A 144,179-nucleotide genomic window follows, 5' to 3' on the forward strand; every position below is an offset into this window, starting at 1 on the left:
GGAGTCTAGGGAAGTAGCCTTGCCGTATTTGGACTGCATTGGCTATGAATAAATATGGATATGATTATTTTGCCTTTATAATGATATGATTTGTTATACCCACATAAGGGCATGAATTGGGAATATTTAATTAGGGTCCTAGATACGTTTACAACAGTGTTGTGACTGCAGACAGGGTCATGGAGTCCCGGACAGGCCACTGTGGAGTAGACTCGAGCACAGGACCGCTGGAAAACTTTTTTGGGACCAGTGGCCCACTTTGACTTGGGCCTGAGGTGTCGGGTGCAGAGGTGGGTCTCGGGGTGTGGTTTTGAGGCTCAGCAGGGCACTTCAGATCTTGATGCTGGTTTCTATCTTTAGTGGGCCTCTGTCCTCAGGAGTTGTTGATCTTTGGGGAAGGCAGGCTATCCTCCCATGGTTGTGGAGGTCGCTGGACCTGGAGAAAGAGTTACTTTTTGAAGCAGGTTTCTTCGAGTGCTGCCTGGTAGGGCTGGGGTCAAGTCAGTTGTCGTCTGGAATCCTCACTGCTGGACCGGCTCTTCGTTCCTTCTCCTCCTTTAGATTACAAGGAATCTGAGGAGTAATGTTCAGGGGTGCCCCATAATACTCAATTTAGGGGTGTTATAGGTGCTTGCAGGTACTAGTGAATGGCCTACTTACCTTTAGGGTCACAATACCCTTTATATGTTACCCCTTTGGATAGGAGGCACACCCCTAATCCTATTGGCTAAAATCCTCACCACCAACATGAAGGATTTTCAAAGGGGTGGTTAATTCAGCTCAGGACACCTTAGGAGTGGTTGTGGGTGAGAGGGGACACACCGCTCCTAATTACTAATTTTCCTACTGACTTTGCAGCTGAATGTGGGGCTTGGTCTGGGGGCATATCCACTAGCTGGAGAGGTACTGGTTAGCATAACAAAGGGCAGGAATCTTTGAGGCTCACCACTCTTGGATGTTGTTCCTGCTTAAGAGTAGGTGTGAAGCCCCTCTAACTAGAGCAGGCGTTGACTCTGTCTCCCGAGAGCACAAGGCTCCCACCTCAGGGGGAAGAAACATCTCTGGAAGTGGCAGACTGGTGAAGACCAGTCAGCTACACAGTAGTGGTTTGGTATGTTTTCAGAGGGCACCTCTGAAGTGCCCTGTGAGTGCATTTATTAATGAATCCAACACTGGCATCAATTTGGGCTCATTTTTCTGAGATGTTTAGGACCCAGCATCTTGGGATTCAGTGAAGCCATCAAAGAGCTGTGGAACTCTTAATGACAATTTCTCAGCCTGTTTACTCAGTAGCACCTCACTACACACTTGTTATGTCAAACAATAGACTTAGACACCATAGGGTCATATCTGCTAATACAGATTTGCCATCACAAGAGGTATAGCACTCCCTGCCTTAGGGCTGTACGGCCTGCTGTAGGGGTAACTTACCTATGTCTCTTGCAGTATTGGCAGGGCTAGCACACAGGGATGTGTGCCTGGTTGACTCTTCACTTTTAGCTGCACCAAAACACACAGGCTGCAATGACTGTGTGCCTGTGTTTGGTGAGGGTGGCATAATACATGCTGCAGCCGGCAGAGACTCTCTCTAGTCACAAAGCCGTTAGTACCACTGTTAATTTTTTACAAGGGGCTTTTATGTGGGCCAAGGGTGTTCCAAATATGCAAATAAAGGTACAGTTTTTGGAAAGAACAGAGGCACTGGGAGTCTGGTTAGCAGGGACCATGCAAAAAGGGGCACTTTCCCACCCCAACCTGCTCGAGCTTCATTTTGCAGGCAGTTTATTTTAGCACAAAAATTTCACATAGCAGTTGCGAGGAGCCCACAACCTCTGCATGTTCACCTTTTCAGGAGTTCACACTAATGTTAGTCAAGGGCTCAAGACTTAAGAGGGTATCTCTTGGGAATCAGGACTTACTCTAGAAGAGGCAGTAACAGGGGTCAAGCAGGTCCAGACAGGTCCAGTTGGTACTGGTCAGCTGGACAGTTGCAGGTATGCCCATTTGGAAGCTTGTTGTGACCCTGTAACTCACACAGGTGGTCATACAAGTGTCTCTTTAAGTTGCTTTGGGTACCTTAGGTCCAAGGCAAGCAGGTCTAATCTTCCTCTGTCAGTCATCAATATACTCTCTCTTCCTCAGACAGCAGGGCAGTTCTTTTTCTGAGTCTTTCACTTGTTGAGATGTTCTGAAATGTCCTACTATTATTCCTGATGCCAGCCTTTGTGTGGGAAAATTGCGTGGCCTGCCCCAAAAACTGGTTCTGCTAAAATCTTCTCCTTCACCTGGCTCCTGATTGTCTATGGTGGCTAAGGCAAGGGTAGTCCTAGTGTCAGGGTCCTAAACCTCTTTTACTAAACATCTGGAAGCAATGCACAACCCACAACTGCAGAGGCATTCACAATCATGCTGGCGAAAAGGAACAGCTGGTTTAGAGCAGAAAATGTCAACTTTCTAAAATGGCATTTTCAAAACCTGACTTTACAATTAAAGAGGATTTTAAATTACAAGTGACACAATGAGTGCTGCTGTGCACTAGTAGCATTTCATGTACAGGCCCTGGATATAGGCGGTGCCATTTTCTAGGTCTCACAAGTACATTACCTGTGTCAATCAGGTGTACCTCCGTCTTGCCATGTGTATAGGAGAGAGCACAGGCACATTAGCACTGGCTTGAAGGGAGAAAGTGAACAGAGACCTAGTTCTATTAAAAAAGCAGTTGAGCAAAACAGGACTGAAGACAAGAAGTCATGAGAGAACCATGGCAAGGATATCAGGCCTATCATGTATGTACTGTGTAAAATGTGGAAGTTTGTGCAATGTAGCTGGTTGCACAATTTGCTAATCTGTCCTCAGCTTCGCTCTCGATATGTCACTAAAAGATGCAATGCTGCTGTTCACCACACGAGAGCAGCAAATGCACGTTTATCAAAAGGAGTCTATGGCGTGGATGTGGGGGGTTGACTTTCTCCTCCTTAAAACCATAAAAAGAGCAAACAGCGTCTTTATTGTGCTGAGTTCAATGTCCAATCAGGACAGGTGTGGTACAGGCACGGCTATCACATGGCTCTGATAACAGGGTAATCAATACATAAACACAATGAAACTGTTTCTAGATAAGATGCAGTTGCTTAGTTCCAGACAGTCACGTGATCTAGTAATTGGGAGAGGTCTGTGAACCCCTGAGGGGCAGCGGTTGCCAAAGCCAGCTTGACCTACTGCGTTTAGGCACTAGCTGCTTCCTTACGTAGTAACAGGGGAGGGTAGAGCCGGAAGTGCAGCCCCTGCTTACCCAGACACCACAGCTTTAAGTGGGCCGGGTCCTGTTGGTTCTCAGCACCCGCAGTTCTAAAAAGCAGGTGCTGAGATGGCTCCCTATCAGGATTTCCATTCAGGGCCGGCTTTAGGGCGGTGAGGCTGGTGCCACAGCACCGGGTGCCAAGCTCGGGTGGGGCGCTTAAAGCAAACATCCTTTGGAGCTAACAAGGTGCGTGCCTGCTCGCCCATCTTTCTGTCCTTGAGCTGAGTCTGTGTGTGGACACATGATTACCATGGAGGCTCTTTTTAGCCTCGGGAGAAACGACCAGGAGAGTCACAGCTTTAAGAATAATCACTTTGAAGAGAGTCTATTCTCGGCAATATGTTCAAGTCATTCACTTTGCTCTCTAAACCCCAGATCTTCTTTCTTTTTCAATATTGCATTAACCTTTAAGGTAATACAAGGTAGAGGTGCTGTCCCTCCATGTTTAAGAAGTGGTTATTTTTCATCTTCTACAGTGTTTGCGTTTTACAGATGTGTTTTTGTTATGTTGCAAAATACTCTTACATCGCACATAAGTTGAATTGAGTCACTTCCAGGTGTCTGGGTGATTTTAGGGTCTGACGGGGCTGTGTGCGGGGAAGGGCCCTGCTAGTGGTAAGTACTGACAGTAAATACAGTCTGCCATTGAAATGCGATTCTATGCTGTCTTATATTAGATGTTTTTTCTTTGCAAATAAAACATTCTGATCTGGTTCTCGGCAAAGACTGTAATAACCCTTAAAGTAATTCAAGACTTTGTTTTGCAAGATATTCATCCTTATGGCAGTGACAATAATCAGAAGGGTTATTCACCAGATATATTTTTAGAAGTGTTTATATGCATGCCACCAACAGGTCATCTGCTGATTCCATTTACTCAGGAGGTGTCATCTACACCAGCTGAGCAGCCCACAGAGCCCGCCCTGGAGCACTGGATAGTGTTCATCTCCGATGAAGGCTCACCAGGTGCTGTTCCAACCCATTAGTCTGCACTTGCAAGATCATTCCGTACCTGTCATCTGTGCAACCAGGCTTGCAGAACAAATGCTTCTTCTGTACCCTGTGACCTCCATCTGGCTCACATTCACGAAGAAGGCCTGCAATCATGGGAGATGCCTACAATGCTGAAACCTGTTGAAAGCCAGACCCACATGGCTGCTCCTGCAGCAACTTTAGTACAGGTCTAAGTTAGAGTGACGTAACCCTGATATCCAAATAAACCTTTCTCTAGGACAGATTTTCTCTACCCCACTACTTATTTTTTTCAATGACCCCGCTAGACACTCACGAGTGTGGAGCATCAAATGACTACTTGCAGTGGTGCATTTTCTCCTTATATCATGGAGTCTCACCAGTTTGAACATTTACCGTCTTTCTCATGGAGAACAGGTCTGTGTTCTTCAGTGCTGTAGGAGGCTAGCTTGGTATATGATGCACACTTATTTAAGTGTAGCACCCTGCACCAATCCTGACAACCCGTATAGTGACTTTAATGGTTTCAACTAACCCTGGGCAGAGCGGACGCGCCCCATAGGATTCCCTCTCTTAGGCAGAGGCTTCCAGAGGTTCTGTGCACGTGAGGAGGGCGGGGCCTGCACTGAGAGAGGCGGGGCTACAGCCTGACCGGCTCTAGAGAGAGCAGAGTGCACACTCACATCCTGAGGAGTGCTTCACTTCCCTCATGCGCTCCTGCTGGTGAGATGGCGGCTGCAAGCCCAGTGCAGCGCCCGAAGGATGAAGCCACCTGCTCCCTCTGCCGTGGGTTTTACACAGATCCGGTGACCACGGAGTGTGGACACAACTTCTGCTGCTCCTGCATCTTTGGGCACTGGAAGAGAGAGGGGCCCCGGGCCCCCTGCCCGGAGTGCGGAGCCATCTGTCCCCAGGGAATCGTCAGACTCAACATGAGGCTGCAGAAGATGGTAGAGCTGGTGAGACAGCTCCCTGAGTGGCAGCGGGAGCTGCAGACCATGGAGGAGCACGAGAGGCAGAGCCCTGTGCCACTAGAGACTCCCAGGGGGGCAGCCTCTGTGCGAGGAGCAGCGGGAGCTGCTCGAACATAGGATGAAGCTGCGCCCTGTGCAGCCAGAGAGACCCAGCAGGCAGCATCAGTCTGAGGAGCAACGGGGGCTGCAGAACACGAAGGAGCCGGCGAGACAGCGCCCTGTGCCCCCAGAGAGACCCAGGGGGCGGAATCTGTGCCAGGAGCAGCGGGAGCTGCAGAGCATGGGGGAGCAGAGGAGGCAGCTCCCTGTGCGGCCAGAGCCACCTCTGGGGCAGAACCTGCACGAGGAGCAGATGAAAGGCTTCTGTGGCGAGGCTTCACAGCCCTTCTGCCTGATGTGCAACGTCCCAGCGCTGCAAAATGCTCAAACCTGCACGCCTCTGACAGAGTCTGACCTGGACTCACAGGTAAGAAGTAAACCTGCTTCATGTCAATGCGTCAGCTGTAGACACGTTTCACGCCCAACATTCTTTTCTCAAGGGTTGAGGTGCCAGACAGACCCACCTCCCGCCTCTCTAGTCCAGCAGCAGACAGTGCCCACCCATTTATCGAAATTGAATCAGGTTCTTTTCACCCGTAATTCACCCGTTTGCCACAGTTTATCCGTCTGTTTCTTCCTCCGTCTTTGCCTCTTTTGAGTTTTTTTCTGTTTCTTGCTTGAAATCAAAGTTAGTTAAGGTGCGGTCTCTAAAAACAAACACCAGTGGGCCTAAGGGACAAACACCGGGTCAAATTAAGCCCTGCTTTATTGCAATGCCATTGCCACTTGCTGCTCGGCACACAGCATGAAGGTGATAGTTCAATTCATCCAGCGCCTTGGCACCATACCACTGTGCTTTAGAACTGTGTGCGCAAAAGTCTCGGACTCCAGGCGCTACAGCCCGCTGCCTGCACATGCCACGGGGCACAGCACCCGCTCTTTCTTGGTTGTGATTTGTGACACAGCAGAGATGTGCGCCATCACGAGCAGCCACCGAGCAGCACTAGTTGCTAGAAGTAAGAGGGACAAGATAAAGTGCGAGAGAGAAAGCGGACGTGACGTGTGTAGGCCGCGGTGAAGAGACTCCCGGTTTGGGGGTGACGCCTGTTGTGTATTGGTTGGGGCCTACCAGTAGCTAGGGTGACCAACAGTCCGTAAATTGGGCCTCACGTCCGTTGTCCGTGAGAGTCCTTTTAACGGACGTCGTTTGTCCGTAATTCTGGCCTTGCGGGTAGCAGCACTGCTCCTTTCGAGAAGCCTCAGGCCCATGAATGGGCGCCTCGAACTCTTCCTCGAGGATAAGAGCAGCCCACCCCGCCCATTGTCATTCTGCCTGCGGCTGATTGCCACATACAGAATGACAATGGGCCAGTTTAACTAAGCTGTTACACCCAGCTCTCTTTAGCTGTCCTTTTGCCCCCATTGGTCTGCCCTGGTCTTCTTCCTGTGAGTGTCGTGATTACGCTCATTATGCACATGCTGTGAAGACTGCCCTGGAGTTTAATGCCCAGTGTTTCACAGCAGTTGACCCATGCTTGCCAGGGCGGCAGGAGCAGCGCTGATCAAATAATTTGACAAACCTTGCTCCCACACAATTGGTGCCTGCTGCAGATTCCCCAGGTCACCCACGTCCAGATTTGCCTCCAACACGCTTTCTCGATCCCAGAACGGCAGTTCTTTCCTTTGAAGATTATGCGCTCATATTTTTAGCTTTAATAACTTTATAATCAACTGAAACCACCTTAAGCCTGATGTGATCTGTGGCCTCATGGTTATTTTTTAGGAGATGTTAATTCATACTTCCCTGCCCCTCCAAACTGTTCCGCACTTTCGATCTGTAAACAGTTGACCCCATGCTCACCAGTTTCAATACACAGATGCTTTATAATTAATCTATCAATGGCTCATAGTTAATAAACCCTGATGACGGATGCTCCCTAACTTTCTTGAAGTGTATTGGCTTAAAGGCAATTGGAAGCTTTGGGAAGAAGTTGGTGCTTCTGCGGGACGCTGTGGTTGGTAAACACCTTTGTTGGACTTGGCTCTCTTTTGCGCGTTAAATGATGCGTTAGTTTTAGGTCTGGCCCAACTCATGCTTTCTCAAAAGTTTATCATAAACATGATTTTATACATAGTGAGTGAAACCATAGTGGCTCTGTCTCTTCACAGCAAGTGACAAATCATATGTGCACAACAGCCCAAAAAGGGGTGCCCTTCAGTGCCTGGGCTTTCCACCTGGGCTGCTAGGCAACACCTTTATTTTACTTTTTAATATGTTTGCTATTTTTTCCACATAGCTTATGCTTGCAGAAGAAATAAATAGCATTAGAACATTGGAATGTGGAGCATACATGAGTGAAAGGGAGGTTGGAGAGCTTGAAGAAAGAATGGATGGATGGATGGATAAATGAAAAGTTGATGGATAAGTAAGTGGAAGGATGGATGGGTGGGTGAAAGGGTAAATGGTTGGATGGATGAGCGAATGGATGGATTGGTGGGCAAGTGGATGCATGAGCGAGTGAAAGGGAGAATAGAAAAAAGGATGGATAGATGAGTGAAAGGGTGGATGGATGAGAGAAAGGATGGATGAGTGATAGGGTCAATGGATTGATTTATGAGTGGTGGATAGGTGAAGGGAGGATGGAAGGATGACTGGCTAAGTGAAAGGGGAATGGAGCGAGAAAGGGAGGATAGATGGATGGATGAGTTAAAGCATGGATGAATGATTGGCAGAATGGATGGGGGAATGGGTGTCTGGATGAGTGAAGGAAGAATGCAATGTGTGAAAGAATGCATACATGAGTGAAAGGGAGGGTGGAGAACTACTGAGAGAAAGGATAGATGGATGGATGAGTGTAAAGTTGAATGGGTATATGTATGAGTGACTGGGTGATGGATAAGTAAGTGAAAGGATGGCTGAAAGGGTAAATGGGTGGATGGATGGAAGAGTGGAAGGATGAGTGAAAGGTTGGCTTGGATGAAAGGGTAAATGGCTGGATGGATGAGTGGACTGATGGGTGGAAAAGTGGATGGATGAGTGAAAGGATAGATTGGGTGAAAGGGTGGATGGATGATGTATGGTTGAGTGAAAGGGTGGATGGAGGGATGGATGAGTGAAATGATGGATGGAGGGATGGATGACTGAAATGATGGATGGAAGGATAGATGATGGTTACGTTTGCAAATGTTTGAAAATGTTTGGATATGGATGGGCACACAGTTGGAAGGACAGAATGAATGGTGAAAGACTGAATTATGGAAGAAAGAATTAATAGATGACATAATGTAAATTTGAAATGGTGGATATCAGGCGTTAGATGGGAGGATGAATGGCTAGATCCTTGGACAAGAGAGCTCTTCTGGGGAGGGCTGTGATGACTTATTTGCTTTCTTGGTGCCATAGGAGCTTTAGTTCAAAGTGGGAGGTATTTTAATTTTCTGGCTACTCCCTTGCTTATATGTTACTATTCAGTATTTGCTCTGTGCTTATGTGTGGGATCTATACATCATACATATCACATTTTGAGTGACACCCAACTGCTACTTGAATGTTACACTAATAATTGTAAATGTTTGCATGTTTTGTTTTAGGGAAAGCCTCATAGTGCCATGAGCTGTGCTTGAGATGTATATTGTGCTTGTAGCAAAAGGCAAAGCGTCAAAAATAAACGATGTAATAGTGTATCGACAGTGCCTTCTTTAGGAAAGCTGCAGGGAAAAGCACCTTTGTGACTTCGTCAGCTAATGCAACTCTCTGGAAGGGTATACAACTGTTACAACGAAGTTTTTACAACGCACTACCATTACAACGCAGGCATTACCACACATATCATTACAACGCATTGCGCTGGGCGCGCTCTAGGATAGGGAATAAGTTTAATTTTCTATCCAACACCTTCCCTAGTGTCCACGGAGACTGGAGTTGGAATAGAAAATTATACTTACCACTATCCAGCATCTCTAAGCACTATGCGTTGTAACGGTATTTGTTGTAAATACCGCGTTGTAATGGTATGCATGGTAAAAGTATGCGTTGTAACGTCATACATCCCTCTGGAAGCCTACATAAGCAAAGTCAAATTCCATATTTTAATTTCCACTTGCTGAAACACCCATAATGCGTTCCCTATAGCGGGTTCATCACAGCAATCCTCCCTTTAGTTGGCCAATGCGTGCCGCATTACATCTCACAATGGCACTCAGATATGAGATGCTAGTAACAGAGACTATCCAGGCAGATCTTCCTGACCACTTCTCTCACCAAACATGCCTGCTCAGGACCATGAGTTGTAAACAAAATATCGGGCTGGACAACCCAGTGCAGTAACCATATAAATAGATTACTATCATATGAAGTACAATAAAAAAACAGCACAGTTGCTCAAAGCTGCACGCATACCGAAAAACCATAAAGTGCACGATTGCCTCAACCTAATCTAAACTTATTTTGACTTGTACTTAAATGGTTGTCTATTTACTCACTTTTATACTATTGTGCAACTTCCTCTGATGTGTCTGTAAAACTTACCTTTTGTCCCGAAGTTTTGTCCTGAATTTTGACCTTGTGTCCTGAATTTTTGTCCTGAATTTTGACCCTTTGTCCTGAATTTTTACACTTACCGTCATGAATTTGCACCCATGCCAGTTGGTCACCCTACCAGTAGCACAGAAAGAGACTACGCAGTGTAACAGTGGTGGTCAGTGCAATGCCTGCCACGCCCAGGGCCCTGGGCTTTTTATTACTTATCAGACGTGCCCTCCGTCTTTACGTCGGGCGGAGCCATTCACTTTACGCTTAGGGGGGAGATAACAAATATAGTAACACTGTTTGTGGGCCAGGGTGGTTGCGCCCACCTAGCACAACATTACATTCCTCCCTTACCCTAAAGGAAACCAAACAAACCAACATGACCTCATGTATCAACTTTTCGGCATACAGTCTCTGAGGTATTCAAATGCAAAAATGAACAGTCTTACTTATGATGTGGTTGCGGTGCAGCTCAGACTCTCTCAGAGTCCGCAACAGGCCACGAAGTCTTGGTACTTCTGGGATGGCTTCGGGCAGGGGCGCAGATTGTACCTGCTCTGGCTGCGCCCGCCCGACTGGGTGGGGGTCAGGTCTTCAGAGTCCTTGGCTACAACAGTTCCAGGGTGGTTTTGGACCACCTGCAGTTCATGTTCATGTTCATTCCTGACTGGTGTGGTTGGGTCTGCTTGCGGGGTTTCTTCTTCGCTGGGAGCGTCTTCTCCTTCCGTTTCTCGTGGGCTTTGGGTCAGCCTTGGGTCCTGCTCAGCTGAGTCCGGGAACCCATCGTCCTCCCTATTCAAGATCCTTTTGAAAAACGACACGTTTCTGGTGACTGTCTCTCTCCCTTTTACTGCAGTGATCATGGTGCCGTTGACGCTGGTGACAGTCCACGGGTGTAACTCGAACGGGAGGCGGAACTTCCCTCCCGGGTGGCGATCTTTCATTAGCACCCGGTCGCCAACCTGAATGGGGCTGTCCGCAGCTCTCCTCCGCCTTGACGCCTCCTTGTTACACTTGGTCCGCTGTTCCATGGACCGGTTGTTCGGAGTTGGAGTTGAGGCCCACTTGGGATGGTGTGGGAGGGTATCCACCACGGCTCTGTTGAAGCATAGGCGGCTTGGAGGGATTCCGGTGGTGCAGTGGGGTGTCTGTCTGTACTCTCTCAAAAACTGGAAGAGGGCTAATTCTAGGTTTTGGCCATCTGCTATGGCAATTTGGATAGTCTTATTTAGAGTTCTCATCAGTCTCCCGACCTCGCCATTGGCTTGAGGCCACCTTGGGGTTATCTTCCGGTGTTTGATGCGGTGTGATTGTAGATATTCTGCCAGTTCACCGCCATTGAAGGGGGGTCCGTTATCAGTGCGTAATTCCCCTATGAGGCCATGGGTCGCAATGATTTTCTCTAGCTTTGGGATCACTTCGGAGGCTGCGGTGGAGGGCAACATTTCAATTTCGGGATATCTTGAGAAGTCGTCTACCACAACAAACATGTACTTCCCGCCCAGGAGGCTGCCGAGGTCTGCGCTGGCACGTGCCCACGGGGCGGTCGGTCCTTCTTCTGTGATTACCGGTGCTGCGGGGTTGGGCAGGCAGGTTGCTATGCACACTGGACATCGTTGGATGACTTCTTTGACTTTCATATCGAGCCCTGGGAACCAGAGTTTGGTCCGGATGTGATTCTTCGATTTCACAATGCCTTGGTGAGCGCCATGGGCTAGGAGGACCGCCTGCTGGGTTAGGCTGTCGGGCAGAACTAGGCGGGGGCCTCTCAGGAGGCATCCTTCTGGCGAGATGGATAGCTCGCTCTGGACTTGGTAAAGTGATTTTAGTGTGGCTTGGGCTTCTAGGGTGCGGAACGACGCCGGGCTCTGTAGTGGTTTCCAGTTTCCTGACTGGATGGCCTGGATGGCGATTTGTAGGCAGTCGTCGTCCTTGGTGGCTCGTGTCACGTCTTCAAGGGAGATTGGCAACGGCCTCGAATGCTCCACAATCATTCTAACATACTCTTCAGTGGTGTCGGCTTCCGCGGCCTCTGCTTCAGTGACCGGGCGGGCATGTCGCGACAGATAGTCGGTGGGGTTTCTGGAGCCCGGCCGATATTCCACTGTGAATTGGTATTCTTGGAGCTGGAGTACCCATTTCTCGATGCGTGGAGGAGGCCACGAGGAGGACCCTTGGAACAGTGGGAGAAGTGGTTTGTGGTCTGTGATCACCACAAATGGGTGTCCGTACAAGTAGATATGGAAGTGACTGCACCCCCATAAAATGGCGATGGCCTCTCTTTCGATTTGTGAATATCTTTGTTCTGTCTCAGTGAGAGTCCTGCTTGCGTACACGACGGGTGCCCACTCTCCACACTCTCTGTTGTTGGGTCAGGACAGCGCCGAGGCCGGTCGGACTGGCATCTACTACGAGTTGGGACTCATATCGAGGGTTGAAGTAGGCCAGGGTCGTGTCTGCTGAGAGGGCCGCTTTGGTCTTCTGGAAGGCCTCTTGCTGTTCTCGTCCCCACTCCCAGGTGGCTGCTGACTTTGTGAGGTCACGAAGAGGGCCGGTGAGGTCGGACAGGTCTTTAATGAAACGCCCACAGTACGTCACCATCCCACCGGACAGCGGTCACTGATGTTGAGGCGGGGACATCATGGATGTCTTTGACTTTGTCTGGGTCCGGCCCAACGCCCTGGTTGAAGAATCTGTACCCGAAAAAGCTGATGTCCTTCCGGAGGAACTCGCACTTCTCCCTGTGAAGGGTCAGACCCTTCTCTTGCAGCCTGGCGAAAACAGCTTGGAGGCGCCGGATGTGTTCGTCCAGTGTTGCCGCGTGGACCAGGATGTCATCGCTCACGTTCAGTACGCCGTCTAAGCCTTGCAGGACGTTTTGTATGATGTTTTGAAATACTTCGGCTGCACTGGATATCCCGAAGTTGAGTCTGGTGTATCTCCACAGGCCTGCATGGGTAGAGAAGGTCGTTATCGGGCGGGAGACCGGGTGCAGAGGGATCTGGTGGTATCCGGACCTCAGGTACATCTTCAAAAACCACTTTGAACCTGATAGCTCACCGATGAGGTCGTCTATGGTTGGTGTCAGATGGCGTTCTCTCTTGATCGCGAGGTTAGGGATGCGCATGTCCACGCAGATCCGCATGGCGTCTGGTTGTTTTGGTTTCTTGGCCACTACGATGGGCGACACCCATGGAGTGGGTCCGCTGACTCTTTCTATGATTCCGGCTCTCTCGAGCACACGTAGTTCTGCTTCCACTTTGGGCCGTAGGTGGAACGCTATGCGCAGGTGTCTGAGGGCCACTGAAGCGACTGAGTGATCTATGTGAAGGCGGACGGCGGGTCCTCTCAAACAGCTGATCCCGTCGAACAGTGAGGAGTGTTGTAATACGAGATGGTCGAGGCTGTGGGCTTGGACCGTGAGGGCGAAGTGGATCAGTCCTAGGTCTTGGGCGGTCCGGCAGCCGAGCAGGAACCCGGACCCTTCTTGCGACACATAGATTTTGGTGTGCACGTGATGGGAGTCGTGTGATACTGTTGTCCGGAACACTCCGCAGAGGCGGAGGGGTCGACTGGTGCCGTAGGCGTATACCTGTACCCTCGTGGGATGGAGCACCGGTGGTTCGTTTAAAGTCTGGTATATGCTGGCTGCCATTAGGTTGATTGTTGCCCCGGTGTCGATGAGGGCTGCTAATGCTTGATTTTGTACATTCACTGTGCACATAGGTTCTGTGGATGGTGTTGCAGCTAACGTGTTGATCATTCGCACTACGTGGACGGAAGCTGCGTCCGCTTCGTCGTCGTCCATGTCGCTGTTGGCGGCGGTATCTGGCATTGGTTCAATTTGTCTCACTCTTCGGGGCTGGCCGTTGGACTTCTTCCTCTGTGAAGATAAGCACACACTCGCGAAGTGGTTGGCCTTTCCACAGGCGCTGCAGATTTTTCCATGTGCAGGGCATGCTCCGCTGTGTGGGGTTGCTCCTCCGCACCACATGCAGTGGCGGTCGTGAGGTGACTGAGCTGGGCTTGGCCGAGGTCTTCGGGGTGGTTTCGTGCGCGTGTCTGCAGTGTTGGTCTTGATGGCGCACACAGGTTCAACTTTGACTGCGACCGTTGGTTTTGGCTCCATATGTGCTGCTCGAGCTTTCGATAGTTCTTTAGATCGCCCGAGCGCTAGGATGTCGCGCATGGGCATGTTGTCTGTCTCTAGGACTCTTTCTCGTAGTTTTGAGGAGGCGCAGCCTTGTATAAATTGAGCGCGGATCTCGTTGTCCACATCCGGGAGGGTGCACGTGCTGGCTAGCTTTTTGAGTCTCGCATAGAAAACATCGACGGACTCCTCTGGGAGCTGGCGGGCTTGGCGGAGTAAGAACCTTTCGTAATCTACGCTGGCGAAGGGCTCAAAGTATGTGGTTATGGCGTCGCGTAGCGTGGTGTAGTTCCGGGGCGGGCCTCCTTCCACCACGTCCTTAGAGATGTCGTGTATTGCCTCCCCTCCCAGGTGCAGAAGCATTGCTCGCCGCCGTTCGACAGCAATGTCGGCGGCAATGAAGTAGTTCTCAAGGCGTTCCACCCATTTCCTCCATCGAGCAGCTTGAGAAGGTGGCGTGCCCGCGACTGAAAAGGGCTCCAGCGGTGGCACAGCGGCCATAGCCATGAGGGGGGCGGGAGATCAGGCAGTATAGAGGGTGCCCAGAAACCAGTGGGTTTAGAGACCAGGGAAAAGTCAGGTGTGTTTGCAGGCACAAGGAGGCAGCAGCTGCGGATCCAGCAAACGTTGCACGTGAGATGCGAGAGAAACTGCAGGGTTTCCTCACGCGAGATGCGTGTGAAACGGCAGGTCCGCCGCAGTGCACGCGCGATGCGTGGTAAATGGCACGCCGGCGTAGCGCGGCAGGCCTGCCGGGCTGGCGTGACGCTGGAGGCTGGGAGCAGGCGTGTGCAGGAGCGCAGCAGGGCGCTGGGCGGAGGGCACGCACCTGAGGCCACGAGGCCGCTTCCGCTGGTGGTATGCGGCGGGGCTGCTTGCAGGCACACTTCCAGCGGCGGATCGACTCAGCCTGAGAGCCAGGAGCTAGCGGTGAGTCCGGAGGCAGAGCGGTGGGCCAGCGAGGCTTGGGCCGCCGCCTGACAAGTCTGATGGAGCCGGGTGGCCGGGAATGCACCTCCGGCGGGTGGGAGGCCGGGAGGCTGGCAGAGCGGGGCGCACTGCGGGGCCACAGGAGCAGGTACACTGGAGCAAGGGGCAGAGCGTGGCAGGCGATGGGTTGGCGAGACCACCTCGTCGCCAGTGTCGTGTATTGGTTGGGGCCTACCAGTAGCACAGAAAGAGACTACGCTGCCCCGATTTTTGCTTTTTGCTTCACTGGTTTATGACTTTCCCTGGCTGTGGGCCTGCTAATCAGACCCACAGCCTTGCTGTCTCTCTCTAAATTGACAACCATGTACCTTAGGTGCATATCTAATTGGACTGAGTAACCTTATCAGTCCCTGTACAGTGTTCCTTAGGTACCCAGGGCATAGGTGCACTCAGGGCCTACCAGGGGCTACAGCATGTATTATACCTTCCCTGGCTGGCCAGCCAAATCTGACACAACTGGCTGATCGATCAGCTGGGGCAAGGTGGTGTAATCACCCTTTGCTTTAGATATAGTATCCCTATATCTAACCCTAAAATGGACACATATCCTCCTATGGCAGGCCTTATCAATCCTGAAGGCAGAGTGCTTGGAATTATGTGAGATGGTGCTCTAGCATGAGATGAGCCTGTCTGCAGCTTTCGGAACCAAGTCCTTTAGCTGTTTCCATGTTAACGCTATACCATATACTCGTAAGTGCATTATAATCCTCGCGGTTATTGCCAACTTTGGTAGACCATTATCAAAACATGTCGAGTAAGGTGTTGTACGAATTGGAATACTACCCCCTCACCAATTCTGGTGACGGGGGTAGCATTCCACCCTTCTTGAGGGACACGGCATCTATGTAACTGTGAACCCCGGTTAAAGTTAACTCGAGCTTCAGGATCACAAAATGGATGCTGCCACCACAGACACAAGTCTGACCTCCTGCTGCTGGGAGTCCTTCCAGCGAGGGAGGCTTGGACAAAGGGTTTCCTGCCTTGGGAGGTGCTAGCACCACCCCAGACGGGATTTTGTGTATTGGGTAGGACAGGGCTGAAAGGAATGAGACATGCCTGGGGCACACAAGGTGTCCCTGTGCATACACCGGTCTAAACCAGTTCCAGGGGCTCTCCAGCCCCAGCTCTGGCGCAAGACCAGACAAAGGATAGGGGGTGTAATCACCCTCCTTCCTGGTCCCACCCATAGGAGGGACCTAGTCGTAGTACAGCCCCCTTAGCAGATAAAGGTAGGAGCTGGTCCCTGTTAGAAAGGAACTCCTAGGGTCGGCCGAGCAAGGGGGAGAAGCCTCCGGGCGAGGGCCTTCTCCTAGTATCGTACAGTCGAGGAACCACCCCCCTACAGATGGACGCCACACAAAGAGAGGTTCTTAGTACTTTTATCAATACTTTAGGCAGGTTATCGTACGATACAGAAGGAACAGGATCCAGGGATCCTCTGAAACGTAGTCTCTGTGGGAAGGGGGTAGCGGGACAGTCTTAGTACCGGTCTGGTACAGGGGTAGCCGGCGAACAGCTCTCAATCCTCGAGCTGGAGGGTTTTTCAGTGGAGGCCGCGGCAGCGCCAGCAGGGCCTCAGAGATGGTTTCACGAAGGTGGGCCGCAGCAGCGCCGGCAGGGCCTCAGGAAGGTGGTTTCACAACGATGGGCCGCGCAGCGCCAGCAGGGCTCCAGAGATAGTTTCACAAGGATCGGCCGCGGCAGCGCCAGCAGGGCCTCAGGAAGATGGTTTCACGAAGATGGGCCGCGGCAGCGCCAGCAGGGCCTCAGGAAGATGGTTTCACAAAGATGGGCCGTGGCAGCGCCAGCAGGGCCTCATGAAGATGAGTTTGTCTCGGTGTCTCTCGACTCCAGGATACAACTGCCCACCTGCTCTGGAGTGGCCCTAGTTATAGATCTGGGGCCCTTTGATGTCCGGACCCTCGCACTTGGAGGTTGGGGGGTCCAGGATGTGCGCGTCCAGACACTCAGCAGGGGGTTGGAGCCAGCGCCCAGGGAGGCTGGGGGTGATCGAAACCAGGCGGATGGGGGGACCATCGAAACTCCTTCCCCCATTGATTCGTCAAGTGGTCTCTTTACCCCCTGGTTGGATCGTGGTGCCTCGATGTCGGGGCATTGCTGGGTCTGTGGCTGGGGTCGGGCCGAGGCCACGAGGCCTGGTCGTGGAGGGTCTAAGATGGCGGCTGGGCCGGGGACGGTGGTCCGGGAAAAGGGTCCAGCCCAGCTGCGGGGGTTGAGGAGAGGAGGTCGAGTTCCACCGGGGAAGAACTGGGGGCTGCCTGGAGGGTGGCCCTCGTGGAGGGTGGTTGGTGCGGCTCCTGGCCCGGGAACAGGGGTCGAGATAGTCCGCGAACCGCCATGCGGGAGGAGGGAGGCCACGCCATGCGGCCATGTCCAACAGTCCCATTCCAAATTAGATTATCCTGAACAACTTTACAAGAAGAAACTCTGGACTTAGACGTTCTGCTCCACAGAAGACTGAAGAAATCTCCCTTGTGGGCAAGGAGTGTCCACTCTGCGCAAGCAGGCACCATCAGCGTCCAGCGGCTTCCCTTTGTCGTCTTCCCTCGAGGATTTAGACTTCAGAGCCCGACGAGACCCGGATTCTCAGACCTCTCCGACCTCTGCCTACATCTGCAGCACAGCTGAGATCCGTGGGTGCGACGAGACACGTGGGACCGGCCATCTTGAAAGAAGCAGCACTTCGCTCCAGCACGACTTCTGAGGTAACCTCGACCAAGTGCTTTGGGGGCTGAGAAGCCCCGACCCGAGCAGCTCCTGCACCGAAGACCAGCCCTCCAGCATCTACGAGATCTGCGTGGGGCCCTTCTGCCTGTTTGCTGCTCGACGCGTTGTCTGGTCAGTTGCCGGCTGGCTAGTGACCTCCTAGACGATGAACCTCGAAATCTTCACTGCTGGTCTGGTTGCTCCAGACTCGCCCTTGCTCCCTTTCAAAAGAGGAGCACCCCGGACCCTCCTGGTCTACTCCAGACGCCGTTTCCACTCACCGTGTGGGTTGCCTTTGCCAAGGCCTGTTGAGTGCAACACCGGATCCAACACCGCCGACAGCGAGAGCCTGCGTAGGACATCTCGTGCCTCCATCCTGGTCGTCAAAGACACCACCTGGTCCACGTGGCTGCAGAGACAAGCGTCCATCCTCACCCGATCGCGACGACGACATCTGGGTCCACTCCTGGTTCCACTCTAGTCACTGGCTAGTGACTTTGAACATTGTCCCCTCTGCTTTCAGGCTCTTCTCTTCACTGATCCACCCTTGGATCACACCAGACATCTCCCTCCTGATCGCCTGCAGCATCTTTTCTTCCAGGCTCCATAGACTTCAACGCCGGAATCCGACACGATTTGGCACCTATGCACCCGCAGCCTGTGGGTGAGGTAACATGAGCATTTCGGTGCTCAAGGGTAGCTTGACTCTCCTAGTGTCCAGTTCCACAGTCGTTTTAGTTCTACCTAGTCAGGATTGTCTGTACTCACCTTTTTCTTGAACTGTACTGTCCATAGACACTGTTACGCATCTCGCGTGTGAGTTCACACTCTGCACACGCGTTCCGTGGGCCTCCTATTACTCACCTAGAGTTAGTATAGCGTGGTCCCAATGATCCTACAGCCTCTAGACAGCTCCATTCCTTTTATCGACTTTCACATTCCACTTACTTAGTATATGGTTTGCCGTGCCCCAGGACACCATTGTAATTCGTGCAACTTAAACTTATTTTTCCAAAGAGATTGTCATGTGCTTAGCCCTCTGATCTTATAAAGAGTTCAGAGGTGTATGTTAGTTAATAAATATATTGTTTATTTTCTAACCTGCGTGGGTTCCTTTCACTTGGTATTCAGGGGGTTATATGTGGTAAAACAGCTGGCTTCACATGCCAAAAGAGTTTAGCCTAAGACTGCTTTGTCCATGCTACCATTAGGATAGCTGGTCTATAAGGTTGACTTACAACCAATCACCATAAGGGTTGTTTGGACTGACACAAGGTGATCACTAGAACTAGTGAGCATCATATATCAGGCCAACTTCTCACATTGGTGTGCAGCGGTTGGGATTTGAGCTTGCTGTTGTTTTTACCAAATATAATCTTGAGATATCATTTGAAAGATCACATACGGTACTGGAAAGGTGGGATTTTCTCTCTAGAACCAGAATGACCTTTTCTAGAAATCCCATCACAGGTCGACTAGACCTTTTTACCTGTCATAGAGTGTAGAAGGCAATCTAGTTTATCGACATGTCAACTTGAACCGTCCCCATTGGTTTCCCCGAAGAACCACTGACAAAAAGTCAAGTTCAAAGATTTATTATAAAGCCAAAAACAATTGTGTATATAAACACCTCAGTAAAAGATTCAGGAGGTAAATAGGCACTAATACAAACATAATTCTACCGAAAAGTCTTAAACGACTGAGAAACAATACAAGTACCAATTCCAAAATCATCAAACTAACAAGAATTGCTATGACTTGAGTCTTGGTAGGCATCTGAAAATGAAAATCAAATACAGGTTAATCTGTCCCTTCACTATACTTCGTGACATCCCTACTTAACCAGGTTCTCTCCTAAAAAGGTGTCAGCCGTGGTGACTTCCAAAGAAGTGAACTCACTTGGTAAGACTTAGCCTAAGAACCCATCTCGCATAGCAAAGCTCTCTGCCTACCCAGCATCTTTCTTCGCCCTCATGCGCGTCTGCTCTGCCCTCCTACCGGGTTGCTGTCCCTAATACAAATCCCACAATATGGGCGACACTTTCTGGAATCTTCCATTACGACATCTTCATCCTGGTCCGGTGGAAAACGTCCTTGGTTCCCAGAGCCCTCTTCTCTTGAAGTTGCTTCCCTAAATTCCGCAGTCACTCCTCCATGTCTGATACTAGCATCCTGACGCTCATACACAATGGGCCCCTTTTTTATAATCTCTAGTTAACCTTGCACCTGCAAAAGAACGCACATAAATCGATTCACAGCTCTATGCTACTTGCAATTAATTTTCTAAAGCAACCTTCTAGGAAAGGCATTTTCCATGATTTAATGTGAAGTGAAACATTCTCAGTGCGGCCTACACAGTCTTTCTCCCCACTTGGGCCATTGCACGCTTCGGGATATCACATCCTAACATTGGCAAACATTTTCCTGTTCATTAGGCCTTCATCATTAAAAAGAATACATTTTCTAACGTAATCATTTCTACGTCAATTTAAGAATACACTATTACATTTCTAAATAAGTATTTAATTACATTTAATGACTTATTGAGCTTCCCTTAATAGAATTAGTATTTCACTGCAACTTATTATTCTCAGATTAACGTGGCATTAATATTTTCAAAAACTTTACATTACTCCATGGAATTCTAGTACATTGTTCCATGGCCTTACATTACGTTTAAACACGATTATAATCCTTTATATATGCGGGTGCTGTTTACTCATGAATATAGTGGACCCCTACAATTTCTAACTCAGTTTTGCGCTCTCTCAGTCCCCCCTTTGATGACCTGGGTCATCACCACCAACCCAACATTTCCTAAGGTAAGGACCGAGCTACACACCACTTGTCGCAATGTTTCCTCGCCTGAGCATCTCTAATGCCTATAAACTGCGATATGATTGTCTTGCATATTCTCCATTCTCTGTTCTTGTACTCTCATCGATCTTGTCAGCCTATTTGACATATACCATTTGTACAGTCTCACCAAACCCCATAATCCAATCACACAGGCCACTATGATGATAAGGGGTTCTAATATATATTCAAGGAAACTCCATCCCAGGCTTGCAAACCAGTTTCCAACACTTCCAAATCCTTTACCAACCTTCTCCCATGTATTCTCTTGTGTCAAATCCTCAATTTCGTAATGGATTGCAGTAATGTTGCGTACATATTTCAGATCTTTGGAGTTACAACAAGATTATTGAACCCGAGCACCCGACTACAGGTGCTCGGTGGTTATTACCACGAACACCGCGCCACACTGCAGACCGGTGTCTTCTACGCCTTCACTCTATGTCCTTTCCGGAGAATTAAATTACGAGGACAATAAGAAATTTCCCCTGGGAAGTACTAGACTCCCCGGTGGGCACTTGCCCAACTTCGAAATACCATTGTATCGAGCAGTGGCGGCTGGTGGAATTTGAACCTGGTGGGGCTTTAAGTAGGCATCAACGAACGGGAGCGAGCGAGCGAAGCGAGCGAGCCCGACGGCAATAAGGGGGGTGTGGGGGGGTTCTCCCCCCGCAAAGAAATTTTTAAAAAATTGGCATTTTTTGGTGCAATTTTCCGCACTATTTCTGTGATAAATGGACTGAAAAATCAGTTCTTCTAGGCATTCATAAAAGAAAACTCATACATTATTTCAGAGAATTTCTGTGTTGCCAAGCAAGACTGACTTCTGAAGAGGGCCAGGGTACTAAGCCAGGTTGCACATCCACAAAGAAACACTCTTGTAATTTTGTTCCTACCAAAAATGACGGCTGGCCATCTCCTTTTCTGCATCAGCTATTCAACGTCGATTGCCCAGTAATCTTTGACATATTAAATAGCTACATGTATAAGAAATATCAATTTGAAACAAACATTTAATTTTTAGGAAGTCAGCAAAAGCTTTGCATTTTTGAGCAACTCAATTTTGCAAAATAATTAAGTAAATATTGTATTTAAAATAGTTCATATAGCGCTCTGAAGCCCTTGGGTCTATCAGTATTTTAGAAAACCACTAATTAAAAATAAGTTAGGAAATGAGTGTAATATGCATTGCTTATAATATAAGAAATATCCATTAAAAATCTTTCATTTATATAAGAAAGAAAGAACAAAAACGTTATTTGCATAAGCAGGCTAGGTACAAATGTTTTACTTTATTTTTAAATACTTTGCATGCCACTCCCAGGCCTTTGTGGCAGTCAGTATAGTAGAAAATGGCTACATAAAAATAAAATATGAAAATAAATAAATGTATATTTTAAGAAATATCCCTTCAAAACCAATATGATATTTGTAAACACAAACAAAATTATTTTAAATAATACTGTGTAAATTGTTTGAATGCCACTCTCAGGTCCTTGTGCCCTTCAGCCAGCACAGCAGAAAAAGTTAAACAAAAAGAAATTATGGAAATAAATAAATGTACATTTTAAGAACTTTCAAAACCAATATATTTTTAAACACAATTGACAAAATAAAAATAACATTTAAATACTTTGCATGTCAATCTCAGGTAGAAGGGTTCCTGTCCCTGTCAGTACAGTAGAAAACAGTTAAATAAAAATAAATAAGGAAAATAACTAAATGTTGTACATATAAAGACATATGCCCTCAAAACACTAACAACAAAAATATTTTAAATAATATTAAAATATGAAAACAAATATATATAAATTCACAGATACATAAGCACACATATATAAATACATATCAACTGTACAGGAGTTGTATGAATATTAAATGGAATGAGAACATTTCCAACAGTACTTCCTAATGTTATCAAACAAAACAAACTGAGCTATAAACACCTGAAACTATGATCACACATCAGATTCATATTTTCTATTTATATAGAAAGTTTGCTCGTCGATCTTTAATATGAACAAACTTTTCGATTGTTCTTTTGTTGAATTCTGGTATTTCCTTTATTAGCTCTTTTTCCATTGACAGCATAGCCAAAGCATTAAGTCTAGCTTGAGTCATAGTGTTTCGCAAAAAAGTTTTTACCCTCTTTAGTGTGGAAAAACATCGCTCAGATTCTGCTGTTGTCATGGGTGTAGTAATGACAACTCTTAAGAGCTTTATGGTCTCAGAAAAGGATTTCTCTAAGTTGTTTTCACATAAAAAACTAAATAAAGCCATGGCACCACCAGTAGTTTGACGGAAGTCTCGTCTTCCATACAGGACCGAAAGTTCTGTACTCAATCTGGCTTTGTCTAACATAGGATAGGCTTCTACCGTTTCTGCGAGTGCCTCAGCTGGGAAAGATTTGTCATGGCTTTCAAAAAGGTCACTTCGCAATAGTGTTGCACTTACAAGATGCTTTGTGAAAGCAAAGCGCTCTCTGGCATGGACCACAATAATGTCACAGACTTCTTTTGCTTCTTGGGTTAAAATATTTATTTGCAGTCTCCGGTTTACAAATGTACATTCTTGTGGCAGTGTAGAATCCAAACTGTCAATGGATTCTCGTACGTTGGTGATGCTTGTCACAAAGTCTGTAGTAGCTTTCTGGACAGACACAGTGTCAAAGTCTCGCTTTTGCAATTGATTATATAAAATGTCTACCTGGGGCATTATTTTGAAAAAAAGAAACAGAAAGAATATAAACTCTCTATCATCTAATGTTCTACTAAATCCCTTAGCTTCACATATAGTATTCGACTCAAAATCACCACTGTTTGCAATGGTTGACATGCATTCAAGAAGATCTTCTCTGAATTCATAAATTAGCAATATTGCTCGAATATTGAAGTTCCAGCGAGTTGCAGACCCTCTTGGAAGTCTTCTTGAAACTATTTGTTCAAGAATTTCCGTCCTTTTCGGGGAACGTGCAAAAAATGCTGTTATACCACCAATCTCTGAAAAGAAAATTTTAACTCTAGATATTTTGGAGGAAGCCTGTTCCATAATTAGGTTAAGTTGGTGGGCATAGCAGTGAATATAATGTGCATTTGGGTAAACATCCCTGATTTTCTTTTGCACCCCACCTGTTGCACCACGCATGACGCTGGCACCATCGTAGCTTTGAGCAATTACTTTTCCTTTAGCACACTGCTCAGGGAAAACAATGTTTAATTCATTAAGAATGGCTGAGGCAATTGTTTCTGCAGATGAGTCTTTTAGATGTGTGAAACAATAAAATCTTTCAGCTACCTTGCAATTTCCATCAATGTAGCGGAAGACCAGAACTGACTGTGTCTTAGTAGAGACATCAGTTGTATCATCAGCTTGAATAGCTACATAATCAGTGGTTCTCAACTGCTGTATAATATAGTCTCTTATTACTTCCAGCATACAGTCCAGCAATTCATTTTGAATAGTTTTAGAAGTGCCTTTAAACACGGTGGCTGTTTTTAAATGTGTTTCCATAGCACTGTCAATGCTGGAGACAAAATCAACAAGGCCCCTGAACACGCCAGGATTTAGAGACTCTTCAGTTTCATCATGGCCTCGTAATGCTAATTCAAAGGCACCACAAAATCGAATACAGTCAATCAATTTTGATAAAATGTATCGGTTTTTATCCACTTCTGCATTATGTTTTCTTACTCCCACACGGTATGCTTCGTTTAATTGCTGTACAATGTCCGATTTTCCAAAAAGAGATAATTTTAACATATTTGTCAAATGGGATTTACAGGAATCATGTTTTTTTATTTTTTCAGCCAGATGCTTTAGGTCAGTAACTCCTGTTTTTGTCCAGGTAACTTCACCTCCAAAGAGTAAGCATGGGAAACAGAATAAAGCATTTTTAGAAGCGCTACCAGTAAGCCATTCAATCCTATCATACCATGTACTGGTAAAGCGACGTGTGTACCCCTTTCCCCTATCTTTTGTAGACTGCTCAATTTTAATTTGTGGCTTATCAGCTCCTAATGTTTTCACTTGCAGTTTATCTGCATGTGTCAAACCCAAAAATGGGTTTATGAGTAAACTGTCAACTGTGTTCATTGTGTCCAGCAATATATCAGATTGGAATTAGAAAACCTAGGCTGTTTTTTAAAATTCCCTTGGTTGAAGACACAAAAACGATATTACGCAAAATACTAAATAAACACTAATATAAATTGTCATGCACACACAAGTAACAGCAATTATTCATCCACATCCATCTTCAGTCTGACAGGAATGCAACTGCAGCAGCACGTACAGCTGTTCCCCAAGCGGTATATCCTTGTAAATTTTTGCAGAATTTCTCCTGGGATCCTGTTAATAATTAAAATATGGTGTGAGCTTCGAGGCTAGGTGCCATAGCATGCACAACACCAGTGGTGATTGAAAAGCTTGAGCATGTCAATTCAGTGATCTGCCTAGAATTTAAAGGGTGTACTTATAAATTTTGACTTGACTTTAGATGGCAAATAATACACAACATATTGAAAAATGTCTTCAAAAGAGTGAGCAATACCCTTTAAAAGGGTTCTAGGCAGATCTCTGATATATTCAGTACTCATCTGTACCCAACACAGCAAAATAAATGCATATTTTTTTCAATTAAGAGTTTAACATTGCAGTTAGACCATTTTGATATTCTACACATTGATGAAATGACCTATTTTACACACAAGACAGACTAAAATTACAGCCTATAGACAGTGCTAATCCTATCAGTGATCCTATTACTAAATGGACAACATGCAGAACTGTCACAACACATTAGATCAATTTTATATATCCAACTCACTGTACATACTCTGTGTGCAGTAAAAATATTGTGTGCAAAAAAAAAGGCTGAAAAACATTGCTGTAAAAAATATTGTCGACTGAAAAAACTAGAATGAAAATAAACAGTGGCCTAAAACATGGTAAAATGCCATGCATTATAGAGCAAAGATGAGTGTACTGGGATTAGGGGTAAGTGTCATCCTCCTAAAGTAGACAGGAGCATTTAAAATGAGGTGGGGTAAAGGGGCCGGAGACTAGCAATGCATTTGAACAATTCAAGTATAGTTAGCTTTAAGGGATAGTTAGGAGATTTTAGGGTAGCACTAAGTAGTAGTAGAGGGCTATAATGAATTAGAGTAGTACTTTTTTAAGCAGGAAGAAAGGATAAAATATATGGGCAGTTTGGGGTTTAAAGGTTTTAAGGGTGAAAAGCATTAAGGGATAGTAAGGGATTATCATGCCACAGTTAAATAAATGAAAATGTATAAAACAAATTAAAAGATTTCAAAATCAACATTTTGGGAATTTTCATAGTTTATGATGAAAAACAAAAAATGATTCCCTTTAACTTTCAACTCGCTACAAGCTCACACTCTCTGAACTGTTCTGCTAGGATAAGCCAACAGGCAGTCCTCCACACCTAAAGACCACACAGTTGGCATCCATATGCAGCTGAATGTGGACGTTTGCCGTAAATAGAGAACCATGTCCTACCTTGTGGCCTGAGATTAAGGACCACGAAGCTGAGTTTTGATCAATGTCCTGCAGAGTCAGAACTACCACTTGTCCTCTTTTGATATCTCTCAGTACTGATCTTGAATGTGATTATATCAAACCAGTTTTAACTCCAATTTTTCATGTGCTAAAAGAATTAAAACAATAATTATTACCAGCAATTACATTGCATTCATGTAATGTTTCAAGCCAATGTGCTTCCTGTATAATAATGTTTTACACAAAACAAATAAAAATAATAAATTCAGGTGTTTTTTAATGGAATGTGCATGAGTGCAAGTGAGCTCCTGGGTCTCTGCAAGCATGGTGATGTGTGAAATTTTGTGTAGAGTTGAATATTTCTGCAAAGAAGTGCATGCCCATGTTTAAACATGAATCTATGTGAACGAATGTGTGTGTATGTTTGAGTATGTGTGCATTGCAGTGAGCACCTGTGCCGCTGGCCCGAACTCTAGAATCCTGTTGAAGTAGTGAGCAGAGGTATGGGAACACCTCATGTGACTAGAGGAGGCATGGTGAGTTAACCCCTTCCATGCGGCCGCGATTCCCCTGGTGTGCTGTAAACAACATGAACAGTGACGAACCCCAGCCCATCAGCACACGAGCACCGTAGTGCATGACGGCTGGGGTTCGTCATCAGGATGGAAGGGGTTAAGGTTTTACACCGGCTACATTCAGGGGGCTAGAGAGTCAAAGGACAGATAAGCCAGTGATCATTTCCAGCAACCAGACCCCAAGGTTGAAAACTTTCAGCACCAAGGCCACTGCCACCTCTAAGTAGCCTATAGTCCATCGCCTTTCTGGAAAACAACAGTTGGCATAGGGCGACCCCTTGGTTCTACGTGGAGCACTCTCTACCAGCCGGGTCAGGAATTTTTTTTGTTTATGACTTGCGCTAACTGAAGAAAGTGTTTTACACTGTTGGAAAGCAGGCAGTTTGGCAAGAGATTGGTGATTATTTTTTCCAGGCAGTGCCGAAATGTGATTTTGGCAAGAAAAGAAGTGGGACAGACTGCATGCTTTTCATGACCACGATGCACGTACTGCCAGCGTGCTTGCTGCCTAAATGCAGCTACTCAGAAAGCATGCAAGGTGGTTAGGGCCCAGGTGTGCTATAGCTTGAATGAATAAAGCATTCTAGTGTGGTGATGCGGACACCAGCACTAGTATGACCACTAATGAGTGGTACTTGACAGGACTACAAATGTGAAAGTGAATGCTCTTCAAAATTTTAAAAAGTGTATCTTTTTAACATTTGAAAGCTTTGACATTATCAAGTCAAATTATAGCACTGCACTAAGACTTCATTAAACATAGAAGGAGGGAGGGGCTGACACCTCCACCTGAATAGGGCTATGCCTATTCTAACACAAATAGCTATATAACCGCCTGTAGTGTGCCTGGAGCCAGAGAAGAAAGGGCAGGGGCATTTTGAGGATCAAAGACAGCTGTCTTTTGTTGTCTCCCCCACTTCAAAGACATTTTGGTATTAGTACTGGACCTCGCTGTAGCATCCCCAAATTGGTTCACTTTGGGGTCTGGAGGAGACTCTGCAACTATGATGTACAACGCTGCTAGGAAGGACTGCCCCTTTGTCACTTGCTTTGCTGTACTGCCTATGCACTCTGCTCAGCTATGTTGGCCTGCTCCCTGCTACCTCTGCAATGAGGGACAACTGGGCCTCTATATCCTACAAGTTCCCAAGAACTTGTTAGCTTTCCTCCTGTTATGGAAGAATCAGGGCTATTTGTATGTTATTGGGCCACCAGACACACTCACATTGTCTAGCGCCTACTGTGTTGGCGCTCAGTCACCTTTTGCTACTAGTCGTACTCGACACTGCTGTTTCTGAAGATACCGCAGCGGTGTAGACCTTTACCCTCAGTCAGCGCCGGGAGCACCGAGTGGCGTGAGCGCATTCTGGTTGCCTAGCAACACAACGATCTGAGCTCGCTCTCTCCAGGCTCTTTGGGCCGAAGATTCACAAGACTGCATCTACTGCGGCTGAACACCAGTCCTGCCTACCTCTGTACCTCTTACCAACACGAGCTCCATGTGTGATGCCCACCAACACAGCAGTATGGGGCCACAGACCTGCCTGTGCTCCAGCGACCAAGCCAGAGCCCAACTCCTCTTCCTACCACGTGGACCCCGTATGCGAGACCGCCGACAACGAGAGCAGTGACTCCAAGCCCCAGGTACTGTCCCGAAGGCCTGTGCAGGCTAACTTCAACCCCCACTGCATTGAAAATCTTTTCGAGGCGGAGGAGGCCGGTGGGCTCATTTGAGGATTACTGTAATTCCCTTAAAGTTTCCTGAGCACTGTGATGAGCTATTAACGTTACTAGTACTGGCATAACTCTTGATAGACTATTGAAGTGCTGTCCTTTAGGCCTGGTTTTAATTAGATAAAGATGGTCTATTTTTCTAGAACTAGTGTGGAGTGTTTTGCTTTGTCTTTCACTGTTACTTTACTATGCGTTGCAGAAATACTTTACACATTGCCTCTTTGATAAGCCTCCTCTGCGCCAAGCTACCAGACGAGGAGCACAGGTAATCTTGCATCTGAATTAACCTGAGTGTTGGTGGGTACTGCTTGGCTTAGGTGTATACCGTAGCCAAACAAAAACCCCATTTGTAACTGACACATTCAGCAGCGCCTGCTGCTGCACGTTGCCTGCTATCATTCCGAGCTGCAATGTGCAAGTGGAGGGGGGCAGCAGCTTATCAGATTTCACCTGGGCCCATAACAAAGGCCAAAGTTAAAGGGCCAAGGAGATATCTGGAGCCTCAAACCTAAAAGCAAATGCCTCGACCAATGGGAAACAGCTTCCCTCTTCCTGCTGGACCTCTCAGCCGCCTTCAACACCGTTTCCCACCACACCCTCTGCACAAGATTCCACGATGCCAGCATCCGGAACAAAGCCCTAGATGGATCTGCTCCTTCCTCACCGGCCGAACACAGAGAGTACGACTTCCACCATTCAACTGAAAACCCACAGAGATCAGCTGCAAAGGGTCTCAAGGCTCCTCCCTGAGCCCCAAGCTCTTCAGGCCCCATTTGCAGCCATCGTCAAGAACCACAGACTCAACATTGTCTCCTACGCCGATAACATCCAGCTGATTCTCTACCTCACAGAAGAACCCACAGCTGCCAAGAGCAACTTCCACAACAGGATAAATGCAGTCACCACCAGGATGAAGGACAGCTGCCTCAAGCTTAACTAACTCAAACAAGACCTAAGTCCTCAACCTGGGATCCACCCCCAAGTGTTGCCACGCCCTCTGCCTTGGTTGACTCTTGGTGGCCCAGGAAGAGGGGGTCTGCAGCACTTGGAATCCCCCCCTCCCCCACACGCCCACTGACTACGTGCGAAACCTTGGCAACCTCCTGGACTTCTCTCTCTCAATAAACCACCAAATCAATGTTGTTTATTCCTCCTATTTCCACATGCTCCATCTACTTCATGAAATCTTCCAGTGTGTCCCCAGTGAGTACAACAAAACTGTCACCCATGAGCTTGTCAGCACTCTATCCAGCACCACCCAGAAACTCCATAAGAAACTGCTGAACATCAAGAACACCTCCGCCAAACTCATCCTGAACATCCCACGCCGCAGCCACATCACCGGCCACCTGAGAAGGGAAATATCCAATACAACGCATGCCAACACAACGCAAATACCATTACATCGCAATGCTATTACAATGCATAGCATTACAATGTAAAGCATTATAATGCATATACTTTTACCACACATGCCTTTACATGAATTTCTTTGTATAGGCAAGCATGGTAAAAGCATATGTGTTTTACATGTAAGTATAAGGTAAGTATAGGGTTTAGGGTGGGTTTGGGTTTTGAGGTCTAGGGGTATAGGTTTGGGTTGCCAAGGTTAATTTTAGGGTTCAGGATGGGTATATGTTTTGGGGTGCCAAGGTTCATTTTAGGATTTAGGGTGGGTTTGGATTTTAGGGTGCACAGGGTAATTTTAGGGCTCAGACAAATTTGGATTTTGTGGTGCCAAGGGTAATTTAAAGTTTTAGGGTTTGGGGTTGTAAGGGTAATTTTAGGGTTCAGGGTTGGTTTGGGTTTTGGGGTGGTGAGGGTAATTTTAGGGTTTAGGGGGTATGGGTATTAGGGTGGTAAGGGTAATTTTAGAATTTTAAGGGGGTAGGGCTATTGGCACTGGTACGAAGGGTAATTTTGGGGTTGCTTGGGGGTATTAATATATATATATATATATATATATATATATACACACACAAACAGAGACACACAATTACTTACCTTAACCCCTTTTACCAAGTCTATGCCTTTACCACGCATGTCTTTGCCTTGTAATGGCATGCGTGGTAAAGGCATATGCATGGTAAAAGTGTGCTATGCAATGGTAATGCGTTGTAACAGCATTTGTGTTGATACAACCGCGTTATAATGGCATTCTTTGTGTTGGCATGCGATATAACGTCATATATTCCCTGAGGGACCTTCACTTGCTATCTTTCAACAAAAGAATTACCTTAGCTCAAGCGCCTCACTCATGCCTACAAATCCCTCCACAACGCCAGACATACATAGCTCAACCACCACTTCTGCTTCTACACTCTCCCCTGACATCTCCACTCCGCCCAACTGGCGCAGGCCACCATCACACATCTGTAGACCAGTGCTGGAGAAAGATCCTTGTCTAAACTTCTGGAACGTCCTGCCTCTGCACCTCAGGCAATCACCATCGCATCCGCAATTAAGGAAGGAACTCAAGACTTGGCTCGTCAAATCAATCGCAGATCCCCTCCCCTCAACCCCCCACACACAGCGCCTTGAGATCCTACGGGTGAGTAGTCTTGCTTTAAATAGTAATTGATTTGAAGCAATGGAGCAGAAAGAAAGGCTTAAAGCTTATCACATCATAAGACGCTTGCTTTTGAATTTATATTTGCAAACATTTTAAATTTAAATACCACTATTTTGTTTCTATTTCTTTTTATAGTGCTACTCATCCACATGTAGGGTGTCAAAGCGCTTTAGATCACATGTACACATATATTGACAATAAATGAAGAGTGTAAATCAATGTACAGGTTGAATAACAAAAGTAAGTAACGGTTACAAGGTTGAAGAGTTGCATGTTGTTTATAGCTCACTGTGCTATATGGGAAGGATTCAAATGTATGGACTGTACATAACCAAATGAGCTCTGTATTCAAAGCAGTAACCCACTTATCTAGTTTCATAAAATAAAAATCTGTCATCTGCATATTACATAGCATTTAGCATGAAGTGCACTGCATGAGACACATTAACCCTTGCAAGTTTATTTAAATGCACTCATGAGTCATGATACTAGACTAGAGTGTGCTATATGTTAAAATAATTACAAAGTAGTATATTTAAATAATGGAAATATTGCAAAAATAATTTAAAAGAACAATAATTAATACTTCACACTTACCCCAGATATCAGGCAGCTTCTGTCTTGGTCAGTCAGCCGGTTGATGCTAGTTGCTGGCTGGCTGTGCTTCTCTTTTGTTGTCCAGCAGCTACTGGTTCGGAGAGAGCTGAAACAGTAAAGCTTTCACTTTCAGGATGAAAGTGAAAGCTCTTCTCTGTGCAGCATGTGACACCACGTCACAGGGTCATGAGTTAAGTCTCATGACTCTGTGACATAAATAAAATGCTTCCAGCGTTTTTTTTTCTTCTAAATAAAGTTAAAAATGTATATACAATAATCATTCAGTGTAATGATTATTGTAATTTAAAAAATTACCTTTCCCAAATGAGTCGTTTTTAGAATGCTGGGGTCAGTTATGTATGACCCCACCCCCTCCAGTGACGACTGATCAAAGGGTGGGGTGTGGGTGTACTCGTCATCATGCCCCAGCCTTCATGTACACCATGGACTTCAATGCAGCCTGAGCCTCGGGCTTACACTGTACCCGCCCGAGGCTGCTGTAAATTTATGTGCCTGCTTTGCGTCATTTCTGGGCGGGCCCCGAAAGGGCCATTCTTTATGTTCCCGGGCTGGCACCTAATGCGCCCGTTGTTTACACTGAGTCCGGCATTCTTTTTGCATTAACTTGTGACACATGCGCAAAGCGCATGTGTCACAAATCTTTCCACGCGCTGCCTCCATTTCCTGCCTGGCCTGCCTGGCTGCCTGCCTCGAGTGCGTGCTAAACTGATGGCAGGCAGGCAGCAGGTCAGATGACAGATGGCCCGGGGCTTTGATCGGCAGTGCGGTTCCGGTTCGAGATTTAAAATGCTAAGTAACATTGCTGTTACTTAGCATTTTAAATCCCTTGCTTCTATGCCAGCCGAGTTGATAGGGAGGGCGGAGCCCCGCCGCCCTTGCAAGAAAACCGCCGCTGGTATCGAGTCTCTGATATCTGCCAAACTCTGAAAATTATTGAACATAACGTTGGGACACCTACTGGGCGGATTCCCTCGCACCTAGTGTGAACACTGCCTTACAATATATGAAGGTCATATGCCTCTGACCAACAATTGCCATCTGCTGTTTGATCCACACGGTTCTGTCCGAATAGGTTGACAACTTCAAACTGAATTGATTCGCCCTGACGAAGTTCCATAAGGCAAATGGAACGAAACGCGTTGGCTGTGCCTGTATCTGACGAATACTGTTAAATAAAGAAGAAGATATAAAATACACTACTTTCTTTTGGACTCTAATTGTGTGCACCTTCCATCTCATATTTGTGTATCTCTGATTTATACACCTATTGGTAGCAGGTGTAGGAAGAAGTTTGCACCATCCAGAATTTAGAACAATAGGATCCGTAGTGCTTGACCTGGTCTGCTGCCTTGGTTTTTTGGAACTTTGCAGATCTTTGGAGTTATCTGGAATATAAGTGCAACATTCCTGAACCTTCAAAAGTTTACAGACTCCGCCGTCTTTCGCCAGAAGGACGTCTAGAGCAAGACGGTTCTGCAAAACCATTGCCCTAATCGATTGCATCTCACTATGAATCAACACTAGTGACTTTGCCGTACTCATTGACAATTCATCTACCACAGTTGCCAATCTCCGTATTTTTACGTCATTCAAAATCACTCCCAACATCGGTATCGCAGATCCAAATACATCTCCCACTAATTGAACCAGCACTCTCTCCTCGCTTCACCCTCGTCAATTGTCCACCTTCCACCAAAGCAAAATCCTCAGTGTGATATATCTTAGGGAAAATAATCGCCAGGTAACATGTCCCATACCACTTATCCGGCAACCTCACGTACGCATTTTTCCCACAGACAAAGTACACTGTAGGGATCACTTGCACCACACTCTTAAGAAAATCCTTGGTGTAATATTCTAACGTGAAAGTGTGTTCACAAGTAGTCTGGCCCACATACACATTTCTTTGGCCTGTACAAACACAACTTCCCTTTCTGCACCATATCCAATGCTATCGGACCATAGCTTCCTTTGTCTTATGTCCAAGCTCCTCATCCGTCCAGTCTACTTTGCCTTGACCTGACATCTGCAACTGTCTTTGTTTTTGATACCTATCCTCTACCTGTTCTATGAACTTCTTCCCTACCTCTGTCAATGAGCAGGTCAGGTTGTGTCGATGAGCATATGAGGTGTCTATCTCTCGTGTTGGAATGAAAAAGTATCTAAGTCTATCCTCTGACTTGTAATAGTCCCACTTGTTCAAGTGCTTATAATTTGGGACTTCTGGAAGTACTGCATCATAATTTGAAAAGAAATATTCAAAATGATTTTGCCCATAAAATATGCTAAGCAGCATGCTACATGTGATTCCATATGTCAATGGCAGGTGATGGTATCTAATACCCTTGTCTACTGAAGCCGGCAACTGCATACACACATAACAATCCTTTGCATCCATCGCATCAATGTACTCATACAACAACTTGGCATACGCATTCTTTCCAAAGTTTCCCTTAGACAAATCTGCATGTAATTTACGGCTTTCTTCTGCTAGCAAAGCTTTCTCGGCTCCTATGTTTACCTCTCTCTGGCTAGGAGTGGTAGGTGTAGGTGTTCCCTTGACCTCCGCTTCCTGCTCTTGTGGTGCTAAATAAGAAACTAAAACTACTAGAAATATAAAGAAAATCACTACCCCTATAAGTGTGCCTATAATACATTTTGCCCTACGATTTGGATTCCCAGCCTCCATGGTCTCAAACAGTGTGATTCGTTCTAAGCAACAACACAAAATCTCTTTCTTGGCTTTATGAAATTTCACGAACCACACTTAGAAGCTGAAATCCCTTTTCATTTCTTCATTTTATCCGCATTCAGGTTACCCTGACCCTTCTCCGTCCTCTAAGGGATGCCCCTAAATTTCTTCTTCTTTTACTCGGCTCTAAGTATCAATAATGAGACTTTCTCCTACTGCACATAGCGTGTAATCCAAGAGTTCCATATGAAGGACTATTGATTCATAAGCAGGTATTTCAGGGCCAAAGGTAGGAAAAAACAGTCTATTCAGGATTAAGTCATTTATCTTGCTTAGGTAAGGGGGATTTGGAATCGTTATTGTTAGTAAACCTTCAATCTCCAGTCCAGGTACCAACAGTATCACTTCCAGATTAACATTGGGGATCGTGCTGGTCACAAGCACTGACCTCACCCTCCCGGACCTCAGTACACCTGGCATTTGTCAAAGGGTAGGTCCACTCTGGAGTGGCATATCTTCAGCAAGGTACTCTCACTCTCCTTGATCTCCTCGGGCCCTTTTCCTCTGACTCTCAAATTTCTCCTTCCGGGTCTGATTCTTCAGATACAGGTGCAAGATCTCTTTCAGAGATCAACCTCGCGTTCAGCCTTCTTCACCTTTCAGGCCAACTTGCCTCTGTGCTGCTCACTCCTCTGCTTCTTGTTGGCACAACCTGCTCATCTCTGCCTTCAGCTTGCTCCGTTCTGAGATCACCTTCACAGTAGCTCTCCCATTCAGAAGCGGATTCCGTGTCACTGTTGTCGTGATCTCCTTCAGCTCGGTCAGATGAGTTACCAGCCTCTTCAGACACCCCCACAGCTTGACTTGTCCCCTCTAGTAGATCTTCCCCCACAGCTGGATTTTCATCAACGAGAGGAGCTGTTTCTTCCAGGGGTGCTGGAACTCTTCGGTATGAGAAGCATGTATCCAGTTCGGCAATCCACCACATTTCACAGCAGTGTTCGTCACCAGGATAACTTGAAACGGGCCTCGCCAGCGTACATCCAGGCAGCTCTTTCTCACGTGCTTCCGCACCAGAACCCAATCTCCTGGGCACAGGTCGTGACAAAGGTCTCGAGAAGTCGGGATTTCAGCCGCCTGCACCTGAAGAGACACAAAATGGATGACGTCAGATAGTCCCTTGCAGTAGTCAAGGATCAGATCATCTGTGATATTCAACAAGGCTGCTGAAGGAATGGACGGCAATCTCATAGCCCTTCCCATCAACACCTCATGGGGTGAAAGTCCTGTTCTCCGGTCTGGAGTGCTACGTAGTCTCATTAGTACTATTGGTAAAGCATCTGGCCATTTCAGGGACGTGGATGAGCACACTTTCGCCATTCGAGCCTTGAGTGTTCCATTTATTTGCTCTACTATTCCAGAAGCCTCTGGTCGATAACTACAATGCAGTCTCTGGTCAATGTTCAGTGGAGAGCAGAGCATCTTCACAACTTCACTGTTAAAATGCGTCCCTCTGTCCGATTCCAAAGAAGTCGGGACCCCGAACCTGGGCACTAACTCCCTCAACAATAATTTTGCTACTGTGAGTGTATCGCACCTACGAGTTGGGTATGCCTCGACCCACCTGGAAAACACGGACACAATCACCAAGACATATCTGAGGCGATTACACTTCGGCATCTCAATGAAATCCAATTGCATTCTGTTGAAAGGCCCACCAGACCGTCCAACGTGACTCAGGGTGACTGGTGTTCTTTTCCCAACATTAATTTGTTGACACGTAACACACCTCTGACACACCGCTTCCGCAGCCGTTCTAAACTTGGGGTTATACCAAGTCTGCCTGAACACTCGCATCATCACATCCCTTCCCAAATGCACAGGTCCATGTATTTTCCGAGCCATCAGGCTCACCAGCTCATTCGGTAACACAGCTCTCCCATCAGCTGACATCCACAAGTCCAGATCCCCTTTCGTACAACCAGAGGCCACCCACACTCTTTTCTCGAAATCGACGCTTGCTCCTGCATCTTCTTCAATTCATCCCAGGTATCAGCCACTTCAAGTATCATGTTTAGCTCGGTCCCTCCCTGCATCCCCTCAATAACTTGATCAGTGAATGAATAGGCTTGTTTTGCACAATAGCGGGCGACTTCATCAGCATAGCGATTGCCCAAAGACACAAAATCAGCGCCTTTACTATGTGCTGTACATTTCACCACAGCGATCTCTGCTGGTCCCTGCAAAGCCTCCAACAGCAACCTGACAAATTCTCCATTTCTGATAGGGGAACCTGACGATGTCATGTAACCCCTTTGAGACCACAACTGACCGAAGTCATGAACCACACCAAACCCATATTGGCTGTCGGTGTATATGGTGACTCGAATCTTGTTGGCTGCCAAACAGGCAATTGTCTCAGCCGCCTGAGCGGAGTGTACTCCTTCTAAGCAGGCAGCTTCGACTATCCCATGAATCGTGCAAACAGCAAAAGCTGCTCTTAACTGTCCAGCACTGTCCCTTATGCATGAGCCATCAACAAAGTAAATTTCATCAGGGTCTTCCAATGGCTCATAGACAATGTCTGGTCTGGTGCACAGTTCAGTCACCTCAAGGCAGTTGTGATCTTCACCATCATCATCTATGACATTTGGCAATGGCATTAGCGTAGCAGGGTTCAAAACCGAGCAACTTTTAAGGGTCATATTCTCCGCGGCAAATATAACCTGCTCGTAGCGTGTGAGCCTATTTTTGGTCAAGTGCTGCGTTTTAGTCCTGGTCATTAACAGTTCAACTGAATGTGGAACATGTACCACCACTGGATGTCCCATCACAATACTCTCACATCGCTCAATGCCGACACCTGTTGCAGCCACGGATTTGAGACATCCGGGCAACGCTGCGGCTACTGGGTCTAAGGTAGCCGAGAAATAAGCAACTGGTCTACGGACACCTCCATGATCTTGGGTTAAGACTGCTAACGCGCAACCCTCTCGCTCGCAGCAAAACAATGAAAACAATTTGGTGTAATCAGGCATTCCCAGAGCCGGAGCACGACATAAGTCCTCTCTCAACTCAAGGAAAGCCATCATGCAGTCTGTGTCCCATGGTACCGGATCACTCACGTCCTTGAGCGTCAGTTTCTGCAAAGGCTTTACCTTTAGGGAAAAGTAAGCAATCCACTGGCGACAGTAGCCAACCATTCCCAGAAACATTCTAACCTCTCTCTGTGTTGATGGCACCATCATTTTCATTATGGCCTCTATTCTATCTGGGGACACCTTTTGTTTGCCTTTCTCTATTCTGTGTCCCAGATACTGGACTTCAGACAGACAGTACTGTAGCTTGCTGGGAGATACCTTGTGACCATTTTCTGCCAGATGGTTCAGCAAAGCAATGGTGTCTATTCTACAGCCATCTTCTGTCTCTGATGCAACAAGGAGGTCGTCTATGTACTGTACGAGAACTGAGTTCTGGGGCATTACTAGACTCTCAAGATTCCTCTTCAACAATTGATTAAAGATTGATGGGCTCTCAGTATACCCTTGTGGGATACGACACCATGTTAGTACACGATCTTCCAGCTTAAAAGCGAAAAGAAATTGGCTTTCCTCATGTAATGGTATTGAGAAGAATGCCTGACACAAATCAATCACCGTGAACCACTCAGCCTGTGCTGGAATCTGAAACAATATCACTGATGAATTCGGTACCACTGGACAACATGGAACAACTATGCCGTTTACCTTTCGTAAATCCTGCACAATCCTGAACTTCCCGCTAGACTTTTGCAAGCCCATAATCGGGGAGTTACATAGACTACCCATTACTTCTTTTGGAATTCCTTGTCTAATCATGGATTCAATCACAAGTTTTATTCCCGCAATAGTTTCTGGAGTCAACTTGTACTGGGGTGTTCTTGGAAACTCTGCATTAGGTCTCACTTGAATCTTAACTGGCTCCACTCCTTTGACCAGTCCTATCTCCTCTCCTGTAAAGTCCCAAACCTCCTGTCTAACTGTCTCTCTCAAATCCCAGGGGAGTTCTTCCACCGTTAGTGCAGGATACAATTCTATGCACACTCGTGTGTTTGCAACCTTAAAGGCAGCATCATCATCATTTGTCTCTAACTCTACTCCCTTTGGTGTACAGTAGATGGTGCAGTTAAGTTTACACAACAAATCCCTTCCTAGCAGACACACAGGGCTGGAATCGCATACCACGAATTGGTGGTTGCCCCTGAAATTTCCTATTTTTACTGGGACTGGCTCAGTCAGTGGGTTTGTCATTTTCCTATTTGCGACACCTACAACCTGGATTGTTTGTCCGGAAAGTGGTAAATTAGGATCTACCGCAGACCGTACCATAGAACGAGTGACGCCCGTATCCACCAAAAAGGTGGTGGGGTGTCCAGCCACGTCAGGTTCTACAAATGGTCCCCTCTGGTCTATCTCCAATACTGCTCCTAAGGTACAGTCCTCCTCTTCACGTATGCACCTTCCTGTCACTGGGTTGAAGTGATAGTACTCATCTCCGTCTATCATGAGAGGCATCTGCTGGTACACCTTGTTCCCTGCTGCAATCTTCAGTGGCTGGGGAACCGGAGCTCTAGGAGCAGAAGTACCCCCTTTCGCCGCCTTGAACTTAGTTACTGTTGTCCTCAGTACTTGAGGGGCCTGACTCTCCTCTTCCTCCTCCTGTACCTGATTGTCTGGGTTATGGGGACACTCGCGCCTCCAATGCCCGATCTCCTGACATTGATGACACCTAGTTGTCTTCTTCAGAGTCGCCAGATCTACCCTCGGCCTTGGACCATCCTCACTGTCTCTTTTCTGACCACTCGATCTCCTTCCTAATGTTCCATTCCCAGACTGACCCTGTCCTCCCGGCTGCATCTGGACTAGCATCAGCTTATCCTTGAGCTTCTTAGTCTTAGAGTCTATCTCATCACTGCAATACCTGGCATAACTCAGGATCTCGTCTAGAGGTTTGTTCTGCCAACAAATCAAATGTTGTTGTATCATGAGACAGATCTCGGGTCTCAGTCCCAGAACAAACTTGGACACAAACTGTCCCATGTCCTTTGGATCCATTACATCCAATCCACTGCACTGTTTAAATATCTGCAATAACCTCTCATAGTATTCGTGTACGGTCTCCTTCGGTTCTTGTCTAGTTCGATCTATTTTCACCCAATCTATGTCCTGTGGTGGTACCTTGGTCTTTAACCACGTGATCACCTGCTCGTACTTTACCATCACCCTAGGTGAGGGACCATTCGTGAGTGCATCTCGTTCTGGTTCCTCTGTGGGCCATTCAACACTGACCTTGCATGCTACCCACAAGTCTCCCGGAACCACAATGTCAAACAGCGTGTTCAAATCAACCCACAGTACCTTCGAAATTTTAACGAACCTCTCTACCTGTTTGTACCATTCTACTGGACTCTCCCTCAATTTAGGAAATGTGTTCGTAAATGCAGCCAAATCTCCCCTGCTCCAGGGTACATGCACGTATTCTCCATGAGCCACCTCTCTCAAGGGGTATGCTTCGGCATGCATCAGCCCTGCTCCCGGTGCTGTCTCTATAGTGCTTCGCCTAACGCTCTTCTTCCTTGACCATCTTTCCTCCCATTTGTCCAGGTGGGCCCACGTTCGGATTCCCACAACTAATTCTCTAATGTGGGTTTTTAATCCGATCACTCTCTTCTCGTCTAGATCTTGATCCGAATACTGCAGCCTATGGCCACCCTGCACTGCCTTTGTCTTGTTCAGATCCGCTGAATATTTGTTTGCTAGTTCGGTTAGTTTCTCGTGAGCTGTCCTCGCCCTGCGAGTAACATCTTTCGCTACAAACAATAGTTCATCTGGTTCGTAAAGTTCTATTCTCTCCAGGGGTACCGTACCTTCCAATATCTCCTCCACCTCCGATTTAAGTCTCAGCACATCTATTCTCCTTGCCTTTATTGCTGCCCTCAATATGCCTTGACTAGAGGTTTCACTAGAACCTCTCCCCTTACATTCCTGGCTCACTCGTCTGTCCTCCTCAGGTGTATTATGGGGGACCCTTCCTCGCTCCCATCTTTCATGGTCCCAGTCTCGTGTTTTTTTTTCTTCTTTTGCCGGTTCACGGGTGAATGTTCCCCTATTCTTCTCACTCCCACGGTCCCCTTCCTGCTTCCATTAGACATGCAATGAGATACCCCCCTATTCTCCTGACCCCAATGTCTACAGTCATCTCTTGACCTGTCACTCTGGGTATCCACGACCGTCTCCCACGTTCTCAATTCTGGCCTCAATTCCCTAATCGACCGGGGCCGTGGTCCTCTCAGATCCATCGGTCCTCTTAGGCATCCCTGCTCTCTGCATGAGTCTGCCGATGCTGCCAAAGGGGTACTCCTTTCTATAGGCCTGGACCATTGATTCCACTCTTCCGCAACGTTGCTTCTACCTTCACTGGTATTTCTTTCCCTGTCCATTTGGGGTAGATTCTCGTTTTGTGTCTGTTCTGGATTGTACACTGATACTATGGGACCTATGGTGACGGGTACCGTAAGAGCATCTGGCAACCTCTGAGAATCAACTCCTTCTTTGCAGTGCACTTTCTGTACCCTAAATCTTCCCACTACTCTCGTTTCCAGGGACTGTTGAGGTACCCCCTCTCCCTCCACTGAGCCGGACCTGTTCCCTACTGGACCCAAGTCGCTCTCTCTTAAGACTCCCCCGTCTACCACAGAAGCTTCTCTTCCCATTGATGGTACTGTCCTTCCTTCTACTTCTGGATTATATGGAGGTGGTCTTTCCGACAGCAGTATCTCTATCAGGCTGTCGTCCGTTTCGCTTTCATCATCCTCTGTATTCTTTTTCTGCGCCTCCCTTTCATTGACCAACGGTGGGTACAACCTGTCGCCCTCTATGGTCTGCACTCTCCATCTCTTGGCCAGTGCATCCCACCTCACATCCTGTACCGCCCTAACGGATCTCTTCACTCTTTCCTGTCTTCTATCTCTGTTCTTTTCATATGCCGCCCTGATCCCTGCATTTAATGCTTCAAACTGTGTTGGTCTAGGTAAAGGTCGCAAAGAAGACATAGTCGCTTTTAACTGGTACAACACTTCTAATCTGAATGTCCCATATCTCGGAAAAGTCAATTCCTCACTTCCTTCCATCATCTTACACCAGTTCTCAAGCCACAATATAGTATGCAACCCAACATTCGTAGCCATGTAATGAGCTGGTGTATCCTCGGGTGGAGCCTCTTCCCCACCCCGAGGTTCTAATCTCTTCTCTCCCGAAAAACAACTTCGCAATCCATTTAGACATTTCATGATTAAACCCACAGCGTTTCCTTGTTTACTATGCTCGTTTACTTCACAATGACAATCCACCAATCCCAGCGCGGCTTTATTCTGATCTTCCTATCCCAGCGCGGCTCTCCTCTGACGTCACTCGCTTCTCGCTAACCGCCCAATCTCAGCACGGCTTCACACTAACCGTCCTATCCCAGCGCGGCTCTTTCTGACGTCACTCGCCTCCGCTCTGCAGCAGTTCCCCTCCTTTCTCCGCTCGCTTCTCGGTCATGCATGCGTCCCAATCATACACCTGAAATGATCACTTCCGACCAAGCAACCACTTCTTTGACTGTCCGTCCACAGTCTGACTGTAATTGTCACCGAACTGGCAATGTCTGTCCACTTAACGGCCAGGCGATCGCCTCTCTGATAGGTTACATACACCCGGCAACTTCCGACCAGCGTCCGTTACCCACGCATTCACACATTCGTTCGCCCTATCTCGGTCCTGCGGGCGATCAATGGTACCTCATGACCCCCTTTCAATGGTTGACAATTACTGTAGGTGTTTGATACACCCGAACCACTTAAACTCTCCTTGAGTCTAAGATTTTCACCGGTTGCGCACGCTCACAACCTGACTTCCTTTCACACTACAGGCACACAACTCCGCTAGACAGTACAATTCAACAACACAATGCACACCGCAATCTAACACGCATGACCCTTTTCATACTCACTCTCTTACGACCTGCTGCTTTCTGCCGCACCGTCACTTTCCGTCATTTTCCGTGGAACTCCATCCTCCGTCCCCGGTTCTGCTGACGCACATCTCCAGATCTCTATGGGCCTTGGGGAAATCTTAACCTTTCCTAGATTACCCTCACTCCAGAAGATAAACCATCCTACTCTGCTACCAACTGGAAAGGTGGAATTTTCTCTCTAGAACCAGAATGACCTTTTCTAGAAATCCCATCACAGGTCGACTAGACCTTTTTACCTGTCATAGAGTGTAGAAGGCAATCTAGTTTATTGAAATGATGTCAACTTGAACCGTTCCCATTGGTTTCCCCGAAGAACCACTGACAAAAAGTCAAGTTCAAAGATTTTTTATAAAGCCAAAAACAATTGTGTATATAAACACCTCAGTAAAAGATTCAGGAGGTAAATAGGCACTAATACAAACATATTTCTACGGAAAAGTCTTAAACGACTGAGAAACAATACAAGTCCCAATTCCAAAATCATCAAAATAACAAGAATTGCTATGACTTGAGTCTTGGTAGGGATCTGAAAATGAAAATCAAATACAGGTTAATCTGTCCCCACACTATACTTCGTGACATCCCTACTTAACCAGGTTCTCTCCTAAAAAGGTGTCAGCCGTGGTGACTTCCAAAGAAGTGCACTCACTTGGCAAGACTTAGCCTAAGAACCCATCTCGCATAGCAAAGCTCTCTGCCTACTCAGCATCTTTCTTCGCCCTCATGCGCATCTGCTCTGCCCTCCTACCGGGGTGCTGTCCCTAATACAAATCCCACAATATGGGCGACACGCCCTAGGGTACGCCCCTCTCGAAGGTATTAACTTTCTGGAATCTTCCATTACGACATCTTCATCCTGGTCCGGTGGAAAACGTTCTTGGTTCCCAGAGCCCTCTTCTCCTGAAGTTGCTTCCCTAAATTCCGCAGTCACTCCTCCATGTCTGATACTAGCATCCTGACGCTCATATACAATGGGCCCCTTTTTTATAATCTCTAGTTAACCTTGCACCTGCAAAAGAACGCACATAAATCGATTCACAGCTCTATGCTACTTGCAATTAATTTTCTAAAGCAACCTTCTAGGAAAGGCATTTCCCATGATTTAATGTGAAGTGAAACATTCTCAGTGCGGCCTACACAGTCTTTCTCCCCACCTGGGCCTCTGCACGCTTCGGGATATCACATCCTAACATTGGCAAACATTTTCCTGTTCATTAGGCCTTCATCATTAAAAAGAATACATTTTCTAACTTAAACATTTCTACGTCAATTTAAGAATACACTATTACATTTCTAAATAAGTATTTAATTACATTTAATGACTTATTGAGCTTCCCTTAACAGAATTAGTATTTCACTGCAACTTATTATTCTCAGATTAACGTGGCATTAATATTTTCAAAACACTTTACATTACTCCATGGAATTCTAGTACATTGTTCCATGGCCTTACATTACGTTTAAACACGATTATAATCTTTTAAATATGTGGGTGCTGTTTACTCATGAATATAGTGCACCCCTACAATTTCTAACTCAGTTTTGCGCTCTCTCAGTACCATAGGTACATATAACAAGCTTAGAAATACTCTGAGTTCTACTGAACCAGCTGTTGTAGTAAGAAGATGAGTAGCACACCCTGACTACAACTCTTAGCAAGGGATCAGTAGGAAAACCCATAGTGTAGGTAAGTACACTGTTAGATCTGGCACCTTGGCGTGAGTTTCCCTTCCACTTTTTTGCTGATGTGCCTCCGATGTTTTGCTGGTTTTCCGATACTCAGGGCACTGCGCCACGGCCGACCCGTGCCGCAGTGCAAGTGCTCCCTACTGTAAATTGTACATGTGATTGGTATCCATGATTGGTTCATTGGATTTACTGTTAGTCCCTAGTAAAGTGCACTAGGAGTGCCAGGGCTTGTAGATGCCAATACTGCTAGTGGGCCTGCAGCGCTGGTTGCGCCACCCACCGAAGCAGCCGTAAGATGTGTCTGGGGACTGCCACCGCAGAACCCGCGTGCAGTCTCGTACTGTCACGCTAGCTGGGCAAGTGCACCCACTTGCCAGCCCCTGAACCTTCCCTTGACTGCATATAAGTCACCCCTATGGTAGGCCTGCGGGCGGGGTGCATTGTAGGTGTAAGGTAGGACAAGCCCGGTGTGTGTGGCATGTCCTAGTAGTGACTTACAACTAAAATCGTATTTCACTATTGAAGGCTACCTGCTTCCGTTAGGCCAGACTGAGCTGCTGGAATTATTACACCCTATAATCCCAGCAGGCTCAAGGAGCATGGTAGCGAGTCGTGTTTAGTATGCCTGAACTCAGGATGATAAAATATTTCTTTTAGTAAAGTTTATTTTAGTATCCTGTTTTTGCAAATGCTACTTTTAGAAAGTTAGCATTTGCTTGCCTAACCATTTCAGCCCGCCTCTGCTGGTATGTGTATCTGACTGTCTGGGATGTGTGAGTGACAGGGCTGGAGGATGACAGGTGGTGAATGCGCAGATTACACCTTAGTGGGAGGTAGGAGTGGCTCTTGACTCTGAATCTTGCTGTGCTCTGCCACCACAATGCTGGCTCCACCCTCCTGGGGAGCGACTGATGACTCAGCCGACACCTGGCCCAGGAAGGGCGAAGCCCCATCAACAAGGTACTCTGGCTACCCCTGTCCGCACAATGCTGGCTCCACCTCCTGTGGGGCGTCTGATGCGCCTGCCCCTCACCCTGAAAGCGTAGGCCGGATTACACCACCCGAGTACTCAAGGACTGAAAGTGGCTATGCAAAGGCCCCCCTGGCCTGCGAGAACAAAAGAAATGCAGTATAAAAGTAGGAGCCCTGCTCCTTGTAAATTAGATCCTGTTTGTGCTACAGAAGGAACTCTGCCCGACGAGAAGGACCGGGAAGGACAAGGAAGAGTGCTGGCTCTTGCCTGTGTCTGGTGCCTTGCTGCCGAAGGAGAGGAAGAAGGAAAGACTACAAGAAGACTTTTGCTTTGAGAAACTTTGTGCCAAACTCTGCTGAAAGATCTCCAATGGCTTGCTGTGAACTTGCCCCCTGACCAGCGCCCCAGGACCAGTGGGCGCTACATCCTGAAGAAAGCGACTGTGTGTGCTGCTTATCGCTGCAGTACTGACGGAGGAGACTCCTCCAAGGCAACGACATCCCCCTGAGCACCGTGACCGGGGCCCAAAGCAACAGCAAGAGCAACGTGAGGTCCGAGCACCGTGACCGCAACTGCACCGGGAGCCCGAGAGCAAAGTGAAGGAGGACCTGTCCGGTCCAAGCTCCCGAATTGACTGCGCTTCGAGCCGTCAATCCACTTGCAAAGGCGGACAGCCGCCCTGTGAGAACCCCCTCTGGTCGGTATCCTGCCCGACAGCTCAGCTGTGAGCGCACAGCTGCAACCGGCATTTGGCTGGGTACGTCCTGCACTTGAGGACCGTACTGCCACTTGCCGCCACCACACAGCCGCCGCCTCCAGGGTCGGAGCGACCGACGAGGAAAGGACCCTGCCGCCACAGAGCACCGCTGTCCCGGATGACCCGTGACCTGCCCGGCTGAGAGCCGCAACGAACAGCGACCCCGGAAAAGCAACGCGACGTGGGACAGCTCCCCTGGAAGCCGCCCGCTCCACAAGAATTTGAAAGGTACTGTGTTGTGTCCTCCCGGTGCGAGCGACCTGCAACTCGAGCTCGCACCGCGCCCTCTGCTCCCAACGCGAGCCGCCTCTGAAACCGAGGCTCGCACTGCTCCTGGCCCCCGAGGCCCACGCGGAGAGCGCATTGAGGCGCTACGAGACACTGAACCTTGTCGAACCTGGGCAGAAGGCCCAAAAGATCGCTTATTGCTGAAAGAGAACTGTGGCAACCTGAACTTAAGTAATCTGGAACCATTATTGAAAGTTTGATAACTGTATTTACAAGCCTGCTTGAAATTTATATAAAGATATATGTTTTTTTACAAATACAGTTTGGTGTCATTGTGTGGTGGGTTGGTTGTGACGGTGTAATGCTGCAAATGCTTAACCCTATGTGCCCCAGAGATTAGCCTAAGACTGCTTAAGCCACACTACCTAGAGGGTAAGCAGAGGTTGTCTTGAAGGTAGCCCTCAGCCCTGATGAGGAAGAGAGAGTCCCTGCTTGTCGCTAGTGTTGCACTGCGCCAACTAGAGACTCCCCCTTCCTACATTGGTGGCAGCGGTGGGATTCGAACCCACGCCTCCGGGGAGACTGGAGCCATCCCTCTGAGGACAGTGACGGCCCCCGTGGTGCGACGTGCACTGATGGAAATTTTCTCACGAGTAGGATTCCCTCTAGAGGTGGTGAGCGACAGGGGGACCAACTTCATATCCAAGTATATGAAGTCCCTTTGGCAAGAGTGTGGTGTAACGTACAAGTTCACCACGCCTTACCATCCCCAAGGTAACGGGTTGGTTGAGAGATTCAACCGAACCCTGAAGGGCATGATCATGGGCCTGGAAGGTCCAATGAGGCGTAAGTGGGACGTCCTCTTACCATGCCTGCTCTTTGCATATCGCGAGGTACCACAGAAGTCCCTAGGGTTCAGCCCCTTTGAACTGCTGTACGGTCACCCCGTGAGAGGACCACTGAGTTTGGTAAAGGAAGGCTGGGAGCAATCTCCCAGGAAACCTCCCCAGAATGTATATAGCTACATGCTGGCCTTCAGAAACCAAACCAGGCGCTTCAGACAACTTGCCGAGGCAAATCTGGAAGCAAGCCAGGAGGAGATGAAGCGGTGGTACGACCAGAATGCCACTCTGGTCGAGCTTCAACCTGGACAAGAGGTGTATGTCCTGGCCCCAGTGGAGCCCTGTGCCCTTCAGGATAAGTGGACAGGTCCATTTGAGGTTGTGGAGCGCAAGAGCCCAGTGACATACTTGGACATGAAGACGCCCAGGAACCCTTTGAGGGTCCTACATGTCAACCGCCTCAAGCCCCACTTAAGAAGGTCCGAAGTGGGCATGTTGTTGGCAACTGATGACGGAATGGAGGAGGAGTCGGAGCCTCTTCCTGACGTCTTAGTGGCCTGTGAGAAGGACGGGTCAGTGGATGGAGTTAACCTCTCACCCACCCTGACCCCCGAACAACAGGAAGACTGCCGCCAGTTGCTGGGGCAGTTTCCAGATCTGTTCTCCCTGGTTCCGAGTGTCACAGATTGGTGCGTCCATGATGTGGACACCGGAGACAGCTTACCTGTGAAGCATAAGGCTTACAGAGTGACTGACATGGTCCGGGCCTGCATCAAGGAGGAGGTCTCCAAGATGCTTGCCCTTGGGGTGGTTGAGTCTTCCAGCAGTCCTTGGTCCAGCCCCGTGGTCTTGGTCCCAAAGGCTGCTGCGCCGGGAGCCACACCCGAACTCCGGTTCTGTGTGGACTACAGAGGACTCAATTCAGTCACGAAGACTGACGCGCACCCCATCCCCAGAGCTGACGAGCTCATTGATCGGCTAGGGGCTGCCCGGTTCCTCAGCACGTTTGATTTAACGTCTGGGTACTGGCAGATCGCCTTGACCGATGGGGCAAAGGAGAGGTCGGCATTCTCGACACCAGATGGGCATTTCCAGTTCCGGGTTATGCCATTTGGGATGAAGAATGCCCCTGCCACCTTTCAGAGGTTGGTCAACCAGGTGTTGGCTGGGCTGGATGAGTTCAGTGCCGCCTACCTGGATGACATCGCGGTGTTCAGTGGCACCTGGCCAGAACACCTGCGACACCTCTGGGAAGTGTTGATGGCCCTGCGCAGAGCAGGCCTCACAATCAAGGCAAGCAAGTGCCAGATTGGGCAGGGTTCAGTGGTGTACTTGGGACACCAAGTGGGGAGTGGCAAGGTAGCACCCTTGCAACCCAAAATCGAGACCATCCTGGCTTGGGAACCCCCCAAGACCCAGACTGCCGTGAGAGCCTTCCTGGGGCTCACTGGGTATTACAGGAGGTTTGTCAAGGGCTACGGCACGATTGTGACCCCCTTGACAGAGCTGACTTCGAAGAAGCAGCCCAGGAATGTGATTTGGACTGACACCTGTCAGAAGGCTTTTGACACCCTGAAGACTGCCATGTGCACGGCACCCGTGCTCCTGGCTCCTGATTTCTCCAAGGAATTCATAGTGCAATCAGACGCTTCAGAGCATGGTGTAGGGGCTGTTCTTTCACAGATGACTGAGGAGGGCTTTGACCAACCCGTAGCCTTCATAAGTAGGAGGTTACTTCCACGGGAAAGTAGGTGGAGTGCAATAGAGCGTGAAGCATTTGCTGTGGTCTGGGCGCTGAAGAAGCTAAGACCCTACTTGTTTGGGTCTCACTTCCGAGTTCAGACGGACCACAGGCCCCTCAGATGGTTGATGCAAATGAGGGGTGAGAACCCGAAACTGTTGAGGTGGTCCATTTCTCTACAGAGTATGGACTTTACGGTGGAACACCGCCCTGGCACCGATCACGCCAACGCTGACGGTCTGTCCAGATTTTTCCGCCTTAGTGATATGGAACTCCCTGGGGAAGGGTAGTTCCCCCCACATTTCAGCTGGAGGGGACACATGTTAGACCTGGCACCTTGGCGTGAGTTTCCCTTCCACTTTTTAGCTGATGTGCCTCCGATGTTTTGCTGGTTTTCCGATACTCAGGGCACTGCGCCACGGCCGACCCGTGCCGCAGTGCAAGTGCTCCCTACTGTAAATTGTACATGTGATTGGTATCCATGATTGGTTCATTGGATTTACTGTTAGTCCCTAGTAAAGTACACTAGGAGTGCCAGGGCTTGTAGATGCCAATACTGCTAGTGGGCCTGCAGCGCTGGTTGCGCCACCCACCGAAGCAGCCGTAAGATGTGTCTGGGGACTGCCACCGCAGAACCCGCGTGCAGTCTCGTACTGTCACGCTAGCTGGGCAAGTGCACCCACTTGCCAGCCCCTGAACCTTCCCTTGACTGCATATTAGTCACCCCTATGGTAGGCCTGCGGGCGGGGTGCATTGTAGGTGTAAGGTAGGACAAGCCCGGTGTGTGTGGCATGTCCTAGTAGTGACTTACAACTAAAATCGTATTTCACTATTGAAGGCTACCTGCTTCCGTTAGGCCAGACTGAGCTGCTGGAATTATTACACCCTATAATCCCAGCAGGCTCAAGGAGCATGGTAGCGAGTCGTGTTTAGTATGCCTGAACTCAGGATGATAAAATATTTCTTTTAGTAAAGTTTATTTTAGTATCCTGTGTTTGCAAATGCTACTTTTAGAAAGTTAGCATTTGCTTGCCCAACCATTTCAGCCCGCCTCTGCTGGTATGTGTATCTGACTGTCTGGGATGTGTGAGTGACAGGGCTGGAGGATGACAGGTGGTGAATGCGCAGATTACACCTTAGTGGGAGGTAGGAGTGGCTCTTGACTCTGAATCTTGCTGTGCTCTGCCACCACAATGCTGGCTCCACCCTCCTGGGGAGCGACTGATGACTCAGCCGACACCTGGCCCAGGAAGGGCGAAGCCCCATCAACAAGGTACTCTGGCTACCCCTGTCCGCACAATGCTGGCTCCACCTCCTGTGGGGCGTCTGATGCGCCTGCCCCTCACCCTAAAAGCGGAGGCCGGATTACACCACCCGAGTACTCAAGGACTGAAAGTGGCTATGCAAAGGCCCCCCCTGGCCTGCGAGAACAAAAGAAATGCAGTATAAAAGTAGGAGCCCTGCTCCTTGTAAATTAGATCCTGTTTGTGCTACAGAAGGAACTCTGCCCGACGAGAAGGACCGGGAAGGACAAGGAAGGGTGCTGGCTCTTGCCTGTGTCTGGTGCCTTGCTGCGAAGGAGAGGAAGAAGGAAAGACTACAAGAAGACTTTTGCTTTGAGAAACTTTGTGCCAAACTCTGCTGAAAGATCTCCAAGGGCTTGCTGTGAACTTGCCCCCTGACCAGCGCCCCAGGACCAGTGGGCGCTACATCCTGAAGAAAGCGACTGTGTGTGCTGCTTATCGCTGCAGAACTGACGGAGGAGACTCCTCCAAGGCAACGACATCCCCCTGAGCACCGTGACCGGGGCCCAAAGCAACATCGAGAGCAACGTGAGGTCCAGCCACCGCTGGCCCGAGCACCGTGACCGCAACTGCACCGGGAGCCCGAGAGCAAAGTGAAGGAGGACCTGTCCGGTCCAAGCTCCCGAATTGACTGCGCTTCGAGCCGTCAATCCACTTGCAAAGACGGACAGCCGCCCTGTGAGAACCCCCTCTGGTCGGTATCCTGCCCGACAGCTCAGCTGTGAGCGCACAGCTGCAACCGGCATTTGGCTGGGTACGTCCTGCACTTGAGGACCGTACTGCCACTTGCCGCCACCACACAGCCGCCGCCTCCAGGGTCGGAGCGACCGACGAGGAAAGGACCCTGCTGCCACAGAGCACCGCTGCCCCGGATGACCCGTGACCTGCCCGGCTGAGAGCCGCAACGAACAGCGACCCCGGAAAAGCAACGCGACGTGGGACAGCTCCCCTGGAAGCCGCCCGCTCCACAAGAATTTGAAAGGTACTGTGTTGTGTCCTCCCGGTGCGAGCGACCTGCAACTCGAGCTCGCACCGCGCCCTCTGCTCCCAACGCGAGCCGCCTCTGAAACCGAGGCTCTCACTGCTCCTGGCCCCCGAGGCCCACGCGGAGAGCGCATTGAGGCGCTACGAGACACTGAACCTTGTCGAACCTGGGCAGAAGGCCCAAAAGATCGCTTATTGCTGAAAGATAACTGTGGCAACCTGAACTTAAGTAATCTGGAACCATTATTGAAAGTTTGATAACTGTATTTACAAGCCTGCTTGAAATTTATATAAAGATATATGTTTTTTTACAAATACAGTTTGGTGTCATTGTGTGGTGGGTTGGTTGTGACGGTGTAATGCTGCAAATGTTTAACCCTATGTGCCCCAGAGATTAGCCTAAGACTGCTTAAGCCACACTACCTAGAGGGTAAGCAGAGGTTGTCTTGAAGGTAGCCCTCAGCCCTGACGAGGAAGAGAGAGTCCCTGCTTGTCGCTAGTGTTGCACTGCGCCAACTAGAGACTCCCCCTTCCTACATACACCACTTACACCTCACTAGAAAAGCATGTCTATCACAGGAGAGAACACAGTGGCTCCCCTTGGTGATATTGACCCTCCACAGGTCATGTCAAGATATGCAGCCCTTAGCTTCCAGGAGATGAGACAATTGTGTACCTCCAGGAAACTAAAACAGGGTTCTAACCCACAATTCCTTTTCTGTTAGGTCTCTTAGAGACATTTGATGCCAGAAGGGCTTCTAATCCAGGCCCATCTGACCATACAGAGGGAAACATACCCCCAGTAGAGGAGGACTCTAATCTCCCTGAAACTGATGAAGTGGAGGAAGATGGAGACTCATCTGATGGAGAGGTAAACCATGGTCAGGGAGGAGTCAGCAGACTTACCAGGGCCAACTTAGGCATGCATGAGAATGGAACTGGGGGAGCCCCAGGCCTATCCTCAAGCAGGCTTAACCTTGGGAATAGATGACTTAGGTCTCACTCAAGAGGCTCTAACAGATCTATTCACACCCATGTCTCTCAGGCATCTTCTCAGAGAGGGATGACATCCCCTCAGAGAAGACATCATGAAGCTAAGATGAGGGAACTCAATCTGAGGATTGAGAGGGAAGAACTAGCCCTTGCCAAAGAAAGGCTTGCCTTTGCCAGAGAGCAGAAATTGAGTGGGGCAGACCCCACTGGTGGCAGCATTATCCCTAGAGATAAAGACAGTAGTTTTGATACTAGACACCTGAGTAAAATAGTGCCCCCCTTTAAGCAAGGGGATGCCATCCACAAATGGATGACTGCTCTGGAGAGGGCCTGCACTGTCCAGTGCATCCCCCAGAGTCAGTGGGCAGCTATATTGTGGCTCTCCTTTGAAGGTAAAGGTAGAGATGAGCTCCTCACTACTAGAGCTGAGGATGCTAACAATTACCAAGTCCTGAAGAATACACTGATTGATGGGTTTGGCTTAACAACTGAGAAATACAGGTTGCTGTTCAGAGACACCCAGAAAACTCAGTCTCAGGATTGGGCTGACTTTGTTGATTGTGCCACTAAGGCTTTTGAAGGCTGGTTACTGGGAAGTAAAGTTACTGATAACACAGGATTGCACAATCTAATTATGAGAGAGCAAATCTTATCTAATCGTCAGAATCAGTTGTTGCATCAGCACCTTATTGACTCAGATCTGACCTCTCCCCAAGAATTGGGAATGAAGGCAGACAGATGGGTCAGGACAAGGGTCAAGTAGCACAACCAGAACCAGGGCGGTGGCCAGAAGAAAGCAGACCAGAAGGGTAATGAGAATAAGCAAAATGACCAGAAGTCTTCAACAGGGCCCCAACAATCTAAGGAGGGTGGGTCCCAGAATTTCCAAAAGAAGAAGAATGATGGTCAGAGGAAACCATGGTGCCAATACTGTAAAAGTAAAACTCACTGGTTTAGTGAGTGCACCAAGAAAGGCCCAGCTCCTACCACTACTGCCCTACGGCACCTGCACCCCCTAGTACAGTTAGTAGTGGTAGTGCTCCTCCCATGGCTATAGTGGGGTTAACCCTGGGAACAGAGGCGGGCTCTGACTTAGTCAGGGTACCTACTCAGGCTGTTCTTGTTTGTACTCAGGACATGGATATGACCCCTACTGTAAGTCCCAGTACTCCTGGCAAGTACAGGCAAATGCCTTTAATCAATGGAAAAATGGCTCAGGCCTACAGGGACACCTGTGCCAGTGTCACTATGGTGACACCAGCATTTGTGACCCTAGACAGGTAATACTAGGTACAGACTACCTAGTGACCAATGCTAGCAATGTCACTACCACCCATAGTATGGCACTTGTTAATTTCTCCTGGGTTGGGGTAACTGGCCTCAAAAGGGTTGTAGTTAGTTCAGACCTCCCAGTGGACTGTCTTTTGGGCAATGATTTGGAATCCTCCTTATGGTCAGACGTGGAGTATAGGACTCATGTGGAAATGTTAGGTTTGTCAGCACATGTCCCTGCTGTGACTAGGGCACAGGCCAAAAAATGCCCAGCTGAACAAGTGCTGGATACTGGAACAATGGACCAGACACTTCCCAAGAGCAAGAGCAGTAGGGTTAAGGCAGTGCCTTCCCCCCTGCCTCAAGGTGAGGATCAGCCCTCGCAGGAGGCTGACCCAAAGACCCCAGAAGGAAATGTCCTAGAAGAGCTTGAACCTGAACAAGTTGAGTTTCTTGGGATAGGGGGACCTTCCAGGGCAGACTTGAGGCAGACACAGTTAGACTGTTCCTCTCTTGAAACCCTCAGACAGCAGGCTGCTGCTGAGGCTGCAGGGAATGCCACAGGTACCCACAAGGTGTACTGGGATGATGGACTCCTTTACTCTGAGGCAAGAGACCCCAAGCCTGGTGCTACCAGGAGGCTGGTCATCCCTTGTCTCTGAGAGGTTTCCTTCTTACCTTGGCCCATGAGATTCCCCTTGCCAGTCACTTAGGCCAGAACAAGACTTGGGACAGGCTTGTCCCTCACTTTCACTGGCCTCATATGTCTGAAGACACAAAAGAGTTTTGTCGCTCATGTGTCACCTGTCAAGCCAGTGGCAAATCAGGTGGCACAACAAAGGCCCCCCTTATACCACTACCTGTGGTGGGGTACCCTTTGAAAGAGTGGGGATTGACATTTTTGGACCAATGGACCCCCCAACAGCATCTGGGCACATATTTATACTGGTGGTAGTGGATCATGCCACCAGGTACCCAGAAGCTATTCCCCTTAGGACCACTACGGCTCCTGTTTTGGCCAGGGCCCTACTTGGAGTTTTCTCCAGAGTGGGGTTTCCTAAGGAGGTTGTCTCTGACAGAGGTGCAAACTTTATGTCAGGATACTTGACTGCAATGTGGAAGGATTGTGGTGTCAATTACAAATTCAACACCCCCTATCACCCACAGTGCAATGGGCTTGTGGAGAGATTCAACAAGACCCTCAAATGGATGATGAAAGGGTTACCAGAAAAGCTTAGGCGAAGATGGGACATCCTTTTACCCTGCCTTATGTTTTCTTACAAGGAGGTCCCACAGAAGGGGGTTGGCTACAGCCCTTTTGAGCTTCTATTTGGGCATCCTGTAAGAGGACCCCTGTGTCTTGTGAAGGAAGGATGGGAGTTCCCTCTCAAAAAGCCTAAGCAAGACATAGTGGACTATGTACCTGGTCTCCGCTCCAGGATGGCTGAATACATGGAGAAGGCATCTAAAAACCTTAAGGCCAGCCAAGAACTGCAAAAAGCTTGGCATGACCAAACAGCTGTCCTTACTGTTTACCAGTCTGGACAGAAAGTGTGGGTGTTGGAGCCAGTGGCCCCAGCAGCTCTCCAAGACAAATGGTCTGGACCCCATACTATCATTGAACAGAAGGGAGAGGTCACCTACCTGGTAGATCTTGGAACTCCCAGGAGCCCTCACAGAGTACTTCATGTGAACAGGCTCAAGGCATTTGTCAACAGGGAAGACATGAGCTTGCTCATGGCTACAGATGAGGGACAGGAGGAAGAGAGTGACCCTCTCCGAGACCTGCTCACTCAGAACCCTGATGATGGGTCAGTAGATGGTGTAGTCTTTTCTGACAGCCTCTCTGAGCATCAACAAGAGGATTGCAAACAAGTTCTTCAGTCCTTTAGACAAATGTTCTCTCTGACACACAGTCAGACAAACTGGTGCACCCAGGAAGTGGACACTGGTGACAGTCTGCCTATAAAGAGTAAAATCTACAGGCAACCTGACCACGTCAGGGACTGCATAAAACAAGAAGTACAAAAGATGTTGGAATTGGGAGCCATTGAACCCTCAGAGAGCCCTTGGGCTAGTCCCGTAGTTCTAGTGCCTAAACCTCACACCCAGGATGGAAAGAGAGAGATGAGGTTTTGTTTAGACTACAGGGGTCTCAATGCTGTCACTAAGACAGATGCCCATCCAATACCAAGAGCAGATGAACTCATATACAAATTGGCTTCTGCCAAATTCTTGAGTACATTTGACCTGACAGCTGGTTATTGGCAAATCAGGTTAGCTGGGGATGCCAAGGCCAAAACAGTATTTTCAACCCCAGGAGGTCATTACCAATTTGTGGTGATGCCCTTTGGTTTGAAAAATGCACCTGTCACTTTTCAAATGTTGGTGAACCAAGTTCTCACTGGGCTGGATATCTTCTGTGCAGCATATCTACATGATATTGCTGTCTTTAGCTCCACCTGGGAGGATCACCTGATCCACCTGAGGAAAGTTTTGGAGACCCTGCAAAAGGCAGGTGTTGGACTTGGCCCGCAGGGCAGGTTTAGCCTTGACTGCTCGCGCCACGTTACCTAGAGGGCGAGTGGGGGTTGCCTTGGTGTGTGACTCCCTTGCCCTGACACTTAGAAGTGGCGATCCCTGACTGACCTCGACGCGAGTCTTGGCCGGCCAGGGTCCCGGTTCTAACAGCAGGCCTCACTATCAAGGCTACTAAGTGCCAGATAGGGCAGAGTCAAGTTGTATACCTGGGCCACCTTGTAGGTGGAGGCCAGGTTCAACCTTTGGAGAGCAAGATACAGGCCATAAAAGACTGGGCTCCTCCAACCACCCAGACACAGGTCAGAGCTTTCTTGGGCCTGTCTGGTTACTATAGGAAATTTGTCACAAATTATGAAACTATTGTGACTCCACTTAATGAACTGACAAGTAAGAAAATGCCAAAGAAAGTTCAGTGGACAGTTAGCTGTCAAAAGGCATTTGATGACCTAAAGCAGGCCATGTGCACTGCACCTATTCTCAAGAGTCCAGACTACTCCAAATCTTTCATTGTCCAAACAGATGCTTCTGAGTTGGGTGTGGGAGCTGTTCTATCTCAACTGAATATTGATGGTCATGACCAGCCCATTGCTTTTATAAGTAGAAGGCTGACCCCTAGAGAGATACGATGGTCAGCTATTGAGAGGGAGGCCTTTGCTGTGGTTTGGGCCCTGAAGAAGTTGAGGCCATACTTGTTTGAACCTCACTTCAAGATTCAGACCGACCATAAGCCCCTCTTTTGGCTAAATCAAATGAAGGGTGAAAACCCCAAACTTCTTAGGTGGTCCATTTCCCTACAGGGGATGGACTTTACAGTGGAGCACAGACCAGGGACTGACCATGGCAATGCAGATGGTCTCTCCAGGTACTTCCACTTAGAACAAGAAGACTCACTTGGTCAAGATTAGTTTAATGTCCCTAAGTTGGGGGGGGGGGGTTATGTAGGAGAGTGGGGTCTGCAATCCTATGGTCACACACGATTTTTGCTTTTTGCTTCACTGGTTTACGACTTTCCCTGGCTGTGGGCCTGCTAATCAGACCCACAGCCTTGCTGTCTCTCTCTAAATTGACAACCATGTACCTTAGGTGCATATCTAATTGGACTGAGTAACCTTATCAGTCCCTGTACAGTGTACCTTAGGTACCCAGGGCATAGGTGCACTCAGGGCCTACCAGGGGCTGCTTCATGTAATATTCCTCCCCTAGCTGGCCAGCCAAATCTGACACAACTGGCTGATTGATCAGCTGGGGCAAGGTGGTGTAATCACCCTTTGCTTTAGATATAGTATCCCTATATCTAACCCTAAAATGGACACATATCCTCCTATCAGTCACTCCTATGGCAGGGCTTATCAATCCTGAAGGCAGGGTGCTTGGAATTATGTGAGATGGTGCTCTAGCATGAGCTGAGCCTGTCTGCAGCTTTCAGAACCAAGTCCTTTAGCTGTTTCCATGATAACGCTATACCATATACTCTTAAGTGCATTATAATCCTCGCGGTTATTGCCAACTTTGGTATAACATTATCAAAACATGTCGAGTAAGGTGTCATACGAATTGGAATACTACCCCCTCGCCAATTCTGGTGACGGGGGTAGCATTCCACCCTTCTAGAGGGACACGACATGTATGTAACTGTGAACCCCGGTTAAAGTTAACTCGAGCCTCAGCATCACAAAATGGATGCTGCCACCACAGACACAAGTCTGACCTCCTGCTGCTGGGAGTCCTTCCAGCGAGGGAGGCTTGGACAAAGGGTTTCCTGCCTTGGGAGGTGCTAGAACCACCCCAGACAGGATTTTGTGTATTGGGTAGGACAGGGCTGAAAGGAATGAGACATGCCTGGGGCACACAAGGTGTCCCTGTGCATACACCGGTCTAAACCAGTTCCTGGGGCTCTCCAGCCCCAGCTCTGGCGCAAGACCAGACAAAGGATTGGGGGTGTAACCACCCCCCTTCCTGGTCCCACCCATAGGAGGGACCTAGTCATAGTACAGCCCCTTTTAGCAGGATAAAGGTAGGAGCTGGTCCCATTCCAAATTAGATTCTCCTGAACAACTTTACAAGAAGAAACTCTGGACTTCGACGTTCTGCTCCACAGAAGACTGAAGAAATCTCCCTTGTGTGCAAGGAGTGTCCACCCTGCACAAGCAGGCACCATCAGCATCCAGCGGCTTCCCTTTGTCGTCTTCCCTCGAGGATCCAGACTTCAGAGCCCGATGAGACCCAGATTCCTAGACCTCTGCGACCTCTACCTACATCTGCAGCACAGCTGCGATCCGTGGGTGCGACGAGACACGTGGGACCGGCCATCTTGAAAAAAGCAGCACTTCGCTCCAGCACGACTTCTGAGGTAACCTCGTCCAAGTGCTTTGGGGACTGAGAAGCCCCGACCACGAGCAGCTCCTGCTCCGAAGACCAGCCCTCCAGCATCCACGAGATCTGCGTGGGGCCCTTCTGCCTGTTTGCTGCTCGATGCGTTGTCTGGTCACTTGCCGGCTGGCTAGTGACCTCCTAGACGACGAACCTCGAAATCTTCACTGCTGGTCTGGTTGCTCCAGACTGGCCCTTGCTCCCTTCCAAAAGAGGATCACCCAGGACCCTCCTGGTCCACTCCAGACGCCGTTTCCACTCACCGCGTGGGTTGCCTTTGCCAAGGCCTGTTGAGTCCAACTCCGGACTTCTGGCCTGCTGTTAAAAAGATGCGGGACATGGGTAAGCAGCTAACTCCAACTAGCTGTACTATAGCAAGTGAGCAATGGGAATTACACTTTTCCAAAATATATGCTAGCCCGGGAGCTGCCATAGGAGATTATGGCCCAGGAACACTGGAATCTTTAGAAAGTACCTTGGGGGAAGTTACCGTGGCCATTAACCAGAGCCTTGGTAATAAGGCACCCAGGCCGGACGGCTTCCCAATAGATATAATTAAGTACAAGCCGGAACTCTGGGGACCGATTTTTGTAAACATTTTTAATAGTCTCCCGTTTGTCCCAATACCTGCAACCTGGTCCACGAGCATAATTGTGCCCATTTATAAAAAGGGCGAAAGATCTGACCCTGCAAATTATCGGCCCATTTCGCTCCTGGACAACACACTGAAGATCTTGGGTAGGGTATTGTACAATAGAGTTAACGACTGGGCCGAGGAAATGGGGGTACTAGACCGTTGTCAAATGGGTTTTAGATGTAAGGTTGGGACCATCGAACAATGCCTAAATTTAAATCTTTTAATAAGCAAATATAACATACCCAAGGCATCGCCCATTTACCTTGCATTTATGGATTTATCGTCCGCATTTGACCTGGTAAATAGGTCAAAATTGTGGTTGACTCTTTTGTCCTACAGTCTAGATGCCCGCCTGGTACATTTCCACGCCTACCTGCACAAAGATACAAAGGCGCAGGTACGGATTGATATGTAGGGTACAGTCTCCGGGCCAATTAATGTTGAAAGAGGTGTGAGGCAGGGGTGCGTTTTAGCACCCCTGTTATTTATTATCTATATAAATGGCCTGAGTAATTCCCTGAAGAGGGCCACCACAGATGTTCCCAAAATTAAAGGAGGCTTACTACCCTGTCTTTTGTATGCTGATGACGCTGTGCTCATGGGATTAACACCCAATGCCCTACGCGCACTAGTCAGGGATTTTTCTTACTATATGGGATACTTGGATCTTAAGGTAAATTTTAATAAATCATTTATTATGTCATGTGGGCAGGGTGCCAGGCAACTAAATTCCATCACGGTAGGAGCTGATAAGTTGCTCTCAACTCAACTTTTCCATATTTAGGTATGGTCTTAGCTGCGAACGGCCTGTGGAGTGGGCATATTGCCCACGCCACAGGCAAGTTCTCAAAGGCCATAAACTCAATCCTATCCCTCCCCAGACCGAGGAAAATTGGAGTAACTAAAGCAACCCTAAAGATATACAGGCTACAATGCACTCCTGTGGCAACCTACGGCGCCGGGTTAGTAAAAACCCCTATATTACAAAGAGAGGAGAATCGGCTTTGTAGGAAACTACTGGGGGCCCCCATTTCATCATTGGGGTACATTTGCCACTCAGAATTAAATATACCATATATCAGTGATTTTATTGGTGCAAGGCCTGCACTATTTTGGTTGGCTATTTGGGCAAATGACTATGCTAGTTTGACACAGGATATCCTGAGGGAGTGCCTAGCCTGTGATAAATGGAACAGGATCCCATGGCTTCGTGCTATACAGGAAAGTTTGTCTAGCATAGGTAGAGGTGATCGTTTTGATAATCCATCTCACATTAAGAGTAATGATAAAAAGGAAGTCCAATTCGAACTATATGCCACCTATACTGAAAAGAGACTGTCAGATGAGATGCGGAAACAAACTGTTGTGTCCTATACTAACAATGGCTTATTTATTCAACAACTTCCATTGTATTTGATACTGCCAATGTGTAATTGGGAAAGATCCTTACTTTTTAGAATGAGAGCCGGAACTATTAAGTTTTCACTCTGCTTTCCTCTGGGACACAGCATATCTGAAAATATTCTGTGTCCTTGCGACGGAGTCAGTAAACAAAATGACTTACACTTCTTTTTTATTTGTAAGTTTTATATGAAATATATTAAATGGTTTTTAGCCCCATATTTTAAACAACATAGACCGCTCTCCTTGAATCAGTCCTATTTAATGCTCCTAAAATTAGAGGATGATGAACTTATATTCCGCACAAGCACTTTCTTAAAAGTTATTTTTAATGTACGCAAAACTATGGAATGCCCCTGATTTATTTACATTTTCCTTACTGTTGACCTCTTTTGCACTTTATATAATGAGAAATATGTTACTTTGTAATTGTATTGATATGTACTTTATAAAATGTATTACATCTATTGTAATTTTTAAAAAAATGCTGAAATGTATTGTTAACTGTGCTTTTATGGATTTCTTGTAATCCGAATAAAGATTTTGAATCGAATCGAATCGACAGAGAGAAGTCTGTTAGGAGCAAGTTGAGGATATAGCTCATGTTTTGTGGGAATAAGTCATTTGTGTCTGCATGGGTTAAAGTTATATATATTGTGGGTTTATGTTGTGTTGCTCGTGTCTGGATTTATTAGTGCAATAGGACAGAGTGATGCATTGTTTGAGAATGAAGGTGCCTTTAATTGGTAGTTGGGGTTGAAAAGTATAAATGTGTGATTTGTGGGGTTGTTGAGACATTGAAATGTGTACAGGGTTTGCTTGTGATACATGTGTAGTGTGCATTTGCTGGGACAGTGTCAATATGTTTTGTGGATGTGGGTAGACTAAATACTTCTGTGTACAGGATGGCTTGAAGCCATCCAGGCATACAGTACTCCTGTGAGCAGGATGGCTTGGAGCAGTCCTGGCACACAATGCAGGAAATGTCTTTGGTGCAGACACCAGAGGGATTTCCGATATATGAAAATATCCTCTGCAGCTGGGAAAGAGCCTCCCCAGCTCCTGAGGCTATTTCAATGTTTTCATTGAAATGATGATTGGCGTGCGTCGCGAGCTGGCATCATTTCAATGAAAAGAAAGTAAAATGAGTCAATCAGCACATTTCACTTTCACTGTATCATTGCTCAGGGGCTATTTCACCAATTCAGATGGGTGAGGTATCATTGGAAGAATGAAATCTCCAGGATAATCTCCCCTTTCCAATGGAACCTTTTGCAAGGGGAGTCCTGCTTGAGGATCGGCAAAGGAGGGCAATTCCCAAGCAAGGATACACTCCCCTAGACACAGTGAGTTATTTTAGTTGCGGGGAAAGGCCCCTTTGGCAAGGACTGCTCATCATAATTGGGGAGATTTTTTGGCCATTTTCTTATTTTTAGGCTTATTTTTTAGACTGATCTGCCCCTGGGGGGGGGGGGGGGGGGCAGAACCACCAGTCCCCCAGAGATTTTTATAAATATATATATGTACAGGAGATGCCCCTTGAGCAAGGGTCCCTCCTCATTATGGGGGTTTTATTTTGGCCATTTTCTACCCCCAGGGCGAATCAGCCATATTTTTAGGCAGAAAACCTCCATACACCGGGGCTTTTTTTTATAGTACAAGTCAGGAAGCGGTGACATTAGGATGATTTTCTGCCCCCACGGGAGCAGACCTGCCATATTTTAGACTGATCTGCCTCCAAGAGTGTCAGAAACCACGAAACACTTATTTTTTTTATTTTTAGGTGTGGGGGCTGCTCAGCATGTACATTACCAAGCCCCCCCCCAAATGGGAAACCGTCTGGGAGGGTCGGATGGAGCAATCACCCCATCTGTTCCCCCAGGTGGGAGCAGAAAGCCCACTAGACACTAGGGATGATTATCTTACTTTATTTTGTATGGGTGGAGGCTGTCAGGCACAAAAAGGAAAATAGTATTTCTACTACCCCTAGGGGAAGATAAGACTAATTACCCCCAACTACCCCCCTGAGGGTTGAAAGGCAGCTAGAAACCAAGGATTACCTTAGTTTTGTGGGGGAGGGGTGTGTCCAGCACCTCCATGAAGATGATAAAACAGTCGTTCTGCCCCCACAGGAGAGGGGCAGATGGGGACAATTACCCTCGCCTACACCCAGGGGGCAGAAGGCCCATTGGACACCAGGAACAGATACAGCCAAGGTCAATAGGAGACCCAACAGCAGGGCTCATATTGTCATTGGTTTGGTCTGTTCCTGTCACTGACACACAAGTGGTGCACCACATTGATCAGCTGTGGGGTAACGGTGGGTAGTAGGAATTCTGTGGATTTTTGCAGACTCTGGAAGAGTGCATCACAAACATCTGTGGACAATTTGTTACTTTCAGGGAACCGTTGAGTTTTTCAGGACATTGTGGGTTTCCTACCTCGTAGGATCCATGCACATCACTCCATCTTGGATTACCCTGGGATTACCCTGGGTGTTTAGTTTTAAAAGATGTACAGGTTTGCTAGGTTTCCATGGTGCTAGCTCAGTTGGAGCCCAAAAACCACAGCAACCAACTCTGCAAAAAAGGTTCAGTTTTGAGTGGACTTTTTTTTATCCGAGTATTGTTTTGTTCTGTTTCCTGTCATGGGCACTAGTCCTAACCACACAAGTGAGGTTCCATTTTTATCAGAAGACTTAGGGAATGCTGGGTGGAAGGAAGTGTGTGGCTCCCCACTTTTTGCAGAACTTTCCATCACGGAAATGTGAGGGAAATGTATTTTTAGTCAAAGTTTGAGGCCTGCAAGGGATTTTGGGTAACACAGTCTGGTGAGAGCCACACAAGTCACGCCATCCTGGATTCCCCAACATGTTTAGTTTGCTGAAATGTACAGATTTGGTAGGTTTCTCCAGGTATTGGCTAAGCTGGGGCCCAAAATCCACAGCTAAGCAAATTGCAAAATACAGTGAAAAAATGAAATATACCCATGTTGATTGTTGCTGAATTTACTGTCATGGGCGCTAGGCCTACCCCCACAGGTGAGGTACCAGTTTTATTGGGAGACTTGGAGGAACACAAAATAGTAGAATAAGTGAAATTACCAATTATATTTTATTGCATTTGCAACTTCTAAATAAAGACAATGTATAAGAAATAAGTAATTGGCTTAAAATTGGCCAATGGGAACCCTAAACTCTATAACCAATGACAGCCCTATCCCTATCTACCAAGCCACACCTAAACCATAAGCCCTATATCAAGTTGAAACTCTAGCCCTAGGAACCAATCAGAATCCCAGACATATCAACCAACTAGAAGTCTAACACTAAACAGTAACTCCAATATAAACCATGGTCCTAGGAACCAAACAGAACCCCAGACCTATCAGCCTATCAGAACTATAACCCTAAGTCCAAAATAAATTCTAGCCAGTCATTTCACAAATGCAACAACCAGTAAAAAATCTATATAAAGGGCATGTGAGCACTAGCTGGTGGGCAGGTGGCCGGGGGAGGGGCAGGGTTATTGCTCTACAGTCAGAATCTTCAAGGATACAGACAGGCTCAATCCACACTGTGCAGGTCCTGTTCAACCTTGCAGATAAAGCCCAAATTTAAAGCCACTAAAGAGACTGCTGTTCAATCACTTCAGCAGAGCACTTTTCCAACCAAAAGTAGAGTGTTACATATACCTTCCAAACACAGTTTAAACCATAAAGCAGATTAAGCAGTATCTCAAACACTGGTTAGCCTCTGAGATTTAGTTTTCCTTTTTACCTTTAAAAAAATTACAAGGCTTGGTACAGTACAGGGGAAAACTAGGCGAGAGATGTAAACAGTCATGTGTATCTAAAACAGCAGTTTTAAAAGTAAGAATTGTTTAGAAATCAAGAGTTCAATTCAAACAGTCACAGTTGGAGAAAAAAGCAGTTTTAAAGTTGCAAGAATACACTGCACAAGTCTGTTCTCTTACCACCTTATTTGTCCTTCTGCTCACTGGTCTGTTTAGGGCACAAAAAAGCTTTGGCTACAAAATGGAGGTGGCTGTCTTGGGGTTGCTTTCAAAAACCTAAAGGGCCTGGACAGCTATGAAAGGGGACTCATGGTTGCTTGGGGCTATAGGGACAATCAGGAAAGCCCATGCTGGTGGTCAGAGGGTAGGGAGCTACGCTGCAAGCCAAAAAATGAGTGCTATATAGACTTTCCAAACAGTTTGAACTATAAAGCGTACTAAGCAGTCTCTCAAACCTATACTGCTTATCCTCTGAGATTGTGTTTGCCTTTTTACGTTTAAGAAGGAAACATAAGCCTTGGCACTGCTCAGAAGTCATATCCTAGGGGTGGATGGGCCACATCACATTGTTGACTATGGTGTTACTGCCTGGCCACTGGGAATTATCTGTGAGCAAAGTAAGGTTAGGTGTTGCACAGTTGGGGCCCAAAGATAAGGAGAATGGTTCCCCATGAGTGAGTTCAGTGGTTCAGGAGAGTATTGACAGAGGGATCCAACAGTGTTCAGTAAGCCGTAGAACTGACAAGAGTCCCTGTAGTAGTGGGCCATTATCTATGTTCTATCATCCAAGCAGAGATGTCCATCAAAGTATTGATTAGTCTACTCTGGTTTAGACTTGAGTGGGGTTGTGTTGGAAATGGCCCTTTCTGCAGGGTCACCCCCAAACATTTTGTCATCCTCCTCCCATTTTTGCTAAATTAGTTTTTGTTGACTTTAGGACTCTGGGCACTTTACCACTACTAATCAATTGTAAAGTGGATGTGCTTCCTGATAACTTTGGTGTATTCACAATTGACATATTTTATTTATGTAAGTCCCTAGTAAAGTGCCTCAGGCCACTGAATTAAATGTCACCAGTGGGCCGGCAGCACTGATTCTACCACCAACTTAAGTAGTACTGCAAACATGTCTCAGGCCTGCCACTCTAGACCCTGTATGTGCAGTTTGACTGCTATGTCAACTTGGCATTTAAAACCCCTTACCAAGCCTTAGAACTCCCCTTTTTTCTACATATAAGCCACCCATAAGATAGGTCCTAGGGAGCCCATAGGACAGGTTGCTAATTAAGTAAAAGGAAGGAAATATACTTTTTATTTTTACCTGTCCTGGCAATAAGAACCCCCAATTCAGGTTTTGCTGCAGTGAGGCCTACCCCTCTCATAGAATAACATTGGGGATTTCTTAATGGATTTATAAAAGACATTTCCTACTGGAGAAAGAGTAAATAGCAATGCCTGGTACCTATGGGTTTGTAATGATAAATCCTCTTTAATGGTAAAGTTGTATTTATGATTACAACTTTTTGAAAGTAGACATATTTCTGCTCTTAATGTGATGCTACCTGTCTCCAGTACACATCTAGGGTAATTGGCAGCTAGGCATTGTGAATTCCCTCTAGACAGTTCCTCATAAAGGGATCTGAGGAGTGCCTGATGGGCCATTCATATCCTGATGGGCCATTAACATTGTGATGGGCCATCCTAAGCAGAACTGGAAGTTGACACTTGCACTTGAAAAGGATGTGCCTGTTCACACACAAAGAACTACATACACCCCATAGTGTGTCTGGAGCAAGGGAAGGATAGGGAGGACCTGTGTGCACTTTGAAGCCCCTCTTTGAAATTTCCCCCACTTCAAATGCACACATAGGTATAAAAAACTAGACTGCTGACCCTACCAAATCAGAATACTTATGGATCTCAGTATACTCTGCCAGTAAGAAGGGCTGTTGTGCTGCTATAAGGACTACTAATTTGCTGGTCTGCTGCCCTGGAAAGACTGTTTTCTTGCCTGTGCTGATGTGTTGCTTGCTGCCTTCCCTGCTTGGGTTAGAGGGAGAGTACTGGACCCATAGCATCCTTAGAACCAAACTGACTCCTACCGGCTTGCCTCCTGTTCTGATGGCAACAAAAACTACCTGCATCTCTCCAACCAGATCCTGGATTATGCAATCTGTGAGTCCTACTCCGCTAAATGGTGGCAATTCAGTCCTGGGCCCTTATAAGTGTTTTTTTCTGTGTTGCAACTGTTGATGTTCACTTACGTCTGCCAATATGTCAATCAGAATAGGTGTATTTCATCCAAAATGATGCATCGCCTACCTTTAGCACTGCTCAACAAAAAAGTTTCCCAGAGGGTGCTGCTTGATAACAATGCATCATTCATCTGTGGTTCTGCTCGATGCAGAAGCTTTCCCAAGCATGCAGCTCGAAGATGATGCATTGCCTACAAATCCTTTTCATACACCATGATGCATCACTTTCCTGTTCCTCGCTTCTCATCCTCGACGCAGCCCCTCTAAAGGTACTGTTTTCAGTGGGTCAAGTCTTGTACTTGTATCTGGTCCATCTCCATCATGGCTGGCTTGAATTTTTGGATTTACCCTGGTAAAGCACAACTAGATTACCCTGGTTGGAGCTTTATGTTTCTAAGCTTGATATTTGCAGATATTATTTAGAAAATCAAACCTTGACTTCTACTGATTAGATTTTTGTTGTTGTGGTGTTGTCTAGTTCAATAAATTAAGCTCTATTTTTCTACCCTAATGTGGAGTATTTTCCTGTGGTATTTTCACTGCTTTTCTGTTTTAAGTGTAGCACAAATACTTCGAATGAACACAAAAAAACGGGATACCGGAAATTGGAACCTAGCTAAGGGAGAAAAACAGACTGCTGCTCAAGTAGAGTGGAAAGGTGTACTGGTGGGAAAGAAAACTTTCTTTCTATAGTCCCCTCAATCACCAGGGTTTCCTCTTGGTGACATGCTTCATCATACGGGTCCTCTCAATCTGCTGCAAATTGAGGCATGCTATGACTTGCAAAGTTGCGTAGGAGCACTTATGTGAGATAAATGTGTAGTCCAATGATGTGGACTGGAGAAAAATGGGTTAAAAATACCTAACTAGTGGGCAAATGATTTTATTCTTGCTTCTAGTTGGTATGTTTAAAAAACTGGGGTAACTACTAGGAAAAAACAACGTAACCGTGATGTTAGGCATCCCTAGCTTAAATCAACATGTTTCGAGCCTCCCCAAAGGTCTTCCTCAGGACCGCACAGGGACCAGCCCTGTGTGTACCACTCCTAGGTGACCTATAAATAAGGTAATGAGTGAAGTAAAAAGGTGAAACACCTACTGTGCGTGCACTAGTAATACATACTACTTACTCAATGTTATATAGCTTTTTTTATGTGGCTCAAATGTGCCCCATGGTCTGGAGGGGTTGAGGGGCTCGTCATCACAATTTAGTCAGAGCGCACCTCACCGGCAATACACCAACTCACATATTGCAGTCTACAGGGGATACCGCAATTGGTTTCAATTCTGACCAGCTGAAACATAATGAGCCGGTTGGAATCGAAAACGACTATGGAGATCTGAAAGCCTCTTTCTGTTGGACGCTTTTCTACCTCTATTGTAATCTGCCCCAAAATGTTTACAAAAAACTATAAAAAAAAGTCTATCAACTCAGCCACCCATTGTCTACTAACCTATACCCTAAAATGATTTTCTACCAATAAAATTTAACTCTAAAGTTACTGGTGAATCTTTTTCTAACTCACAAGTAATATTAGATTTAAACTTTTCCTTTAAGATTCCAATGTTGGTGTTTATATATGTCTTTTTTTATTCAAGTCATTGTATAAACTCACTGTGAGGAAAGTTGTTATAGATTTACAGCTCTTCTGCCTCCAACTATACTGGTTGCTAAAGACACACTCATTTGTTATCGGGTCGTACCTGTGAGTCTGCAGTGGACTATAGGCCTATAAGCAGGCAAATTAGTTTTTTCACACACCATATTCTCCATAGATTAAATACTGTTTACAGCATCCACCTTTGTACTCGTATTCACTTCCTTTCTCACTGGAGGTTTTGTAACTGTGAGGAGTATCTTACAGGTTAAATCCGTACTTAGTAGGGCAGTAGTAATGTAAATGAAGATGAGTACTTGGGTTTCTCCAAACAGTTATATAATGATTGAACACTGGGCAGTAGGGGTTACCCTTCTGTCTGTGGTTGATTGTTAATACAAACTAGGCAAACCATGTAGAATATGGTATTGAGTCAATGTTGCACATAACATAGCTTGTTTCACCTAAGGGGGTTGTATCTGTGATGGCATTACTGATGCTTAATTAATCTGAGCTATTCTATACTTGATTTCAGATCTCTAATGCCATACTACTTTATAGAGTAATGTGATCCTAAGTAGCTTGGATGATGTCATATCACGTGTCACATTGAACATACAAGAGAAAGCTCTGAGTAGAAAGGGCAGTCCTTCTGTGCACACTGCTATGCACAGATGTTTTCCTAGAGTACAGACAGTGTAAAGAGGGCAGTTTTTTCCTGAAGTCCAATAAGCACAGTCATTCTCGAACACAGAGATCTCAGCAGAGAGGCCACCCTTGACCACATTCTACTATATACACCCATCTTTCTGTACCGAAGGCTAACCAGAGAAAGCAGGCCCTCATCACACCCTATTAAGCTTGAATGTCAGTCAATGCAGATATTTCAGTGGACCGTACAGTCTCTTCTCGTACACTATCATGCAAAGCCATTCCTCTTGGATGGGATGAAGGGATGTGTGTATACAGGATATTTCAATCCACATTCTACCATGTGCACCTGATAAATATTACTTTACATTTAAAAAAAAACCCTAGACAGTCACTGAAAAAAGGTTAAAGTGATGTTATAGTTAGGTTAATATGTCATTGCAAACATAACATTCTAAGCTAAAAAAACACATAAAACCACCAGTTATAGCTAACTATAACTTGTGCAGCTGTCAATCACCTCTTATGACCTCACATATTATATCATTTGTGACACGTGATATGACATCATCCAATCTACTTAGGATCACATTATTCTATAAAGTAGTATGGCATTAGAGATCTGAAATCAAGTATATAATAGCTCAGAGTAATATTAAGCCTCAGTAATGCCATCACAGATATAACCCCCATAGGTGAAACAAGCTATGGTATGTGCAACATTGACTCAATACCATATTCTACATGGTTTGCCTAGTTTGTATGAACAATCAACCACAGACAGAAGGGTAACCCCTACTGCCCAGTGTTCAATCAATATATAACTGTTTGGAGAAACCAAAGTACCTGCAGATACTCAACTTCATTTACATAACTACTGCCCTACTATGGACAGCTTTTACCTGTAAGAGACCCCTCACAGTTGACAAACCTTCAGTGAGAAAGGAAGGTAATATGAGTACAAAAGTGGGTGCTATACACAGTATTTACTCTATGGAGAATGTTTATTCTATACCACACAATTTGGAGACAGTACAACTCTCATGAGAAATACACCAAACAGCATTAACAAGTAGCTAATACGTAAAGTGTTTATTCTATGCAAGACATGACCAAAGAGACACTATTCACTTGAACACCCAAGGTCTGAAGGTGCTAAAGGTCATACTACCTGCATCCTTCAAACTGGAGTGATAACTTGACAGATATTACAGATAAACCATCTTAAAAATCTAATCAAACACATGTGCACATTTCAGAACCTGGTACGTCCAGTCTTCTATTTTATGTAGAAGTTGCCAAGATGAGACAATTTTGTCTAAATCATCAAGGCTGCTTACAAAACAAATTATGTACTACATAGAACCTTTAGCCTTTTTGGGAACTTTTTCTGCAGAACCCAAAACATTGTGTGGAACATACTGGACACAAGTGGTCAACTGTCACCTACACATAGAGTTACTCTTGAACACAAACATTTACAATGTGTTCAATACCTTTACAAGCCTTTTAAGCCATATGGAGCACATGTGTTTTATAAACACTTGCACCCATAAGCTGGACACACACTTCACAAAATGAGGCAGAAAATTAACAAAGAAATTACCCACCACTATGTAACCTTAAAAAAAAAGACTAGCACACTCATTGAACAAAATTATATCTTATTATCACTCTAATTTATGTTACCTTAACATTTGTTTTTTTCAGTGAATATTCATTTATTGGCATTATTTTTAATAGAACATATTTATAGGTAACTATGCAAGTCTTACAGCCAGCAAAACAAAACAGGAAAAACATGTTGGCTAGTGCAGCAAATGGATGTCATTTTTTACTCTCAAGATATATACTTTTCAATATCCAATTACAATTCTAAAACCAAATCCTGAATGCACAAGTATGTGTCATGTATTCATTTAAACCAGGAGTGTTCAAATTGGTCTGGATTCATGCCCCCTTTTTAAGTTTAATCATTGCCTTTGTAAAATGTTTCCCATGTATTAATATTGACATGCATATATATTGCCAGTCGAACTCCCAAATATCTGGCTTTGGTTGGTTCCTCATGAACCGATGATGTGCGCCATTAGTTTTTCACCAATCAAGTGCCTAATCCTTTGCAATAATTTTAGCAAATGCAATGTAAAAATATCACTTTTCTTTTTTCTCTGTATTTCAGGTTGACAGAAGCACCAACAGCAGGTAAGGCTGGTTTGATTTGAAGCCAACCATGATGAAGGAATTCATGAGTGAGCTGTGTGGGTCTCATGGGTCAAAAGCTTTACTTTGGGACTTTTTGGCTCTATTTTTCTTTCAGCAAAGCAAGGAAGAATAACAAATCTTTCAAGCATCCTACAAGCATGTAAGGGGTTGATAACCATCAGGCAGGTTTGAACATAATCCATATTATGTGAATTAGGGTAATAATTTGCAGGGATGTCTGTTTCTGAGAGACTGTCTACATGTTTTAGGCTGTTGCTTAACCTAAATGTTGCATTATTGCCAGAGTGAAACTTGAACAGGTATAATCTGGATGGGGCCAGTAATCCCCCTCCCCTGTTCCATCTGAATTAATCTCATCAGAGCCTTACTCTTCTGTCTGGTTCTAAGATGACAAAGGAGATCAGATACTTCTTTATGATGGTCATGTGGCAGCATCAACCACTAATAGAAAAAGCTTGGAGTAGACCTTAGCCAGCATGGATGAACCTCTCTTAGGGTAACTGGTGGTGACAGTTCTTATGAAGATCAGAAAACTGGCTAAGATGCTAATTTAAATGTTGGTAGAAAGGCTACTTCATTGCAATGGCAATGGGGTACCATTTCAGCCAACCTGAAGGTACGCCCCCTCAGTTATAGTCGGACAGGCCATTATTGTTTAGACGGTGTAGACTACTCCATGCCTACTGCCTTTACACACCATCTGTCCATCCCACATATTTAGATTAGGAAGACACACAGCCAATTTTCTCTACCCTTCACCACCATGAGAAATGTGAGAGTAATGGCCAGTAAACACTTTTATGTGACCTCCATGCTATAGTAAAATGCTCCTATGGTGAGGGGAGTTATTGCTCTTCTAATTTTTAAAACGAAAATCACACTTTGGGATTTTCTTTTTGAAAATAAAAAAGAACGTTTTACGTTTGATGTACGGCTTCCTAATTTTGATAGAGCTGTCGGTAAAACTCACAATGCATTTCCAGGAACTGCTGTTATGGTGGTTCCTCGAAATGCTAGAGATGTCTACATGGGCAGCAGAGATCTCCAAATACTGTAGGCAGAGGACCCACACCATGGTGGATATAAAGTACTTCACCCTGGCAATGGTAATTACTGTCTGCCAATAATTGAAACAGCTCCTAAGCCTTGATTTATCTTTATGATTAGAAAGATTCTCATGGTCTCTGACACATCTCCCAGGTCATCTAGCAGTGGTTATAGATGCCAGTTCTCTTTCATGCTAGGGTTTTAGTGAGTTTTAAGGACTGTTTTGCAAACATCATTTATTGGATGGAAAAATAACATTTAAAATGCAACACTGATAAAATTAAAATTCTTCTGTTTGAAAAGTCAAATCTGTTTTCTCTTATGATGTGGTGGCCAAACTCTTGTCCCCTCCTCCTGCCACAGTAGAAGTGGCAAGAAAACTGGGAGTGAAATTTGATAACATACTTTTCTTTAGCCCTTAGCACTATCAGTGGCCAGTAAGTGGTCTTCAAGGATGAAATCTTTAAAAAACATCTTTGACTTTTCCCCCTATCCGCAAATAAAGCAGTCACTTTTGCCCTAGTAACATGAAGGCTGAATTATTGTAATAGTCTTTAAACAGGGAGTTCAAAGCAGTTGCTCTATAAGCTCCTGATGGCCCAACATGTGGCTGCCAGACTGGTACTTAAACTCCCTAAGAACTCAAGAAAATGCACTGGCTTCCGGTTCATAAGAGGGCTTAATTTAGGATTCTCAATGTGGTCTTCAGAGTATTTCATGCTATGGGCCTCAAATATCTAACTTCCCAGTTATGCCACCATAGGACTCAGGGGATGAAGAGATTCTCCAATGACAATTTGATAAAACCTCCGTCCTTCAGGCTCAAATCCCATGGCATTAGGTTTAAAAGCTTGAACTAATGTCCAGGCATGCTTTGTTTCAATGAGAATGAAGCTAGTTCTAAGAGGAGTCTGAAGACTTGGCTCTCTTTTGTGCTGTATACTCTGTGACATTCTTTATTATAGTTGATTGCCCCCCTGTCTTCTCACATACTTATGCTTCCTATGTTGGTGCTCCTTGGTTGTTCTTTTTCTGCATTGATCTGTAGGTGGAGAGAGGATTGAGGTTGCACCTGGATGCTCTTGTTTAAGTGATTGTGTAATCTATAAATATCACTTTCATAAATTCATTTATTCATTGCAATGCAGTCCACTTTCTATTAGAATGCTGGTTCTGTCCCATTTGATGAAGTACTTCTTAGGTCTGTTGAGTCCCTGATACAGTTACTGGAGCCCATCCAGCTCATAATTGGAGAACAATGCTAGTTACTGTGTTTAAGTGGAAAGCAGGAGTCAACTCAGATAGCTCAGGCATAATTCTGTTTTCTGATGTTCACGATCCAGAAATGGACTGAGGAAATTAGTGGAGAAATGTTATTTTTGCTCAGGGCTCTAGCTCGTAATTGTAGAATCCACTAGAAAAAAAATGCAGAAGAACCACCAAATTATAAAGAAACCACTGCTATTCTCTCATCACAAAAATGTTTTCCCCAAAATAGCATTCCTGTCTTTAGAAGGTGGTGTTTTGTTTCCTGGCAACACATATTTTCACACCTAACTTCTATAATAAACACTGCCAGTGGAGGAAGGGAGAACCAGAACAAATATTGTATCACTGCTAGGCTTTCATGCAGAATACCAGTGAACTAGATGTTTGATAAATTGGTAAAAATTTAATTTAGGCAAGTATTTGTCATTTTCCTAGCGAAATTGGAAAGCATAGACTTTTATTCACAATCAGGCAACTCTTTGAAAAATTGTAATTTGACCAATAGAGAGCAATATCATATGATAGCAGTTCTCTATAGGAACATACCTTTCTTTATTAATTAGCATGCCCCCTCTTTTAGACATAAGCCACCTTACCTGTGAGCTTATAGGATGCACTTAGAGATATTTTTGCTACTGCAAGGTTTTACACTGCAGTGAACCCAGAACCACACACTTTTTGCTATGCATAGATAGACACTTCAGACTATAGGTTACACTTAAATTCCAAGTAAATGGTGAATTTCCCGCCCAGATTAACATTGTGCGATTGTAAGTAATTTTTGATTGGGGTAGAGCACATGCACTGTCAGGCTGAAAGGCGATTTAAAAGCACCACAAGTCATTAAATGAGAAACAATCAGTACAGAAAAAAGCAAAATGTCAAGGAGGGTCACACAGGAAAGATGATATTGCCACAGTTCACTATCAGTTTTAACAATATACATGTTAAGGTGGTTAGACATTAATACTCTCAGAAAGTCTTTTTCAGGTATGTTGGCTTGGTTGATTATCTTTTGAAGCACAGTCAATCTTCTTTGGCACCACCACCTTCACTTAGTTTCTCATATCTTATTTTCTCGCCTTCATACCTAGTACTTTTCCCTTCCCTCTATGCGCAAAAGGCACATTACTCTGTCTCTATATGCTGACACCTCATAACAGAAGTGTGAAGTAGTGCCACTTTTTGTGCAGTCACCCCAACATTTTAAGAACCAATGCTACTGTTTTTTTTTACTCTGAATACTTGAGCACTGCTGTCCAGCTCCCTGTATATGTCTTCTGACACCTGCAGATTTTAAACCTACAGGTAAACCAGTTAAACGAATCCTAGTATTTAAAAGTGGTATGTGCAAGAATTTAGGGCCTGAATATGATGCTGGTAGGACTTTCATCTGACCGGCACCATGGCGAAAGCAGGACCGCCCGACTAGCTGTTGGTGGTCCCACAACCTGGTATTAGAATGCAACCACCTTCAAGGTGGTTGCAATCTGTATATGTTGGATTGTGGTGTGTGCTACGGGCTGCAGCACATGCCTTAATCCAAAATATACACTTTTGAAACCTCCCTGCACTATGTGGTAGGCACCATGCCGTGCTTGCCACATAGTTCAGGGATGTTTCGAGGGGTAACATAGGTGCCCCCAGGATCTATTGCGGAGGGCCAGGGCGGAAGGGGGGCCCTCAGTGGGCCCCCAAAATCACTTTCTGATTGCCCTCCCGTGGGGGGTTAACCGCCATTAAACGGCTGGGGGAAAGGAACATTGTAATCCATACGGCACTATTGTAGGGATTGCAGTCCCTTATATGGCAGGCTGTCCATCTGCATGCCCGCCATCTGCCCGCCATTGTAATGGGGCGGGTGGACCTCCGGCTTCACAGTGGCGGTTCCACCGCCATCGTAATCAGGCCCGAAGTGCATGCATGTAAGTACTGTTACAAGCCCCCCAACAGCTACTTTAACTGTGGAGAATTGTAGTTGTCTGTTAGATTTGGGGGTCTCTAGTTGGCACAGGTAGGTACTTAGGACAAATAGGGACCCTTGCCTCTAGTCAGGGTAAAGGGGAACATTCCTAAAATAACCCCTGCTCATCCCCTTGGTCGCTTGACACGAGCAGACAGGCTTATCTCAGAGGCAGTGTATAAAGCATTTGTGAACACATACAGTAATCAAGTGACAACACTACAGATGGACACCACACAAGTTGTATATTAAAAATAAGAATTCCTTATATAGATTTAACACAAGATCACAAACGACAAAAACTCCACAATACTGTACTTAAAATGGTAGGTTTAGCTTAGTTCTCTTTAGTTCCTAAAAAGCAACACTTTGAGTCAATGTACCTTAAGATGCGACACGCAGGGCAACAAAAGTGTTGCAACAATGGAAATGGGGCAAAATCCAGTGCAAAGAATTAAAGATGTTAAGTTCTTCCTGATGTAGCATGCTTCTCCGATGTTGCGAGAAGTCTCGGCTCGATGCGTCAGCTGCTGTGGTGACACCCTTGGTCAGAGATGTGACAACAGCGGCATTGGCAATGACACTCTTCTACCTCGATGCGAGACACTTTCGCTCGATGTAACATCTGCAGCGGCGACACCCATGTTCTGAGATGCAATGACAGCGGCTTTGACGGCAGCACGCTTCTCCGTGGGTGCGAGTCACTTTTCTTGATGCAGTGCAATGGGGCAGCTACAGCGGTGACATCCTTGCTCAGAGATGCGACAGCAGTGGCTGCGACGGCGACACGCTTCTTCTTCGGTGCGAGACGCTTCTCGTGATGCATTGTAATGCGTCAGGTACAGAAGCATCACCCTTGTTCAGAGATGCGACGGCAGCAGCTGCGATGGTGACATGCTTCTTCTTCGGTGCAAGACTCTTCTCTCGATGAGATGTAATGCCTCAGCTACAGTGACAACACCATTATTCAGAGATGCAGTGGCTGCAACGGCAACATGCTTCTTCCTCTTGAGTCGCGCTTCCAGCTCCTTGTGACACATAGTTTCTCAGAAGGCCCAAAACAGCAGCAGACACTTCCAAAGAACTCTTGGGGAGCTGGGGGTTGAAATCTGTTGTCCATCAGACTTCAGCAGGAAGCAACCTCTTTTCTCAAGCCCTTGTGGATCCTTCACAAGTCGAATACAGTGCACACAAAGTCCTTTCTCCTTTCTTTGGCAGTAAGGCAACCGCTGCAGGACAATCCTCTAAGCAGCACTTCAGCTTAGGGATAGTCTCTTCTCAGTTTCTTCAGGTTCCTCTCCTCAGCAAAGGTTTCTTCTTGTAGTCCAAAAGTGATCTAAATTCTTGGGATCAGGGTCCCAATACTTATACCCAAAAATCCTTTGTCTTCTGAGGGCAGAGGGACCTTTGCCAGTCCAAACCAGTTCTGGAGCACTCTGTTTACATGACTCCTTCTTTCCTTTCACAGTGCAGGGCACAAACATCAGACACCCCACAGGAGGTGGAGCCAGCATTGTGGAGGAAAGGCATAGACCTGGAACTCTCTTTTGACATGACTCCTTCTCTCCCTTTCGCAGGGCAGAGACATCAGACGCATCACTGGGGGTGGAGCCGGCATTCTGGAAGGCAGGCACAGCCCTATTCAGGTCCCAGGTGCAACTCCTACAACCCATCTACATACAGATCTCTCTATTCACCACTTAGCTAACTCATTCTGTCTCCTGGAATCCCCAGCCCTGTCACTCAACTCCAGACAAGGAATAAACAATCTGTAGAAACAATCGCAATGGACTGCACACCGCTAGCCCCTCCTCCGGATCGCCCCTCGGGACTCTGGTACATGGAGTTCTTGAGTGGTTCACCCCAGTGGGTGCAAGTAGGTACTTGTTAAACTGATGATCTCTAGACGCGATACATGTCCCGGGTTTTTGGATATCGCCCGAGACATGGCTCGGGTTTCGGGATGACTTCCCTCATCAGTAGAGAAAATAGTTAGGGGTGGAAGAGAAGGCCGCCAAGCAACCGTCAAAGGCCTCGATGCCCGAAACAGCACGCAGGTGCGTCGTCCAGAAGCTCGTCAGCTCAAAGCTCAAGGGAGCCAATTTGTAGAAACAATCACAATGGACCGCACACCGCTAGCCCCTCCTCCGGATCGCCCCTCGGGACTCTGGTACATGGAGTTCTTGAGTGGTTCACCCCAGTGGGTGCAAGTAGGTACTTGTTAAACTGATGATCTCTAGACCCGATACATGTCCCGGGTTTTTGGAGATCGCCCGAGACATGGCTCGGGTTTCGGGATGACTTATCTCATCAGTAGAGAAAATAGTTAGGGGTGGAAGAGAAGGCCGCCAAGCAACCGTCAAAGGCCTCGATGCCCGAAACAGCACGCAGGTGCGTCGTCCAGAAGCTCGTCAGCTCAAAGCTCAAGGGAGCCAATTTGTAGAAACAATCACAATGGACCGCACACCGCTAGCCCCTCCTCCGGATCGCCCCTCGGGACTCTGGTACATGGAGTTCTTGAGTGGTTCACCCCAGTGTGTGCAAGTAGGTACTTGTTAAACTGATGATCTCTAGACCCGATACATGTCCCGTGTTTTTGGAGATCGCCCGAGACATGGCTCGGGTTTCGGGATGACTTCCCTCATCAGTAGAGAAAATAGTTAGGGGTGGAAGAGAAGGCCGCCAAGCAACCGTCAAAGGCCTCAATGCCCGAACCGGCACGCAGGTGCGTCGTCGAGGAGCTCGTCAGCTCAAAGCTCAAGGGAGCCAATTTGTAGAAACAATTGCAATGGACCGCACACCGCTAGCCCCTCCTCCGGATCGCCCCTCGGGACTCTGGTACATGGAGTTCTTGAGTGGTTCACCCCAGTGGGTGCAAGTAGGTACTTGTTAAACTGATGATCTCTAGACCCGATACATGTCCTTGGTTTTTGGATATCGCCCGAGACATGGCTCGGGTTTCGGGATGACTTCCCTCATCAGTAGAGAAAATAGTTAGGGGTGGAAGAGAAGGCCGCCAAGCAACTGTCAAAGGCCTCGATGCCCGAACCGGCACGCAGGTGCGTCGTCCAGGAGCTCGTCAGCTCAAAGCTCAAGGGAGCCAATTTGTAGAAACAATCGCAATGGAACGCACACCGCTAGCCCCTCCTCTGGATCGCCCCTCGGGACTCTGGTACATGGAGTTCTTGAGTGGTTCACCCCAGTGGGTGCAAGTTGGTACTTGTTACACTGTTGATCTCTAGACCTGATACATGTCCCGGGTTTTTGGATATCGCCCGAGACATGACTCGGGTTTTGGGATGACTTCCCTCATCAGTAGAGAAAATAGGGGTGGAAGAGAAGGCCGCCAAGCAACCGTCAAAGGCCTTGATGCCCGAACCGGCACGCAGGTGCATCGTCCAGGAGCTCGTCAGCTCAAAGCTCAAGGGAGCCAATTTGTAGAAACAATCGCAATGGATCGCAAACCGCTAGCCCCTCCTCCGGATCGCCCCTCGGGACTCTGGTATATGGAGTTCTTGAGTGGTTCACCGCAGTGGGTGCAAGTAGGTACTTGTTAACTGATGATCTCTAGACCTGATACATGTCCCGGGCTTTTGGATATCGCCTGAGACATGGATCAGGATTTGGGATGACTTCCCTCATCAGTAAAGAAAATAGTTAGGGGTGGAAGAGAAGGACGCCAAGCAACCGTCAAAGGCCTCGATGCCCGAACCGGCACGCAGGTGCGTCATCCAGGAGCTCGTCAGCTCAAAGCTCAAGGAAGCCAATTTGTAGAAATAAATGCAATGGACCGCACACCGCTAGCCCCTCCTCCGGATCGACCCTTGGGACTCTGGTACATGGAGTTCTTGAGTGGTTCACCCCAGTGCGTGCAAGTAGGTACTTGTTAAACTGATGATCTCTAGACCCGATACATGTCCTGGGTTTTTAGATATCACCCGAGACATGGCTCAGGTTTCGGGATGACTTCCCTCATCAGTAGAGAAAATAGTTAGGGGTGGAAGAGAAGGCCGCCAAGCAACCGTCAAAGGCCTCGATGCCCAAACCGGCACGCAGGTGCGTCGTCAAGGAGCTCGTCAGCTCAAAGCTCAAGGGAGCCAATTTGTAGAAACAATCGCAATGGACCGCACACCACTAGCCCCTCCTCCGGATCGCCCCTCGGGACTCTGGTACATGGAGTTCTTGAGTGGTTCACCCCAGTGGGTGCAAATAGGTACTTGTTAAACTGATGATCTCTAGAGCCGATACATGTCCCGGGCTTTGGGATATCGCTCGAGACATGGCTCGGGTTTCGGGATGACTTCCCTCATCAGTAGAGAAAATAGTTAGGGGTGGAAGAGAAGGCTGCCAAGCAACCGTCAAAGGCCTCGATGTCCGAACCGGCACGCAGGTGCGTCGTCCAGGAGCTCGTCAGCTCAAAGCTCAAGGGAGCCAATTTGTAGAAACAATCGCAATGGACCGCACACCGCTAGCCCCTCCTCCGGATCACCCCTCGGGACTCTGGTACATGGAGTTCTTGAGTGGTTCACCCCAGTGGGTGCAAGTAGGTTCTTGGTAAACTGATGATCTCTAGACCCGATACATGTCCCGGGTTTTTGGATATCGCCCGAGACATGGCTCGGGTTTCGGGATGACTTCCCTCATCAGTAGAGAAAATAGTTAGGGGTGGAAGAGAAGGCCGCCAAGCAACCGTCAAAGGCCTCGATGCCCGAACCGGCACTCAGGTGCGTCGTCCAGGAGCTCGTCAGCTCAAAGCTCAAGCGAGCCAATTTGTAGAAACAAACGCAATGGACCGCATACCGCTAGCCCCTCCTCCGGATCGCCCTTCGGGACTCTGGTACATGGAGTTCTTGAGTGGTTCACCCCAGTGGGTGCAAGTAGGTACTTGTTAAACTGATGATCTCTAGACCCAATATATGTCCCGGGTTTTTGGATATCGCCCGAGACATGGCTCAGGATTCGGGATGACTTCCCTCATCAGTAGAGAAAATAGTTAGGGGTGGAAGAGAAGGCCGCCAAGCAAATGTCAAAGGCCTTGATGCCCGAAACAGCACGCAGGTGCGTCGTCCAGAAGCTCGTCAGCTCAAAGCTCAAGGGAGCCAATTTGTACAACAATCGCAATGGACCGCACACCACTATCCCCTCCTCCGGATCACTCCTCGGGACTCTGGTACATGGAGTTCTTGAGTGGTTCACCCCAGTGGGTGCAAGTAGGTACTTGTTGGACTGATGATCTCTAAACCCGATACATGTCCCGGGTTTTTGGATATCGCCCGAGACATGGCTCTGGTTTCGGGATAACTTCCCTCATCAGTAGAGAAAATAGTTTGGGGTGGAAGAGAAGGCCGCCAAGCAACCGTCAAAGGCCTCAATGCCCGAACCGGCATGCAGGTGCGTCGTCCAGAAGCTCGTCAGCTCAAAGCTCAAGGGAGCCAATTTGTAGAAACAATCACAATGGACCGCACACCGCTAGCCCCTCCTCCAGATCGCCCCTCGGGACTCTGGTACATGGAGTTCTTGAGTGGTTCACCCCAGTGTGTGCAAGTAGGTACTTGTTAAACTGATGATCTCTAGACCCGATACATGTCCCGTGTTTTTGGAGATCGCCCGAGACATGGCTCGGGTTTCGGGATGACTTCCCTCATCAGTAGAGAAAATAGTTAGGGGTGGAAGAGAAGGCCGCCAAGCAACCGTCAAAGGCCTCAATGCCCGAACCGGCACGCAGGTGCGTCGTCGAGGAGCTCGTCAGCTCAAAGCTCAAGGGAGCCAATTTGTAGAAACAATTGCAATGGACCGCACACCGCTAGCCCCTCCTCCGGATCGCCCCTCGGGACTCTGGTACATGGAGTTCTTGAGTGGTTCACCCCAGTGGGTGCAAGTAGGTACTTGTTAAACTGATGATCTCTAGACCCGATACATGTCCTTGGTTTTTGGATATCGCCCGAGACATGGCTCGGGTTTCGGGATGACTTCCCTCATCAGTAGAGAAAATAGTTAGGGGTGGAAGAGAAGGCCGCCAAGCAACCGTCAAAGGCCTCGATGCCCAAACCGGCACGCAGGTGCGTCGTCAAGGAGCTCGTCAGCTCAAAGCTCAAGGGAGCCAATTTGTAGAAACAATCGCAATGGACCGCACACCACTAGCCCCTCCTCCGGATCGCCCCTCGGGACTCTGGTACATGGAGTTCTTGAGTGGTTCACCCCAGTGGGTGCAAATAGGTACTTGTTAAACTGATGATCTCTAGAGCCGATACATGTCCCGGGCTTTGGGATATCGCCCGAGACATGGCTCGGGTTTCGGGATGACTTCCCTCATCAGTAGAGAAAATAGTTAGGGGTGGAAGAGAAGGCCGCCAAGCAACCGTCAAAGGCCTCGATGCCCGAACCGGCACGCAGGTGCGTCGTCCAGGAGCTCGTCAGCTCAAAGCTCAAGGGAGCCAATTTGTAGAAACAATCGCAATGGACCGCACACCGCTAGCCCCTCCTCCGGATCACCCCTCGGGACTCTGGTACATGGAGTTCTTGAGTGGTTCACCCCAGTGGGTGCAAGTAGGTTCTTGGTAAACTGATGATCTCTAGACCCGATACATGTCCCGGGTTTTTGGATATCGCCCGAGACATGGCTCGGGTTTCGGGATGACTTCCCTCATCAGTAGAGAAAATAGTTAGGGGTGGAAGAGAAGGCCGCCAAGCAACCGTCAAAGGCCTCGATGCCCGAACCGGCACTCAGGTGCGTCGTCCAGGAGCTCGTCAGCTCAAAGCTCAAGCGAGCCAATTTGTAGAAACAAACGCAATGGACCGCATACCGCTAGCCCCTCCTCCGGATCGCCCTTCGGGACTCTGGTACATGGAGTTCTTGAGTGGTTCACCCCAGTGGGTGCAAGTAGGTACTTGTTGGACTGATGATCTCTAGACCCGATACATGTCCCGGGTTTTTGGATATCGCCCGAGACATGGCTCTGGTTTCGGGATAACTTCCCTCATCAGTAGAGAAAATAGTTTGGGGTGGAAGAGAAGGCCGCCAAGCAACCGTCAAAGGCCTCAATGCCCGAACCGGCATGCAGGTGCGTCGTCGAGGAGCTCGTCAGCTCAAGGGAGCCAATTTGTAGAAACAATCGCAATGGACCGCACACCGCTAGCCCCTCCTCCGGATCGCCCCTCGGGACTCTGGTACATGGAGTTCTTGAGTGGTTCACCCCCGTGGGTGCAAGTAGGTACTTGTTAAACTTATGATCTCTAGACCCGATACATGTCCCGGGTTTTTGGATATCGCCCGAGACATGGCTCAGGATTCGGGATGACTTCCCTCATCAGTAGAGAAAATAGTTAGGGGTGGAAGAGAAAGCCGCCAAGCAAATGTCAAAGGCCTCGATGCCCGAACCGTCACGCAGGTGCATCGTCCAGCTCAAGGGAGCCAATTTGTTGAAACAATCGCAATGGACCGCACACCGTTAGCCCCTCCTCCGGATCGCCCCTCGGGACTCTGGTACATGGAGTTCTTGAGTGGTTCACCCCAGTGGGTGCAAGTAGGTACTTGTTAAATTGATTATCTCTAGACCCGATACATGTCCGGGGTTTTGGGATATCGCCCGAGACATGGCTCGGGTTTTTGGGATGACTTCCCTCATCAGTAGAGAAAATAGTTAGGGGTGGAAGAGAAGGTCGCCAAGCAACTGTAAAAGGCCTCGATGCCCGAACCGGCACGCAGGTGCGTCGTCCAGAAGCTCGTCAGCTCAAAGCTCAAGGGAGCCAATTTGTACAAACAATCGCAATGGACCGCACACCACTAGCCCCTCCTCCGGATCACTCCTCGGGACTCTGGTACATGGAGTTCTTGAGTGGTTCACCCCAGTGGGTGCAAGTAGGTACTTGTTAAACTGATGATCCCCTGACCCGATACATGTCAGGGGTTTTTGGATATCGCCCGAGACATGGCTCGGGTTTCGGGATGACTTCTCTCATCATTAGAGAAAATAGTTAGGGGTGGAAGAGAAGGCCGCCAAGCAACCGTCAAAGGCCTCGATGCCTGAACCGGCACGCAGGTGCGTCGTCCAGGAGCTCGTCAGCTCAAAGCTCAAGCGAGCCAATTTGTAGAAACAATCGCAATGGACCGCACACCGCTAGCCCCTCCCCCGGATCGCCCCTTGGGACTCTGGTACATGGAGTTCTTGAGTGGTTCACCCCAGTGGGTGCAAGTAGGTACTTGTTAAAATGATGATCTCTAGACCAGATACATGTCCCGGGTTTTTGGATATCGCCCGAGACATAGCTCGGGTTTCGGGATGACTTCCCTCATCAGTAGAGAAAATAGTTAGGGGTGGAAGAGAAGGCCGCCAAGCAACCGTCAAAGGCCTCGATGCCCGACAGAAAGTGGTATTTTCAAACACAGAATGTTAAAATCAACTTCACTAAAAGATGTATTTTATCATTCTGAGTTCAGGCATACTAAACTTGAATTTCTACCATGTTCATTGAGTCAGCTAGGTTTATTAGATATAATAATTTAACTGCCCATTGTGGCCTATGGAGAACAGGTAGCCTTGCAATAGTGAAAAACAAAAATGGCTGTAATTCACTATTAGGACATGCCACACACACCAGGGCATGTCCTACCTTATGCTATCAATGCAACCCTGCCCTTGGGCCTACCGCAGGCGTGTCTGTTATTAACCCCTTCAGCGCTGCGCGAATTCCGCTGCAGTGCTGAATGTTCTTAAGAACCTATGGACTCAAGACGGAACGGTTTCGTCATGAGCACATGCCAACTGACGCTCATGACGGAACCGTTCCGTCATGAGCATGGAAGGGGTTAAGAAAAGGGAAGGTTTAGGGACTGGCAAGTGGGTGCACTTGCTCAGTCAACATGGCAGTGCCAGACTGCACACAGGCACTGCAATGGCAGGTCTTAGACACATTTTACAAGGCTGCTTCTTTGGGTGGCACAACATGTGCTGCAAGCCCACTTGCAGCATTTGGATTACCAGCCCTGGGCACTCCTAGTGCACCGTATTAGGGTCTGACAAGTAAACCAAGCAAGCCAATCATGGAATCACTAATCCATACATCAATTTACAATTTGGAGAGCATATGCACTTTACAAGTCAAACAGCCAACAACAGGTCAGACAAAATACAGGAGGAAGGCAAAAAGTTATGGGATGACCCTGCAAAAAGGGCCAAGTCCAACAGTGTCCTATGAGAAAAACTACCATTCAGATAAAATAGGAATTGTATCTTTGGTTGGAATAAGTTGCAGAGATGATTCAACCAATATTGTTTATTTTGGTATCAAATGTCCAATGATTTGGTGAAGTCAGATATGTAATGAATATGTAGGAAAAGTAACAATGAAATGTTATAATTTGTGTGCCTGAGCCCCCTGTAGGTTAATGAGCATTAGCCTGCCAGCAGCTACATCTGTCCTCCCCATTAATGTGATGTGAAAAACAGAACAGAACCAATTGCTAAGGCTTTTGCTGGAAAACCTGGGTGTGAGGTATGTGAATCATATCACCTCAGGAAAGGCGACTGGTGAAGACTGAGTACATTCATTAAATTGAAGGGACCAGGGTGCAGTCATACCAGCCATAGTGAAGGTCAAAAGGGTACCTAGGCAGAAGAACACGTTGTTCCCTAGGATATTTGTAGCTAGATGGATACTCACTCGGTGTGAGGAAGAGCTAGCCCTAGAACCAGTTTGGTGCAGTTGAAGAGAAGGCACGTTCTTATTTTCCTAAACACACCCCTATCTGGCACACTAGTAGCCTCCGATGCCAGATTCTTTTGACAAGTTGGATTTACTCAGAATGATGTGCTGTGAAAAGGTTTGAAGCAAAGCAAAGATTAAGTGCTGCACAAAATGGGAAAGAATGCCACTGGGAATCGTTAGTGCATTGGTTGGGGACTGTCCCCATCCACTGGCTAGGGAATCCTAAAACTGTGTCATCTAGCTCACTGCTCATCAGAAAACTCTTTGGTGGATTAGACGAAGCCTGAGTTCATGTTGTAGACCTATGTGAAGACCTGAAGTATTGGGCATGCTCCCACAAATACTAAATGACTGAGAAGTGGACACTTGAAGTCAGTTGGTTGACCCCCTGTGTTGAGATGTGTAAAACGCATGGAATTTGCTGTGAAATAGCAATGCACACATACAGTGATATTACAGAAAATTTGGCATAACTATGGGAAATACATCTCACAAATCAACTTGAAAATGTAATTTAAATATATTTCCATTTCCTTCACTCACACTATTCAGGCTCATGTACTGATTTAAATGTATGAACTCAAAAGTTACCCCATCACTTTTTGTGAAATGTTTGTTGACCCCACATGTTAAATGACCTGTTGTTAACATTCCAAACACTTGCAAACTCAATCAGGTTCGTAGTTTCGAACTAAAAAAATACCCAAACTGTACCCTCATGTAATAATTCACCTGAAAATGTTGTTGACTGCCTGCATTAAAGGAACTGCTTGTTCTATTCAAAGCAGTGGTACTAGTGTTAAGAAATATCAGGAATGGTACATCTAGTGTTACCATTTTCAAACCCAACAGGCGTTTTGGCAAAATCTTGATAATTATGTGTACATTTCATCACAGAAAATTACACAAGCGTAATTCAAATTTCTCCCAAAGATAAAGTGCTGGAAGAGCCAGGGAGTGACAATTTGACAGGTGACAGGTGGAACTTGATTGATCGCTGCTGATGAACTCTTCTGCAGAGAGACCTGGCCACTAAGTGTTGCACCTGAGGAGCATTACTGGTTAGCATGATGATCTGCTTCAGAAAGTCTGAAAGCTGGGACTTAGATAATGTTTGGACTTCCAGGATCTTCAGAACTTCAACAGATCCATGATAATAAGCACCAGAAAAAAGTGACGAACACACATTTTCCTAAAACAGCCTTTTGCTCTGTATGCCCAAATTTAAATAATAAAACTGTGATTTAGTCTGGAAAAATGTTTGGCCTTATTCCTTGCAGTAGTCTCACATTGATCCCAATATTTAACCCACGTTATCACAATAGCTATATCATCCTTTACTAATTCTTTAGTTCAATCCATGTGACTCTGCTTTAACTTCTCGCTTTTTCACTGGCATACCTTCAAAAGCAAGTGTCCTATTGGCTGCACCCTTAAATATATCTTCCTTCACATGCTCTCCTTAAAACACATTGTTCCTGCTACTCTCTCTCTATAAATTCCAAAATGGGATACTCTAGAACTGGCATGTGGTATATATTTTTCAAAGTTTTAGATTTTCTCATTACTTTGATGAAACCTGTAACTGATATTCTACAGTGCAATTCTTCTTTTCTCTCATATAAAAATAAAAAAATGAGTTGCTAAATCAAATGTCTATGATATTTTGAAAGAGTGTCAGGGATATTTTAAATTAGAACCCCATAATTCTGCTCCCAATTTGGGATTATATAATTGGAGCTCATACCATCTGAGCAAACATAGAGTAGACCAAGAGATGAGTGTTCATCGTGGCAGAAAAGGATTGAGTTAGGGCATTTATTTTTACATTTGTATGGCGCTCAGCTACCCAACAAGGGTTTCCCGGCGCCTATGACAGTAGGTTGGACTTAGGTGTAAGCGGAGTTAGATTTTAGCTCAGTTGTTTCTGGAAAATCCAGGTTTTTACAAATTTCCGGAAGCTAGCGTAGTTTTCCTCTTTCCGGATATGTGGGGGGAGTGTGTTCCACAGAATTGGCCCTCTGACAGAAAACGATCTGCCGCCAGTTCTTTGCAGTCTAAAACTGGGAACAGCGAAATTTGCTGCAGTTTGGGAGCGTAGGTTTCTTGTTGGTAGGTAAGGGGTGGCTAACGCTTGTAGATAGGTAGGTGCCGTAGGTTCCATGGTGTAGGAAGAGGGCAAAGTCATATTGAGATAAGTAGAAGGAGCAGACAAACATGGTGCAGAGAACTGGATAAGAATTTTAAAAGAAGTGTCAAAGGTATGATATAGGAAGAATTTGACATTAAAATGGGATGGTAGAATAGTAGGATAGCATCATGACGATTTGTCACCAATATGGCCTCTGCTGTAACAGAGAAAACACAATGTGAGTATCTTCCAGGACAGTGAAAACTAAGGACAATTATAAGTAGTATGTCATTCTTGAGCAAGGAAAAATGTAATGTCAAGCAAGGAATATTTTATAAAAAAGATCAGTATTTATTAAAACATGGCAAAGTAAAAAACACAATAAGTTCTGCAATTAATTTTCAAACACTAAAACATACAATTTTAAACACAGAGAAAACGATTGTAATAACACAGTTAAAATCAAAGATTAGTCTGTATCTAGTCTAATACATAGTAATGTGGCGAGATTGGGATTAATTTCGACGCGCGTTTCGGCGCTCTGACAGCGCCTTCTTCTGGTAATCGAGCCACAGATCCCTGTGTTGATATGAGCCAACGATCTATATATGATGGAGCTGGTACTTCTTGGCTAATTATAAATGTATCAATACTTCAGATTAAAAACGATTTAATTTGTATAGTTCTTTATGTTCTGTGAATCCTAGCGTTGCTGATTTACAAGGCTGTAGTTAAGTAATGCTGAGGTCTATCACGAAGGGGAAGATTGGAAACACTCTTGTATGATAATTGAAGAGGGTTCATAATGGGGTAATCCTTCTGTGACTTATGTTTCCGGTGCCCAGAGGTTTAAAAGAGTTAATTGATATGGGCGTTTCGGGTAAATGTGTGAGAGTCCGCCTGGTCTTCGGATAGGATTCTAGTGTCAGCTACTAGCCCAGAGAAAACAGTCTGACTGTTTTGTTTTGATTTACCAAATTTTGCTTCAAACTGTGATAATTGTGGAATCTTTTCTGTGAATTTCCCTGACACCTTTGTCCACACCCTTACAATTGAACACAAAAAGTGCACCAAGTATTTATTTAATTATGCATTTATAAAGCATGCAGCTACCCAACAGGGTCTCCAGCACTGAGCAAGTGGAGCGAGGGTAACTTAGGCAACAGGCACAAATGGGAAAGAATAGGAATCAAGCCAGGGCACTGAAAAGCAGAGCCTAAGAGCTTACGGAAAGATAACAAAGAATGAAAATTCCTAAGGTCAATTGGGAGAGCATTCCAGAGCTTGGGGTCCATGTAAGAAAAAGAGCGACCTCCTCATACGGACAAGTTGAAACCTTGGGACTGAAAACAGTGAGGAGCTGGAAGATCTCAGCTGTTGAACCGGCACAGAAGGTGTTACCAATCTTTGAATGTAGGAGGGAGCAAGGCCACATTTGACCCGAAACATGTAACTTAGTGCCTTGAACTCAATGCACTTATTGACTTAAAGCCGAAGGAGTTGGTGGAGCAGAGGAAACACAGAGGAGCATCTAGGCAGGTGGAAAAGAAGACGAGCGGCTGTGTTTTAAATTACCTGCAACCAATGTACTGGGGCTTTGTCTGCACTCATATGCAGAACATTACCATAGTCCAGCCTGGATATCACCACAGCCTTTAGAACCATTCTCTTAGTTGCCGGTAGAATTAGCCAGAGGATTATTTTGATCCATCCAAGAACAGCAAAGCAGGATGCCATGACCCTGGAATGCCTGAGGTTTAAGGGAAAGATTTTTAGCAATAATAAAACCCCGGTATTTAATTTGGGGACAGAGGTAGGCACATGGCCCAGATTTTCAGGCCAGTGTTTGATTCCTCAAAGCTCAGGGTTATTACCCAGAACAAGCATCATAGTCAGCCACGGGAAAACATTCCTGAGGCCAAGCTGAAGCAGAGAGGGATCAAGGTGCTGGGAGTTGGACAAGGAAAAGTAATCTGGGAATCATCGGCATAAGAAAAGATAGTCAGTCCCGACTTCTCAGCAATGTCAGCCAAAGGGCGTATATATATGTTAAAAAGCATATGGCTCAAAATAGAACCCTGAGGTACTCCTGAGGTTAAAACTAGAGTACGAGATCTTACTTCATTTGAAAAGACCTGGACAGTATGGTGTTTTGAAAAAGAGATCAGCCACCTCAGAGCCAAACCCACAATGCCAGAGGCTTTAAGACAACATATCAGAATGGAATGTGACACAGTGTCAAAAGCTGCACTTAAATCCAGCAAGATGAGGGCGGAAGTACCTCCGGATTCATGTTGTTGCCTGAGGTGCTTATATCACCCCTTTATCAATCAGTCAAAATAAGCTTTATTTGAAGTCACAAAGTGAATCATAAAAGCTACAAGATACATCAATACAATGATTAAAATGACCTAGAATACACTTTAAAACAATTATACAAAATTCATCCTTATTTAAAAACTGAAGACTTAGAATATCAAAAAGTCTAATATCATAACAGGATAATATAATTACAGTTTACAGCTACTTCCTACGATTAATAACAGTAAAAAAGAAACACAACATTACAAAAACCCGTAAAAAGATCTGGTAACATTTGCAAATATGTATAGGCCGGACAACAGTATCTGAAGCCCAACTGTAGTAACAAGGGTTTTATACATTTCTGTCTGAGACATGAGAAGTGTTTACAAAAGAATACGTTGTGCATAGTATTCTCAGGTGAAATATCATCGCACGTACAGTTCCCCGGGTCGGCTGACCAATTGTTAACAATAGGAATACTGATTAAATGATGGAAAATATCCAGCCAAAAACGTGTGAGCACAAACCGGTGGCGAGAATTATAAATGTTAGCTAAGTATGGTTGCAGGTAAACACTAGTCAAAATCAGTTGGTTCCTCAACACTGTTGGTTTACAGATTTCAGATGCTAATCTAATTTCTTCCAAAAAAGAAATACTTTTCAACTTCAAGGCTTTCCTCTGGACGGTGGCCAAACTCTCAGGAAGCGTAAAATATTCCGAATGGCCAGGGTTTACCAGAAAATTATGGACATACTTGAGCCTTGAAATTTTAAAAACCTTAGGGGATTTTTGTCAATCGGCAATTATGGCTCCATTTAAAATAGTGTGTTCAGATGACCATATTTTGTGCCATAATAGCACAGGTTGGATCCTAATCAAGTCTGCTAGGTAGGGGCACCCAATTCAGAGTGACATACAAACGTTGAGCTACTTTTCGGGAGTGCAAGGAGAGACCTGAGAAAACCTTTTTCTTCAAGCTGTAATATATCTATTTTTCCATTACCCCAAAGCTCAGCCCCATACGTAGCAGAGGATCTACACTTTACATTACAGATAGTCATCATCTCCTTTGGCTTGTTTTCATGAAATGGAGTCGCCTTGATTTGATAGCCCCTTGCCAATGCCCTGATTGATTAAAAACAATGGCAAAATATGAAAAAGAATCTGTAAAGTGGATGGTAGAACCCTCAATAAAAATGTCACAACAGCAGGTAGTTTTCTTCCCATTCTTCATGGTGAAGGTTTTACTTATGTTGATTTTTAATCCCAACTTATACATATACTGAACAAATTCGTCCACTAGGCGCTGCAGGGCAATGGAAGTACGGGCCATTAACACCGCATCGTCAGCATAAAATAATGCTGGAATAGGCCTTTGTCCCACCTGAGGTAGATCTACACATTTACTTGCCAGTGTGCCTTCTATGCTGTTTATATAGAGGTAGATCCACACGTTTACTTCCCAGTGTATCTCCTGTGCTGTTTATATAGAGGTTAAATAGGAAGGGGGCCATTAAGCATCCCTGCCGCACCCCTCTTCCTTGCTGAATGTCTCAGCACAAGTACCAGTATGACCGTAATGTACTCTGCCTCTTCCTTGGGCGTACAAATCTCTAAAGAAGTTCACAATTTTAATATCCACGCCCATATTAGTCATTTTTTGCCTATAACTTATTGTGAGCTATAAAATCAAAAGCTGAAGGTAAACCAATAAAGACTAAAAAAAGATTACCACCTTTCATATGTACATGCTTGCCAATTAACAAGTCTAGGTTGACACCCTGCTCTACAGTACCCAACGCACCCTGAACCCTTACTGTGGGCCTGAGAGGATTATGTTTGATTCTGCCCACTCATGTAAGCATCCCATAAGCATGCGCCCAGCAACCTTAACCAGGCAATCCAAGAGGGAAATTGGCCTGTATTGCTCTGGGTTGTTTCGGTCGCCCTACTTGAAAATAGGGACGATAAGTGACTCATGCCAGGTAGGTAAAATGCCCTGATTTTGGCAGGATTTAAAGAGCAAAGTGAAGATAGGTCCCCAGAGCTCGATGTTAAATTTGAACAGGTCAATAAAGATCCTGTCAGGCCCTGGGGTCCCCCCCCCCCTTTATTTCTTTCAGCACCAATCTGACTTTGTCCAGGGATAATTCTGGATATTTCCACTCATTTAAAGGGCCAGTGTTTTTGGGAGCATTAGCAAGAGATAGAAGTCCATTATGTGGCAAGGCACTAGCGTTGGGAACAGCCAGCTCTTCCTTAGGGGAATATAATTTGGAGAAATGAGCTATCCAAGCATCCTCAGAAATTGCTATCTCTGTGCCTGGGGAATCTGAAGCTTAATGAGAATGTGAGTTAGTAACATGCCAAAAAGAGGTGTTATCTTTAGAGAGACTGGCCTCCAATAACTTTCTTCAGGTATCCTCTTTCAAAGATCTTTTCCATTGTTTAATAACCTTTATCACTTCACTACCTAGGTAAATAAGTCAAAACATCCAAGTCTTACTCAGGGAGATAATGTGGAGTTAGAGACCCAGGACCCAACAAACTATTTTCTGTTAGCAATCATTTTCCAGCCAGTACTTTCTCTTGCAAAGTGGAAGTACTTTATTATTCACATGCAATCAAATACTTTGTAGACGTAACAGCAGGAGTCCATTTATGGACAAATTACAGACAATATTCTGGGAGAGACAGCCTATGCTGTTCCGGGATGTGCCAGCAATTAACCCAAGGCAATGTACTCCGCTCCACAAACGGAAATTGCGGAGATTTGGTAACAAAGCATTTCATTGAAAACGTGGAATTCACGCAATAATCCCCACTCCGTTATGCAATGGAGTTACCTACTGTACCCAAAACCCTTCGGTAAATAAACTTTACCTTTACATGCTAAAAAGCGTATAACCAATTCACAAAAGTGAATTTTTAAAAACATCAGTCATTGAGAGAGGTGATGATTTTGGGGTCACCCTTACCTTGCTTGGTGTGGTCCTAGGAGGATGGGACCACCACCACATCATTTTAGCATGACGTGCTGTTCTTGTTCAAGGCATCTGCTTGGTCCTCTCCCTACATTAGGAAGGACCCCAAAATCATCACGTCTCTCACTGTTTGCTATTTTTAATTTTCACTTTTGTGAGATGACAATATGCATTTTAGCAAGTAAAGATAGTATTATTTATTGTTTAACAAAAGGCACTGCTTGCTATATTTTCATTTTCATTTTTGAGAGATGGCTGTATGTATTTTAGCATGCAAACATTTTTTGAAAGTTTTTTTACTAAAGGTATGTGAGAATTCTATTTCAATCTTTATTAATACACGACAACATGGAGTTCATTCAACAAATCAGAAATTAGCTACTGCACCCACATTCCATTGATAAAACAACGTTACCTTTACATGCTCCAAAGCATGTAACAAATTCACAAAAGTGAGCTTTGAAAAATATCAGTAAATGAGAGCGGTGATGATTTTGGGGTCCCCGCTAACCTAGGGGGAGGACCAAGCAGGTGCCTTGAACACATATAGCATATCATGCTCAATGATTGTGGTGGTCCCATACTCCTAGGACCACCCCAAGCAAAGTTATGGGCAAAAATACAATGCCAACCAAAGGCCCAGCAAAGCATTATGGGGTTAGATTCTAGAGTTTAGTGAATACTATAGTATTAGCTCTCAGCTGAGCCAGAGAGCATGCCCTTTGAGCAATGTTTTGAGGTTGGATACTATAATATTCACTGCAGCCTAGAATATTGTCCCATATTGCTTTGCAGGGCCTTTGGTTGGGAATGTATTTTTAGCCCATAACTGTGCTTGGGGTGGTCCTAGGAAGATGGGATCACCACCAATCGTCCAGCATGATGTGTTCTTTGCATCTGCTTTGTTCTCTCTCTAGGTTTGTGAGAACATCAAAATCATCACCTCTCACTGCTTGCTGGATTTTCATTTTCACTTTTGTAACATGATTATATGCATTTTAGCATGTAATAATAGAGTTACTTGTTGTTTTACCAAGGGTATGTGAGGTTTATGTTTTATTAATTGTGGTGAGACAAAATGGAGTAGTGGTGCAGAGTTTTTGATCAATTCCGCAGAATTCCGTGTAGTGGTACTTCGCCAACTATGCCCCCTTTACCAGTGTTTGGTGTAAAAAGTACTATTTTTACCTTTTTGTGGGGTGGGATTAGCAAGATTCAATAATCCTTTTTTGATGATCAGTGTGTCCCCATAGGGGGTTATATCATGCTTTGCAGCATAACTAATAGTTTTACAATGAAGTAGGCAGAGCTTGCCTGATTTAATGGTTGACAGGGGCAAAATCAGTCCACATGGATGTGTTCTTGAGACAGCTCACTAAGTAGGGATAATGGTATCTCTGTCCCTGTCCTACAGACATGGTCAAGGACAAATGCACTAGTGTAGAGCCACTCAGATAAATATTGGAATTACCAGTATGAGGTGGAAGAAGGCTATGCAATGGTTGAGTTGCTTCTAATATGGGAGGCCTTGCTTCTTAGGATCTTCCTCAAATGTAATCACAAGCTCACAGCAATACAGCTTATATGGCAGTGATGATTAAACCATAACTGAAAGTTGTTTTTCTGGAGGCCTGAGATAATATTCCAGAATATCCAAAACTAGGAATTGTGTAGTGTCTCTGAATATTCTCAAGTCTTAAAATTCAACCTTTACATAAGCTATTGTTTCCTGAAAGCATCTAATATGTATGAATACTGCTTCTGCATGTTTCAGAAGGGCTAAAGGAGTATCGGAAAGGGACAATATATTATAGATGATTTTGAATGAATGATTACGTATTTGTATCGCGCATGGCTACCCGGAGGCATCCCAGCGCTTTCGACAACGTTCATTCACCAAATTCAGACAAACAGCAGGGTTTTCAACGACTTCCTGAAACTAAGATGGTTGCTTTCCATTCTCAGATCGAGTGGCAGATTGTTCCAGAGTCTTGAAGCCTGTAGGGAGAAGCGTCGACCACCCATACGCACTTTTCTGACTTTAGGGATTGAGAGGAGATTCTTGTTGGAGGATCTTACAGCCTGATTCATCATACTCCCGTTTTGCGAGCCCCTAATAGCGATTCATAGCGAATCGCTATTAAGGACTCGCAAAACAGGATTCATGTAGGAATATCCAAAAAAAATGCGATTCCTACTAATTCCTTATTTGCGATTAGCAATTTGCTAATCGCAAATAAGATAGCGATTGAAAGGGTGCCAGGGGTGTCCAAAGGACACCCTGTAGCACCCCTTAAATGCTAATATGAACAGGGGTTGCGCACAATCATGTCCAAAGGACATGTGTGTGTGCAACATGCAACTCAGAAAAATGCTTTTAAAAGCATGTTTCTGAGTTATCGCTATTTACCACGATGTTTGACCTCGCGGTAAATAGCGGCCCGAAATTGCGATTTCGCAATTTTTAAATGGATGATGAATTGCATTTAAGGAATCTCAAATAGAGATTCCTTAAATATAATCCATCGCAAATTTGCAAAAACGCAATTACCGATTTTTGCATTTGGGATGATGAATCCCAAATGCAAAAATCTCACTCGCAAAGGGCCAGATTCTCAGAATCTGGCCCTTTGCGAGCCAAATTCAGCTTCATGAATTAGGCTGATAGTTCCCGCCTAGGGAGATAAGGACAGAATAGTGATTGTATCAATAGGGGTGCTTTTTTATGAATTACTTTATGGACCGTGACCAGGGTTTTAAATTCGATCCTCTGCTGCACTGGAAGCCAGTGCAGCTGGCGGAGTGCAGGTTTGGCAGATGTTTTTCGAGGGATGTTCAGCAGCATACGTGCAGCGCAATTCTGAACAATCTGCAGTGTCCTAATTGTCCCTTGGGGGGAGCCCAGATATAATGCGTTGAAATAATCTAGGCATGATAAAATCAACGCCTGAACTAGGATCCTTCTGGCTTCAAAGGGGAGAAGGATGATAATTTTCCTCAAAAGCCTCATAAGCGCATAGCATGTGGCAGCTACCTTCCGGGCTTGCACATAAAAATTAAGAGCTGGGTCAATCCATACCCCAAGGCTCTTAATTTGGGTCTTAGGCTTGGGTGGTTGGCCCAGGTTGTCCGGCCACCAGCCATCCACTGTGGTAGGTGCTTTATGTCCCAGCATCATCACCTCAGTTTTTGACCCATTAAGTTTGAGGAAGGATTCATCCATCCATTCCCGAACTTTATTAAGGCAGCTGGAAAGTCTTTCAAAGGGGGCATCATGGGTAGATAGAGAGATGATCAGTTGTGTGTCATCTGCGTATGTAACAAGTTGTACTCCCCAGGGAATCACCACCTCAGCCAACGGCCTCATATAGATATTAAATAAGGTGGGGCTGAGGGATGAGCCCTGGGGTACACCACAGTTAAGACACATTTGAGCGGAGGAGGCATCATTTTCAAATACCACAAAGGTCCTATCAGACAGAAAGGATTGCAGCCACTGTAGTGCGCGGCCCGAGACACCAACTTCCTCCACCATATGAAGTAGAATGGAGTGGTTCACGGTGTTGAAGGCCGCGCTAAGCTCTAATAATAGAATGGCCGCATGATTCCCACTGTCTACGATCTTCCTTGCCTCCTCAACCACTGCAATAAGCGCTGTTTCGGTGCCTCGATTTCTCCTAAACCCTGTCTGCGTAGTGTGAAAGAGGTTGTCATCCTCAAGAAAGGTAGCCGGTAAAAAATTGACATACTTCTCTGTGAGTTTGCTAACAGTGGGCAGAAGGGAGATGGGACGATAATTTGCCCAATCTTCAGGGTTAAGGTTGGATTTCTTCAACAGGGCCTTCACTTTGGCCTGCTTCCAGTTTGGCGGCACCATTCCTGAAGTCAACGATGCATTGATCACCTCCTGAATGACTGGAGCCACAGTGTCTGATACCAGATTTATTTTAGTGGGGGGTGCAGGGTCATTCGGGGAGCCTGATTTTAAGTTCCTTAAAAGACTCTGAGTGGTGGAGAGGTCTATAGGAGAAAATTCATTAAGTTGGATTAGAGCCATATGAGGTGTCGGGGAGAGTCCGGTGGGAAGGTCATGAAAAGATGAGTATATGGTAGCTACTTTGTTGAGGAAGAATTTGGCAAGTTCCTCACAACGTGCCTGGGCAAGTCCTGGGTCCTCAATAGGGGCAGGAGGGGTGACCAAATATTTAAATGAATCACTTTTTACCTATTTGAATTTGTTGAAATGTTTTAATTATAGTTATATTTATTCAAGGGCAAACATTGTTCAGCTGATGTCATTATTTTGAATTCATAGCATGCACAAAACTGCTATACGAACTTAAAGGCAGATTTAAATGAAAATGGTTTTATTAATCTACTTAGTCATTTATAAAATATTTCAGAATTGTAGATTACATTTGATTTAAATACAACGTCTTTTGATTTCTTAAGTCCAGGTTCTACAAGCCCAAAGATGAGCTCTAAAGGCAAGAGGGGTGCATAAAGAAGCAAGAGACATTCAGACAGAAGCAAGAGAGGTACAGAAAGAAGCAAGAGAGGTACAGAAAGAGGCAAGAGAAATGCAAAAAAGAAGCAGGTGATGTGCAGAGAGAAGCAAGTGAAGTAAAGAAACAAGCAATAGAGGTGCAGAAAGAGGAGATCGAGGTGCAGAAAAAATCAAGAGAGGTGCAGAAGGAAGCAAGAGAGGTGATAAAAGAGACATGAGTGATACAAAAAGAAGCAAGAGAAGTTCAGAAAGGAGCAAGAGAAGTGCATGCAGAGGTAAGAAAATAAAGAAAGAAGCAAGAGAGGTACAGAAAGAGGTGAGAGATGTCCAGAAAGAAGAGAATGAGGCGCAGACAGAGGAAATAGATGTGCAAAAAACAGGCAAGAAAGGGGCAGAAAGAAGCAGGAGAGGGACAGAAAGAGGCAAGAGAGGTGCAGAAAGATTAAGAAAGACGAAGACAGATGAAGAAAGGTACAGAACGAACCTGGAGAAGCACAGAAAGAGACAAGAGAGGTACAGAAAGGAACAAGAGAAGTTCAGAAAGATGCTAGGGAAGTGCGGAAAGAAGAAGAAAGGTGCCACAAGAAGCAACATAAATGCAGAAAGCGGCAAGATAATGTACCGAATGAGAAATAAAGGGTCAGATAAAAGCAAGAAAAGTGCAGAAAGAAGCAAGAGAGCTTGCAGAAAGAAGATAGTGAGGTGCAGAAAGAAGGAAGAGAAGTGATGAGAGGCAAGAGAGATACAGAAAGAAGCAAGAGAGGTGCAGAAAGAAGGAAGAGAGGTGCAGAAAGAGGTAAGAGAGGTACAGAAAGAAGTAAGACAGGAGAAGATGAAGCAAAGAGGTACAGAGAGAGGCAAGGGGGGTTCAAAAAGAAGAGAGTGAGGTGCAGAAAGAAGCAAGTGCGGTAACGAAAAAAGTAAAAGAAGTGATGAAATGGCAAGAGAGGTATAGAAAGAAAGAAGATAGGTGCAGAAAGAGGCAAGAGAATTGTAGAATGACGCAGTAAAAGAACAGAAATTAGCAAAAGAGGTGCAGAAAGAAGAAAGATGTGCATAAAGAAGAAAGAGTAGAAATGAAAGAGGCAAGAGTGATGCATAAAGAAGAAAGAGAGGTGCAGAAAGAAGCAAGAGGTGCAGAAATAGGCAAGAGAAGTGCAGAAATAGGCAAGTGAGGTGAAGAAAAAGGCAAGAAAAGTGCAGAAAGAAACAAGAGAGGTACAGAAAGAGGCAAGAGAGGTACAGAAAGAAGAGAGTGAGGTGAAGAAAGAAGCAGGAGATGTTCAGAAAGAAGCAAAAGAAGTGATGAAAGAGGCAAGAGATGTCTAGAAAGAAGCAAAAAAGTGTAGAATGATGCAAAAGGGGTACAGCAAGAAGCAAGAGAGGAACAGAAAGTGACATAAGAAGTACAGAAAGAGGCCAATGTGGTATAGAAAGAGGCAAGAGAGGCTTTTAATACTGTGTAGTGTTGCTGGGTTGGAGGGAGAACATGGCAGCAGCTAGCTGAGCTGCCACTTGCACCTGGAGTACCCACCACACGCCTATGCCTTCCAGCTGTTTTTGAGAAGCATTTCCCTACCTGTTCAATGTGGTTTGTTGTTTAGCCCTTAAGGGGGCCTTTATTCTGCTTCTATGAAGAGTCTCTCTTCATGCCGCAGATGTGTCTTGGAGCTGCGGCGGCTCCAGTTTCTCCCCGCCTGTTGTGGTGGCAGGTGGCAGCACTGGAGCTCAGGAGGGGCCGAAGAGCAGCAGCTTGCAGTCTCCTCCTGGTAACTTGTGGCAGAGGCAGCACTGGTTGTGTACCTTCCATGCTGGAGTGTGCCATTGGAGGTCATGAGTCTGAAGTGGAGAAAACCCCCAACAGTGTGTGGCCCCCCTAGGGCATTGGTGTGGCAGGTGAAGGAGCAGGTACAATGGGGCCAGGGGTCTGGGCTGACTCCCAGTCCCAGGTAAGAAGTGCTGCTGTTTCAGTTATTGCTCCAACTACCATTAAGGCTTTCAGAAAAGGAAAAAAACATGGAGGGGGGACCCAGGTTCCATTAAAAGCAAAATTGGCTGTGAAAAGCCCTAAACAACTCTCTCAGGGCAATTTGGGATCAAGCATTGGTAGCACTAAGAAGAGTCGGGGAATTAGACATGCCACAAGTGTGTTTAGTTTTGCCCCACGGAATAGCAGTTCTACCTTCCTCTGTGGTGAAGTCAAGGGAAGGAGCGCAAAACCTGGTAGGGCCAAAAGCTCCCCTTCAGACACTAAACTCAGGATTATGACCTCATTAAGATCCTATTTTAAAGTACTGCAAGAATTTCTGAATCTTGAGAAGCAGGGTGAGCCTTTTAGAAGAGTGTCAGTAAGGCCAGTCAATTCTAGTTTGGATTCTGGTGACATGGAGGCATCGGGTGGCCCCCCACTCTCAGGAGATACCCCAACTTTAAGTATTGAGAGCCCTGCTATAATGCAGATGGATAAAGAAAAAGGAGGCGGAAGGGCAGGGTCTATAAGTTGTAGTTCAGGGAATGCCCCAGGGGGTGGTAGCAGGCTTAGGGGTCATTTCTGATGTAGGTGCGATGGCCCATGGGGTAGCAGGACCCTCAGTGGCTTCCCTGGAGGCCCTCCTTACTTCGCTCTCGGTTGACATTAAAAGGGGGTTTGAGGTATCGGCTGCCAATCAAGGAGAGATTAGGAGCTTCTGTGAGTCCTTGGAGAGGGAAGTGGTTCTCCTAAATGCTAGAACTGAGACTTTAGAGGGTACTGTGGGAGAGCTAACAGTGTATCATGGAGTAGCGGATATAGCCACTCTTAACAGGGAGGAGGTGGTTCTTCGGGACAGGCTAGAAATATTTGAATGTCCCTGAGGGGAGTAAGGGGGATGACCTCAAGTCCTTAGTGATCACACTCCTAAAGGAGTCTCTTGAATGGGAACAATCGGAGGATGAGCTGAGGAGTGATATTCAGAGAATTAATAGATACCCCATTAGGAGGAGCCCAAACAGATCCAAGCCAAGGAATATACTTGTAAACTTTCATACCTACTCCCTGAAGGGGAAACTACTTAATCTGTCTCTGAAACACAAGTCACTCAAGGCCAAAGATGTTTCATTGTAAATTCGATCTGACTTGGCTCAAGCAACTCTCAACAGGCAATGGGAGTTGGGTAGGAAATTGGATGACTTTAAGAGGCTCGGTCCTGTTGCTCAACTCAAGTTTCCATCTACCCACAAAAATTATGTATACAAATAAAATGCACAATGTGAGGTCGATACAGGAGGCGGATGAGCTGCTTACTATTATGGGGAAGGGTGAGGTCTAGACAGGGATTCCCTTTTTTCCTGCGGTATCTTACCTTTGTAGGTCATCTGATAACTAGCTCAGGAGACGGATTAGGTGTTTTGTAGCATCAGTAAATGGGCCTCCATAGGAGAGCATTTTTTTGGCTTTGATCATGGTCTGGTTGGGGCTGCATATTTATCTTTAGTGGCAGATAAAGTTAGAATGATAGGTGATTATACACCAGAAGTGGCTAATGTGTAGAGTATATTGTCATACATTAAGGAAGAAAATAAATAAATAAATAAAATAGAAAAAGTAAAAAATACCAATAATTTAAAAAAAAGTATAGGATAGTATGTCTCCTTCCTTCCCTTTTCTAATCGGTCCTCGATTATTCTGTAGGATCAGATAGGTCTTTCCTTTAGTTTCTTAGTCATTTTGCACTTTTCTTACTTTCTGGAAGGAAGTGGGGGTGCGCAGGTACCTCCGGGATGGAAATGTCTGGAGTCCATTTGTCCAGATAATTGGGGTAAGGGTTCTCCAGGGGTAGGGGGCAGGGTTAGGAGGGGCACAGGGGTAGGGGTTGGGAGCAGCGGGGTAAAAAATTAAACATTTCCTCATTCTCCCTCTTTTGATCTTACCAATCTTAACTTTAAGAGCAATGGTTTTGGTATTGTGTTGGTTAGTGTGCTGGTGCTGGTGTCTTCAATTTCTAATTTTAACAACAGGGCGTTGGTTTAATCCACCATGAGTTGCATACAGATTTTGTCCTGGAATGTCAATGGCCTGCGCACCAGACCTACAAGAGATAAGATCATACAAGTCCTCCAGGATTTCCCAGCGCAGGTAATTGTCCTCCAGGAAACACATCTACTTAAACAAGAGACAACACCTCTGTTTAAAAGGAAAAGATGGGTTGGTTCATATGTTTGTACTAGTCAGTCAACAAACATCAGAGGGGTTCTAATTATATTTGAGAAATCAGCTAGGGCTCAGATTCTACTACTACAACAGCTAGTTGACCCAGGTGGCAGATGGGTCATTGTAAAAGTCATTATAATAAGGGACCTTGTTTACCTTGGTTGGTAACAAGTCATTATAATGGGGACCTTGTTTACCTTGGTCGGCTACTATGGACCCAACCAAGATGATCCCTCCAGTCTTAAGATGAACTTCTCCTATTTGCTTGACTCTCCGGAACCAGTAGTCCTAGCTGGAGATGTTAACATTGTTTTGAATCCCATATTAGACAATACTCTAAACAATAGAGCTCTGGTTCCTTCTAAATCTCGGCACTTGTTACTTGGAGCAATGAAGCAATTTGCCTTTTCGTATATATCTGGAGGGAAAGATCAGGCCGGCAGCCAGGTGTCTCATATCGAAATTACAAATATCGGCACCTATCTAGAATAGATTACATGCTGATAAGTTATTCGTTAAGAGGCAGAGTCAAAGAAATCTCGTGCTTGGCATCCCATCTTTCAGACCATTCAGGGGTTCTTCTTGATTTGGAGTCTCCAGTACCTAGCCTCACTAGGACATGGTGTTCTCCACCGTGCATTACTTTTGGAGAAAGAGGAGATCTCTTTCTTATCACAAGAAATCAAATGTTTTTTTAAAGTAAACTCTGGATCAGCTTTAATAACAATCATATGGGATTCTCTAAAAGATTTCTTACGAGGCCAAATCACCAGCAGGTCCAGCTATAAAAATAAAAGATACAAAGAAGAGACCTCAGCTATCGAAGCTAAGCTGAAGGAGACTGAAGCCAATCTATTCTGCCAAGCTCCCCCTAAAATCCAGCAAGAACGTCTGGCTACGTTTGACAGTTTGAAGGGTCAGTTAGAGAATGTCTTGAACACCAAGCTTACTCGAAGATGGGAGGCAAGTAAAATCGACCACTTCGAGTATGTGGAAGGGGCAGGCAAACTTCTCATGTGGAAGACCAAATCAGACGGGAGAGAAACCACATCAAAGAAATTATTAATGGGAATGCTATTCATTCTTCAGATGAGGACATTTGTGATGCTTTCCAGACCTTCTTTCAAGACATCTATTGTGAAGATAAAAGGGTGGACAGAGATAGCGTACAGAGGCATCCCTCTTCCCTCCCTGAAGCCTCATCAGCAACAGCATTTAGATCAGGCCTTTTCTCATGCAGAGGTCAGGGAAGCCATTTCACGCTGTAAGAACGGGAAGCCTGCGGGCCCCAATGGGCTCCCGGCCGAGAGCTACAGATTAATGCGCGATAAGATCGTCCCCACCCTGACGTTGCTCTTTAATCAGATATTACTGGAGGGCCTAAAGCTTCCTGCTTCGTGGAACAACCCAACTATAATTCTGAAATTGGGCAATATCACTTCTAGATGCAGATTATAAAATCTTCACTTCAATATTGGCAGCAAGATTGGGCCTCATTGCGGGAGACATTCTTCATCTGGATCAGAAGGGCTTTGTCAGGGGTCGTCAGCTTTCAGACCTTACGTATGACTTTATCTGTGCAATTGATTTGGCTTCTGCATATTTTCTCCCATTAGCAGCCATGACTTTAGATGCTACCAAGGCCTTCAACAGGGTGAATTGGACATACTTGTCGGAGGTCTTGAGGAAATTTAAACTGGGGGAAAAATTATTTTGCACAGTTCAGTCGATTTATCAGAACCCAACTGCCAGACTTCGTGTTAATGGTAACACTACTGACCACTTTAAGATTTCTAGGGGAACCAGACAGGGCTGCCCACTCTACCCTCTTCTCTTTGACCTATACATTAAGCCATTTTCTCAATGGCTTAGGGTCGATCCTGACATCCAGCCTTTTAAGTGTGGGGAATGGGAGAGGAAGGTAACCCTGTATGCTGACGAAATTTTTGTCCTTTCAGCTGATTTGCATACAGCATTCCCAGCCGTTGTCAGCCTAGCTCAGGAGTTTGGTCTGGTATCAGGCTATGAAATCAACGCCTCAAAGACAGAAATGATGGCTTGGAATCTTGGAGGATCCGAGCAACAGCATCAGACCAGTTCCAAATTGAGATATTTGGGGGTTAATGTCCTTCAAGATATCACTAAGATCGCCAAGACTAACCTAGCTATGGTGGCTAGGGAGTGCCAGAGGCTAACAAAATTTTCAGCCCTACTCCCTTTATCCATTATAGGCAGAGTTAATCTGGTCAAGATGTCAATAATTCCAAAAATTACTTTCCTCTTCAATTTAATTCCCCTTCGCTTTGAAAAATCTACCATCGACATGCTGCAGAGGGATATTAATTTGTTTGTCTGGGCATATAAATCACCTAGGATTGCATGGAAAAAGCTGAGGTGGAGCAGAGAGAAGGGAGGCCTTGCTTTACAAGATCTACAGCTTTATGCTTGGGCCTTCCAACTTTCACACTTGTGTATGCTCTCGAAAAGTCCTGTTAATACCGGTGCAGGGGGGATGTTTCTAGCTATGCTTAGAGGTGCTAATTTATCGGAGGAGGGATTTCTGTTAAAAATGGTGATCCAAAGTTTTTTTTAAAGGTTAAGCTGAAGGTTCTCCAGGGCTTAGCTAAAACATGGGCAAAACTGAGGGGTTCGGCTGCGCTTGGTTACTTCTCCAACCTGGCTTTCCTCTGGGACTCTCCTGGTGCTCCAGAGCAATTGAGGGATAGGCTGGCAATACCTTTGAGCGATGCTGGGCTACTGGTCTGGGGGGACCTGATCGCTGACAGTATTCTTGTTTCAGGGGATCAACTTAGAGACAAAGTCGGAGCAGGCCTCTCCAGATTTAAATATCTTCAGCTGGAAAGCTGGGCCCATTCACACTCACAAATACATTGTAAGAACGTATATTTCTTTATAATATGGCCTCCTAGGGCTCATTAACAACAACCAACCCAATATCAGTAACATACACCAACAATATTTCTTAATTTTTGCTGTTACTGTGGCAGATGCACAGTTGCACTACTGATAATCCACTTTCCAACAGCAGGTACCAGGCTGTCTTACTTGTTTGGAAATGTGTTCCTTGATGGTCAGGTTGGTATCCAAGGTCAATTCAAATACCTTGGCATTCAGTGATGGGTGGCATGCAAAGCCACTGATGTTCATCTCATTGAGCCTGGTTTGTAGTGATTCTTTGTTAGATGCTAGTCTGATGACATACTAATGGGAATCCTTGGCACATGGGGATCAATGCTGGCACTGATACTGGAGAAAATGCTTGCCTTGGGAGCACTCATAGCAAAATACTGGCACTTGTACATTGGACGTATTTGTTTGCATAAGGAAAGACAATAATGGAATCATGCCACAAGCAAAATGGAAGCAAATGACAATGTTGGCCTTGGTAAAAATGGAGGTAGTCTTTGACATATGGCAGGGATCCTATAGCACATTACAAACAAATAGGGTGAACTCCTTGGGAGTGTTAGGCTTCATGGGCTTGTTACACAATGGAAGGGCTTGAATATTTAATGACTGTCCAATTACAGCCCCTGGCTTTTTGGCAAGAGGTAGGTGAAATTGTTCTTTAAATTGCAATATTTGCACTATTTACTAGTTTGTGACCCCATTTATTTAAAACTATTCCTGAGGGGTGAAAGCCCTTACCCCCAAAACACTTCCTGTAAGAAACCAGGCTCAATTTCTTCAGTCACTATCACTAGGCAAGTGTTAAGTCTCACACGTTCAAAGTTTACCAGCCACCACTGCAGCTTCTACTTGAACTTTACACTTTAAGCAAGTGTAATGCAAACTTTTATGATTAAATTGAAAATTAGCTAAAACACAAAGACATGTTTATAAACAACCTGATGTCAGGTTTCATTTTTGTGAATACAGGAAACATGATGTTTGATTAAAACATTCAACTCTTTGCTTCACATGAGTGATAGATAGTCTCTTGCAACCTATACTGCAATCTATATGAAATCAACATGAATTAACAAAAGGAAATAGTTTAAGTCAATGACATAGTCAATATTCAGTACATGGCCTACATCAATTAATACAAGTGAAAATAACTAGTATTTCATCTTTTTCCCTATTCCTTTGATTTTTCAATACATTTCTTGTTGTGGTTTACATTAGAGGAATTATTAAATGATGACAGATGATTGTACAAAATATTAGGGTGCAAATGTTGTTCTGCGCTTTGTGGCATTATACAGATTTCAGGTGAACACATAATTGTTCTGTATAAAGGGAACTCAGTAATAAACCTCTGGCCTGTGATTAGCAGAAATAAGTAAATCTGCATCCGTATGTAGGAAATTGAAAACTATCTGTGTAAATTGACCTCTATGATTTGAAATGTTTCAGATTGAATGCAGTTCCTTTTACTGAACCAGCTCTTGCTTTACTAAAATGTCTGCAATATGAAAAATTATTGATTGATAGCAAGTACTATCTTCTCCCCTGCCTAGACTAAATGAGCTTGTGGAGATCCACTAACCTTCTGTTATTTCTTTTCAAGAAGCATGGGGAATGGAAGCAGACAAATTACCCAAGGTGAAGATAAAGGTAAGTAGCAGATCTGAGCTGGACAGATTTTTCCCGGAATGTTGTTGAAGGGGAGGGTGGGACTAGTGAGGTATTATCCATATATGTTATGGATTGCAGAATGACCACCAGGGGCCACTGGGTGAAACGTGCATTTGTTACCGCTTTGCTTGCCCAAGAGGCACTTTTGTATTACGGAAAGGGTGGCAGACACTTGTGCTGCCCTTTCTGTAATCAGATAGTGCTGGTGCACATATAGCGCTATCACCAGAGGGTGTTCCCTCATTTGCTTGGGAGCGTGGCCCCATACAAAGGAGGTATTCCTTTTACTTTGGTGCCTGCATTGTATTATAGACACAGGTGCAAAGGCAAAGAAGCTGTCATGAGGTGCACTGATAGTGTGCCATATAAACGGTGGCATGCTGTTATTGTGCCCACTGATGGTAGCCCTCTGGAGGGGGGAAAGGGATACTTTGGACCCCCCCAGGACAGTCCCCATGCAAGCAGGCGCAGCCGCTCATCTCCCAACAAGTGGTTCTCTCTCCCTTCTCAAATGTGCAGGTGAATCGCCGCCTGCAGAGTGAAACGCAGAGCAGCTTTCAAGCAGCAGCTCAGTTTTTCACTTCAATACAGTGCCCGCAGGGCAGCATGAGTTAACAGCTGCCCCAGAGCAGCACATTAAATGTACCGTTTCTTTGTTTGCACCCTGCACGCCTGTTTTCAGGTGCGCTTTGGTGCAAACAGAGAAAGTGCACCCTATGTTTAATTGGCCACAGATATATTGTGAAACTCTAAAGTCTCATAAGCATTTTGCTATAATTCCATAAAACTCAGGCAATAAGGATGCACTGGATTTGATGGGTAGCCTTTGTGGATGGCTACCCATTAACAAAGGCTGGGTGGCAATTGTGACCGCTGACTTCCCCTTGGCTACCCCAGGCAGTACAAATGCGACCTCTGGTGTCAGAAGTTGTTAAACAAGTGCTAAGAACAAGAGTTTAAAATGGCATTAGTGGCTTTAGTGATGCAGCGGTGGCGCAAACCTCTCAACCATATTTTTGAGCATCCGTGCCTTCCTCTGCATCAAGGAGGCATTCCTTGGGCATTGTGTTGTGTTTTCCCACACAACACCCATGGCTTTTAAGCATTCCCAGAGTTACAAGTACTTGTAAAACAGGGGATGCACCAAACCCTTACACCTCATGCAAGGCACAATGAGGAGAAAGATCTTTATTTCTCCTTATTTTTTCCTCTTCCATGTGTTCTGCAGTGTGCCTCACAGGATATTTTTTTTGTACAGGAAGGTGCATTTACTGCGACAAAACAATCCTGCCTCCGATGCAGAGGCCCTTGCACCATGGTACGAGGGGGCCTGCATAGGCACTGGAATGCTGAAATAGTGCCAGTGCAGGAGGTAAGGGCAGGAATGTGCCATAGATACAGCACATTCCTGTCCTTTCACTTTAGCAGCAAGTTGACTGAGCCCAATCCCCTTAAATGTTGTTCTCAGGCTTGAAAGGGCCGGGTCCATAAGTTCTGCAACTATAAGCTATAGCTATAAACTATAACTTTAAGCATCAAAGTGTGAAGGGGAGAACACGTGTTAATTTGTCAATCAATGAACAAGAAATTCTCTGGCCACAGAATAACCACAGACAACTACGTATGGTTAGTTAATTCATTACAAAGCAAAGAATGGCTGAATATAAGACACCTCAACATGAAAGTGCAAAAATAGATCTGAATTAGCATGAAAAAGGTGACATGGTTATGTATATACACGTTTACAGAGTGGAACATTATGAAAGGGTCACGAACAGCTGATATCAGCCGAGAGTGACATAGATTCAAGTGAGCGGCCCTTTAGGCACACAATACCTGTTGGGCAGAACAGGCTTCAGCCCCTCCATCATCTGCCATTGCCTGGGATGCCCGGACTGAAGTTGGTGACTGCCAGCCTGACCTTCTGGTAGGATGTTCAATCATCCGTAAAGTTCACGGACTGTCCCTGATTTGTATCTCACGTCCGTTGTCCATGATGATATCTTTTACGGATGCCTTCAGTTCATAATTTTGGGCATTTTTGAGAAACTTCAACTTCCTGATGGGGCTGCTTTGCACTCTTCCTCTGAGTACAAGACTAGCACCAAATGCACATTGTCATTCTATCTGCGGCTGAAGAATTTCACATACAGAATGACAATGGGCCAGGCTGGGCTGTTACAGCAATAGTGTGGGCCTCTTCCAGCCTTGGTCCAGGCAGGGCATTCTGTTTTAATCAATCAATCAATCAATGACACTTATAGAGCGCGCTACATACCCATAGGGTCTCAAGGCGCTGGGGGAGGGGGGTGCCGCTACTGCTCGAACAGCCAGGTCTTCAGCTTCTTCCTGAAGGAGAGGTGGTCTTGGGTCAGGCGCAGGTCGGTCGGGAGGGAGTTCCAGGTCTTGGCGGCCAGGTAGGCGAAGGACCTTCCTCCTGTAGTCGCTCTTCGGATGCGGGGGACGGCGGCGATGGCGTGCATGGCTGATCGGAGGTGGCGTTTGGGAGCGTAGAAGTTGATCCGGCTGTTGAGGTAGCTCGGGCCTTGGTCGTGTAGGGCTTTGTGTGCGTGGGTGAGGAGGCGGAAGGTGATTCTTTTGTTGACGGGGAGCCAGTGAAGGTCTCTCAGGTGTCCGGAGATGTGACTGGTTCGTGGGATGTCGAGGATGAGTCTGGCTGAGGCGCCTGGATCCGCTGGAGTCTCTTCTGGAGCTTGCCGGTGGTACCGGCGTAGAGGGCGTTGCCGTAGTCCAGTCGGCTAGTGACGAGGGCCTGGGTTACGGTCTTCCTGGTCTCGGTGGGGATCCACCAGAAGATCTTCCGTAGCATGCGTAGGATGTTGAAGCACGCCGAGGAGACGTTGTTGACTTGCCTGGTCATGGAGAGGGAGGAGTCCAGGATGAAGCCCAGGTTGCGTGCATGGTCTGTCGGTTTGGGTGTGGTGCCCAGGGCGGGAGGCCACCAGGAGTCGTCCCAGGCGGAGGGTGAAGAGCCCAGGATGAGGACCTCCGTTGCACCTCACAAAATGAAAGAATGGTCAGAATCCATTTACTGTATAGAAGCCAGCGAAATAAGTTATAAAGAAGGGGTTATGGGTCTTTCACATTCTCATCATTTTGGAACTAAAGCATTTTCAATATATTATACAATGAAGCCATAGATGCTGCTTTTTTATTTTATGCTACTAACAGCCATTGACAAAGCCAGTAGTCCTGGCTTGTTTTAGGTATAATATATTATATATCTGGATGCAATAACAGAATTAGCAAAAAACCAGTCGGGCAGCACACTATGCTAAGCACAGATTTTTAGCCACCCTGTTTTAAGCCACACCCTTATTTACATTGGACGCGCCCTTGGGAGAGACCCACAATTTTTTTCAACACACTTAAAGCCCTGGAAACAACACCATGTCACAGTCACCTCAGGCATGACTCATGACTTCCAAGTGTTCCGATTGCCCATGTGCAGGGGCGTAGTGCCCCCCCCCCCCTCCCTTCCGCCTCACCCCTTGCTGTAGGAACTGCACCAATGGTGAACTTCTTGATGGGCCTCTTCTGTCTGCAGCTCTGCATACAAAGGCTCAGCTCATGATTTGGATGGATGATGGATGAATGAGTGAAACTGTGGATGTAGGGATGGATGAGTGAAATGATGGATGGAAAGATAGATGATGGATAGGTTTGGAAATGGTTGAATAGGTTTGGATTGGACAGATGGAAGGACAGAATGAATGGTGAGAGACTGAATAATGGATGAAAGAATGAATAGATGCCACACCCCCGGGTGACTCAACCCACCATCTCAAACTGACCCATGATGTCAGGCAGCAAGCGCAGAAATCAAGCTTGAAATGCTCCTTCCGCCTGCCGAAAAGCAGAAACAAATTCCTTGTACGGCAGTGTGGTACCACAAGAGATGTTCCACGGTTGTGCCACTGGGTACGCTGCTCTCATGCCACCGGGAAGCAGCGCAATTAGCTCCTACCTGCCCGAGGCCATGAGAGATGCATGAGGGGTCATGTCTGTGCAGCCATTCTGCGGAGAAAGGCGGGCAAGAATAATAAACTGCAGTTGCAGACAACAACATCGAAGAGACTCGGGTCACTTCCACCACAAATGTTTTTCTTTCAAAATGTTGCACCCCTCAGAATATCACGCCAGGAGCAACCAACCCTGTAGCCCTGCCCCCACTATGCCACTGCCTACCAGTATTGAAGACATCTGACTCTTATATCTTGTTGCTCTCAATGTCTTAATTAACATTTCCTATACATTGACTTTCACATTTATGAGTCATTGTATCTATATGTGTGTGATGTAATGCACTCCGACATCCTGCCGTACATACTTTGGATAAGTAGCTCTCATGTCGATGTATATGCCATGCAAAGCCACCTTGCATTGCTTCGAGTGGACTCATAAATCATGACTAAGGCAATGCAGCGCAAATCCCTATTGGCCACATGCACCATTGCACCCGTTTGGTATTCCTAAATTGCGAAAATTAAGGAATCGCAATTTAGAAATCGCAAACGGCAATGCATGAAAAATTCACATTTTGTTTTGGGATTCGGTATTTTTCCTTAATTGCGATTCACAATTCACGAATCGCAATTAAGGAAAACCCTTCCCATTGAGGCCCATAGGAATTAATGGGAAGGCATTCACATTTTGCGAATTTCATATTGCGATTCGCAAAATGTGAATGCAATTTCAAGGGTGCAGGGGGGGTCCAAAGAACCCCTCCCTGCACCCCTGAAATGTAACTTCAAATGCAATTTACACACACATATGCCCCAAGGGCATGTGTGTGTGTAAATTAAAACTTTCAAAAATGCAATTTGTGCATATTTGAACGTTTTCGGTAAATTAAATTCTCAATAAAAAAATGATCATGCATTGCATTTAAAACATCTGAAATTGCGATTTCTTAAATGCAATCGCAATTGTAGAAATCACAACATGGTTGAGATTCCTAAAATTGTGAAACGGCAAACGGCCGAAAATTGCGATTCGCACCATTTGCGAATGCAATTGATTTTGATGCATGTGGGTGTAGGTCACCTTACTCTGCGCCCCAGAGGCGTTCTATGGGTGTTGCAGTGGGTTTTCCCATGCAACACCAATGGAATTTGATGGTGCCCAGATTCACAAAGTCATGTAAACCTGGGGAAGTGCCAAATCCGTATGCATAGCAAGGAGAAATATGTTAATTTCTTCTCAGTTTCCTCTTTCTATGTGTGCTGCATTCTGCAGTACACATAGAAAAAGGAAAAAACCTATTAGCATTGTTTTTGTGCATAAAGGTGACCCTACCTGCACAAAAACAATCCTACATTCAACGGAGGTACCCTTGAACCGTGGGGCAAGGTTGCTTGCATTGGCGCTAGGCTGCAGAAACAGCATCAATGCAGGGTGAAATGACAGGAATGCACCACATTGCAAAAATATGATGCATTCCTGCACTTTCACTTTGGTGTACAGCAGCGCAGCTGGGTTTTCTTGTTGCACGCCCCTGCATCAAAACGCCATAAATAAGCCACTAAGGGTCAGATGTACGACGCACAAAATAGCACCTTTCAAATGGCGAGTCGTTTGTGACTCACAATTTGCGAGGCACTATTTTGCATGTACATCAGTGTGTTGAACACTGTTTGTGATTCCCAATGGGGTCACAAATTGCGAGGCTCATGAATATTAATGAGCTCTCCACAATTTATGAGCCCATCTGAATTGGCAGGCCCTCCCAGGTATGGTGGCCCTCTGGGCTCAGCAGACCAACATGACTGGGACTGCTTTTAAATAAAGCGTTTTTTTTTTAATTCATCCCTGGGACCACTGTCTTCCATTCAAAAATATTTTCAGAACCTATCACAGAGTGGAAGGGCTCCCTATGGAACCCCTTCCCATTTGCGACTCCATTACTACCCTCTTGAAGAAGGTGGTAATTTGCAAGTGTTTTGCAACCTCAATAGTGGTTGCAAAATATCCATACATACGTTACAGAGTCGCTACTTGGAAGGGAACTCCCTTTCCAAATAGCGAATCTCTAAATACTTTGTTGCGAGTTGCAATTCATTTGCGACTCGCTAAATTGTGTTAGTACATGACCATTCCAAATTTAGCATGCGCAAACGGGTCGCTAACCCATTTGGGCATGCAAAAATTGGTCCTACATCTGGCCCCAAGAGGCAAGACAGTTGTCATGAGCACTCTAAAAGTGGCCTAGATCTTTTTTTATACATGTGGAAGCATTTTAGACTATTAAATCAAATGCAAGATGTTTTTATACAGTGTCCACATATTTCAAGGTGCTGCCATATGCAATAATAAAAAAAAGGAGGTAAGGTGGAATTCAATTTTGCCTAGGATGACAGCATTCAGTCAATCAAGGAAGCTGGGATTAAACTCAGTTTTTCTGGTTTCTCATTGTGAATTTCAGACACTAGAAGGCTATTACTTTCTCCAGTTTTACATCACAGGTCAATGCTTTGTTTTTAATTCTTGCTACATGAGGTTAGAGTGTGAGTGGTAATGAAAAACCTCAGTATTAAGGGTCTTAGAGGACCTCAAGGTGAGCCAGAGCAAGGCATCGGTCTCGAGCCTGGCTTGATCCTCCAGTCACTCAACCAACTCTAAAGCCCGCCGGATATGGATTTGAATTTGAATTCCAACAAAGGCATCTTACCTTTGCAACCTTAGGGGCTCGATACAATAGCTAACCCAGTCCTGCAAAACTATAAAATATCCTGTAGCCTGTGTAATGTAGAGCACACATTTATATATTTAACTTAAACAGTTTTCAGGAAATGCTAAGTTTACAAAGTATTTTATTCTGGACCCTACAAATAAAAGATTCAAAACAACAGAAGGGCATCAGTTATGTTGCTTTTTTTTAAATCACAGCACTTGTGAATATCTTAATTATGCTGTGGGCTGTGGAGTATTGATTAGTCATTTAGAATTCGATATAGCTTTAAAAGGACCAGCAATTTCAAGAAAGTTGGAGATATATTTTTTAAGTGTTGTAGTTTGTAGTGCCCACCTTTGTACCATGCTTAAAAATGTTGTGTTATATGAACATAAGTGGTTACAGTCACCGATTCTGTTTGACCTAGTTTATTTCTAAATGTATTGTAGCTCATGGTACAGTGGTACAGCACATATCCACATTGCAAGCCCCACAACCACAACATTTTTCCCAGGTAAATTTCAACAGGCTTCCTTTGCCAAATGTACCTGGGAAAAACTTAGCTGTGGGATAAGTGCCTTGTAAATAACAGCACATGCAGGTTTTACTCCAGAGAACACTAAAAGCTGCATCTTATGTCCTATTTTCAGACGATTGATGCTATTTATCACACTTAACATGTGCAATAGATATCACATTTTCCTCCAAGGCATTTGTAATGAGGGCCTAAGTAGAATTACGTAGTTCACAGTGCAAAATCGTGCAGTCCTAATGAGCATAATTCCCATTGTGTTTTGAGAAAAGATATATGCATGCAATATTGTTAAATACACTTTAGCTTGGAATGGAGCAGAGAGGGGTGAGAGATGCAAATACATAGCACCAGTACATAGGTGACTGACTCAACTTCATGGAGTTGTTAGGATTTGGGTCTTCTTCTTGAAGGAATAACGAGGTCTTTTCTGCATCCCTGAATCTGAAGTGGTTGCGGATGTTTCTTATCTTTGCAGCGGGTGAGAGTTAAAAGTTTGCTTTGTGGGCAGAGAAAGATGTTCCATCAGAGTGTAGCTCCCTGAAGGAAATGAATGAGGGCTGCGATGTCAGATGTTAGTCTGTGTGTATCAGTGAAGCTTTGTTTAGATTTGCCCGATGGTAAAGAAAAGAGATTTGAAAGAGGAACATCCGACCAAGTATTTTGAGACCAGGAGATACTAGGGCAGGCCAAGAGATACCCCATTAGAAGCAAAGGCTGCCCACCTTCCACTTAGGGCCTCAAGGCAATCCTCGGGTGATCCTCGCTTTAATAGTTACATTTAGCCTAGGAGACAGCAGAAGAGAATGTGGAAGAGCGGGATGACTTCTTTGAGGACAAAGGCCAACATGGTTGTTTTGTCTTCTGCAATAGTTTATAGGGCAGAAGGCTATGTTAGCAGGAGGGGCTGTGCTTAAATGGATAATGCTTTGTGAAGGTATGTTTTGTGTCTGCAGTAATTACTTCCTGCTCAGATGAGCCAATATGTTAATGAGGTTGGGATTAGGTTTGTTGGGTCTAGTGATTGTGCCTAATTTCCTGCCTGCCACAACAAAGCAGAGACTAGTTTGTCTGCAGTACAGTATTTTTCTTACACTATGATTATTTCAAAATGTTATGCAATTGTTCTAATTTAGCACAATCATTCTTATTAGACCCCAAGAAGTCTCATTTCATATGTAATTTGCTTCACACAATAATTCAATAGAACTCTGCAAACATTGTTATGAGTAAATACATTCTCATTCTTCTAGCACTGTTGCAAAATATTGTCACAAATGTTATTGCTATTTAATAGTCTGCCCCCATTTGTGTTCAGGGGTATGTTGCAGGTTTCAATGTCAGCCCTGAGCTGCCATGGCATTTATTCACTAAAATTCCAGCAATATCTGTAGTGGCATCAAAGGTTGATCCCTTTACCCATGATAAGCTCCACAATAGCTACATATTTGCTGCCCAGTGGCTAGTCAGAGGGACTGGAATTTAAAAAATACATTAGACTTTTAAAGCTTTGTTTATGTTCTGATCCTTTCACTTAGACAAGGGTACTGTGTGCAGTGCGATGAATACCAAATGGAAAACTAGGTCAACATCTCTTACCCTTGGTAATTTCAGGTTGACACCGTTCTCTGATGTGGGGATATCATCTATAATCAAGATTTTGTGCTCAGTTTCTATCCTTAATGTATGTTATTAAAGGAAATCTTATCAAACATGGGTTGTGTTTCCTGCTAAATGACTTCCCAAGCATTTCAAATTCAGAAATATTTGTTGTGGTTTAATTCAAGGTACCAAATAATATATATACAACATTCTTTGTGCTATAGAGATAGGATATAGGGCAGCTTCCCCCAATCATCTACACATATGTTTACTATACAAACATCACAGTCAGAAAATAACATACAAGTATTCTGTGCAAGCACGCATGAACAGAGCAGTAACTAAATAAATGTGCTTAAAGTGCATTATTTGCTTCCAATTTTCAAAACCTTCCTTTGGTGGAAGAATGGTGAAATATGTTGTTAAATATTTTTTAAGACTCGTTAGGTTGATATACCTGGCCCATAGTGTTTGGAGTGTACAGCTCCTGGGTCATCTTGACACTTTGGCAAAGATCAACTCAGAAGGCTAAAGTTCAGAACCCTGGAGAGGGATACACATGGGGTCTCCAGCACAGTCAGCTACACTCAACAGCAAGTCCACCTGGCCATCCTTGGTGCAGCCCCCTGCCTTGCAGAATGGGAATCGAAGTTACATCACTTAGTATGCCGAAATACCCTCACATTCCTATACCCAACCATGCTCAGGGTGAACACTCGTCAATCCTCAAAGACCCCACAATTAAATATTTAAGTGAGAGAGAGATAGTCGATCAACCAAGAACCCCGATAAAAATGTACATCACGCACAGGGATATGCAGCGCAGAGTACAGCCGTTTCACTAAGAGCAGGCCCACAAGGTGGAGTCTCGGCAACAGAACCCCTAACCAACGAAACGAGAATGACAGCAGAGGATGTCCCAGCCCACGCATTGGAGAACAAGGCAAACTAACCCTCATTTCATTGAACATCACAGGGCTAAGAACCAACCTCAATGATAAGTTTAGACAAAACCATCTCGCAATTGGGAACATTTTGTGTTTCCTTGAGACCTTGTCCAAGCCAAACACCCCAATAAGCGGCTTCTACTAACATTATAAACCTGCCACTTTGGTTGTCCATTGGGTTGCCTTTTCATATTTCTAAATCATGCACAAATGTGGTCATGACGGCCGGGAGCCATCATGACCACGCCCGCAATTGGAATCTCTAGCACTGCGGCGGAATTTGCGCTGCAGTGAAGAGGGTATGGGCAAAGCTTGAAGCCTGGGGGATTCAGTCCCCCCCTTTAAAGGTCATAAAAGGCCTTTATGCAGGGACATGGGTTCGGGTCAAACTAAGCCCAACTTCGGTAACCACAAGAATCAACACCAACACCGGCTAAAGCAGGGTGGTGTTCTGGCCCCTCTACTATTCAATCTGTACACCTTAGACCTGGGGCGAACTCTGAACGATATAATGTAATGTAATGTAAATTTATACTTGTATAGCGCACTACTCACCCGCAAGGGTCTCAAGGTGCTTGTACGAATACCGATGTGGAACTCATCCTGGCTTTCCCTGTGAGGCGTCCACTCCTGGGCACCCCCAAGGTGGAGGCCAGGCATCCTTAGGGTTGTGGGGGCCGCTGTGGAGATTAAGCAAGCTATTGCCCGGAGTTGCAGAGTGGGACTCCATGATTGGAATAGGCACCGAGGCGAGAATTATCAGGTCCGTGGAATTTTGAGCCCAAGACCTGCCGAGGCGGGGAATTGAACCCTGGTTCCGGGCTAGAACTCTGCATCAGGGTCTGCCGCTCTAACCATTGAGCCACACTTCTCCAACGATGCTTGCTTAGTACCTCCAAGATTGGGCCAGATGACCCTGGCACTCTCCAATATGTAGAAGACACAGTGATCATGGATCACACTAGGGTGGGACTCCAATGAGCATTAAAAAGTCTGGCAGTCGACAACTAGGAAAATAGTTTGCAAATCAATGAAAACAAAAACAAAGATAATCTTCTCTGGTAAATAGCCCCATAAAAAGGAAGCAACATGGTCCCTGGGCCAGCATCGAATGAGGACATCTACTACCTATAATTATTTGGGGGTATGGTTAACAGAGTGGGCCACAGCGTCCAAACATATAAGGGCGCTAAGGCCGCAAATCAACAAAATAAGTCTTGCTCTCAGACAACTAAGCTATCGTCTAGCGAGCCCATCGATAGAGCCCATGTTGACTGTACTCAGGGCCACACTAAAGCCAGCAATTACTTACGGCGACTTAGTCTTTCCAGGCGGCTTAACAAATGTTATCAACGCAGCTCGGGTAAAAGCATACAAAGCAGTGCTAAGGCTGGAGATAGACCTAAACAGACCAGACTTGGTTCTTCAGGGGACCTAATAAAATATTACATCGGAGCATTGAAAGTGCCAGAAAAGACTCTTAAACACTCTTTCAAGTTGATCTTTAGGACAGAGAGTTCCCCATGGCATGGGAAGCTGGACCAAGCATACATCGCTTGAATAGAGGCAGGGAGCATTCCCTTCCATGAAATCCCCTATTCCGCTTGGGCCAAAACCATGAAGCGCCAAGTTCAGACTCTCTCCTTCGAACTGGATCAATCCTCACTTTGGTACAATTCTTTCACATTGCCACCAAATAACTGTTACACCCCTGGGAAAGCTCAACCTCACATGTTAGATCATCCCATGCTAGAAGGAAAATTTTGTTTTTTGTATTAAAATACAACATGTGTCATTCACTGTGCTTAAATTCTTTGAGAGACACAAAATCAGGTTATGTCAACAATACTGTTATTGACTCTCTGTGCTTTAAAAGGCACTAATCACCACATCTAGTCTGAAAGAATGACTCTGTGTTTTACACTTTACATCAGAAAAGTGAAGGGATCCTTGCACAAGTCATTTTGATTCAGCTCCTATGATGTGTCTGTCTCCACTAATCCATGTGTTAGCCCCCCCCCACCTGAAGTCTGAGTCTAGTTGCACCCCTGAGGGCCGTACATATGAAGAGTGGGCATGGAGATTAAAGGGGCTGTGCACAAGGCCATGTGAGAAGCCTCAGGATGAGCTGTGAGATACTAGAGGGCTCATCCCATCACCGAGCAGGAGGACCACTTTGAGGCCCCTTATGGACCGCAGGGCGAGGGGCGAGGAGCCATTTTAGTTAAGGGTCATTAGGTGGTGTGAAGTACCAGACATTGTCATGTACCCCACAACACATGCGTGAACCCCCAATAGTTGCGCTTACCAACAGTTCTTACTTCCTCCAATTAAAGGAGCTCCAGGAGGGGAAATGTGAATCAGTTTTGTACTGTTAGATAATGATATCTGCCTCCCGACCAGGGCTTGACTCACTTCTGAATGTTTTTCCCACAGATGGTCGTCACAGATGGACAGATGAACTGAGGCTGGTCCTCCTTGGAACCACCGGAGCCGGGAAGAGCGCCACCGGGAACAGCCTCCTGGGGAAGAAGGTGTTTGAGTCCAGTGCCTCAGCCGTTCCCGTGACCAGGGCGTGTCAGGTGGGGGCAGGGGAGTGGGGGGGCAGACTTCTGGTGGTAGTGGACACCCTGGACTTCCTCTCCCTCACAGTCCCCGACAAGGAGCTCTCCTCAGAGATGGAGAAGTGCGTACAGCTCTCTGTCCCCGGGCCGCACGCCCTCCTCCTGGTGCTCCAGGCCGGGCGGTTCACCATGGAGGAGCAGGGGTCCGTGAAAAGGATCCAGCGCCTCTTCGGGGAGGAGGCGCTACAGTTCACAGTGATCGTGTTCACACGGGGAGAGGACCTGGAGGGTGAAACTATAGAAACCTTTGTGCAGGAAGCTGAGGAGAAGCTTAGAGAGCTGGTCAGGAGCTGCGGGGGGCGGGTCTGTGCCCTCAACAACAAAGCGACAGGAGCAGAGAGGGAGCAGCAGGTGCAGGAGCTCATGCAGGTGATAGACAAGATGGTGGCAGGGAATGGAAACAGATAATGCACTCTGCGGCAGACTGAGGTGGCTTGAGGGCTCTGCAACAGGATTTCCTCTACAGTAAATAAGATGCACATGTGTTGAAAGTAGTCCTGACCAACCTGCAGCTATGGTCTTTGCTCAGCGAACCATTCCAAAGCCACAGACACACTTACTATACCATCTAAATGTATATCACATGAGATACTTATGAATAAAATATATGTGATGAATTACATACATCTTGTGTGATAGATCCTACATGTATCGTTTATGAATGTCGTTCACTGAAATATTTATTGTATTGCTTCATTCTTTGTCATGAGCTGTGACATCAACACAGTGAATCATGAATGTATGGATTAGTAATGCTAAAAAATTACTCTTGAACACTGACCCTCACTCACCCTCATACTTTCACTCACTTTCTAACTCTCACAATCATAATCACTCTCAATCTCACATGCTCTCTCAGTCATTCTCTATTTGACACTCATTCTATCTCTATTTCAGATGTTCCCTCCACTGTACAGAGCTGAGCCAAATTTACTAAGAATAGCCTTTTCTCCATTCTGCACTGGTGCACAGGCAGGCTGCCTTGCACCATGGAAACAGCTTTTCATCATAGTGCAGCCAGAATAGTTCAGGGACGGAAGCACCATCTAGCTGTCTGTTATATGTGGGAGTGTTGGAAGAATTATGGGTTACTCTAATCTTAGGTCTAGTCTTCCACTCCACCATGCCTTATGAGCAGCTTGGACCGGGGCTTCTCTGGCCCCATCCAGTCTAGTGTCAGCTTCTGATGTGCAATGCATACATGTACCAGTGTTGCCAGTGCAGCCCGGGCTCCCATATCACATTACAGATTCAGCAGGTGTCATCTTCCTAGTGAGCACAGACCTCAACACATCTGCCCCTCCCCCTCCATGTGCCCCCTAATTTTTCAAGTGAAGTTGGTGAGCCACTCATGCTCCAGAGATTCAGCATTATCAAGGCTTCCCAGGCCAGCCTGTGGGTAGGAGTTTCATCATATAATCTGGCCCTGTCCCGTGATATTACTGGTTCTGTAACTGTCAGACTACCTGAATATCAGAGATAACCAGCACATGCACTTCTCACACACCACAGTGAGCCACTTGACATGGAAAACTGGGTAGTGTGCCCACGTGAGATACTGAGATGAGCTCAAGTTCACATTAACACATTCTGCACTCAAGTTTTATTGGTCATCAAAGCTACTACACTGTGCAACCATGTAATGTCCTGTCTTGCACATCAGTTTTTACCTTGCTTGCACACATAGGTTTTTATTTATATGATCCAATTTTCTCTACTTTGGTTATGGACTTTTAATACAGACTTGTATAACGTGCACCCTCTGGTACCCTACAATGGATTGAGATGCATTACACAAGAAACCACAAATGAATTGATGAGTAAGATACATCTGGGCCAAGCAGTACTTAAATAATAGGCGGTGCTTTGCTCGCTTCCACATCATGTCTTGCCAACATACTAGGTGCATTGTACAAGCAGTGCAGCTTCAGTTCCATCAAGGGTACACCTTTGTGTTAAAAAACATCCTGGAACCAAGTGACCCAAGTCAGCCTGATAAAATCTTGATCAGTTTTGCACTTTTAGGTATCCCCTTTGTGTTGTGTATGTTAATTTATTTAAGAGATGTATTTTATGTTTTAAATACAAGTGCACAAATGCCAATATTGCAAAAGTATCTGTTTCATTGCAGCATCATGCATCAGCTTGCTTGAACGTATTCATGTTTTATTTTCACATTTTATTTTAGTACTGATTTTTTTTCTTGCAAACCTTTTGATTGGATTTTCACATGGTACATGCCATACAGTAATCTACTTGATCATTTTGGCAGTACAAAGTAACAACATAAGCCATATGACAAGGGTAGCTGATTAAGCGGACACATGGTAGATTCGTTGGTGGAGGGGGGAATCCCCTCGCCATCATCCCTCCAGAAGGCATCGGGGAGGCAGTTAATAGTAGGGTCGCTGTCATTCTCTGCCCCGTATACCTGTTTCTGAGCTAACCCCGCTGTGAAAGGCATCATTCATTGGTAATCCAAGTGTCAAACTAAACTTGGGGATGTGGAACTCAGGACTAAGGGGGACAGGGGGTTCAGGGGGGAGCCTAGGGTTGCCAAAAGCGTGGGTCAGTGTAAAGGGGTCCCATATCGTTACGCAGGCGTTGCACTCTTTATCTACTCTTGGTCTGTGTGAGGATTCCCGGGGGACCCACATGGAGCTGGCGCTGCATGAATGAGGGGAGGGGGGGTGGAAAACAGGACGCTTGTGTGGACTGGGATGTAGGTGAATCTGGTGCCGCATGGGGGTGTTCGGTGTGCTCTGTGTCATTTGTGTGGGCTTGCCTAATGTCCTGTAGGAGCTTCGCCCATTCTAATGAGATAGGTCGGCATTGTATGCCTTGCGCCTCCACTTGTTGAATAAGATCTTCCTCAGCTGCTTCCCACTTCTGCATCGCCCCCCACCATGCAGCGATTTGCGGCCCCTCCAACGCTTGCCAATACAGAGCCACACCGCGTTTGGCCAACAGCACAGCTAGCAGGGCAAATTTAGTTTCTTCTTTTTTCTGTTTGTTGTACTTAAAAATACCTAGGGCACATGACTCCCATGTGTGGAAGTCTGTGAGGCCTGTTACTGCCTGCAGGGTGGTGTGCACTGTCGACCAGAGGGGCTGTATCACTGGGCATGACCAAAACATTTGGGCAAATGTGGCCTCCAAGGTGTGACAGCGGGGGCAGTCGAAGTGGGATGTCGGGTAGAAACGTTTGAGCCACGCTGGTGTAAGATAAGCTTGGCGTAATACGTTAAACTGGATATTTTTTAATCTTTGATTGCAGGACATTTTTTTGTTGTGTTCTAGAGCCATTCACGATCATGAAGGGCGCTTCCGAAATCTTCCTCCCAACGGAGCCTTAATCGGGTTAGCGGTACCTGTGTGAGTTCCATAATGGATTTAAAGATCCATGTGATGTGGTGTCTGCCCGCCCCCATGCATAATAATGTGTGTAGCAGCGGGTGAGTCTTAGGCTCCCCGCTCGCAATGTCCCAAGTTCGCTCAGAGTCCACCATCAGCTGCCTGTGCAGCAGAAATTGGCCGGCTGGAAGCCCAGTTTCTTCAACTAGATCTGCAAACAGGATCAATTGGCCATCAAAGAACAGGGCCTCCATTTCTGTGAGTTGGAGGTCTGTCTAGATTCTAAGCTCACCCGGGGTATATAACCCGTGCCCCTTAGGGAGGCCCACTAGCAGTATTAGTGGGGAAAACAATGGCGCCCCCTTGGACATGCGGTGTATTTGCATGGTACAGGCTCTGGCTGTCCTGACCAGCAGCGAATGGGCTGGATCTGGTCGGTGCCTGGTAGGAGCATTCGGGTTAGCTCCGGGACCGTCACTTGTCTGTCCCGGGACACCGTTTCCCCAAGGTTGCGATGCGCCATCGACCGCGACATCCACTGCAGTTGCACCGCCAGAAAATAGGCTTCAAACAATGGGGCGCTCATCCCTCCCTGATCGCGCGGCAACTGCAGGGCCGTCAGGGCCACTCTGCTGCAGCCCCTCCCCAAATCAAGGAAATTAGTAATGAATTGAGCTCCTGGAAGGAGGTGAGTGGCAGGACTACAGGAATATTAGTGAAGAAATATAGAAACCGGTGTACTATGATCATTTTTGATAGGGCTACCCTCCCAATGGGGGCCAGGGGGAGGGTCCAACAGAAAACGGCCTGGCTTTTAAGACCCAGGAGAGCCCAATAATGGTTGTCCTCTAGGAGGTCTCGGGGCTCATGATAGAGCCTGACACCTAAGTATCACGGGGCGTCGCCCGTCCTCGCTAGCGTGATGTCTCCTATATATTTATCTATCTATGCGGGGTACTCATATGTAAGGGGTAGAGAGAGGATTTCTGCCAGTTTACCCGGAGTCCCGCAGCACTTTTGAAGTCTGCAAGTGTAGTCCAGAGTGAGGTAAGGTCCGCTGCGATGGCTCTGATTTAGATAAGGAGATCATCCGCGTACAGGGAGACGCAATGCGTACGATCTCCCAATGGGATGCCCCATTGCTCGCCCACCTCCCGTAGCCTGACCGCCAACGGCTCTATAGCAGGGGCAAATACGACAGAGGATGGTGGGCACCCCTGTCGGGTGTCACACAGAATCAGGATGGGAGAAGATACGGAGCTGCCTATTCTGACTTTTGTGGTGAGGTCTGTGTATAATAGCCGGATGTACGCTGTAAGTTGGGATCCCATGCCCACCCTCTGTATGATGCCGAAAAGATATTGCCACGCCAGGGTGTCGAATGCCTTCCCCAGGTCCAGCATGAGACACGCCGCCCTCGAGAACTTGCCTTGTACCCCGTCCTGGACCTGGAACAATCATTGTGTATTCTGCGAAGTGTTTCTTCCAGGGACAAATCCACTCTGGTCTATGTGCTCTAGTCTAGGGAGTATATAAGTAAACCTGTCTGCTAGGATCCTTCCAATGACTTTACAATCCGTGGTCAGTAGGGTGATGGGTCTGTAGGAAGCTTGGAGCAAAGGATCCCGATCACATTTGTGGAATGTTACCAATACCGATTCTCGCATCGATTGAGGGAGGACTCCCACTTCTAACGCCTCCCGAAAGACTGTGTCAATCTGCGGGACCAACTTCTGGGAGAAAGTGGAATAGAGTTCCATCGGGAACCCATCATGACCTGGCGCCTTGTTTTTGGCCAGGTGGTTTATGACAGATTTGATCTCTGCTGGCGTTATCGGGTAATCCCGCGTCTTGCGTTCCTTGACCGTGAGTTCGACTATAGCACAGGATGTCGGCATGTTCCTAATGTGTTTCCTCCCTGTCAGGAGCTGGCTCCCTATATATTATGGTATAGTAGTCGCGGAAAGCCTCCAAAATATCAGCTTGCGCATAAACGACCTCCCCTGCGGCATTTCGAATACTAGTAATCAGTTGTGTGTGTGCGTCTTGATGGACAAGCGAGGCCAATAAGGCGTCAGTGCGGTTCATTTCATTGCGAACTCTGGTGGTGTAGTAGCGAAAATTATACCGGCGTATGTCATTGCATACCTCTTCAAATTTGGTTTTGGCCTCCCCCAATCGTGTTGGGGAAGCTCCCATTGGTCAGCCGCTTTGGAAAGCCTATTTACTTGTTGTTCTCTGGTCTACACTGCTCTTTCTAGTGTCTGTTTCACTGCTGTGATTTGTCGATGCATGACCCTCATGTTGACAACATTGACTAAGTTCTTGGAGCCATGAGGTGTAGAGTACTCTCTACTCTTTTTGGGAGGTCTAGAAAATATATTAATCCTTACAATTAATGCTGACACTGAAGATTTATGAGAAATCCAAAAGAGATAAATGACAATACCAGACTTAAATGACTTAAAAAGACATGTTGCAAATCTTAAAAAAGCACTGAAGGCTGTAATTCTTCCAATTCATGCAGAATCACTGTCATGTCAGCCATTAACGGAGATATTGTCTCACCTTATGGTCAAGAACTGTGAAAGTGTCAATGACATAGATATAAACACCCAATGTGATATAATTCAGAGACAATTCCATAGTTATAACAATGTCAAGGTCAAATGAAATAAATTATAGACACATAGCCAAAATAGTGCAGTATAAAGTGATGTCTTTTTACCTTATATGATCTTCACGTAATGCCTGGGAAATAAATATTGATGCAAATAAACTATGTCAGAAATTTCTGAACTTAAGCCAGAAATCCCAATCCTTGAAAGAGAAGATATAAAAAGGATGCTACCTGACCATTAGTCAGAATAGGTCCTTTATCCAGATTATCACATGAGATACTGCCAGGGATAGTCTTCACTGTGGTGAATGCACCAAGAAGATATTACATTGCATTCAAGGCAGATAGGAAGCTGAGTCCAGGAGAAAGAACGCATCCTGTCATGTGTGTTTTCCTTTCGCAGGGAACACTACTTTCACACCTCCTATAAACTTTTGCTGTGAACAAAGTATGCAGTGTAAGAAATCCTGATTGCAAGTTCTACTCTCCATGCTCTCCTAGACTCATGTATGGAAGCAGATTTTATGGTGTTACACTATTTAGATGACATGTCAAATATGTTTGAAATGTTAATTTTATTATTGTTGGCAGCAACGTCCATTCTTGTTATTTTATAAGAGTGGTTTGAAAATGAGTAATTTGACTCCTTGGGAGTACCCAAAGTTAAATAAAAACTCTGCTAGATTCTGTAGGCTTCCGCCAATGGGTGAGAAATATGCAACAAACACTGCACTATAACACCAATAGTTAGAGCAGTGCTGAAAGTTTGCACAAACGGCACCATGTGTTGCACAAGCAAGCACATCCAATCGTGTTGATTTTGCTGCCGCTCGAGTAGAAAATCTACTCAAGCGGCAGCAAATCTACTTGAATTGCAGCTCTCTGACCTCAGCTGCTCACAACTGCCCTTGACCGGCCACTTTCCAAAATCTTGCTAGGAGACACAAAATCTCACTTGCATTTACCATCTTGCATTTTCTGGATCCTCATGGGAGACAAACTCCCCCATGCGTCAATTAGCCGAATTAGCCAGAACAGTGTGCTAAAGAGTAACGCAAAGTAACCAAAATGTTGCAGATTCCAATCGCAGAACAAAACATTTCACCCTCTCTTTTGTTTTTATGGTATCCTCTGTGGTTATTTTTCATTTGCTGAGAAACGGTTTACTCTGTTATAATAATATGCCCAGCTAAAATGCAATGAAAGTAAATCCAAGATCCTGCTGTACGGCTCTTTTCCTGAGGATTTTAGTGAGCGTCTTTGGCCTGCTGACCTACCCCCACCAAAAGCCACATCTGGCCCAGTGAAAAACTTAGGAGTTTGGTTCGGTAAGAACCTTAAGTTTGAGGACCACATAAAGAAACTCACGGGGGTCTGTTTTGCTACCCTAAAAACTTTACGTAGGTTCTTTCCTTTCCTACCGAAAGAAGCTAAAGAGACTGTCATTCGTGCCTTAGTTCTCCCCTGCTAAAGAAGCCCTCTCTTGACAACGGAGTGCCCTAAGAACTATAGGTCCATATTTCTCCTGCCTTTTCCGGCTAAAATTGTGGAACGAGTGGTGAGCAGCACTCTGTCCAAGCATTTGGAACAACATAATTTACTGGAGGAGGTTCAGTTTGGCTTTCGGCCGGCCCATGGCACAGAGATGGCCTTGGTGACCATGATGGACGAGCTTCAGATGCGGGCAGACAGGGGTCAGGCAGCTGTGCTTATTCTGCTTGACCTGTCTGCCGCCTTTGATACAATCAACCATGGGATCTTGCTGAGAAGACTGTGAGAGGTGGGGGGGTTGGGCTGTGCTTTGAGGTGGTTCCAGTCTTTCCTACTGGACAGACAACAAGCAGTGTCCCTCTCCCCTTATCAATCTGCCTATACCAATATCTAACATGGCGTACCACAGGGCTCGGCCATCAGCCCCATTTTATTTAATATCTATATGAAACCCCTGATTGCAGTCATCAAACAACATAATATTAAGATCGTAAATTATGCTGATGACACACAGCTGATCTTTTCCCATGAGGGCGGTCAGTCGACCTCACTGGAAATGTTTTACAACTGCCTGCCTGATACGGCGCTTTGGCTGAAGAAAAACTCGCTGCAATTCAATGCGGGTAAGACGGAGGTGCTCTGTTGCTCAACGGACAGGATTCCCTCTGTGATGCCAGTAACTTCTGGCCCACCGACACCTCGACCATTGTTCGATCAGTAAAGACGGTGTCATATAGCTACTTCTTTTCTACATACTGCGTTAAGTTAGCACGAGTGTATTAAAGGTTTGCACACCGTTTACATTCTTGCTTCAATTTTGCACACAACACATAATTGTTGTTTTAGCTTTCAACCTAGAAGAGCTTCGTGATTTATTAGAGAAATAATATATTATTGCTTTGATATCAGTTTTGTTCTGCACTCTGTCTGCACAGTGAGTGCTGAAGGCTACACAGATAACTTAACCCAGTGTTGTTGTAAGGTCTGATCTTCGCACCCCTATAGACATAACACACATGCTGCTGCCAAAATCTGGCTCTAGGCGAGTTTTATATTGTTGTGCTGAACGCACAAAAACACACTTGATGTGCTTTGCATGCAGAGAGCTGGTGGAAGGTGATGTGATCCTCTTGCCACTGAGATTTTAAGGTATGGGCCCGCCCTGCTAAAACCCAAATGAGACCTTCATAGATATAAAATACTATGCTAAATAGGGAGGTTGTGAATTAGACATTGTTAATTTCTATTCAGTCCAGAATCTTAGTATGCTGTCTCCATTCGCCTTTTATGGACTAATAACTATGCTGATAACTTTGTTGCTTATAATATGTTTGCTAGTATTATACAAGATGCTGCGTTTGAGAACCTTGCATTAGTTAATAAATATTTCAAACATGCACGTGTCCTCTTTTACTCCACGTTCTGGTTTGTGATGATTATATAACGAAAGAGTGTTCATGTGTTCCACGATTCCTGAGGTATTCTAAGTTCATGTTCTGGTCTGTCTAAGCATTGGGAGTTTGTTATGACCAATGAGACACTGTAGCTAGCTCCGTAAGGGGATTTTGGGTACTGAGGTGAGTTTTGGGCCATCCTAATTCACCGAGGTTCCAGGTCTCTATGCACAGTTCTGTAGGAGAACAGAATTCCCGCTACATGGCGCTCAATCGTTGGTGGTCTTATATCATGACACTCGAGTAGTATATCATTCAATCCTTAACCCATTCACTGACGTTTCCGGTAAACGGTGGTGTCGGAAAAACCTACCTATTTTTGAAATAGGTCTTTTCAAGCTTGATTCTTACTAAAACGGTTTCCTTGAATTACTACCCAGTTGTGCTACAAAGTTTACTTTGTTTTTCCTCTTTCCTGTGCTGTCATGGCTGCCGTGGACATTCCGCAGCATAGTCGCATTGCGGTGCGAGATCATTTGCGGGCTTACAATGTTCCTCTTGAAGGCTTGGCTGTGATTATGGTGGTGAGTGCGGAACATGCTTACTCTTACGAACTCTTTTATTCGTGGGTGACATTTCCGGCAGTGGAGGCAAATTCAGGCGTATTCCACACATACACTCCCGCACCTGTACCTAATGAGTATACTCCGTACAGGGCACAGGAATTCCTATTGATGTTTGGCAGCATGGAGTTTGGTTTGGTGGCGCCCTACCCCATTCATTAACTGCTCCGAGGTTAGGTCCTTTGTCCATTCCAGGCGCTAATTGGCCTGTTTTGGCTGGATTTACTCCTCATCCTCTACACGGCAATTGTAATTTGGCTGATCTCCGACTACTACATGTAGTCGCGATTGCCGTGATTAGAGCCTTGGTGCATTACACCAGCCGTAATCTTCCGGGTGGAGCCCCGGGGGGTGCGGCACTTCCGGAAGGGCAGGGTGGTTTGAAAATCAGCCCTGTCATGGTCAATGCCGTTATGGGCAAGAAGCCCCAGGAAAAGGATGATTTTCCTTTCCGCTTTCCGAGAAATTTGACCAGCTGGAAGCTGTATTTCCTAATTCGACTCCTGGTGAAAAACACCAGATTCTTACGCTTAGTTTGCCGAAGGATTTGGCCCCTGAGCTTGTTGACTGTCAGACCTGGGGAAGACTTTTGCGGCGGTCTATGCTCGGTGCTACGGCACCCCGTCTATGTCCGTGCTGTCTTCGGTCCTTAAACGTGTTCAAGATGATCACGGTCCGGAATCTGCGGTAGAGTTGGGTATGCGCCTGTGTGGCACCTTTGATATAGTTTGCGATCTGATCCTTGCTAATGTCAAGGGGGATGCAGTGAACTTTCAGGTTGCTAACGCGTTGGCGGTGCTTCCCGAGGCAGAGAAACCCCAACAGTTAGCGAAAATTATTGTGGCGGCTTATAAAACCGTGGGTCGCAATTGTAAGGGTGTTAAGCCTTTTTTTGTTAAGATAAAAAGCAGCCCCAGGGACAAACTTCGGAAACTGATGTTCAGCCCAAGTCCAAAAAACAAAATTGGCCCAAAAAACAGAATCAGGGGAAACAACCTCAACAACAACAAACACAGGTTTCTCGTCCTGCGTCTCCGTTACCTACGCAGTCGGAACGTGTTTATGACTTGCGCGACCGCTCGACGATTAAGACTCCTGATCGATTTCAGGCTTCTGACCAATGCTCTCCTCGTTCCTTACAGGACACATCGGCTCCGTCGACCGGTGGTGGAGGGGGCGGCAGAGGTCGGGGTGGCCAGCAAGGACGTGACCAGCCCCACCCAAGGAACGGTGCAGAAAAGCAGGAAAGCTCTACGCCTATTAGACCGCAGTTTGCCAAGAAGAAAGTCGCAGCCTTAACAGCGCATCGATATGCCCCAGATAGTGAGAACGCGGCTTCGGAATCTGACGTGGGCTCTGACCTTGCTGGACAGTGCGGCGGAGATTACCATAGTGAGAGAGGTGCTCCGTCCACTACTGAAGGTGACAGCGACTGAAACTTATGTTGTCATTGAAACAGCTGACACCAGAGTCGCTCCCCCTGATAGACTTTTTGACATTGTCCTGTTGATAGAAGGTGACATACAACGAACCATAAAAGGGGTATTTTGGGAAAATCTTTCGTCTACATATGACATTTTGCTTTCGGAGGCTGACTGGCCCCCACCTTTTGTGCTTGCAGCTCCGCGAGGGGAGGAGGTGATCCTCCCCAGTTTCGCAAACACAGTCTCGAAAGAGGATGCGCTGCATTTTGCAGAAGAGTGGGCTCTAGCTCTGGCGCCGGCTTTGTACCGCAATCAGTGTGGTTGGGATAAATTGTCCCCGAGCCATGATATTCCTTTACGGTCTCAGCCGCAGCCTTAACCTCAATATCCTATACGACGTGAAGCAAAAGCTTCCGTTGCGGCAATCCTTGAACAATTGGAATATCAAGGTTTAATTGAAACATGTGTGTCACCGATGAATAACCCTCTTTTTACTGTAAACAAGCCTGATGGCTCATATCATTTGGTTTTAGATTACCGGCATTTAAACTCGCATTGCCGTAACTGTGCAGTACAGAATACTCACGGCTCTGCCCTAGTGAATAGTCTTGTGCGTAAGCGTTTCAAAACTACGCTTGACATTTCCAATGGTTTTTATGCCCATAGGTTGGATGGTCTAAGTTCCCAATGGACCTCCTTCACATGCGGCGGTATGTAAGAAATGTTTTGGCGTCTCCCTATGGGCTATAAGAATAGTCCTTGGTTTTTTTCCGCCCGCATTGTCTCTCTTTTGGAGAGAATCGACCCAGATGCTTGTTCGTATGTGGATGACATATATCTCACAGACGACGAACTTTGGGAGCATCTTTGTCGATTAAACGGAATAATTTGTAACTTTGCTGATCAAGGTTACAAGTTTAACTTTGCAAAATCGCACATTGCGGCGTATACAGTGTTGTTTCTGGGCTACGAGCTTAACAATGAAGGAAAGGGATTGGCTCCTTACTTCCTGGAGAAATGCGCACAATTGCGCGCTCTGACAACACTGAAAAAATTACAATCTCTTCTGGGCTTTTTGAATTTCGGGAGAACTTACATTCCGGAATTTGCCCAGCATATCAAGCCTTTGATACAACCATCTTTTTCCAAATCATGCTGGCTGCCTGAGCATTCGGCTATTCTGCAGTCTTTGCAGGCTGATCTGCTCGCTTCTAAATTCTTACTGACTCGTGATAATCAGACCAACCTGGTGATTAGAATTATCCCTGGGATGGTAGGTTTCACGTACCTGACTTTTAATGAAGGAGACACAGTACCTATTGCTTACAAGTCCCACTTGTACACTTCGGCTGAATTGCACTTTTCCACTGTGGAGAAAGTTTTGACGGCTGTGCAGATGGCAATTCTTAAGGAATGTGCCCTGTCACAGGGAAAACGCATGTTGGTTGTTACCCCGTGTCCTGCCTTAGAGGCAGTCACAAAAGCCAGTGTACCTAATTCTAAAGCTTTGCACCCTCGGTGGATTCAATGGGCAGCGTCCTTGACATCCCAGGATGTCACATTTATTTTTGACGCCACATTAAAGTCGCAGGAGTACTTACAGTTTAAATTCATTCATCCGGCTCCTTTAGCAAAGCGACCCCTGGAGGATATCCATTGCATCATTTACACCGATGGTTCGGCGCAGGTTGCGCATGGCTCTAAACATGCCTACGTTTCCGCATGCGCCATTGTGGTCGGTGCCTTGGTGAACGATGAGTTCAAGTCCAGTGTCGTACACACGCAGACACTTGGAGACTGCACTGCACAATTGGCAGAGCTTCGTGCTTTGATGCTTGCATTGGAGTACGCAGATCCTAGGGTGACTACTCTTATCGTGAGTGATTCTTACTACTGTGTCCAGTCATACAATGAGAACTTGATCTTTTGGATTCAGAATGAATTTCGTGATTCCAAGGGTGGCACAATAAAACATAAAATGATCTGGGTCCGAGTGGCTGAGTTTAAAGAGCAGTTGCCACTTGTGTTTGTGATTCGTACTCTCGGCCATCAGCGTGTGGTAGTCCACGCTGTCGGTAATTCGCTTGCTGATGAAGCAGCGAAGTCAGCAGTATCTAAATATTTAGTTGCAGCAGTTACACGGTCCAAAAGTAAAATAGATGACGACATCTTGGCGGCGGTTGCTGCCACTGAGAAGGGAGGTAAATATCCTGCGGGGTTTCCTTCAAAGTACACATATCACTTAAGTCCCGATAAGGTTCCTTACGTGAAAATTCCTGATGTTGGAGAACGTTTGATTCCCAACTCGGATCGCAGAGCTACTTTGATTACAGCGGCGCATGAAGGTGTGGCGTCGGCGCATGCGGGCGTCTCAGCCACTGTATATCAGATACAACAGAGTTTCTGGTGGCGGGGACTGTACAAACAGACGTGTGATTATGTCCTTCAATGTGACATTTGCCAGCTGATCAAGCCTTCGACTGCTGCGCATCCGCCACAGACACAGTTGTACATTTCTAATAAACCCCTAGGTTGTGTTTATTTAGATCACTGCGGGCCTTTTTCTTCTGATACTGCGTATAAGTACATCTTAGTAGCAGTTGATTCATGCACACGCTTTGTGTAGGTATGGCCCCATCACAGCGCTGATTCACGGACTGTCATAAGGGAGATTTGCGTGTCTTTGTAGGGATTTTTGCCTGTGGTTCCTTCCATTCGGACCAGGGTCCGGCTTTCGCCTCTAAGGCGTATAAGGATGCTATGGTTTCGTTGGGGGTCCAAGTCAAGTTTTCATCTCCATACAGACATGAGGGTAATAGTGTAGTGGAACGAATGAACCGTGACTTAAAGTGTGACAGAGTGAGGTAAGGTCCGCTGCGATGGCTCTGATTTAGATAAGGAGATCATCCGCGTACAGGGAGACGCAATGCGTACGATCTCCCAATGGGATGCCCCATTGCTCGCCCACCTCCCGTAGCCTGACCGCCAACGGCTCTATAGCAGGGGCAAATACGACAGAGGATGGTGGGCACCCCTGTCGGGTGTCACACAGAATCAGGATGGGAGAAGATACGGAGCTGCCTATTCTGACTTTTGTGGTGAGGTCTGTGTATAATAGCCGGATGTACGCTGTAAGTTGGGATCCCATGCCCACCCTCTGTATGATGCCGAAAAGATATTGCCACGCCAGGGTGTCGAATGCCTTCCCCAGGTCCAGCATGAGACACGCCGCCCTCGAGAACTTGCCTTGTACCCCGTCCTGGACCTGGAACAATCATTGTGTATTCTGCGAAGTGTTTCTTCCAGGGACAAATCCACTCTGGTCTATGTGCTCTAGTCTAGGGAGTATATAAGTAAACCTGTCTGCTAGGATCCTTCCAATGACTTTACAATCCGTGGTCAGTAGGGTGATGGGTCTGTAGGAAGCTTGGAGCAAAGGATCCCGATCACATTTGTGGAATGTTACCAATACCGATTCTCGCATCGATTGAGGGAGGACTCCCACTTCTAACGCCTCCCGAAAGACTGTGTCAATCTGCGGGACCAACTTCTGGGAGAAAGTGGAATAGAGTTCCATCGGGAACCCATCATGACCTGGCGCCTTGTTTTTGGCCAGGTGGTTTATGACAGATTTGATCTCTGCTGGCGTTATCGGGTAATCCCGCGTCTTGCGTTCCTTGACCGTGAGTTCGACTATAGCACAGGATGTCGGCATGTTCCTAATGTGTTTCCTCCCTGTCAGGAGCTGGCTCCCTATATATTATGGTATAGTAGTCGCGGAAAGCCTCCAAAATATCAGCTTGCGCATAAACGACCTCCCCTGCGGCATTTCGAATACTAGTAATCAGTTGTGTGTGTGCGTCTTGATGGACAAGCGAGGCCAATAAGGCGTCAGTGCGGTTCATTTCATTGCGAACTCTGGTGGTGTAGTAGCGAAAATTATACCGGCGTATGTCATTGCATACCTCTTCAAATTTGGTTTTGGCCTCCCCCAATCGTGTTGGGGAAGCTCCCATTGGTCAGCTGCTTTGGAAAGCCTATTTACCTGTTGTTCTCTGGTCTACACTGCTCTTTCTAGTGTCTGTTTCACTGCTGTGATTTGTCGATGCATGACCCTCATGTTGACAACATTGACTAAGTTCTTGGAGCCATGAGGTGTAGAGTACTCTCTACTCTTTTTGGGAGGTCTAGAAAATATATTAATCCTTACAATTAATGCTGACACTGAAGATTTATGAGAAATCCAAAAGAGATAAATGACAATACCAGACTTAAATGACTTAAAAAGACATGTTGCAAATCTTAAAAAAGCACTGAAGGCTGTAATTCTTCCAATTCATGCAGAATCACTGTCATGTCAGCCATTAACGGAGATATTGTCTCACCTTATGGTCAAGAACTGTGAAAGTGTCAATGACATAGATATAAACACCCAATGTGATATAATTCAGAGACAATTCCATAGTTATAACAATGTCAAGGTCAAATGAAATAAATTATAGACACATAGCCAAAATAGTGCAGTATAAAGTGATGTCTTTTTACCTTATATGATCTTCACGTAATGCCTGGGAAATAAATATTGATGCAAATAAACTATGTCAGAAATTTCTGAACTTAAGCCAGAAATCCCAATCCTTGAAAGAGAAGATATAAAAAGGATGCTACCTGACCATTAGTCAGAATAGGTCCTTTATCCAGATTATCACATGAGATACTGCCAGGGATAGTCTTCACTGTGGTGAATGCACCAAGAAGATATTACATTGCATTCAAGGCAGATAGGAAGCTGAGTCCAGGAGAAAGAACGCATCCTGTCATGTGTGTTTTCCTTTCGCAGGGAACACTACTTTCACACCTCCTATAAACTTTTGCTGTGAACAAAGTATGCAGTGTAAGAAATCCTGATTGCAAGTTCTACTCTCCATGCTCTCCTAGACTCATGTATGGAAGCAGATTTTATGGTGTTACACTATTTAGATGACATGTCAAATATGTTTGAAATGTTAATTTTATTATTGTTGGCAGCAACGTCCATTCTTGTTATTTTATAAGAGTGGTTTGAAAATGAGTAATTTGACTCCTTGGGAGTACCCAAAGTTAAATAAAAACTCTGCTAGATTCTGTAGGCTTCCGCCAATGGGTGAGAAATATGCAACAAACACTGCACTATAACACCAATAGTTAGAGCAGTGCTGAAAGTTTGCACAAACGGCACCATGTGTTGCACAAGCAAGCACATCCAATCGTGTTGATTTTGCTGCCGCTCGAGTAGAAAATCTACTCAAGCGGCAGCAAATCTACTTGAATTGCAGCTCTCTGACCTCAGCTGCTCACAACTGCCCTTGACCGGCCACTTTCCAAAATCTTGCTAGGAGACACAAAATCTCACTTGCATTTACCATCTTGCATTTTCTGGATCCTCATGGGAGACAAACTCCCCCATGCGTCAATTAGCCGAATTAGCCAGAACAGTGTGCTAAAGAGTAACGCAAAGTAACCAAAATGTTGCAGATTCCAATCGCAGAACAAAACATTTCACCCTCTCTTTTGTTTTTATGGTATCCTCTGTGGTTATTTTTCATTTGCTGAGAAACGGTTTACTCTGTTATAATAATATGCCCAGCTAAAATGCAATGAAAGTAAATCCAAGATCCTGCTGTACGGCTCTTTTCCTGAGGATTTTAGTGAGCGTCTTTGGCCTGCTGACCTACCCCCACCAAAAGCCACATCTGGCCCAGTGAAAAACTTAGGAGTTTGGTTCGGTAAGAACCTTAAGTTTGAGGACCACATAAAGAAACTCACGGGGGTCTGTTTTGCTACCCTAAAAACTTTACGTAGGTTCTTTCCTTTCCTACCGAAAGAAGCTAAAGAGACTGTCATTCGTGCCTTAGTTCTCCCCTGCTAAAGAAGCCCTCTCTTGACAACGGAGTGCCCTAAGAACTATAGGTCCATATTTCTCCTGCCTTTTCCGGCTAAAATTGTGGAACGAGTGGTGAGCAGCACTCTGTCCAAGCATTTGGAACAACATAATTTACTGGAGGAGGTTCAGTTTGGCTTTCGGCCGGCCCATGGCACAGAGATGGCCTTGGTGACCGTGATGGACGAGCTTCAGATGCGGGCAGACAGGGGTCAGGCAGCTGTGCTTATTCTGCTTGACCTGTCTGCCGCCTTTGATACAATCAACCATGGGATCTTGCTGAGAAGACTGTGAGAGGTGGGGGGGTTGGGCTGTGCTTTGAGGTGGTTCCAGTCTTTCCTACTGGACAGACAACAAGCAGTGTCCCTCTCCCCTTATCAATCTGCCTATACCAATATCTAACATGGCGTACCACAGGGCTCGGCCATCAGCCCCATTTTATTTAATATCTATATGAAACCCCTGATTGCAGTCATCAAACAACATAATATTAAGATCGTAAATTATGCTGATGACACACAGCTGATCTTTTCCCATGAGGGCGGTCAGTCGACCTCACTGGAAATGTTTTACAACTGCCTGCCTGATACGGCGCTTTGGCTGAAGAAAAACTCGCTGCAATTCAATGCGGGTAAGACGGAGGTGCTCTGTTGCTCAACGGACAGGATTCCCTCTGTGATGCCAGTAACTTCTGGCCCACCGACACCTCGACCATTGTTCGATCAGTAAAGACGGTGTCATATAGCTACTTCTTTTCTACATACTGCGTTAAGTTAGCACGAGTGTATTAAAGGTTTGCACACCGTTTACATTCTTGCTTCAATTTTGCACACAACACATAATTGTTGTTTTAGCTTTCAACCTAGAAGAGCTTCGTGATTTATTAGAGAAATAATATATTATTGCTTTGATATCAGTTTTGTTCTGCACTCTGTCTGCACAGTGAGTGCTGAAGGCTACACAGATAACTTAACCCAGTGTTGTTGTAAGGTCTGATCTTCGCACCCCTATAGACATAACACACATGCTGCTGCCAAAATCTGGCTCTAGGCGAGTTTTATATTGTTGTGCTGAACGCACAAAAACACACTTGATGTGCTTTGCATGCAGAGAGCTGGTGGAAGGTGATGTGATCCTCTTGCCACTGAGATTTTAAGGTATGGGCCCGCCCTGCTAAAACCCAAATGAGACCTTCATAGATATAAAATACTATGCTAAATAGGGAGGTTGTGAATTAGACATTGTTAATTTCTATTCAGTCCAGAATCTTAGTATGCTGTCTCCATTCGCCTTTTATGGACTAATAACTATGCTGATAACTTTGTTGCTTATAATATGTTTGCTAGTATTATACAAGATGCTGCGTTTGAGAACCTTGCATTAGTTAATAAATATTTCAAACATGCACGTGTCCTCTTTTACTCCACGTTCTGGTTTGTGATGATTATATAACGAAAGAGTGTTCATGTGTTCCACGATTCCTGAGGTATTCTAAGTTCATGTTCTGGTCTGTCTAAGCATTGGGAGTTTGTTATGACCAATGAGACACTGTAGCTAGCTCCGTAAGGGGATTTTGGGTACTGAGGTGAGTTTTGGGCCATCCTAATTCACCGAGGTTCCAGGTCTCTATGCACAGTTCTGTAGGAGAACAGAATTCCCGCTACATGGCGCTCAATCGTTGGTGGTCTTATATCATGACACTCGAGTAGTATATCATTCAATCCTTAACCCATTCACTGACGTTTCCGGTAAACTGTGGTGTCGGAAAAACCTACCTATTTTTGAAATAGGTCTTTTCAAGCTTGATTCTTACTAAAACGGTTTCCTTGAATTACTACCCAGTTGTGCTACAAAGTTTACTTTGTTTTTCCTCTTTCCTGTGCTGTCATGGCTGCTGTGGACATTCCGCAGCATAGTCGCATTGCGGTGCGAGATCATTTGCGGGCTTACAATGTTCCTCTTGAAGGCTTGGCTGTGATTATGGTGGTGAGTGCGGAACATGCTTACTCTTACGAACTCTTTTATTCGTGGGTGACATTTCCGGCAGTGGAGGCAAATTCAGGCGTATTCCACACATACACTCCCGCACCTGTACCTAATGAGTATACTCCGTACAGGGCACAGGAATTCCTATTGATGTTTGGCAGCATGGAGTTTGGTTTGGTGGCGCCCTACCCCATTCATTAACTGCTCCGAGGTTAGGTCCTTTGTCCATTCCAGGCGCTAATTGGCCTGTTTTGGCTGGATTTACTCCTCATCCTCTACACGGCAATTGTAATTTGGCTGATCTCCGACTACTACATGTAGTCGCGATTGCCGTGATTAGAGCCTTGGTGCATTACACCAGCCGTAATCTTCCGGGTGGAGCCCCGGGGGGTGCGGCACTTCCGGAAGGGCAGGGTGGTTTGAAAATCAGCCCTGTCATGGTCAATGCCGTTATGGGCAAGAAGCCCCAGGAAAAGGATGATTTTCCTTTCCGCTTGCCGAGAAATTTGACCAGCTGGAAGCTGTATTTCCTAATTCGACTCCTGGTGAAAAACACCAGATTCTTACGCTTAGTTTGCCGAAGGATTTGGCCCCTGAGCTTGTTGACTGTCAGACCTGGGGAAGACTTTTGCGGCGGTCTATGCTCGGTGCTACGGCACCCCGTCTATGTCCGTGCTGTCTTCGGTCCTTAAACGTGTTCAAGATGATCACGGTCCGGAATCTGCGGTAGAGTTGGGTATGCGCCTGTGTGGCACCTTTGATATAGTTTGCGATCTGATCCTTGCTAATGTCAAGGGGGATGCAGTGAACTTTCAGGTTGCTAACGCGTTGGCGGTGCTTCCCGAGGCAGAGAAACCCCAACAGTTAGCGAAAATTATTGTGGCGGCTTATAAAACCGTGGGTCGCAATTGTAAGGGTGTTAAGCCTTTTTTTGTTAAGATAAAAAGCAGCCCCAGGGACAAACTTCGGAAACTGATGTTCAGCCCAAGTCCAAAAAACAAAATTGGCCCAAAAAACAGAATCAGGGGAAACAACCTCAACAACAACAAACACAGGTTTCTCGTCCTGCGTCTCCGTTACCTACGCAGTCGGAACGTGTTTATGACTTGCGCGACCGCTCGACGATTAAGACTCCTGATCGATTTCAGGCTTCTGACCAATGCTCTCCTCGTTCCTTACAGGACACATCGGCTCCGTCGACCGGTGGTGGAGGGGGCGGCAGAGGTCGGGGTGGCCAGCAAGGACGTGACCAGCCCCACCCAAGGAACGGTGCAGAAAAGCAGGAAAGCTCTACGCCTATTAGACCGCAGTTTGCCAAGAAGAAAGTCGCAGCCTTAACAGCGCATCGATATGCCCCAGATAGTGAGAACGCGGCTTCGGAATCTGACGTGGGCTCTGACCTTGCTGGACAGTGCGGCGGAGATTACCATAGTGAGAGAGGTGCTCCGTCCACTACTGAAGGTGACAGCGACTGAAACTTATGTTGTCATTGAAACAGCTGACACCAGAGTCGCTCCCCCTGATAGACTTTTTGACATTGTCCTGTTGATAGAAGGTGACATACAACGAACCATAAAAGGGGTATTTTGGGAAAATCTTTCGTCTACATATGACATTTTGCTTTCGGAGGCTGACTGGCCCCCACCTTTTGTGCTTGCAGCTCCGCGAGGGGAGGAGGTGATCCTCCCCAGTTTCGCAAACACAGTCTCGAAAGAGGATGCGCTGCATTTTGCAGAAGAGTGGGCTCTAGCTCTGGCGCCGGCTTTGTACCGCAATCAGTGTGGTTGGGATAAATTGTCCCCGAGCCATGATATTCCTTTACGGTCTCAGCCGCAGCCTTAACCTCAATATCCTATACGACGTGAAGCAAAAGCTTCCGTTGCGGCAATCCTTGAACAATTGGAATATCAAGGTTTAATTGAAACATGTGTGTCACCGATGAATAACCCTCTTTTTACTGTAAACAAGCCTGATGGCTCATATCATTTGGTTTTAGATTACCGGCATTTAAACTCGCATTGCCGTAACTGTGCAGTACAGAATACTCACGGCTCTGCCCTAGTGAATAGTCTTGTGCGTAAGCGTTTCAAAACTACGCTTGACATTTCCAATGGTTTTTATGCCCATAGGTTGGATGGTCTAAGTTCCCAATGGACCTCCTTCACATGCGGCGGTATGTAAGAAATGTTTTGGCGTCTCCCTATGGGCTATAAGAATAGTCCTTGGTTTTTTTCCGCCCGCATTGTCTCTCTTTTGGAGAGAATCGACCCAGATGCTTGTTCGTATGTGGATGACATATATCTCACAGACGACGAACTTTGGGAGCATCTTTGTCGATTAAACGGAATAATTTGTAACTTTGCTGATCAAGGTTACAAGTTTAACTTTGCAAAATCGCACATTGCGGCGTATACAGTGTTGTTTCTGGGCTACGAGCTTAACAATGAAGGAAAGGGATTGGCTCCTTACTTCCTGGAGAAATGCGCACAATTGCGCGCTCTGACAACACTGAAAAAATTACAATCTCTTCTGGGCTTTTTGAATTTCGGGAGAACTTACATTCCGGAATTTGCCCAGCATATCAAGCCTTTGATACAACCATCTTTTTCCAAATCATGCTGGCTGCCTGAGCATTCGGCTATTCTGCAGTCTTTGCAGGCTGATCTGCTCGCTTCTAAATTCTTACTGACTCGTGATAATCAGACCAACCTGGTGATTAGAATTATCCCTGGGATGGTAGGTTTCACGTACCTGACTTTTAATGAAGGAGACACAGTACCTATTGCTTACAAGTCCCACTTGTACACTTCGGCTGAATTGCACTTTTCCACTGTGGAGAAAGTTTTGACGGCTGTGCAGATGGCAATTCTTAAGGAATGTGCCCTGTCACAGGGAAAACGCATGTTGGTTGTTACCCCGTGTCCTGCCTTAGAGGCAGTCACAAAAGCCAGTGTACCTAATTCTAAAGCTTTGCACCCTCGGTGGATTCAATGGGCAGCGTCCTTGACATCCCAGGATGTCACATTTATTTTTGACGCCACATTAAAGTCGCAGGAGTACTTACAGTTTAAATTCATTCATCCGGCTCCTTTAGCAAAGCGACCCCTGGAGGATATCCATTGCATCATTTACACCGATGGTTCGGCGCAGGTTGCGCATGGCTCTAAACATGCCTACGTTTCCGCATGCGCCATTGTGGTCGGTGCCTTGGTGAACGATGAGTTCAAGTCCAGTGTCGTACACACGCAGACACTTGGAGACTGCACTGCACAATTGGCAGAGCTTCGTGCTTTGATGCTTGCATTGGAGTAAGCAGATCCTAGGGTGACTACTCTTATCGTGAGTGATTCTTACTACTGTGTCCAGTCATACAATGAGAACTTGATCTTTTGGATTCAGAATGAATTTCGTGATTCCAAGGGTGGCACAATAAAACATAAAATGATCTGGGTCCGAGTGGCTGAGTTTAAAGAGCAGTTGCCACTTGTGTTTGTGATTCGTACTCTCGGCCATCAGCGTGTGGTAGTCCACGCTGTCGGTAATTCGCTTGCTGATGAAGCAGCGAAGTCAGCAGTATCTAAATATTTAGTTGCAGCAGTTACACGGTCCAAAAGTAAAATAGATGACGACATCTTGGCGGCGGTTGCTGCCACTGAGAAGGGAGGTAAATATCCTGCGGGGTTTCCTTCAAAGTACACATATCACTTAAGTCCCGATAAGGTTCCTTACGTGAAAATTCCTGATGTTGGAGAACGTTTGATTCCCAACTCGGATCGCAGAGCTACTTTGATTACAGCGGCGCATGAAGGTGTGGCGTCGGCGCATGCGGGCGTCTCAGCCACTGTATATCAGATACAACAGAGTTTCTGGTGGCGGGGACTGTACAAACAGACGTGTGATTATGTCCTTCAATGTGACATTTGCCAGCTGATCAAGCCTTCGACTGCTGCGCATCCGCCACAGACACAGTTGTACATTTCTAATAAACCCCTAGGTTGTGTTTATTTAGATCACTGCGGGCCTTTTTCTTCTGATACTGCGTATAAGTACATCTTAGTAGCAGTTGATTCATGCACACGCTTTGTGTAGGTATGGCCCCATCACAGCGCTGATTCACGGACTGTCATAAGGGAGATTTGCGTGTCTTTGTAGGGATTTTTGCCTGTGGTTCCTTCCATTCGGACCAGGGTCCGGCTTTCGCCTCTAAGGCGTATAAGGATGCTATGGTTTCGTTGGGGGTCCAAGTCAAGTTTTCATCTCCATACAGACATGAGGGTAATAGTGTAGTGGAACGAATGAACCGTGACTTAAAGGAATCTTTGACAACTCGAGTTATAGGCACTGGCAGAAACTGGCTGGCCCACCTCAATGGCGTGCAGCGTGCTCTTAATAATCTTCCTAGAAGGTCTCTGGGTGGGCGGACCCCGTACGAAATGCTCTTTGGTATCAAGATGTATGTTCCTGACCTCGATGGTCTAGACTGCGTGGCTCAAGCCACAACCTTTGACGTAGATGAACATTGCAATGTTTTACAGGATCTACAAAAGACCAGAGACAGTCTTGCTAAGGAACATTTGCCCTCCATGTCGGATGATGCGTTGCAGATCCCGGTAGTTGGCTGGCTACCCAAAGTTGGATAACTGGTTCGAGAGAAGATCGATAACAAGAAAGAATTTGGTCCTTCCTATCTAGCACCGGTCCCCGTTCTTGGAGTGAAGGGCACAAGAACAGTCATATTACCACCACTTCCAGGTCGTAAGGAAAGCAGGTTTATCTCAATTGACAATGTCAAGATACACAGGGTGGCCGATTCTTCATAGCATGACACCGGCAGTCTCCTGTCCTTCGATTGTGAGAAATTCTGTTTTGGCCATTACTGCAGCTGCTGAGCCAGAAGTGGCCCTCGAGATACCTGTTATTTCCAATCCTTTAATGAACACTTTCCCAGTTAATAACATTGATGACCTCGATTATACCTATCCTGCTGATTTATCGATGCCCGACTTACAAACACGTTTGGACACAGACTCTAGATTCTCATTTGACTCTGCTTCAGTGACTTCGACAAAACCCTCACGTTGTGCTATTTATGCCGCTTTATTCAAGAAACATTTTTTGGTTCCCCCTTGGACATATATTTGGCTAGTGCTTTTTTCAGTTTACCTTTTTATGTCATTAGGTTTTGTGTTTTATTTTTTCCGAATCATGGATGGACACTATGTCGAGGAGAGAACAGGCATTCGGCATCTTAATGGAACATTGGCCCCCTTTTCCTCTTCACATTCTGCACACAGACTGAAAAGTGACTTGAACTTTGTTAACATCACAGCTTGGCCAGTTCTTGATGGGATTGTGTGGGATGCAGTTAAATTTCAAATTCATGGCCCCACTGAAGTGGTTAATGTCCCAAATGATTTGAGAGTGAACATGGGGGATGTGGTAAAACAAAACATACGTTCTGATGATTGGAATGTTCAGGCCGTAGAATCATTATTCTCTGATTTAAAATATTATGCTGCCTTTGATGCTGAAGATTTATATTTAGAATCTGCTAATTATGGTGATTTATTTTGCTTTCAACATTTTGGTAATCATTTTTTACATAAGAAAGTTCCAGAAGGGGTTCTGTGAATTACACACAGTGGGAACATTACCCTGCACCATTACAAGGCAGCTCCAGTACATTTTTAAATAAGTACACTTACTTAACTGACTTTAATCAATCAAGTCCTGAGTCCTTTTATTTTAAGATGACTCAGAAACCCATGTCCAAAGTTAGACTTACCGATACTGAATTATTGTATTCAAAGTCCTTTCTAGACAAATTAGCTGTAAAGGGCTACAAGCTATGGAAGGAAACCATTGACCTTAAATCGGTTTGGGGTTCTAAAAGTTGGCAGGTACAAGGCACTGAGGCTCTGCACCGTGCATGTCTCATCCCGAATCACATGTTGTTTTTGAATTCTACTATTTCTCAGATAACGTGCTTTGGATTGGCTACTTCAAAAAAGTTAAATACCCCTGCTGTCCCAGATTTGGAAGAATATTCTGGTTGGGATAATTACACAAAGTTTTCCATTAGAGAGGTGCAAACATTACTAAATAATGCATCCTTTAATGTGTCCCAGTTTGATCCAAAGGGTTGGCTGCTGTGGCACAGAAGCTCTGACTCTTGCCAGCGTCGCTTTATGGGTTTAACAGAAGGTTTTACACAAGTCAGGCCTGATCCACGTTTTGATCCTGACCACACTGTTACAACATACTCAGTTGGCAAATTATGTCAGAATTGGTTACAACATTCTACATTAGCTGCTGTTAAATTACATCTATTAAAGCTAACTGATGATGTGGATATTAATGATTTTATGAAAAAAGCCCGGCAAGCGGTAGATCTAAACGTTGGATTTATGCTGCTTACAATGAAATTTGGAAGCTTAAACAAGTAGAGGCTGCTAAGCGCCTGAGAGCTATTGATCAAGCAAATTTAGAAAAAGTGCTTGCAGTTGTCGATAACAGTATTAACATGCTTTCTTCCCGCATATACACATTGAATAACATTGTTTCTTCGTTGGTTGATATTGTAAATGAAGAGGTGGCCAAAATCAATTGCGTTCTGTGATGCAGTTTGCGTGGACTCTGCAGACTCTTAAGTCTGGCCGTGTGCCCTGGAATTACATGAACGTGTCCTCCCTCTTTGCCCCATTTAATTGGACTGACAAACAGCGCATGCTTTCAATGCGAGATGCATCGTTTTCCATGTTACACATTGAGAGGTTGGAATCTTTACCGTTCTCTGTTGCTGAGGCCACTGATGCAACGTGGCTTATCCACGGATTAATTACACTACCATTCGCTTTGTACAAATTCACTAGTTGTATGCGATATGTTGCAATAGGACGTTATGAACCGTTAGGTGGTGCTTTCCTCCATGAAGCATGGTCTCTTCCTTTCACATATAGGTGCCTGAAAGACGGCAAGGAAGTTTATCTTAATGGGGAGGAATGCACTGAGTCCCCTGACCATTCATTAATATGCAGACACATCCAATTACATGGTTCCTGCAACCAGGAACGGCCTAATCTGGCCTGAGTATTGAAAGGGACTCCAGTTCCAGCAATTGTTCCCACGTTTACACTTTTGGCAAATGGTAGTTATTTGCTGTTGAATAACGAGGAGTGTTGTGGTTTAATTGTCGGTATCGCTTATGTGGTAACTGTATCTGAACGTGTTGTGTGCTGCAAAAACGTTATGTATCCCCCTACGCATGGGAATTCAGATGTTCCATCTGGCCGCGCATCCCAACCATGAAGGCAGAGTTCAATGGTATGACTAGAATAAGAGCCCTTTTGCCTCAGAAAGAGGTGGCCCTGAGTTCGGCCTGAGAAACATTCGTCCTTCACATAGCTAACACACGCACGGAAGTGCAGGCGCTTTTAAATACTGATTTACCGTTACATTTCAGCGAGCTGGTTCATCAAATCTTTAATGCCTCCTCCACTTCTGGCCTGGCTCACTTTTTTAAATTAGTTAGCAGCGGTCTTGTGACTTCATTTGAAAAAATATTTGGGGTCATCCCTGCTTTCTTTCATTCTATTTTTTCAAGTTTGTTCGGAGGCTTCCCTGTCTTGCTGGCTTTAGCTGCAGGCGTATTGGTGATATTTTGTTTTATTTCAAATGGATGCCCATCCTGCATTAGGAGCAGAAGAGC

General features: G+C 45.9%; 1 protein-coding gene across 3 annotated transcripts; it reads left to right on the forward strand.

The window, feature by feature from the left end:
- The first annotated feature begins 4,978 nt into the window (after positions 1–4,978).
- On the forward strand, positions 4,979–118,283 carry LOC147665135 (GTPase IMAP family member 1-like). Of its 3 annotated transcripts, none has more exons than XM_086949743.1 (5): positions 4,979–5,232; positions 5,540–5,713; positions 70,515–70,537; positions 105,193–105,239; positions 117,472–118,283. In XM_086949743.1, exons 1-5 carry the CDS (start codon positions 5,002–5,004, stop codon positions 118,065–118,067), a joined length of 1,071 nt encoding a protein of 356 aa, XP_086805869.1. In that variant the 5' UTR covers positions 4,979–5,001; the 3' UTR covers positions 118,068–118,283. The 3 variants fall into 3 exon arrangements, with proteins under 3 accessions (XP_086805869.1, XP_086805870.1, XP_086805871.1); XM_086949744.1 differs by having other exon boundaries at positions 4,980–5,232; positions 105,196–105,239; XM_086949745.1 differs by lacking the exon at positions 4,979–5,232 and having other exon boundaries at positions 5,257–5,713.
- The last annotated feature ends 25,896 nt before the right edge of the window (positions 118,284–144,179 follow it).

This window comes from Lissotriton vulgaris, unplaced genomic scaffold (assembly GCF_964263255.1).
Source record: "Lissotriton vulgaris unplaced genomic scaffold, aLisVul1.2 SCAFFOLD_1232, whole genome shotgun sequence".
Classification (NCBI taxonomy): domain Eukaryota; kingdom Metazoa; phylum Chordata; class Amphibia; order Caudata; family Salamandridae; genus Lissotriton; species Lissotriton vulgaris.

Coding starts and splice junctions, on each gene's coding strand:
- LOC147665135 (XM_086949743.1), top strand. CDS start 5,002: ATGGCGGCTGCAAGCCCAGTGCAGCGCCCGAAGGATGAAGCCACCTGC. Junction 5,714..70,514: donor AGTCTGACCTGGACTCACAG/GTAAGAAGTAAA, acceptor TCTGTATTTCAG/GTTGACAGAAGCACCAACAG. Junction 105,240..117,471: donor TACCCAAGGTGAAGATAAAG/GTAAGTAGCAGA, acceptor TTTTTCCCACAG/ATGGTCGTCACAGATGGACA.